Source organism: Arctopsyche grandis, chromosome 6 (genome assembly GCF_051622035.1).
Source record: "Arctopsyche grandis isolate Sample6627 chromosome 6, ASM5162203v2, whole genome shotgun sequence".
In the NCBI taxonomy this organism is placed as follows: Eukaryota; Metazoa; Arthropoda; class Insecta; order Trichoptera; family Hydropsychidae; genus Arctopsyche; species Arctopsyche grandis.
Window position 1 is genome coordinate 19332640 of NC_135360.1, and position 144179 is coordinate 19476818.

Sequence of the window (144179 nt, forward strand, 5' to 3'; positions counted from 1 at the left end):
GTTAGATAATGGACGCAGTGCCGTACATTGTGTTCGAGTGATCTTTAAATGCTCATGTGTTTGCATAATTGGTACAAGAGAGATGCAGTTAGGTACAACCTACCGGTTTTCCCACACGTTTGCACGAACACACATATTGTACACGTGTTCATACATATGTACATTGATATGATACAGACGTGTACTGCCGTTTATTTTTATTTTTTGACACATCTTATCATGAAAGGCACACATACATATATATTAGCCACGAATAAATGTCACCTTTAAAATACCTTATTGTTAAATAGAGCAAGAATGATGCTTCGTAACAATAATAATAATGCATAATTAAACTATGTTGTTAAATGTGTAACATAAGACGATGATGATATCGATAAAATAAATGAATCTTTTGTTTAACAGCAACTTTGCAAAAATCAACCCTCCGGAAATTTATAATGAAGGGGTGCGGGTGAATATTGACTAGATCTATGCAACTCTTCATTAAATTACAAGCTGAGATGACTGCTCTTTAACAAAGCTGACCATTTTTCCCAGCACTCTTATTTTTTTTCTGAAACGTGTAAATCAACAAATAAAACTACATATTTTCCAAAAAGATATTCTCATTTCTTCTTTTGATAATTAAAATATTTTTTACCGGAACGATCATTGCTTTAAAAGAAGAAAATGAATCGAGATAAAAATTAAATATATTTTATATACATAAATAGTTATTTAAAAATAATGAAGGAAAATGTATGTGAGTGATATGGACGAGTTACGCAAAACATTGATGAATGGAAGCTGTTTGGAGAGGTTTTCATCTAGCAGTAGATGGTGTACGGCTATTGATGATGATGATGACATACAAACATCGAAGATTTTTTTAATAATATCTGATATTTACCAGACTTCTCTCACGATATTCACAAAACTTCGAGGATCTCTTCCAAAGATTATAACAAAATTGAATGTTGTACTTACTTATCGCGGTGATTATAATAAGTGCGCGTTTCGCGAGATTCTACCGTTGCACAATCTCATATATTAGTGAGGAGTGAGCAAGTTACGAGCCCCGAGCTTAATGTTAGTTCGGGAAACTCGGTAAAATCAGAGGTCGGGAAAGCTGGCAAGTTCACCTTGAGCACTTGGGCTTTATTCAAAACCCACCGAGCTCTTTGCCAACCGAGATGTTGTTATTCGAGTGTGACAGCGCTAACATTCGACTCCGAGGGGCCAATCTCCGAGACAAGTCGCGACAATTTCGAACGAAAGAATTTGCGAAGAAGAAGAAGAAGAAAAATGAAAAGGCGCACGTAAAAAAGAAGAAGAATGACCCAGAAAAAAACTGAAGAAATTCTCATTTCAATTACGAGTCTTTGTGTCCGTCTGTGTGTGACTTTATCGCGTAGCTGGGGGAGATTATTCGTCATAGACTTAAGGGCGAAGGGCGCGTTGTAAAATAAAGTACCAGATTTGGTCTTAATCCTTTCGGGTTCCTCGGCACACTCTACTTATCGGGATTGCCTACATTCAAATGAAGGACACCGGGGCTCGATCTGGTTTTATGGAAGGAAGCGCCATTGCGTCAAATTTGAATCGGGAGTGTGCGACTTCCTCAGCGGCGCCATACTTTTCAAGAAAATTTACCCGAATTTAGCAATGGCAAAACGAAACGCGTTTCATTATTTCGCATGGCGATCGTCAAACCAGAACCACCATTCTGTACATTTTACGGTAGAAACTAACAACACGCAGAATTGCCACTGAAGAATATTATTACTCAATTTAACACAAAATGTCCGAGTAAGGGAATGACCACTTTTGGTTGATGTTCCTAATAAATTTCCGCAACGCTTGACTAACCAATACCAATCTTTACACAATCTTAATATATATGCTCCACTAGATATTTATAATTCGGTGAAATATGTCCCGCACTTCAATAATTAATGTACAATAAAATTTATGTACAAGTTAAAATTCATATATGTCTCGTTAATTTCAAGTTTTCAGTGTCTCGTAATTCAGCGACTTATATAATAAAAATGCTGTATTGTTTGTAATTGGCCAGGAAGGCGTATTGGGGTTTACTTGTTAGGCATTCCTGGTATATATACATATATGTATGTAAATAAATCAGACAAGGAATAAAATTTCCACCTTTCATTTTTCAAATTTCATTGAGATTTAGAGTTTATTGAAAAAAAAATACTGTTAACAAACATCATTTATGAAAAAAAATTGCTATAAATTTTCGACAAAACAAATATCGGCTAATATATACATGTATTGTCATCAGTGGCGTATCAACCTCATAGCAAAGAATGCAAAGCATGAGAGCCCAGCTTGATAGGGGTCCAAATTTATACATTGGTACACCCAATATAATTTAACATTGTCAAAAATATCGAAAGTAAGAAAAATGACTTACACTTGTACGTATGTAATATTATTTGTTTTACGACTCAAATATTAAAATATCAGACCATGAAAAGCCATTTTGGTTCAGGTGGGATAATTTATCACTTCATGCCATTATTAAAAAATGATTTAATTGTTAATATATCCACAATATTTATCACAAAATTTTGCAAAAACTTAAATTGAGAAAGAGAATTTTTTTAAATCGGTGAGCTAAGTAACTTTTTTTCGTAGAATCGTTATACTATGTAAATATGCATCAACAAACAATTTGAATGATTTCGTGTCATATTTTTAAAAATCTGGTAAAGGGGGGGGGGGGTTGAGGGGGCCTTGGATACATTTTGTATGAGTGCCCAAAACTCATACAAAATGTCACATTCTACAGGTTGTTTGTATTTTCGAAAACGTTGATTAGGATGATGACGATTCAGTCTACATCCCAATCATTTATTTATTTATTTAAAGTTCTATATAAAATAAATCCTTTAACACTGAATACTTATATTATATATTAAAAGATACATTTTTAATCATCATTAATATATTTGAAGAAAATTTAAATATTGGAACAATGAACTTAAAAGACTTGTAGAACTATTTATAATTTATTGCACTGATTGTTAATTAAGAGCTGAACTAGTTGAGGCGGGTGTTGTGACTATGCTGTCGGAGTCTGATTTTGTGACTGACTCTCGTACTTTTATAATATATGCATGATTCGTGTATTTATTTAAAATTAGACCAAGGCTGCACGGTATATATACAAATAGATAATTTTCAATTTGATATTGATGTCAAAACACATTGAAGCTTCTTTGAATGATCAAATATCATAGGCATATTATATTTTAAGCCTTCCAGACCACATACTTATATGAATCTAATTAATTTCCATTCAATAATAATAAATTTCGAACGAAACAGGCGATTGTGCGATAAATTCATACAAATATCATAATATCAGTAAATGTAATGGATTCTGGTTATTCTTCAGATTTGAATGCGAGCGTTTATCGAGAGATAGCACGAGCGTATCCAGCAAGTGACTTGTTAAGCGAGATCGTCTATTAAACGTGGGCACATTGTGCCCTTAGAAACGCAATTAGAAGATTAGGCCCTAATCACGGCACCACAGTATGGACCGCTAGAGATGTGGGTCCCTTGTGTTGTTGCCAGAGAGAGGAGAGAGTGAGGGGGAGGCGTAGACTCATCGATTATATATTATTATATTACGAACGCGAGCGAACCTCTACCGAACAACAGCGGCCTTAATTAAAACACCTGCAATTTATTGTGATAGCGATCCAAAATTATAATACACATACACCTACATATGTATGTACATATGTAGGTGTATATACGAATCATTGATTTCGGAAGTAATTCAATAAGTCCAATTAAAAAAAAATCTACATTAACCTATGTATGTACGTATGTATCTATGTATGTACATATATAATTTTCTTAAAATTTATTTCATTATAAGAAACGTGAAAAATATACTCAAAATATATAAATACCGGGAAAATACGATACATATAAACGTTTTTTCCACTGGGGTGGGGTATATTTTGTAAATGAATGAATACATTTTGATGAAATAACTAAAATTTTTGAAAATAAAAATGAATATATTTATCGATGAGAAAATTATGGTTATTTTAAATAAGTTTCAATCAAATACATACATATGTATATAGACGGTTCATATTTATTAAATTGAGTTCTCAAGATTATTATCATCGTCGTCATTTGCATCCGTTCTCCACCGACTACTGGATGAAATCCTCTTCTACATGCTTCTATTTGTGTCTATTTTTAGTAACACTTATCCACCTCACCTTATACGATTTCAGCCCACCTCACTTTTTTATATTCTTTTATATTCTCCATTCAAGGACTTTTCTTATTCACTTTTTGTTCATTTTTTTAGTTACATGTGTACATATGGATGTATGTACGTACATGATCCAACATTGCCACTTCATTTTTTCACTAATTCAGCTACTAAGCTAAGTCAGTTAATTTCCCATATCTCTTCATTATGCCGAGCATACAACGCAATAAGCAGTTACGCTTAAAAAAAGAAATGGATCGATTGATTAAAAAAAAAACCGCATCTTTAATAAATAACATAATGGAAAATAAAATTGACATCGCCGACAATATTTCCCCAGAGGAAAAAAATTGATCCATAAAACTGTCAATTGACATTTCAAGGAGAATTGAATTGATTCGATTCATTTAATACGAAATCACAAAATAATTACCTTTGGGAAAATCGTCTCCGTAATGAATAATGATACTTTTACGTATACCTAATTATATAACGCACGATTGAAACGAAAGCATATAAATAATAAATACACATTATGGAAGTTCTTAGCGTCAACCCTTACACAAAAAGGGATTTTACATAAATCATACGCATTATGAACGCGGCAAAATAATATAATATTTTCAACGAAACGAACGATTCACTTTCTCATATTATACACACATACGGACGTACGCACATACATAATAAAACATACAACGCATAAAAGCCCGGTCAAATTATATTATTTATTTCATTAGTAACATTCGTGACCGGTCTCGTTTATCGCTTGTTTCGTGAAAATTCGTGATTTGCCAAAATTATCCACGGCCATGGAACTAACTAATCAGAAAATGGATTTCATGGGCAGTACACCTGTGGAGCCACACCCTGAAAATACACTTCCACGTATTATATACATATATACATATGTACGTAGCCGTATACATACATATATTAAAGTGTGAGGGGGTTAGGGACCGTTAGCGGGGTTATGACAGGCGGCTAGAGACACGCAAACCTCGCACGTTTTTATGGGAAAATATTCGACAAGCACGAAAAAATCCATTAGCCATTAAATTACGAATGAAATACGACATTTCTGGGGCTCAATGGTGAAATGTGATCCTTATCGATAATTTTACACAAATATAAATATTTTCGTGGCGTGAAAAATCACATTCGCGTATGAAAAATCGCGGAAGCATATTTCAATGCTTATTGTTATATTAACTTGACACGCGTCAAACGGTCAAAGTGATTTTCTCTCGGAATTTTTCTATTGAATATATGTACATACATACATATGTACATGCACTATTTGACTAGTTTCAAACATACACACATACTATCGGTTAATTTTTTGAACATCATCCATACATTGGTGTTGACTGTGGGTGCAAGTTAGTCTAACCATTCCATTGTCTGCTCATTTACAATATATTTAATATATCTTGAATATTTATTACCTATGTATTTGTATTGTTTACCGGTAATGTTCCAATGGTCTGGACATTTTATTAATACAAACATATAAAACATATAAACATATAATAATAATACATAGGTCGATTTTCCTTTAAGTTATTTTGTTTCACGTCCGAATGAATATTTGTAGAACTATGTATACATGCTTAGGGATTATAAATGGAGAAATTACAAACATAGAAATGTAATATTAATTTTAATTAACGGACTGTAATAAGATTTGAAGAGAAACAGACAAAATTGTACGATAGTTATCAAACATGAAAATTTAGCATTGAATATTAATGAGTTTAATAATATAATATACATATAGGATTAGCCAAATATTTTAGAAAATAAATACATACACGATCTGCATAACATATATATGTAATATGTACGTACATTTTATACATAAAGAGTGGAATGATTAACTTTCGAACGTATCAGAGCGATCGTAAACTTCGCTATTTACATTCATTTTACACATATCAAAATCTACGATACAAAAATACCGTAAAGTTCCACGTATTGAGGGGGGGGGGAGACACTCATCGGCGATGATGTGGTTTCGATCGTTTATTTGAGCTCGTATTTTTTTTTATTTAAGTGGAAATTCATCGGCTATCAGTTGGCAGGGACGAATGCAGGAAATTGGTTAAATTTTGAACGCGTGCCCTATGGTTCACAAGGCAAATTGCGGATTAGCGAGTATTGCACAAATTGGAGCGCGAAACGAATTAACAGACAAACATACATACTACATATATATATATACATACATATGTGCATTCGTATGTATGTATGCATACATATACATATATAATTAATTTATTAAGAATTCGCATTTATAATGAAGGTAGGCACATCCGGAAACCCTCCACGACACACCCTTACGTACTGTGTGCCCCCTCAGTTGAATAATTGAATTAATTACACTCGAACGTAACAAAGTTTAAAATATCACCGTAGAGAGGCGCGCCTTCCTTCGTTTTAACGCCTTGAGCTTAATTGAAATAAATTATTTCTGCCGTATAAATAAGGGTATTTGCAACGGGTCGTGCCGTTGCATAAGCCAGCCGATAACAGCCCTTTAACGGCCGATTTAAACGTTCAAACCCTTTGGGTTCGATGACGTCTTTGAGCCACGTTTCCTTTGCCGACCTTAATGCGGAATCGATCCGGCGAATATTTCAAGATGACAGTCCCTCCTATTGAAACGAAAGAATTTCCTCGATCCCGAGTCACTTATGCAAAATATGTATTTATGCATACAATTGTTAATTAAAATTTCTGTATTTTTTTTATTATTTAAAATGAAAATATATTACATGTACATATAATATCAATGAGATTTGATTACGCGGTTCGGTGATTTTTCCCTTTAGGATGTTCTTGACACTGATTATTTCGGACACTGATTTTTCCGTACAGGAATTTTGTGAGCACCGACTGTTCCAAAAATTGATTATCTTGACCAAAAGTATTTTGAGTATAAGTAGAGCTAATAAGTTGGCGAAGGAATAATCCGTGATCGCAAAAATCATGAGAAAATCTGAGTCCGATATAATCAATGTTCGGAGTAGTCAGTATACGGAAAGATCGCATGCGCGAAATTATACCTACATACATACGTATATAAGTACATATATACAGTAAAAACTTGAAAATTATGTAGAATTCGATTAAAGATATTGTACCTACCTATGCACATATAAATATAAAGTGTTTTTCATGATAATTGATTTTGAGATTCAGCCTAGTTCAAAGATTTGTAAGTCTTAAAAAATACTCGTATTAAATATATTGTATTTGTAATTTGCTGTAAAATTATTTATTTGAACTTTGAACCAATTTCAAATTTATGTATGTTCATTATATACAGAAACAATTTCGGTTTCCATAAATACTATATATTTTTAAAAAGGATGCTAGCGGCAAACAATTTTTATAGTCAAGTTTGACGGTAAATAATAAGTCTCACAGATTCACATTGCTACGTTTCAAAAACTTTTAATTAATTTATTTTCTTTTAAACCCTTCAAAAAGTTTAAATTTTACAATTGTATGTAAAAGTAAATAAAAAAATCAGCAACAAAATAGGCCGTAAAAAACCTTTTAAATGTAGGTACGTGAATTATTTTTTTGTTATATTTTTCGTATCATTATGTGTAAATTTGAGTGGATTTAAACGGTGACTAAAATACATTAAGACTATTTTCCTGGTCCGATAAAAATAAAATAATTTCATGTCATAATATAATATGATAATAGGTGTATGTTCATATGTGGGTGTGAATGTTTTACTGCATCGACAGTATGGAGATTTCAAAAATGAATTTTAGAATTATCAAGTGTGGTTATTAATTACACTGAGCAACAAAAAATCATGTTTTTGAGTTACCAGAGCGGAGACTAATCAATCTTTACTAAATTTGACCCACTGAATTCGAATATGATAATTATTTTTGTTCGTTCGCTCTCGTTTACGAGATATGAGCGTTTAAATAACTTATACTTAATTATATAGCGAATTTTAAAACTCAAAAATATATATTTGTACACATTTTTTTCATGCTATTATGCGTTTTTTGGCCAGTTTTTTATTTTGCCACGTTTATAAGGATTGGTTTTCTATCTCATAATTTTTTTTTATCTAAACGTACTAACTCGAGCGGTAATTGCGTTAGAAAGGCTTTCGTTGGTGCCCGTATCCGTACACATTTATGACGTAGTAGCGTTGGTGCAAGCAAGATGGCAATACGGGCGTAAGCGGTCTGACTTTTAAAATTCTCTAGATAATTAATTATTAGTATTTTAAAGCAATGAGTTATCACAATCAATAGGAAAAACATCTGACTATAGATTCCAATACTCATTTTGACCATAGTAATACTAGATTTTGAATTAAAGACCGCAAAAGCCAAAAAATGCGCATTTTTTTAAACGCTCATATCTCGTAAACGAGAGCGAACCAACAAAAATCACTACCATATTCAAATTCAGTGGGTCAAATTTAGTAAAGATAGTCTTCGTTCTGGTATTTATTTTTGTTGCTCAGTGTTATCAGTGAATTATCAACCGGTCGTGTCGATGATGACAATATTCCTTTCCGAAACAGCCCGTTGAAATATCATCGCACACGACACTTTTATATGTCATCATCATCATCATAACCATCTACAGCCATTCGCCATCCACTGATGGGTGAAGGTCTCTCCATCACGTTTCCAGTCGTCTCTGTTTTACGCAACTCTCATCCATCTCACCCCACACATTTTCCTAATTTCGTCTACCCATCTTCCCTGCCGTCTTACTTTTTCCCTTTGCATTCTCTTGGTACCATTCAAGCACTTATTTTGTCCACCTTTCGCCCATTCTTCTAGTCACGTAGTTCGCACATTGTCATTTCAATCTCTCTATTCTATCCAATATGTCCACTGCCCTTGTCACCTCTTACGCACGTGTTCCTCTTCCTGTCTTTCCTCAAAATGTCGAGCATACAACTTTTCATGCTTTTTTGAGTGCATAGGACTTGTGTGACACCTTGGTGTTCAGTGTCCAAGTTTCACATCCATACTTCATCACTGGCATCACTGGCATTGATCGAAGAATTTCATTATTATAACGAAACAAAATAAATATTTTTATGACATTCTTCTATGATTTATATTTGAACCTTAAAATGTCGGAAATAAGTTTAACATCCCAATCGATGTTAGCCGCTGTACTGATCGATGGACGCTTCGAGCGTTTCCGGTGCATTTTCAGTACATTTTCGATGCATTTTTAAATAAAGTATGGTGCAATATTGGGGTATTACATTAGCAGATATATAAGTGAATGGAAACGAAACGAACTGTGTCATTTTAACAAAACAATGCGAGTATACACGCTTACAATATTTGTATTGCGCCGTTAAATAAAAATTTATTCGGGTCAATCGGATCTCAAATTCAGAAATCTGCACAATGAATCCGAAGAAAAATATCGTTTTTATTTTACGATCCAATAAAACGGGATAATGAATAAAAAATCCTTTCAGCGTATCGGCTCCGTATAATATTAATGCGGGCGTCGTAAAAATATACGACGCCACCAGTGGCTCTCAATCTCAACCCCCAAAATATAAGCAAAAAATAACCCAAGGTAAAATAATAGTCAGACAAATCAGATTTGTGTTGACTCACATATACATATGTACATCGTACATATTTGCGGTTTAGAATCCTCGGCGGTCGACCTGCATTCATATGATAAATCAGCAGAGGCTGGGCCGGGGTCACTTCAGATGCTAATGAACCTTCGGGACTATTGTGTGTATGTATGGTGTGTGTGTAATGGTATGCCCGTGGTATATCACAAAAGAATACATTTCCCAAATGAGAAAATCTTACGCATTGAAAACAACGCAACATATCATCGGATATGCGAGAGCCTATTATGTCAAACGTACGCAATCCCGAATATATTGTATGCTTGTGTGTTTATCTACATATGTACTCTGGGTCTTTAGCGATGTTGCGCGTCTTGCAATTTAGATTTTTACTGCTGTTATATTTCATGAAAGCCTATTATGTGTATTAGCTGAGTATTTGTTTATTGTTGACGTATGTTTTCAGATGAAGCGGTACAATATGGAAATGTGATGATTGTACTGAATACGTGAAATTTAAATGTATTTCTGTAGGAAAATTTGATTTGAGCTTTAACAAATGTTAACGTTATTTCATTTCGTATGTGCATAGAAGGCTGTGTTTTATCCAATGAATAATTCATTATTCGTGTTTATAAATAAGGCATAGTTTATTTCATGTATCAATGTATCAAAAGCGTTGTTATTTGTATTAATTTAATGAAAACTGTTTGTAAAGTAATATTTCATTACCCATATCGTTTTATAAAAAAAAATTACAATGTAAGATGGACGTTTCTCGAGTGATGATCTTAGTTTACATTTTCAATTAATTTACCTAATTTGTTTAGTTGATAAAGCAATTGAGTTAATAAGTTCTCATCTCGAGAGGGTATCAAATATTTTGACATACATAAATAAACTGTCTAGGGGGGCTTGTCCCAAGTCATATGGGCTTAATGTAGCTCACTTTGCTGGAATTCAAAAAGGTTTCAACAGTAGAGATCATCTTACATTGATTCAAATGGAAAAAGAGCCTAAAACTTCGAATGTGCGTCTCTGAAAATATGAATGTTTGAGATATTTGATTGTTGCTTGCACGAAAACATAATAAAGAAAATATAATCCTTCTGCTTCAGTTTCTCGTAAATTCATCACACATCAAATTTGTTGATATATTAAATTAAAAAAAATGCTTTGTATGTAGAGTGTGTCTCTCGCAAATTCATCTTATATCAAATTTTTTGATTTGATTGCTTGTCTTCCAAATATATTATGTACTACATATTTAGATATACATACATACATATTTATGTATACGTAAAAACAAAAACACGTATCACACAAATAATAAAATAAAAAAAACCATTAGAAAGAAAAGAAATAAAGTATAATAGATATCTAAAATAAGAATATTGTGAAACTATTAATTATTTAAACCACAAATCTGCATCTTCAATTAAGCCCTGAAAATAGATACATATACTGTTAGAGATAGGATCATAGTATCGGCGACAAATCATGGCAATGGTGTTATTATAGGGTACATTGTTTTTAAAGACTGGTATAATTAGTAGATCTAGTATTTCTGATCTTAACATTAAAGTTTATCTCTTCTTACACTATATTGTCAATTTGGGAGTTTATAATTCCTATTGAGTATTTATAAAATTGATTAAAATAACCAGTTTTTCGTAAAATGTTACCAGTTAAAACAATCGGTTTTAGAAAGCGATATTTAATATATAAAAACATCATATTACGAGACGGCAAGTCCAGATGTGACGAAATCGTTGTTGAAATTTTCCCCGGCTAAAATTCCGTGTACTAATTTAAACGCTGACAAGAACAAGAGGCGATGAAAAGCGGGGATTAAAAATCCCTCACCCTGTCGCGTTGTGCGGCTCTGGCGAGAAGCACCAATTTGTAAGATTACATCTATCAGATTTTCGACGTAGGTGAGGAGGGGCGAAGTCACTAGGGGTCTAAATTCGTTAATAGCACACGGGTCAGGGTAGACAAGGGCTCGACGCGTAGGAGGGTGTGGAGCAGCCCTATAAAACAAGAATTAGTGTCGTCTTAGTAGATTGCTTTATGGATGTTACTGACGGGTTATATGCCCTCCTAACCCGGGCCACGGTAGTGTGGGATTTGATAGACATACCCGTCTTTCGCCTCTCCTTTCTCAGAACGGATATAGGGGTTCAGTGAAAGTTTGGCGCTTTATTAACGGGCGGTTCGTGCTAAATTAAATAAGCCCTAATGGGCGTCGCTCCTCACCTGTCTTCCGTTTTCACGAGAATTTTAAATTACGATCGAAAACGGAAAGGGAAATGCATCTGCTAACAAAATTAGGTTTCCTTTCTTCGGGTGGGATGGGGTGGAAGGCGTTTGAAATAAGATCCCTTAAAAAGGCAGCGACAATAAAGCAGCCGAGCCCTAAATGATGGATAGGTACACAACGAGACGCAAAGAGCTCTTTGATAAGGGCGTCATAATAAAATTTAATGGCAATTGATTTATTTCGAACAAAATATATTATGCAGTGAGTATTTTCTTTTAAATATGTATATTTTAAATACGTACCTTTGTATATCTAATATATAATTTCGAAAGAGACTTTGTATATACATATGTATGTATATATGTAACCTTGGTTGGTTGGTTCGTAAACAACACATTCGATTTTTTTTTTTCGATTCATAGGCGCCGATTCAAGTTTTTTCGATTTACAGGATTTGAAAGCCCCGGGGGCGAAGGCCCCGGAGGCAAAGACCCTGGGGGCAAAGGCCCGGGGGGCGAAGTCCACGGAGGCGAAGTCCCGAGTGACGCGGGGGGCGAAGGCCCCGGAGGGTGCCGGGGGATGGGGGGGGGTCGCCGGATTCTGGTATACATATAATTTCGAAAGAGACTTAGTATATATGTATATGTATGTTCGTGACAGTCAATTTATTAAAAAAAAAAACAAATGAATATTCAAATAAATTAATATAAAATAAAACTATTCACATAAATTTAATAAAATGTTTACTATTAGATTAGTCATGTTTAAGCGGTTTATATTACAAATACCGAGCGAAGCCGGGTAAAACCACTAGTGTATTATAAAATACCAGCAACATAGATTAGTGGTTGGGATATAACGCTTTCGAATAAAGTGGTCAGGGGTTAATCCCACCGGTTGCTGCTGGCCAGATATGTGACTTCAGGTCGATCGTTTCCTATCAGAGTTTGCCGATTTTTCTGATTTTGATTGAAACGGTTCCAAATTGGCAACCTTTACCCATTTTTTCGCAATATTTCGAGTTTTTTAGTATCTCAAATGAATGAATGCTGAAAATTTGTCCATAAATGTATCTGTGGATGAATTTTTAATGTTACAATACTTATCTATAATATTTGACCATAGATGTCGGGTTAAATGGAAATACATATATGGGTGTACCTATAAATAATAATTCTTAATCTGTATACAACACTCGCTACTTTACATCATAGCGACAAATGCTTTGGATCAATCTGCTAAGACGAGTGTATACATGATCGATTGAAATAAAATAAAATAATTAAAAAATATTTCATTTTTAAAGTGGAATTGCTCATTGTGTACCTACTACATATGTATATATGTATTATACATATAACTACTTGCGCTCTTATTTGTGATTTCAGGATAGAAAGTCATTGTTTTACAAATATTCATTTATTCAATATCTGTCATCATTGGTAGATGTACATATGTAGATACATACGTAAATATATATATTTGCTTTTTGGACATCATTGGAATTACAAATATATCCGTTTATTATAGGATTTCGTACAGAATTTCATGCAATTTTTAAGCACAGCTTTGATGCAATACTGTGGCCTGACTGTCCAATTAATCATTATTGTTACAAATCATCAATCAATCTTACTCTACTTGGTACTTGATTGAAGTATTACTGGTATTTGACTGAATTACAGCGATTTAAAGGTGATTACATAAAAAAAAATTCGGGTGTGACCAACCCATGACTTTATCTATGTATTTGAGGAATATAAGAAGGTTACAAAACAAAATTCGATATTGAACTGATGACTATGATAGCGATACAAATTGAGCGCAAATGTATGGAAACTTGCACAAAACAAAAGTTCTACTTCCGGTTGTCTGATTGTGTTCAAATTTTTTTTATTACTAAAAATCACTATCAGTATCATACTCATTAAATATCAAGAAAATAAAAATAATTTTAAAGGTCAAAATAAAATATTGAAATATTGTTTTAAAAAAAAATACTACTTCCGGTTTACGAATTCTGACCAAAACCCTACCAGCTCTAAGTTAGTACATAAAGGACAGAAATATAAATTTTCAGCTTAATACGTTCAGGGGTGCGGACAGAGTAGTGGGCACAACATTTTTGACCTTTCTACGAGGAAAAAAATCCCACTTCCGGTTCATTAAATTAAGTAATTTTTTTTTATTTTTACTTAAAACCACTATTTTTATTATACACAATAAATATCAAGAAGCTTAAAACAATTTAAAAGGTCAAAATAAAATAATGAAAAAATAATGAAATATTGTTTTAAAAAAAAATACTACTTCCGGTTTACGAATTCTGACCAAAACCCTACCAGCTCTAAGTTAGTATATAAAGGATAGAAATATAAATTTTCAGCTTAATACGTTCAGGGGTGTGGACAGAGTAGTGGGCACAACATTTTTGACCTTTCTAAGAGGAAAAAAATCCCACTTCCGGTTTATTAAATTAAGTGATTTTTTTTTTTATTTTTACTTAAAATTACTATTTTTATTATACACAATAAATATCAAGAAGCTTAAAACAATTTAAAAGGTCAAAATAAAATAATTGAAAAATAATGAATTATTGTTTTAAAAAAAAATACTACTTCCGGTTTACGAATTCTGACCAAAACCCTACCAGATCTAAGTTAGTACATAAAGGATAGAAATATAAATTTTCAGCTTAATACGTTCAGGGGTGTGGACAGTAGTGGGCACAACATTTTCGACCTTTCTAAGAGAAAAAAATCCCACTTCCGGTTTATAAAATATAATAATTTTTTTTTATTTTCATCAAATTGATACAAGAATTATACTTGAATTTTTTTGTGACGAACACACATGTTTAAGGGGTCGAAAAAAATAGTGGAAGAAAAATCGAACAAGAGTAAACTGCTACTTCCGGTTGACGGTTGCTAATTAAATTTTATAATTAACTTGGTATTAAACTTAAACTTCTAGATATGAAATTTCAGTTCAATAAACCAAAAGGTTTCTGAAAAAAACATAAAAAACTTCGATTCTCTAGAGTAAAAGTACTACTTCCGGTTCAGATAGAAATATTTAAAAAATATGAAGTTATAAAAATTATTATTTGTATCATATTTAAAAAAAATTCAGTCCGATTCAGTTAGTGGTTTGGGAGATAATTGAATTCAAAAACTTAAAAAAAGAGGACACCTATAAGGCGAGGTACCATTTCCGGTCAACTTAAAAATTTGAAAAAAATTTACGTCGTGTCGATAAAAATTTCAGTAACCGATACTAAGTTTCAGTTCGATAGGACTAACGGTGTTAAAAATATCCCCAAAATACACACCCACACAGACACACACACAGACACACACACACACTCATTTTTTCTAGATCATGAAAACGTGATCAGTGATCGATTCTGAGTTCGAATCAGTCAAAATCTCGGGTTCGAATTTTCGCATGATCACAAAACTTCATCTATTTGTTACTACGTACATAGATAAAGTAAAAATGTCAAAATACTTGATTGAGATACATAATATAAACAAAAATGTATGTAATTTAACGTATAATGTAAAAATAATACTTACTTTAAAATATGCATACCAATAGCTAGCAATATAGCCCAGTGGTTGCGTTAATGCTAACCATCGAGAAGTTCCGGGTTCGAGCTTTGGATTGCCCTTGATGGAAAATAATTAAGTAAGAAAAGAGTATTTCTGCAGTAATATTGGTCAGACTTGGATATTTTTAACTCCAAGCCAATCGTTTCCTATCAATTGTTCATTTATCTGAATTCTTTCTTAAAATAGTTTCTCAACAAATTGGAAACCAGCGCGATGTGCTCACGGGCCCGCGGCGCACGCCATATCCTCGCCCAAGATATGTGTTGTAAATACACATCATATGAATATGTACTTAGTTTGTTATGTGTAATAATAATATTCGACGTTACGAGGTCATTGACCCTTTGTGTATAATCGGAAAATTTTACAATTTGTTAACTTAAATTATCATTTTGTTAGCGTTAACTTTAAGAATTGAAAATTATCTATGAGAGTCTGGTGAATAATTAAAATATTGGTATATATACATATATGGAAATAGTAGTTCGTGTATACAATAAAATATTGAAATAATTTTTACACAAGACTAGAATTTCAATGTCAGACCTATCTATATATGTAATTTTTCCGTTCGGTTGGAGTCATTTTCAGTGGAAAATGCCTGTAATTTTCCGACGTTTCTATGCAGAGCCACCACCGCGAATGTCTCTATTCCAGTGCTTTCACTAAGCCGATTATCGACGGTAACGTTGCATCATCACTTCCCAAACCTTTCCCCGAAAGAGTTTCGATAAAAAGCCCAATATTACGACGGACTTATTATAATATATGTCGCACACGACCCGTCACTTTTTACGATTTTTTCGTCATAAAATGAAGACTCGACTTGTTGCTGCCGTAAAAGAAAAAATGACTACACGACTGGCGTAATCTTCAAATTATGCCGATTATCCGGTCGAAATATGCGGAAAAGTCTCTCTTTGGATATTTTTCTTCCGGCGGAGCAGGGGTGAAATTGGCACGAAAGTGAAATTTCACTCCCCGGATCGCGGGATTATGTCTTCGAGGGCTCCGCGAGTGTAATTCAACACTCGTCCAAACTAAAAGCTCTTGTCATACTATACGTACTGCGAAATTGATATGGATGTGAATTATTACATAAATATGTATGTACATATATCGTGTGTAAAATTGGTTGAAAGATTAGACATGGAAAGTATTTTAAATAGTTTAAAATTTTATACATTCCTAAAGAAAATTCAGTTACTACGTAATGGTGGGAAAGTCGTCCTTTTTAAGAAAATCTTGATGAAAATGTAATGTTGTCGAGAAAAGGAAATTGTTTTTGTATCGGTAGTTTTTGTCATATTCCCCAGACGAATTCCAACCAGTACTGTCCAGTATAGTTGAACGAAGTTTTCAAAGCCAGTATCCCAATAGGATTATCCACAGAAAACCTTAACCAATTTCTGTTTATTTCATATTTCTACACACACATACATACGTGTCCATTACATGCAATGGAAAATAATATTTTCGAAATGTATTGTTAATAATTAATGCTTACATTATTATTATGAATACATTTTAGGTTCATTTTAATGATAGAATCAAACTTGACTGTTCAAATTGATATATATATACATATATATTTATATATATATATATATATATATATATATATATATATATATATATATATATATATATATATATATATATATATATATATATATATATATATATTTTTTTTTTTTATACATCCAGTAATGTTCTGATAAAAAATGTACGAAACCATTCATTTTGTATTTACAGATTTTCTTTGAATGTTGTAACATATAAGATTTTCCAAGAAATAATAATGTTTATTTCATATTTCTATACATATGTATATACGTCCATTACATGGAATGGAAAATTGTATTTTCGAAATATTTTGTTAGTATTTAATGCCTACATTTATATTATGAATACATTTAAGGTTCGTTTTATTGATAGCATAAAACTTGATTGTTCAAATTGATATATACTTTTCTTTTTAAAAACCCAGTAATTTTTTGATAAAAAAATACGAAATCATTCATTTTTATGGTTTTATTCGTTTGAGGTTTTCAAAATACGATAACATACACAGATTTTCTTTGAATGTTGGGTTTACAAGAAATAATGCGTAAAACGAAAACCCCTCAAAAACATCCAGAAATCTATTTATGTTTTTCTTTTTTGCTATACCAACGTAAATATGTTCTTTTTCGGATTCCTAGAATTGAAAATTTTCTTTGTCGATTTATATCACAACAAAATGCCAAACATTAAGCATACATTCATATTCTATCAATAATGTAAATAAGATTTTTAACATGTAAGGAATACTTTTTCTTAACACTTGCTACACTGTGATGGATAACGAGTGACCAGGACTTCCTATATTTTGTTTTATTTCTCTAAATGTACTGAATGCGGGGTCTTCATATTTTATGTATTCTTCATCAAAACTTATATAATTCGAATTATTTAATAGCGAAATAAAAACATTTTGATTTTATTTCGTTGATCTACAGTCAGTGTGAAAATGACGGATCTGGTTCAGCCGTTATTTTTTTCGTTTCTTGCACTTATTATATATTATTCGTCATTTAATTCACGATAAAATGATTTTTCTGGCTATTTACAATATTTGACCTCGTCGATTTTGCATTATTTTTAACTTTAAACACACATTTTTAACTGGACGTTTGGCCAGCATAATGGCTACCGGATTTTTTTAGCAAAGTAAGACACAGATACCAAATAAAAATATCATATATATATATACTTTGAATAGGAATAGTGTTTGGAAAATTTCGTCTCAATTAGTCAAAAATAATAAGATAAAAACCAACATTTTCACATAAAACTAATTATGCAATATTATGTTCATATATACATATGTACTCACAAAAACGATTAACGTTTCGTATTTTATATCTTTGATGTGAAATTTAAATGAGATTAATAGTATCGTTCAAATGTTGAATGGTTGTCGGCTTGGAACGGCCGTAGGCTCAATTCCCAATGGACAGATAAAATTAGGGAACCAGAGTGGTATTAATTGGCCGCAGACTGTCCAGCATGAGCTACACGAATATTTTAACAACATGTGTACATGTGTGAATGCCAGTATTTTAACGTATCTATGGCGTGTATTACGAGAATGAGAATTAGAGATTGATTATGTGTACCCAAACGTGTATAATACGGTGTGTTTGTACGTTTCGGCAGTATTTGTTTTGATGCCATTAGTGGTCTATAGGAGATTGACGCCATTAATGAAGTGAATCTGTAGATTTGAACCCCCATTGATCTGTCGGTGATCTTGGATTGCTAGTTTAATTGAAACGAGTTTCTTTTCTCTTGATTTTTACTCGTTTTCTCTAATTGATCTCCTTGTGTTCCTTTTGTTCGCGAAAGAAACGGCCGAAACTCGCCGACAATCAACTCCCTTTTTCCTCCATTGTTTTTCTTCTTTTTTTCTCGACAATACATGTAAGAGTGTATTATATAATATATTGTTGGGTGTATTTTTAGGGCAATTTTCTATTTTTTACATTTGCGAAAAAACTAATTAAAGTTGAGTTTACGGTCGTTTATCATTTGGAAGTCGGTCGCCTGTCAATTATTTACTCAAGTCTGTCCATTGAAAAAATTAAGGAAATACACATTTTTTTTGCTTAAAGAACGTGAAAATGGTTTTAAAATCGATATATTCGTAACAATTACAATATAACTTCATACATATGTACATATGGAATATTTATTAGCAATTCGCATGAAAAATGTTTTTCGCTTTCATTTTCACGTTCTTTAAGCAAAAAATGTGTATTTCCTTAATTTTTTCATTGGTAATATTTTCAATATATAATGTTGTATGAAATTGTAAAATTTTTATTTTCAAATTTTCATTTCCTTTTTTTGCATACAAAATACTTTGTTTGTGAAATGTTTTCGCAAAACAAATTGACGTTGAAGTAACAATCGCTTCCGCTCGTGAAATTAACACGAAATTCTCAGTATACAAAAAACAATGAAAACATGATTGAAATTTTATGTAGTAATTAATTGAAAACTCAAATACATTTTCAATTATGTTGTTTAAGTAAAATTAAATAAAAATATTGAATAGAAAAAATTTCAAAATAAAAATATTGTATAGAAAAAATTTCAAAATAAAACAAATTTTCGTTAATATAGTATTTTTTTATTATTTTTTTCATATTCTTTACATAATAATTTACATTTTATTTAATGATATAAAAAAATCTTAATTTAAAATAAAACTAAAAATTATTGAATAATCGGTGCCAATATCAACTATACAATATAATCAAATAAATGCATCAAATTGGAAAGAAATCTATAGTGTGACATATTATTTATATTTGTGTATCATATGTTAATTGAAATTAAATACAAATAAAATCGTTTACTATTTAGAAGAAGTTGTACTATTTATTGATTAATTTTCCAGTCTTGTCGAATTTTCTATGAATTTTCTATGAATTTTCGCATAATTTTAACCCCGTATTAAGGAACAGTACATTTGAAATTTTGAAAATAATACCATACAAAACCATTAAACGTAATAATAATAATGTAGGAAAATTATGATAAAGTTTGGTAAATTCATTTTAATAATATATATATTTAAATACAGTTAATTAACAATTTCTGTGCCATCTTTCTTTTAATGTTCGATAAAAGAATTTCTTCGATAAAATATATACACTCATACAAAACGCTTACATAGAATAATTTTAATTTTTACTAACTTTCATATATGTTTATATAGTACAATTTTTTCACATCTCCATAAATCGATTACATTCTGTTTAACATGTAAAATATTCGAAACGAATTGTTCGTTAAATAACAGTACATTTATTTATTAGACCCGCAAATCCTACGAATCCCATTCGCAATTCAATAAACGATCAACTTCTTATTACATTTTCTTTTTACACAACACTATCAATGATTTACATACATTGTTATTGCTTTAAAATGTTTATCTATGCATTGTATGTCTTTGGATTCAGATTCACAAAAGCTGACTTTATCGTTATAATTGAAATAAAATTTAGAAAGACGATAGATATAGTGACAAAATGGCGTCATACAGATCATAAATTTAATATGACAACCACTTTATAAAATTTAAGTAGGTCGGTTTTGTTGTACGAAGGGTCAGCTTTTGTTAATCTGCATCTACTTACTTTGTGGGTTTATTAAAATCAGGTGAACTTCGGTGAAAGCTCGTCATTTTGACGGCAGTCTTTTAGATTCTTGAAATATTCCAAGAAACCGTAATTTAGTGCATGAAAGTATACGTAATTTTTTTGTTAAAAAAGTAAATAAAATTTTTCCTTAAACATCTAAAATCCGAAACGTTCAAAGAGGTTTAAATTTAACATCATACGAGTGTTCAGAAAGATGTTAAGGTTTTTTAGAAATAAATTAATTTTTCATCGCGAGTTTAATAAATTTGTTCGCTCTCGTATACGTTTACCTTACAGTAAGCTCTTGCTTATATAAATTTAATTTTCAATTTGATCATTTTTTTTTTAATTTTTTTTAATCATCGTTTTACTATCAATCAACACAAATAATATAAACACATCACAGTGAAAGTATAAAATGTTTCAATACAAAACTTCGTCGTGCTATATTTTTTTATTCATATAAAAATTTGGCATATGTGTATATTTAAATAAAGAAATTGTTACTAAATTATTTAATAAATGTTCAAAGTACCTGGCGAATTATTCACATTATAACACTAGTTATGTCTGATACAATACAATTACACTTCATATCAATGAAATTTCACAATCATTTCAACATATTTCATTTATCTCGATTGAAAGTACTGAAATCAGTTGAATATAATTTCGTTACTAATCGTTTTTACGCAATCTTTATTTCAATAGATATTAATGTAATTTTCAATTTTTGTTATTTATTTCGAATAAAACAAATTTAATCAATCTTCTGTTTATACCTAGATAATATTGAAATAAAGTATTTACAACCCTCACAAATTCAAGAGATTGATATTCAAATCTTGATTTCAGCACTTTCAATCTGAAACTTACATACATGTTGCCTTAAGATTCGGACGAAATCATCATATTTGAAAAAGCTGTTTGTACACAATCGAATAATTGCACTGTTTAACAAAATGTCTGCGTTTAACAAAATGGATCTTTGTTGAGTTGCAAATTTTCTTATAGTTTTTTAATCACTGAACACGAGTATGACAATAAAGTAGAAGTTTAGAACTATAAATTCATTTTTTGGAGCATTAATTAGATTTTATAATTGATAAGAATTATTTTTTTGAAGTCGTTTAAATAAATAAATTTAAATATAAAATCGATCTTAATAATAATTTTGAATTTAAACTTTTAAAATTATGAGCGACTAGATGATATTGTATATTTTTTTCAATTACCATATTCGTGCTCAGTACAGTTTAGTCATTGAAGAAAAATAATAAAATACATTGGAGACACCACATGTGAATAATAAATGCATATGTACTTACATATATGTATGTATCCGCTGTGTTCCATCTTAATAGAAAGCATATAGAAGTATAACGTATGTTATATTAACGAGTGTCATCGGTCGGATCTATGTACTTACACAGCCTTCATTAGCTCAACTTAAATAACTGAAACCATCTCAAAGCCGAATATGAAATGGGAAACGAAATCGTAGATAACATTGCACAGGATAGCTGCTCCAGTACATTATTCTTCTATGGCATTTTCATTTTCCATTCCGAAAACATTTTCATCAGTATATTTTACGTATGTTAAAATGTGCAAGAATGCTAATAGTTGTGTCTACCCTCATCGCCGAATGTTTTTCCAACTAAACATACATATAGTGAAACGACGCGATGCGACGTGACCTTCACGTTGAGACTTGTCGCTCCACTGTGCACTCAGTCTAAGTACATATTATGTAATAAACATCTTAGAACTGATTCTATGTTGCATATTTTTAGAATGCTATAACGGATATGATATACATATATAATATAAATATATGTATGAGGAAACACACGATAGTAACTCAAACTTTAATTTTACAGATCTTGTATTCAACAAAACACTTTCTTAATTTAATCAAACTTAAAGACTTTCCACTATACATTAATGGAAACCTTGTTCGAACGATTTTCTAGTTCTTACAATAATTCTGGAATTCTTCCACGTTAATATTTTTAAAAGCCTTCACAGTTTTAACATTAAACAAAAATTTCGTATTCACTTCATACTATAAATACATATATACCTGTACATAGTACAACGGTCTTAAACATGTTCCACGTAAGATATTGAAAAAATCCGTGGATGATTTCTTGATATTATATATTTTATAATCCATGTGTATTTTGTTCATATACGAACCAATCTGGCCAATTATAGGGTACACAAAATAACAAATTGACAAACGAACCATGTAGTTTGTCCATGTACAAACTATTAGGCATAAGATCGAGTATTCTCAATCGATTATGCCTACACTGGGTTTCAATATTTTTAATTTTAGCGAGAACTGGAATTATAGCAACATTGTAATGTGGTTCCCATTGTAAATACTTGGCGTTTTGACATGTCAACGGTTTTGACAGTTTCCTGCGATACCTGCTATAAACAGAAGTTTCCTGTGATACCCGATGAGTCTATTTGAAGATAGCTTATATACTAATAGCTCGTGTATGAAAAAAACTAGTATTTTGTGTATAAACTGTAGTGAACACTTGAACTGAAATATATGTACATATGTACTCTTCTGTGACACAGAAAAATATAAAAAATGTTGATAAATGCTGCTTTAGGATCAAACAAAGGAATTATTAAGCATTCAAACAATAAAAAAAATAATAGGAAGAATATACATATGTATGTACAACGTACATCTCAAATTATCAATAACTATACGAAAGGGGACAAACAGCCTTGTAAAATTTTCGTCTAAAATTTTGAATCGTGGGACAATAATCGAATCTTCCTCAAACTATACATAATATATACATATATACGACCAGTTCACGACAGATGTTCGCACACACCCACACATACATAAACACACGTAGAATTCATATGAAAGTCAATAAATATTATATGTAAAGTCACACCGCGCTCAATTTACCACTGGCACTGTGTCGTTAAAAGCAATAAGTTCTGGAGACATCACACATGCCCCTTGCATCTTCTTGTCATCCGTAATAGTACTGGGCATTGGAACATCTATTGAGGCTGCGGGGGCTCACGACCACGTCAGTGGGCGCAGGCCCTCGTCTTAGGGTTCCGCCCTCGACTATCCGAGGCAGGGTCGCCATGCTGACCACGTACTCGTCCCCAGGGCCGTACATGTTACCGGGGCCTCCGGGAACGAACGCTGCATTTGCGAGGGCTCTAGGCGCGTACCTGGCTGGTACTTCGGAGAACGCTGCGACCCTTTCTGGTTTGAGCGATGAGTTAACAGCGGCTATGGGCAGCGCCGTGGTCATGTCTATGTCACCATCCACTTCGGAGATGTTGTCGCCGAATCCATTGGGCAGATCTGTGGTCGCCGATATGTCTGGGGCTTTGGAGTCCCCTCGTTGGCAATGGCGTCTGAGGGCGCAATGGGCAGCTCCGGCGCATAGGAATACCACCAAAGCGCCTCCAACACTCACTGCTATGTAAAGGTAGAGGCTGTCTCTCAGTCCTGAAAAAGTCAAATAATATTAGGGTTTATTATTAGCTTTGAACGATAAAACAATAATATAGAGTTATGTTTGATCTTATGTTATATACATATATGTATGTATGTTTGTAGTTTGAGACCTCATATTTCCAGTAATTATTTACATGTTTAGAATAAACATGTTCAGTAGTAAACAAGAGGAAATAAATAGATGTGTGAAATCAGAATGGAGTGATTTTTTTTTAGTAAATAAGCCTACTTTAAAGGTCGATGAAATCGATCAATAGAGCTCTCTATATGAGACCACCACCCCCTCAACGAATACAGCCTGAGAGACCCTTTAGTTAGAGAACGAGTCGGTTGTTCAGCAATATAGGACTATGTAGAACAACCGCACATGACTGCTCTATAAAAAAAAATTAAAAGATCTTCGCTCAATGTGTTTTTCCAGTGATGACGTATGTCCATGAAACTTGGATATTGAATGCCAAGATGTTACGTAAAATCCAATGTACTCAAAGAAGTCTGAAACAATGTATGCTCAGCATAATAAGGAGCGATAGGAAACGGAACACATGGGTTAGAATTAGAAGTATGACAAAGGTGGTTGATGTAATGATGAAAGTAAAGATATTGAAATGGCAATAAGTGGATCACGTATCATATATGTTTTATTTTCATTACATTTATTTTTACATATGTATATATGTATATACCAGGAAGGCTGAACAGGGAAACCCCAATGCGTCTTCCTGGAAAATTAATTACAAAAAATGCAGAATTTTTATTACATAAATCACTAAAATTTCGAGAAGCTGAAGAACACGAAATTAACAATTAATTAATTAATCCATTGACATATATGAATTTTTAGACTTGTACAATTTTTTTTACAAATTGCACTTACATTAATACAAAAGATTTGTGACAGCAGGTAAAATGATTTTTTTGCCAATTTAAAGCAACCGTTTCAACAATGATCGGATAAAATTGGCAAACTCTGATAAGAAACGATCGACTTGGACTCACAAAAATCCAAGTCTAACCAGCAGTATATTTAATATTAGCCCGGGATCGAACCCAATGATCTCTTGGTGCTAAACATAAACGCAACCACTGAGCTATACTGCTGGCTATATATATATGTAGAATTGATTTTTAAACGAGCCGAGATAGAGTGTGTGTGGTATGCCTGGGAGAGACCGGATGCGTGTTGTTATGGTCACTTGTTGGAGAACAGGCCCGAAGACATGTGTTAATAAATACATAGTTCTGACTTAATCTGCGTTTCACTTGGAATCCTTCACATCCGGATCCTATATTTGGGGGCTTTGTCCGGGATGCCCGAAGACATTCCAGTGACAGCCAGAAGCGGTCAGACGACGACGCGGAGTTTTGACAGTTGAGGTTAGGACGCGCGCGCGATGACGAGAACGCGTACGACGAAGCCCGTGACGTCGGTGACGTCATGTCAGCGAACACGCCACACGACGATGATGATATCCAAGACGATAACGCCATTGTCAGCGTCAGTTGTACGTCGGCTAACTGTCGTGGAGATGCAGAGGTTCGCGGACTTAGACGAAGATGATGACGACGAGGATGAAGAGGAAGAAGAAGACGAAGTGCCATATTTTGACAGAGACAAATTCGAGACTTACGCGCCACGGTTTAAGGGGATCGGCGGTGTGCCAATCAGCCAGTGGATTGTGCGCATGGAAGAATTTGCGAAGTTCTTCCACTGGACGCCCCTGCAGCAACTGGTCTACGGGAGAGTATATTGCGTAGGAACAGCGAGAATGTTCCTGGATTCAGAAGGGATAATTAGATCATGGACTATCCCTAAGCAGAAGCTGATAGAAGAGTTCCAGTGGGATGACGAAGAGCTCGTCTTTGAAGAACGAGAAATGCTTGCTCAAGCAGAGCCCATTGACTCCGATTCAAGTGGGGCCGGTGAAACACCAGACGACGAACCCAGGGTGACGGGACCCGTGAGAAACCGTGAAAACCGAGAAAGACTGAGTTCACGATGCTACAATTGTGGTGGACGGGGTCATTTAGCAGCCGACTGTAGGTTTAAGACGAGAGGAACTCGTTGTTTCAATTGAAACGAGTTTGGGCACATATCAGCTCAATGTAACAGCACCAAAACAAAGACTGTCTTGACAATACAAGAAGAAATAAGAGAACCAGTCAGTATTCCAATACAAGAAGAAATAAGAAAAGAAGTCAGTATTCCAACACAAGAGGACGGTGTGGACACGAGTGAAAAAGATATGACTAAATTACAAGAAGAAATAAGAGAACCAGTCAGTATTCCAACACAAGAGGACGATGCGAACATGGCTGATGGAGATGTAAACATGGCCGATGTAAGTGTGAACAGTGATGGTTTGCACAGAAAAAGACCTTTGCAGCAACGGGCTTCGCGAGAGATGTCTGCTCAAAGAGAACTCATTGTTTCCAATAATGAAGAGGACGATGCGAACATGGCTGACGTAAGTGTGAACAGTGATGGTTTGCACAGAAAAAGACTTTTGGATTACGGAGACATATCATTTTCAAATACAGATGAACCACCCGATGATCAATTTGGAAAAGGATCTAAGGATTATAGTCATTTGAAGAATTCTGAAGATGAGAATAAAGAAAAGGAGAAACATAAAGACAAAGAGAAAGATATGGCTAAATCACAAGAAGGATTAAGGGACCCACTCAAAATTTCAACACCAAAAGACACTGTATTCACTTTCAAGCTCGGTCGTAGTCGGATTGATGTTAATTCAATGGAAAAGAAAATAGATCCACGGATTGAGAAAAGACTTACTGGATGTATCAGTGAGCTAGAACCAATATGTGTTGACTTCATTTATGGTAAATTACTAGCAGAAAATCTGTGGGGTGACGGCAGATTCATCGGATGCTCACGGAGAATCGCCGCGGGCATTGGATAGAATTTAAGTTGTACCGATGGAAGGGAAGTGTGCGTTTGTGAATTAGAGAAAAAGTGAAATACCTGGAGGGTTTTTAGTTAAGCCTTACTTGTAATTTGATGATTGAAAAGTGTAATGTTTTATTGCTTATTCTAGTATTTTTTGGGAAGTGCTTTGTATATTGAATCATGTTTTAATTTGGTTACATGCTTAGAAGAATATAAGATAACTGTATTGAAATGTAATTCTAGTAATGTTTTAAAATGTGATTGTTTCCGATGTAAAGATTTAACTTGTCATTGTAAAGGTATTGATTTTAATGTTTTGTATTGCTTGAAATAATTTTAAATTGTAATTGTGATGATTTATGTGTAACTTTAATTGTTATGTGTAACTTTATTGAAGATTGAATTGTGTTGAAATGAAAAAATTGATTTGTAGTGAAATGTGTAACGATTAATTTGTTATAATTGTAATTGTTATGTAAATTGTAAAATGATTGATGTATAAGTGTATTGAAATGTAGTTGTGATGATGATTGTAATTGTGATTTAAATTGTAATTGTGACAATTGAAAGCATGTTTAGAAGAATATAAGATGATTTTATGGAATGGAAGATTAAACATTGTTGAGGATGATAGAGGAAATGTTTTAAAAGAATGTAAGATGATACATTGTATAGAGTAGAAGATGAAATGTAAAAGAATGTGAGATGAAATGCTGTAAAAATATAAAAGACGAAGAATGTCATCCGAGGGCGAATGACAGTCAGGAATGACCGAATGTAGAATTGATTTTTAAACGAGCCGAGATAGAGTGTGTGTGGTATGCCTGGGAGAGACCGGATGCGTGTTGTTATGGTCACTTGTTGGAGAACAGGCCCGAAGACATGTGTTAATAAATACATAGTTCTGACTTAATCTGCGTTTCACTTGGAATCCTTCACGTCCGGATCCTATATATATATATATATATATATATATATACATATATACATATATAATATCGCTATTCTGTATGTCTGTCTGAGATAACGCTCGCCGTACTATAATAGTCGTTTCGATTCGACATGTGTATGTACATACGTACATACACATGCAGTTTGTCGACATATGTACATACATACTACCCTTAAGCCAGCAGTTTGGCTTAGTGGTAGCGTATATATTTAGCACCACTGAGGTCAAAGGTTCGAGTCCTCGCCATCTGCTGGTTAGATTTAGGGGTTTTGTGACTTCAAATCGATAGTTTCTCTATCAGAGTTTGCCAATTTTATCTGATCATTGCTGAAACGGTTCCTGAAAATTGGTATTAGATCTATTCCTGTTGTCACAAAATCTGCCTGTGTATAATTTGTAATAATTATGCACAGTAATCTGAAATCTATAGATATCTCTATAGACATCTCTATAATTTCGAATTTATTATATGTATAAAAATTGTACACAAAAAAAATCTAAAAATAATCCATAGATGTCTCTATGATTATTATTTCTGATTAATTGTTATATGCTATATATTCCGATTGTATATGTATTACTGTATTTCTGATTTCTGATTGTTTATGTATTTTGTATTTCGTTAACGTACACCCGTCGCATTGGAGCAAATCTGTAATGACGAGTGTATATTGATTTGTAACAATAAAAATAAAATATATGTACACATCTAAACCACTGCCAAAACGTAAATAAGAATATAATAAAAAAACTTCTATATATACTGTTCAATACCAATGTTTCCTCTAGGCAAATAGACAGCGCTAAATCTCTGAGAATATACCGCCATCTCAAGAAAATTTTATTAAATTAATTAATTAATTTTTCTATCGGTGTTTTATATTGTTTATATGTAGGTAGGTAGGTACTTTCATTACTTTCTTTATAGTATGTAAGGTTGCCTCGAATTGACAATATGACAAAGCGTGTACAATTTAAATTCAAATCCCAGTCAGACAATGGTAACGGAATTGAGTAGGTGTGCGGCTGTTTTTGAAGAACCGCCCCGACAGTTAAATCAGATGAATTGACAAACTTTGGTTGGGAAGATCGATTTGGATGCCACAATTATTCAAATTTGATCAACAGCATCACATAAATACACCACTTTGTACATACATACATACATACATATATACCTATTTAATCTTGGTTATTTTCACTCTATACACACTTTTTGATTTCGGGGAAACCCTAGCATTACTTCATATCTTCTTCTCCATCGTCCGGCCGCTCTTTCGGCGAATATATATACATATGTACATAAAAGATAATATTTTCACGTAAAGCCTTCCTGGTAATAACCCCTACCATTTTCAACACTAAATTGAAAAGTGGACCTTTCCTGCACACGCTCACCCTACACGGAGATATAACCGGAAAATTATTTTTCCTCAGATTGAATCGCCTCAGTCCATATAGCTCGATCTTGTTATAAAAACGGTACGAGTAGATAGACACTATAGTGACATTCCACTTTGGTAAAAAAAATCGACACGTTATGCAAAAATCGACGAGGCAAACTCACACCATTCTAATTTAACCGAGAAAATATGTAGATCTTACAAATTACACAGCGGGAAAACTTTTATACGAAGTTGAGGTTATTTTTGAAGAAGCTCAGCTCAGCACACGTGTTCGCATGTATTAGCATCGAATTTGTAAGATGGTATTACAAAGTTCCTTTGTGAAGGTATCTACATACTTAGATGGCTGTGCTGTGGTGTTCTTATTAGCTTATTTCTGGGAAAGAAGACAATTGGAATTCGATACGGGTCTTTATTTGAATATCAGTCACATAAATTCGACTCAACATATCTCTAATAATTAATTTTCATTATAAATAGCTTGTGCAGCTAATTATGATAGAATATCGTGCTTTTGTTTTCGCTTCGATATATTTTTGATCAAATTAATTAATATGTGATTAATTCTAAAATCTGGGTGTTAGTCGTATTACACGGTATGTTCTGATTCATGTCATGTTTTGATCCCCGACCCTACCGCATTGGTCCCCGAATCCTCAATAATGCAGAAATTAATTTGTAAACATTTAATTATAACGCTTGTATCCACAAAATACACCTAATACGATTCCATCGTTGAATTTGGAAACCTTTTCAGATTATTATACGAAATGTGTACGTATGTGTTTATGAGTAGGCGTACACGTGAAAAGCTTTACGGGCTTTAATTAATGTTATTGAATATAATAATGAGAATTATATTCAATAACACATATTAAATAGAGCCGACGAGGACAAAACTTAATTGCCGATTTTTATTATATTTAATTCATGGCTGTGGAGTCGGAGTCGGAGTCGTGGAGTCGCGGTGTTTTGGCCGGAGTCGGATTCGGAGTCGGAGTCGTGAAAAATGAGCGACTCCGATCGTTTCACTCCGAACAAATAAATAGAGCTAAGAACGCTCTGTTTGAATTAATAATTCGTATGAAAGGTCTTCGAGTGGGAAACGAGACAACATCAGGCAGCTTTGATCAATCAATACTTGAATTATCATCATCTTCATCCGACACCACTGAATATGAAGATGATTTTGAAAAAAATCTCAACAAGAAGAAATAAAACATCCTCGTTTGAGTCCCAATATAGCAGACGAAGGAGACTCTATTTCAAAAATTTAAAATGAATTTTACGATGCATTAAAAATGGTGGAAAAAATTGACCGAGCTTATAATTTAAATGATAAAATGGCAATACAGCAGTATCCAGAAATCGTAAAAGATTCATCGTTGATCGTTACAGCATCGCCGCCAACCCAAGTATCTGTAGAGCGGTTATTTTTCGCTCTTAAAATCCTCAATTCTGGTTTGAGAGATTCTACGAATACAGATTTAATAGAAGCAATGTTGTTTTTAAGAATAAATTCACATAAATAATTAATAAAGTTTGATCATATTTTATTTTTATGCCTCTAACATGAAAAATATTTGCAAAAATAAAATCATGTTGTTGGTAAATATCGGAATCAGAGTCGGAGTCGGAGTCGTGATTTTTTTTAATGACTCCACAGCCCTGATTTAATTAGCTCTGCTATAAAGCTTAAAATAATTTTAATGCATTTCTTATTGAAAAATATTTGAATTTATCTTAAAGCCCGTATTTATTTTTTTACAGAATATAGAGTTTTAAAAGCTCTTATTTAGATATATAGAATGTACATATATGTATGTATATTACAAATACAAAGCATCGGTCAACTGGAAGTGACAATTTACTGTTCGATTTTTCTTCCACTATTTTTTTCGACCCTTTAAACATGTGTGCTCTTCAAGAGAAATTTCAAGTGTAATCCTTGTATCAATGTGATGAAAATAATAAAAAATAAAGAAGTGGGACTTTTTCCTCTTAGGAAAGTCAAAAATGTTGTGACCACACGATTTTTTCTACACCCCTGAACGTATCTAGCTGAAAATTTATATTTGTGTTCTTTTTGTAGTAACTGATAAGTTGTTATATTTGTATTCTTTGTGTGATAAGGTTTTGGTTCTCATAATTCATAAACCGGAAGTAGTAATTTTTTTTACAACAAAATTTCATTATTTCATTTTGACCTTTTAAATTATTTCTATCTTCTTAATGTTTTATATTTATAATATTTATAGTGATGTTAAGTAATAAAAAAAAAATTGAATAAAATCCGACAATCGGAAGTAGAGCTTTTGTCTTTTTTGAAGTTTCCCTACATTTGCGCTCAATTTGGATCAAAAATACCCTCACAGCCGGTATGTGTACATATGTACATATGTTTCATTAACAAATTTTGATTTATACTTCTTCTATTCCTCAAATACTATAATCTATGTAGATGAAGTCCTGGGTTGGTCACATCCGAAGTTTTTAATATCACATTTCAATTCTAAATTTAAATAAGATTTTAAAAACTAGCGCTTTGAAATTTATACGAACTTAGAGAAATGCAATTAATTGTTCACGTATGAAATTACGCGAATGACAAATTACATGCGGTTTTCATTCGTTGCATTCGAACTAATCGATCGGGAACTAAACGGAGCTTCATCGTTCAAAATCACAGAGCACGTACATAATTATTTAAGTACATTTACGATACGTATATATATATATATATATATATATATATATATATATATATATATATATATATATATATATATATATATATATATATATATATGTATATATATATATATATATATATATATATATATATATATATATATATATATATATATATATATATATCACACTGTATACCAACTCCATGAAAGCATCCATCGAAAAGATATACAGAGACAAATGTTTAAATTTGCACGGCACTTTTGGCCACATCGCTGGACCAAATATGGTGAATGATTTACGGGTCGGCTAACTTCGGACATTAATCAAAAGCGTATTTGGGTGTACGTCATCGCAAATGGACATACATATAAATATATACATACACTAAATATAATAAAAATAACACGAGAGAGCTTTCATCGAAGGCGGAGGATTGTCAAGCGTGTGACGACTAACCAAATACATTGCCGATGATGAATGGACCGTCAAATATTGAAATTTTTCACCGAACGATTAATTAATGTGATGGAAAGTGTCGGCACCTTTTTACTTTCGTCCTTGTCAACATTAAATGTTCTAGTGGTTTATTTTTTGTCCAGGAATTTGATTGATAAAAAAGTGCAATATATTTTATATAAATATTTGAATAATAACATATTATAATATGAATTAAAAACTTCTAACACAATTGAAATTAAATGGAGATGAATAAATACAACCTTTATTATAAAGCATTAGATTTCAATAAACGGTGAGATATTTGAGCACCAGCCATTGAGTCGTATGAAGGGCTAAAACCACCTAGTGAAGGGCTAAACCCACCTTTATGATGTTATATTATACTATAAATCCAAAGCAAAGATAACAAATTTATCTGTAATAAAATATTTTCAAAGTGTTCATTATATAAAATTAATTTTAAAGCCTGTCCAAGTGATATTATTATACAATTTTTAAATATTTCCAAAAATGTGAAATTTATAAATACTGATGTTTTTTTACAACCGATTCAAGTCACTAACCAGTTATTATAATATCTATTTATTTTACAACTAGCCAGCAACATAGCATCATAGTGTTTAGCGTATAATGCTAACAGCTGAGGGGTCATGATTTCGATCCCTGATCCAGTGTTGCTGGCCAGACTTTGGATATATGTATGTACTTATGTCACTCCAGGTCGATCTTTTCCTATCAGATCTTGCCAATTTATCTGATTTTGTTGTTGAAACGGTTCCTATCAAATTGGCCACCTACCCTTTTTTATCAGCATTATTTGAATTTAATTTTAAATTTATAATAAAAATATTATATTAAGGACAAATAGTAAACACGTTGGGTAGTGAAGAAGACGAAATAGAGAGACATATGGAATTAAGACGGAGTACGTTTGGACTAATGAACGCCGTTTTTAAATCAAAAAAGTCACTTTGTTTTGCCAGTGATGACGTATAATTGTGAAACGCCAAAATGCTACACTAAATCTAATGCACTCAAAGAAGTATGGAATGCTGTATGCTCCGCATAGCGAGGAAAGATAAGAAGCGGAATATGTACATAGGCGGGAAAAATTAAAAAGGAAATGGGTATCACGGGATAGTGAAGGGATTTAAATAGTTTGGGTTGCGTAACTAGAAGTATGGACAGCATAAGTGCTAGAATGGTACCCAAGAGAATGTAAAAGGGTAAAAAGAAGACCACAAGAAAGATGGGTAGGCGAAATTAGGAAAATATATGTGAGTGAGATGGATTGAGTTGCGCAAAACAAAGATTAATGGAAGCGGTTTTGGAGAGGCTTTCATTCAGCAGTGAATGGTGAATGGTTGTAGATGATGATGATGTTTATATGAAATATTGAAGAATAAAGATTTTTTTCAGATATCTGAACCGCAAAATGTGGTGTAAAATAAGCTTTAGTACCAAAATATATGTACATAAATAGATTTTTTTTTTCAAGAATTGCATGGGAAAGTTCCAGCCGTGAATAACAATTTTATGCTCTAAATTCTAGACACGTTTAAGGATCACTATTCCCTGCAAATCTGCCCTTCTTCAAAATGCGGCAAGCCGAAACTTAGAGGCCCACCGAACCCCGGTTGTGACAAGTGAAAACAGTGTTTCGGTGTGTTTACCCGCGGAAAAGAGGAAGTCGCGGAGTGTGCGCGCGCACACAATGGCGGATTTCCGCTACGCACAACCAAAACGTGATATCCGGTTCCGTTTTGCCAATATTGACGTGTAAATTCACGCTGAGAACACGGGCCGGGCAAATATTTGCCGTGAGTCGAATCTCTTCATCTTTCGCGACGATTTCTACGCGACTTCTGCTCTTAATGACTGATAAATATTCACCAGCTCACTCAATTATGTATTTTATATGCCGTAACTCACACTTTTTCAACATCTCACTGAACGATTTGGTTCCTAAATAATCATTGTTAACTGGGAACACTTCAATTTAATGGACTGGTTTGATGATGGGGGAGGGCAGGAGATGATCACTGAGACGTACAATTTTTCAAGTTTATCACCATGAAAGACTATGTTAAATATAATCAAAAAGTGGAATGGAGACAGTTTACAGAAACAATATAAAGAAAGGAATTGTTTAAAATCAACTTGAATAGTTAAAAATAGGTTGAAAATTTTTCACACTTCCATATGAAGCTTTTACTAATTTGAATTTATTGTATTGGGTTAGATTTCAACCCGATTATACGTCATGTTATTTTTTTCATATATGCCATAGTGCTATGATAGGTCACCCCAAATCTATATCTTAGCTAATGGTGTACATAATATGTATGTGGGTGAGAAGTATGACAAGGTTAATGGATATAGTGAAGAGTTTGAAATGGCAATGTCTGGGTCACGTAGCTGGAAGAATGGACGAAAGTGGAAAAAAATTTAGACTGGTAATAAAATATGTTAAAATGGTACCCAAAAACAATATACAAGGTTGAAATGAACACCACAAATAAGATGAGTAGACGAAATTAAAAAAAATGTGTGTGCCGAGATAGGTGACAGTTGCACAAAAGAGCATGTAAGCATGTTGGTGAGACTTTCATCCAGCAGTGAATGGTGAATTGCTGTAAATGATGATATGTACATATGTACATATATACCTATACATATATACATATACGTAAATATCCAAACACATTATTAAATTAAGGTATACAAATTGTTTACTGCAACAAGCAACCAATTTAGACTAGCTGCATCTGTGGGAGACGGAGGGGGGGTGATATTATTAGATCTGTTATACTAATTAAGTATGATAAATTGGCAAACTAATAGGAGACGACCGATCTGGATTTAATAACCATTCAGAACAGCGACGGACGTTCATATGTATGTAAATATATACATGTACCCAAAATCATCGATAAAATCGAATAATTCTTTTTGACGACTTCTAAAAAATTTGAAGTTGCAAGTTAGCATTAAATAATATTCAAATACATACATATGTATATACATTCTCAAAATTAAATATATGAAAAAATAATCAGATGAGATTTATGTATATAATACTATTCCATCAACATATGAAAAATATTTGAAATATTTAATATTGGCATAAGTCCACTTAACTTCACTTCGAGAAATATTTCGCAAAACATTAAATATATTGTTTTGCGTTTAACAATTTTTAAAAATACTGATGGCTTGTAATACGTTTATTATGGTTTTCCGAGATTCTGGACATATCGAAATGACAAAAAAAAAAAAATGATAACAATAAATTTGAAATGAAGTCAAAGAGAAATAGTGATTTTGGAACAAATATAACGTCTCATATATTTACAGTTTTAATTCATTTGAATTACATATGAATTAACGCAATTACGTCAGAAACCCATTTTAGTAGAATAACACAGATGTAAACATTCACGAACAAATTCTGTTTTTATTTAGTCGTTTGACATTGTGGGCGATTCAATTAAATCGCACGTTTATTCGGATATAAACGAATTCGGCTAAACCAATTAACCGCAAATTCGTTAACTGTTTGTTGGAAACCTTTTTACACAATGATTATAAATACACACATATACAATACAAACCAAAATCTATTTTATTCCGTTTCTTTTTTATTAAATTTATTTTTTTTTTATTAAAAAAGAACAGAGCTTTGATTACATAAGAATTCTTTTGACACAGAATCGTTCCTTTCGTGCCGAATCAAAGTGAAAAATATATTAGTTGCGAAGTGCTTTATAATTAAAATGATAACAACAATTCGATAGGCCCCTTGAACCATTCATAAACCACCCGCCCCCATCCCCTATTTTGTCGATGCTGGCTAAGCAATTTAAATGGAATTATAGAGATTCGGACCCAATGTCCTGGAAACTGTTCAACTAAGCATGTTTCAGCATCTAATCCCGAACGAAGGGTATTTTGTCACATCGGATACCCTCTGGAAGGGTAGATTTCACCACTAAGACTTTTTGAATAACAGACTACCCTCTGAGCTACAGAGTGACGGTTTTGTACTACAGTCGAATTTCAAAGATCGAAGGTACATTGTACATATACATATATATATATATATATATATATATATATATATATATATATATATCTGAAATCAAAAATATATGTATAACAAATATAATCACGGCTTATATTAAAAATTTAATATCGCCTCAGTGTGCTTCTATGTAGTATGAGTATTATAAATATTGTATTTCTTGCGCAAGCATACATAATGTTACGTACGCTTATGAAATGTCTTTTATTGACTCTAATAAAAGGTAACCTTTCAGAGGCAGCACCTGAAGTGGCCGAAGAGTCAAAAGCGAACTTTTCAATTTCGGCCTAATGGCCGGTGTGTTCAGGATTCGATTTCGCGTAAGATTTGAAATTTTTTCATTGCGAAAAAATCCGATCCGCAGCATCGGAATACGCTTTTATTGAAAACGTGATGAGCTCGGCGAGGCCTTCCTTTGTATATGATACAATATTGCGAACCGGAAAAATACCGTTTGTAATAGAAGTTCCAATTCAAAATTGGTCACATAACTCGTTGTTTCATTTGAAAATTTTTCTACTTCAGCTTCGAAAGGATTGGTATCAAGCTACACAATAATATTAAATCTGATTTAAATTTAAATCTCTTTATGAACGGCCAAGTTTTTTGTACGAAGTCTTTAATGTCTTCTTTATATCTACGTTGGAATAACTTTTCAATACGTTCTGGATAAAAAATAAAACGATGTGAATGGTGGGTAGACATTATGAATATGTTTATGCGAAATCGATATCGAGAATCCCTGCTACACATTTAGACCATCTGTTACTATGGGTTGTCCAGGCAAATGTACTACTCTTTGTAAATGTTGTTACCTCCATAGACGACTGCAACGAATTGAGCAAATATAGACTACCGGAAAAAGGATATGGATATGAAAATATGGATTAAACTGGATTAAAATAAATCATATTGTATGTACATGAAGCTAGCAGGATACAATAAGATTTATGTGGTTGTGTTTATGGTAAGCACCGAGAGATCATCGGGTTCGATACCGTGAGCTGACCTATATTGAAAATATTTTTTTCTGAGTATAAATTCTTTAGTGCTGCTGGACAGCACTGAAGTGCTGTATAAGCTATAAAGTCTGTCCAGCAGCACTCGTGCTGCTGGACAGACTTGGATATTTGTGACTACGTCGATCGTTTCCTATCACAGTTTGCCAATTTATCTGATTTCATTGGTGAAACGGTTCCTCCATCAAATTGGCAGAAACCATCCTAACTACTATGTCACCACTATTTGAATATGATTTATGTCCAATAAAATTTATGTACATATAATATAAGTTGAAATCCTTATACGTTAATTTCGAGTTTTTTATCATCTCGAAATTCAGCGATTTTTGTAATAAAAAAATGTTGAAATGTTTTTGAAATGCTGCAAAGCCCAGAAAGGCACATCGGGGTTTACCTGTTAGGCCTTCCTGATATACATATACATATGTATGTAAAATAAAATAAAATAAATTAATATTTCAAGTGCCATATATAATACATATGTACATATGTAATTGAGGTCAAATTGGATAACACGAAAAATTCACGCAGCAAATACAACTTAACAATTTAGAAATGTAAGTTTTCAGAAAATTTAAGTATCAAGAAAATTAATTGTATATAAATTATAAAAATTTAGGAATGAAATTTAAAGCTGTATTATTTTATTGGGTTTCAAAGCCAATAATCATGTTTGTATGTTTCAAATATTATGCAATTACATATTCCGAGTGGCATCTCGTACGCTGACAAGAACCGGATAGTCGTCATTGCACGTATGAAAAGCTCCGTAAATTCGATAAAAGACAAATAGAAATGAAAGTTTCCGAGAGGTAATTTTAAAAATCGAATGCGATTTCCACCCCCACGGAAACGACCCATCTGCATAGAAATGGTTATGGTATCGGTAAAATTCAAACGTTCTTTTTTAAGTATACGATCGTCCGCTGCACCACCGAAAATTACTGTTATACCCATAATATTATTTAAAAATAAAATGCCATTATTTTTATCAACACATACGTGATGTGCTTGCTATTCGAATAGGAAATTTATTCAAATTGAGCCAAATCGCTATCAAAACGACGATTACCGGGAATTTTTCTTAAAATTTAGACCATTTCGTGGAAGTTTTTTTTTTATGTACATATACATACATATATTGGTCTGCATATACCTACATATATTTTTATATGCAGACCAACTGTCAGAATTCTTCGCGTGTTTTGATTTGATAAAACAAAACATTTCATGTACCGCAAGAAACATGATATGTATACATATTTTATTTTTATTTTTATTTTATTTCAATCGAATTTGTACACTCGCCTTTACATATCACTCCAAAGTAACGAGTGTATTAATATACATAGATACAATACGATCACTACAGTCAATACAAGCATTTATACAATTATACAATGCGAAGTCATACAAATATCGGGTTTGGTGCAAACGATCGACAAGCGCCAGACAGACTGAACCACAGATTAACTGGATGGCTGCTTTAAACGCAATTCTCGACTTTACGAATGATAGATTGCACATCAGATGACGAGTAACCTTTCGATGTGCTCAGATGCAATTATTAAAATTGAGTTCGATCTTTCTGGCGAGTTTTTAATAATATAATAAGGAAAAATTCGGAACTAAAGTAACAGAAGCATAGAACGTGTACAGGGTAGGTATGTCAGGACTTCGGGTAGATTTCGCTTAGTGTAAGTACGAGCAGTGTGCACGCATAAGGTACACGTGTCGTTAATCTGTGGTTCAGTCTGTCTGGCGTTTGTCGATCGTTTGCACCGCATTGACAAATATCATCCACGGTGACATCTATGGAGAAATTTTTGCAGCATTTTTATTATACAAATCGGCAAAACCTGAAAACTCGAAATTTTGCGAGAAAAGAGAATAGAGAAATTTGCAGCATTTATACAAATTGGCGAAAAATCGAGAAGCTGAATAACTCATTTTTTTGTAGAGAGATAGGGCAGGGATGCTAATTTGCTGGAACCGTTTCAATGAAAATAGGAAACGATCCACCTGGAGTCACAAACCAAGGTCTGACTATCAGCTACTAGTGGAAACCGAACCGTGACTAATCAGCTCGAAAGCATAATTTGCTAACCACTAGTCAATTCTGCTGGTTACATACATAATTCAAGACGTATATTTTTAATTTTCATCTCTCTCTAACTAATAAAATAAATTTTGCTCTACCTACATATTATACATATATGCATTTATCTCAATTTGAGTTCATTTTTGTAAAAAAATATGATTGATCACGTCCAAAAATTTTCTCAACTATAGGTATTTATAAGTATGTATGTTGGAATGCCTTTCAGAAAAGACACCATGTCTATCTTACAGCTTATTCAATTACGGTTTATCAAGGTTGCTGTACATATATTATTTTGTGTTTACCAAATTGTCAAAATTTTAAACAGCAACGAATTAATGTCTATTCATACTAGCACAGCATGTAACCAGCAGTGCGAAAAGTATTTTTTGGTACATTTTGTATGGACACATTCATGTCTAATGTTGTGGAGATGTACATAGTAGAAAGTAACATCAGTAGCCGAAAAAATCTATTCATACTATAGCAGTTTATGTTACCGTAAAATATCAAGCAACACCGGTTTTCTTTGGCCACTGTAGAAGTATTTACGCACGACTAACGTCATATTAAAAAAGCAATATTGCGCTGAATCGTCGCGTTTTGTAATGTATTTTTAAGCTGATTTTGCCTTGCGCTCCGCCAAAACTTGTCTGAATGTGCCGGGGCCGTGATGTCCTGGATAGTAGAGGTTCCAAAAGCCACCAGAAAGAAAAAGCCGGTTTTCGGTTTTTTTTTCAAATAAAAAGCCGGTTGACCGGCTTTCACCGGTTTCAGAAAATTAAGATTTTTTTGAAGTTTTAAATTTTTATTACTAAATTTTTATACAAAAAAAAATTGCTTAAACGCGAAAAAACTACAAATTATGGAAAATCCAATTTGCTGAAATTCTGAAAGACCTTATTGAAATTACTTTCAATAATATTTTATTGATTTATGACATGGTCTTCGTCCATTACTATAACTCAAGTGTCGTACCTTTTTTTGTTGTTCAAAGAAATATATGCCTATTCCCTAAGAAAGTTTGGATCCAATACACATTTTTTTGATCTTTCATAGAAATTTGAAATTCATAATTGTTAGTTTTGAGGAAAAAAAATTTAAGAAACCTTAAAAAGCCGGTTGATCCAGCCAAAAAAAGCCGGTTTTCGGTTTTGGTTGAAGCCGGCTTGGAAGCTCTAGCTGGATAGTACAAATACAAACTGTCGCTTACGTAAGCTGTTGTGCTGTGCTGTAGCCGTGAACCACCGGAGAGTACGAATAGACCTTTAATGCTGTATTTTATTTGTTTCAAAGCCGTGCATTTTTCTGTTTCAAATACAAATATAATTTACGTAGGAAAGCAACAAACAATAAATGGTTTACGGCATAGTAAATAAAAAATGAAATTCAAAACAGAATCATTGAATAAAATATTATGTTAGAAACAAAAAACCTCACAGAAATATATTGCAAATATAAAAATGTATGTACATATATTATGTACATAAATACCTGGTTGAATTTATAAAAATAACGCTCGGTAACGCTCAAAATTTCTAAGAAAAAGGATAAATTCTGAGGTCTCTTCTTTAATAACAAGAGTCCCGAAACAGTTTGACGACGAATAATTTTTAATGAAGTCTATCGATTTTCTTTGCGACTTGGTACATGCGAAATACGCCCACTTTTGTAGCGATTTATTAAAAAAGTTTCTGTCACTCACTCACTCACTCACACTCGCCAACGGCAAATTGAAATTCTCGAAGAGTTGCGAAATTCTCCAGAGAGAAAGGGAACGCAAAAAAAATATATACGAAAGGGCGAGGGGATAGAGGGGGTGGGGGGCGAAAAGGCCGTATTTCACCTGCACCGCAACAGAAAGATTTTGATGAATATTTTAATTAAAATGATTAATTAAATTTTCCGAAAAAGGGAAGGAACACGTCTTCGAGAGGGAAATTCTTTTTTACAACTCGAACAAGTTTAACGAAACTCAGTTTGTTTATATGTTGTTTGGATTTCGATGCGAGTGCTTGTTCTCGTTATCATTTCGCTTCCGTTTGGTTTATTACTGTTTTTTCCGCGCGTTTTCCCCTATTTGCCCTATACAGCAGATTTTTATTGCAATCTTTGTCTACTGTCTATGGCTATTCGGCGAGATTTACCGGTCATTTTTTCTTTTGGAAAAAACCGTATGATCTTGGACCTCTCCCCACCCTTTCCTCCTGGTCAAAGTGGACGATTTATGACGCCATGAAATGAAATTCAGATTTATATCTGCTATATAATTTATCATGAGCGCTTGCGGCAGATTGTTTTAAGCATCCCTTTCGGCAAAATGAATTTATGGATTACGACAGCCTCATATACAAATACACATATTATATAGAACTACATAGACCTCATCGATAATGTGAAGTTCGATTACTTCAATTTGTATTTTGAAATTTATCAAACATAATACAATGTACATATATAAATAAATTTCTCTGTTTTGTTTGATTTTAAGGATTTAGTTTCAGATTTATGTAGAACAACAAAAATACTACATAATTATTATAACCAAATATGGCTTGGATCGATAGATAAATCTTCGAAGATCGGTTCAAAACTAAATGGGTCCTATACATAAAACAGTAGTTTTAATAGATAATGCCTCTTTTCATCCGAATGAAACTAAATTAAAAATAAATGACAGTCTTATGATAGCTAAATTTTTACCACCTAATATTACAAGTCTAATTCAACCTATGGACCAAAGTGTCATATCATTAATGGAACGGCTTTACCGTGCTGATTTTCTCAAAGCTCTTTCTGATGAAGATGATGACTTGATCCATTTCTGGAAAAAAATTAGTTAATTGGATGCTGTACACGGAAAAGCAAAATCTTGGTCGAAAGTAAAACCAATAACACTGGTTTGATCATTGAGTAAGATTCTTCCTGAGGCGGAAATATATTTATTGGATTGTGAAGAGATCGAGGCAAGTGATATATCGGAAATATGGAGATTAATGGAAAATTTAAAATGATTTGAAAATGTTGGACCGGAAAAACATCGAAGAGTGGTTTTATCGCAATTCAAATGATCCGGGATTTCAATGCATCATTATACATTGTAATGGGTTGTAATGGGTTCTTACACATAAAAACAAATAACACTCACTCAAACAATGTAAGCGATTATCCGTTTTTTTCCAATCATCCAGTCCTGTACTCCACAGCACTATCCCGGATAATCGAGAGTACTCTGTATTAATTACATTTACATACATATTTATATATTTTTTGGATTGAAAATGTTGCATTTATCGCACATCTACTTAAATCTATTCATTCGTGGCTTACGAGTGTAAAAAAGTCAGTATATTTTCAATTAATAGCTTTTCCGGTATGGCGGGGGCGTAAAGAATTTTCTAAATTACAAAAGGATCACTTGATCCGTACATTTTCGTCGGGGCACGTTCCGGGACACTCGAGTCGTAAAGTACCCAGTTTTACGACTTCTCAAAATTAACGATCCATCAAAAACGGAAGCCGCACCCCTCCCACTCACTAATTATATTCGAATAATAGTCTCTTTCATTCGGGCCGACCCCGAAATATTTTTTATAAAATAATAAAAGTCAGATTTTTGTATTAAAAAACAGGCGCAAAAGAGCCCAGCAAGTTTGTTTTAGGGTTTGTCGCTGACGCGGCGCTTTCTGCGCTCTCTCGCCTCTCGCTGGAGCGATTTTAAACTTTTTGACTCTTTTTTTGTTCACAGTAAATTGTGTGCCAATATTCAGCCGTAGGTTTATCAGTATTCAGCGTTCTGAACCGAGGAGAGCATTTGTGGAAAGGGTCGAATTCGAGGAGGCCTTATCGGTAAGCCGCGACAGTTTCTTTTAACGTGTTTGTTTTAGAAGGGTAAGAAGAGGAGGGTGGAAAAAATGCGAGCAGAGAAAAGGGAAGATTTTCGTTCGGTTGCGGGGTCCTCGATTGTTACTCTCGACATTATTCGACGTTTCTAAAAACCGACCCGGATCATAAAACGGTTATTTCGGGATCAATAAAGAAAATGGCCACTCTGCTAGAGCGGCTCGAGAGGCACAAAAACAAAACTTCGCCAAAGTGCGAAACAAAGTTGCCAAAACCCAACGGCGAGGATTGGATATCGTTAGCGCCCTCACTGAAACTTTAGCTCGCGCACTTTTTCCAGATTGATACGTGTACTTGGAAATTACGCTTGTTATTTTTTACGACGGTTTGTATAGATGTTTACAAATATAAACACATATGTATATATCTAGTATGTAAGAATAAATAAGATTTCGCCTATTTATTGCAGTATATACTTGGCTAATACTGAATAGACTCGACTTTAGCTGAATTATCCGACTCTTTTTATACATATTAATTTATAAGCTGGCTTAGAGCATACTACATATGTACATACATACAAACACAGCACAATACTATTGGGATTAGCGCAAAAGAGCTTAGCTCAATGGTAAGAAGGTACATATTGCATAAATGAGTAATTCTTGATTTGTAGGTATTTATATATGTATGTATATGTATATATATATATATATATATATATATATATATATATATATATATATATTCCGAGTAGTATACATATGTTCATATAATATGTACAATTATAATACCTTTAGCTCGATATTTTATATAGCTGTCCCAAGACGACATCTGTGGTCAAATTTTTGTACTTATATACAATACCTATAATCGCGTCATCTAAGGACAAACGTACAATCAACAATCAACAAATCCAATACATGACGAATTTGCGAGAAACAAATTCTACATATAGTAGGAAAGCATATTTTGATTTTAACATCAACAAAATCGATTTGCTAGAAACTGAAGGGGGGATGCGGATTTTATTGGATCCGTCATAACAATTAAGCTAGATAAATTGGCAAATTCTACTAGGAGACGGTCAATCAGTATTTAATTGACTACCCAGATCTCACCAACAGCGTATATAAATCAAACGATTACTGGATTCCGGCCAGGATTTTAACCCATGACCTTTTCTGCTGGTAAACAGTGTTTTTACTAGTGAGCCAAGCTGTAGGCAATATAATATATTTCAATTAAAAGTTTAAATCCTGGTCATGTTTGAGTATATGAAAGTAATTCCTGAATATGAATTGAATTGTGTGATGTGTAGATAAAAAATCGAAATATGTATACCTTTACATGATTTTGTAGATTTTTTATTTAATTTTCCAATGTATTAAGTAGGGTTATTTGTAGATAAAAAAGAGACATACACTTCGGTAGCAAACTTGAGAAAGAGGAATACATTGAAGGACATGATGGGATACATAAGTTTATTTGACTTCTCAAGATTTAATATGCATATTAATGTATCATATATTCAAAGATAATAGTATGGGATGGGATCTTGGCGGTTTTATTAAAAAATACGATCAATGCCTTTTCGGAGAATTGTGTACATATGTATGTATGTACATTTACATGTACATCTGTATGTGTGTATGGTAAAAACATATTTACATAAATCTAAAAAGATAAATAAATTTCATCAATCAGAAAACCTTTTAATTACGCTGCAGTTATATATTTTCGAATTCCTATAATTTAAAATATTCAAAGCACAAATTGGAATTGCGTACAACACAACAAACTTTCATGCCGAAAATGGTCCCTACCCAGAACGTGGAAAATAACTTGATTCTAGTGGGATTCATACACAATCAGACGACACGATTTGGCACTTCGGTAACATGGAAATTATTCACCAAATTGACAGTTGAATGGAACAGAAAAAAGTCCTTGATCTTTCCTTTTTTTTTCAAAAATAAAAGTGAATTTTCAGTACAAAACAGTAACTGGATAATGAACAATGAGACCCCGGACTTGAGGAGTCCTCTCAATGAAAGTCTCACAAAACAAAAGTAAATTTAGCCGGTATTTTGAGAAGAGGGTGAATTCCTAATTTTGTGTCGCAATTATTCTTAACCAGTCCGTTAGATTAACAAATAAAGTACACAACAAGTAAATTACATTATTAATTGATAGCGTGTATACTAGCCAGAAAAAGCTGCGTATCATAAATAATATTCAGTTAGTCACAGACATTACTAACAAACTAACCAGTAGATTCTATGTCAAAATCACTAATAACCAAACTAACATAATATGTACTTGTGAAAAATCTCGGCGATTACAACAAAATGTTTATACCCTTCAGGCATAAACACAGATTATCTTAACGCAATCTGCGTAAGATCGTCGACTTTAGAGTCTTTAGTTAATATTATATATAAAATTTATTATTGATTCTAAAAAGGTTTTTGAGCTCTTTTTCCTATTATGATGTACATTAACCTAAAATAAAATAATATAATACTATAATGATTAAAAAAATAAAAATTGTAAAATATAAAATAATCAGTAGATCATTATCTATGAAAATTAATATAAGCTGTATTGTGAACATAATTTAGTAATAATAAAAAAAAAACATTTCAAAATAAAATAATTGATGGCATAAGCAAAAAGAAACTTAGATTTTTAGAAAAATTTCAAAAGGAACGTATTTCGCTAACGTTTATTTATTGGTTGAAATTAAATATATTAAAATAAAATTGGTACTTTTTCTCGTTTTATAATCTTCAAAATTTTAAGTTAGTTTTAGTATTATATTATATTGAGTTCCTGATAATTTAAACAATTTGAATAAAATTATCCTGCAGAAGATAGTCACAGGCAAGGTTTGCAGAAACATTAACATAGTTTAGTTAAGATAAAGTTTAAACGTTCGGAGAAAGTTGAATTGTTATTATAAGGTAGGTTTATGCACGAACGTTGAGAGGGATACCTACATAGAAGAGAGGTATACGCAATAAGCTACGATCTAATTAATTTATATAGGCTAAGTGCAAACAGAGAAACTTTGTCTTAAATTAAATTACGCGAGGTTCTCAAGACAAACAAGAAGAATTACACGGCGCAAAGCTGAAATTAGTCAACGGGAACGAGAACCGGGAAGAGGCATAGGAAGAAGTGCTATGTAGTAGTTACCGGCGAAATACCCCGACTGTTTTTCCCTTTGACACTCTTCTACACTCATCGCGGAACATTCCAATGGAATATAATTACAATATAATTTGTGCTGAAATTCAAATCGGTTAAAACAGCTGAGAGGCACGATCGAAACGAGCTGCGCCCACACGCTTCGTTTTATTACAGCGAAGCATAATTTCCCCTAATCTCGGGGCAAAATTTTCCGCCCGCATCTCGCCAAGTTGAAATGTCTCCAGTGGAGTCATTAGTGGGACGGCGAACATCCGATATCTTGTAAACTTGTAATAGTTGACAATAAAGGAGCGAGCTATCAAGGGAAGGGAATTCGGCAACAAGAAGTCCGAGCCAAAAAGCCAGACAAATACATATACATACAAACTTATGTACATTTAAGAAACCACAGTAAAAATTCATGGAGGGATGCACCCTAAAGATCAAGATTTTAGATATACGGTAGAGGTGTATTAAACTCTATTTCAAGAAAAAAACCACTTCCAATTTTGGGTGTGTAAAGTGGAAGTTTCGATATCAGCTCATTTATTTTTATTACTACCTTCTTCTTATTAACATAATACAGACATAAAGCTTGAGCTTTCAAAAGTGGTGACAAAATTCAGGGCACTGATTTATTAGACACAATTTTAAGTTCTTATTATATAATCGACAGATATTCAGTAATTGAATACAATATATGAGCCGTTGCTATTGAAAGTGGCATTAGTCCACTTTTCTTCATTTCGAGAAATATTGCGAAAAAAAAGGAAAAATAGTGTTTTGCGTTTAACAATATTTAGAAATGCTGGTGGCCTGTGTAAGGACTATTCTGCTTTTCCGAGATTCTGGACATACCGAATTAAAATAAGTGATAACAATTTGTGATATTTCAAAGAGAAAATTTTTAAATATATATTTCATTATAAGAAATAATAAGAACTGGCTTTTAAAGTCGAAACATACATTAGTACATAAGTACTTATTTTTGCGAAAAAATAAAGAAAAAATAAAATATTGACAAATATAAATTTAGAATACAAAGAAAAGAAAAAAATATTAATGAATAAATATCGCTTTAATCAAAATATGTTCATATATAATATACATATGTACGAGTATTATCATCATTTGCAACCCGTTCACCATCCACCGCTGAAACGTCTTAACACCGCCAAAGGCGAAAAACTGCTAATTGACCGATTTTGCATCCCCCTTCGACCCTTTTTTTTCTTTTCAACTTGGGTCACAACCTGAACCCTAACTAGCATATTCAATATTAAATTTCATAAATTTTTGTTCATATTTGCATTCAGTAGCCTGCTTTACTATTTAACCTTAGTGGTCCATCCATTGTGTCACACGTCTGTATATTACAAATGTATGTAGCTGATACGCATGCACATATGTACATATGCAACGAATATAACCACCTGAGCTGTTCGAGGATTTTGTAATGAATATACGTGATAACAAACATACATACATAAAATCGTAGAGTTTTAAGAAAACATGATATATTTTTGCCAATTAGGGCTAAATCAAACGTGCTCATGAACTCCCCCCTCTCGAGAGCTGTTCGACTCCTTAACTTACTGGCACATTACTTGGATCTATTCGATGCCAGTTATGTTGAGTTGGTGGAACACATCCTAAATAGCACGATATAAATTTTTCAATCTTATTTCTTTGTTTTTATTTTGTGTACATATTTTTTACTTGATTTTTATTATTTTTTTATGATGTTTTTTTTTTATTTATGATTTTTATTATTTTCTTATGTTTTTTTTATTTATGATTTTTATTATTTTTTTTATGATGTTTTTTTTGTAATTTTTATGATTTTTATTATTTGTATTAAAATCACATTGACGCTTTGGGGCAACCTGTCAAGTCTCTGTGGTATTGATTTTTTAAAATAAAATAAAATAAATAAAATAAAATATGTATGTCTGTACAGGTATAAAACAAAACAATCCAGATGCTTATTGTGTGAAGGTCAAACAGTAAAATTCATCTTACCTACCATTTACAAATGCGATATTCGATATCGTCGTAGAAATTCACGCATCTCACAAAGATACGAATTGATAAGCAGGATGGGGTGGGGGGAGAGGGGAAACCGGAAAGAGGCTGACGGAGAAGAATACACCCGTAAATAATTGATACGGCGGCCACTTTGTCAAAATTAATAAGACCGACATTTCTCCCATTTCTGGAGAATTTGCCCGTTTGCCATTCGGGCAAATAAAACACATCTCCATAATGTGATGGGGGGGTGGAGGAGGTGGGAGAAACCGGGAGTCGATACTTGGCCGATTCGCGCGAGCACTTTCACCCGCATTAGGCTCGAGCGCCAGATGAGGTTGGACACGGATTGATGTATGGCTGTTTGCGAGTTGCTAGCAAAAACATCACCCACCTTCACCCCCCTATCGATGCTACATAGTCATCCTCCATATACTTATTGATCTCCCATTCGAAGAAACAATCGATGCTTACATATACAGGATGCCATGTCTACCTTCGTCATATTACATACATACATACAAACATATTGTGTGAAGACAGACTGGGTGAAATATTTACACGACTAATTATGGAGAACATGATGCAGATTTGATTTTGTTCTACGAGGATGAATGTAAAACATATTTGTAATAATTATAAAACAAAATTGGTGACAAGGGTTAATTATAATAGTAACATGTTACGCGCAGACATCTGCTAGCAAAAAAAATATTAATAAATTGAAAGTTCTCGTATTTTTATTTCAACCATATTTTTGTACTTATTTGAAATAATGTGATGTGATGCTTATTTGAAATAATTTGTATATAAAATTATTATTTTGAATAAAAACACCAATATTTTTTTTCTACCGCCATCTATGTTTAAAACTAATAAATAGACGTCAACGGTAAACGTCACCAAGTATCTCGCCGGGCAGATTTCAAAAGCTTCTTAAACGATATTTTATCTCCATTGTAATGGCGGAGGATCCATTTACTTACATATTGATGACCAAAATGAGCAATATGGCAAAGTATGAAAACGATCGGATAAGAGGCAAAATTTTTCCTGAATTGTAATCGTAAGTGAAACGTAAAGGAGGTATATAAAAATAAATCACTGAATATTAAAAAAAAGAATTTAAAAGTCATAAACATATTCCTGAATTAAATGACACTTTTGAATGGATAATAAATTCTTTCTTCACAAGTGCTCAGATATTATGAAATAATCTTGCAACAAGCTCATAGAGAAACAGTACACATGAGGTTTCTTTGCGCAGAAAATTTGATCAAAATGCACGCTGATTTCTTTATGGCAATACATTTGTTATGAATGTTTATTATATTTTTGCATAAAGTAATTAAAGCCGGAGTTATATACCATACTCTTTATTCTAATGATTGTTGCCAAAACCGGGAGGATAGGTGTTGGGAGGAAGGGGTGTGCTGATAAAATCTTTGTATGAACATGTATCTTTAAGTACTACGACTGTGTATAATATTAAGTGTGAGATAGCACTGCTGTAATTAATAATTAAAAAAAATAATAATAGAAAAATAAAGAATTTCATATTTAAAATATTAAATAAGACAGCACCATTCTGAGTAGATATATAGATATTATGGGAAAAAAATCAGAATTACCGTTGCTAGCTCGATTGTCTGGGGAGCCATGCGGTCCCTTGGTGACTTGCCAGCCTCCGTCAGGTTCGGGCCCCATGCCCGAGGGTCCCATCAGAGCTGGACCTGACCCCGAGGAGTTCTCAGCAACCTTCGTAGGCCCCGCAGCCACTTTGGGGGCCGGAGGTATCGCCGCAGACTCCTTGTACAAATTGTCCTCTCCGGGATCTGTCCAATCAATAAGCACACAAAACAAACGATCATTTCCATTGTTCTTCTCATCGTTATTAAATTAAATTTTGTTTCGAAAACGGAACCGTGTTGCGACAGCCGAAGATTAATGAATCGCGTCGTAAACACGTCCCGCTGATAACAATATCATCAACTACATAAACCGCAATGGCGAAATATCCGCCTCAACGACCGGAAGCTTACATTTAATATCTCCTCGAACGTTTTGACACAACGATAATGAGAGTTTTGTGTATTGTCAAAATGTTTAGACGTCTATCGCAGACGTTACGCATTATTTTGATTGAATTTTTGTAAAAGCTAACATGTCTTTTATTTATTTTTTCAATTTAGAAAAATCTGCACTATCATCAATCTTTATATATAGGTAGATTTTATAGATGTTTGAATTTTGTTATTGAGCATATATTGAAATCTCCGTGAAACTTTTGGTAATCTCATTCGGAAGATTATCAGCTAGAGTGGTTTGCGTGTGCAAAGTTTATGCGAAATTGGGCAAATGAGATTATTATAAATTACTATGAATAAATCAAAGTATCCTTTTTGGGATTAAATAGCTTCCGTGAAACAAACTATCAGGTATAATAGATTTAAGTGATTTCTTCTAAATAATATAGCGAAATTATACATCAAATTCGAATAATTGTAAATTAATTTAAAAATTGTTTTTATGTAATATTACACATTCAGATTAAAAGTTAACTATATCAAATCCAACATAAGCACTTGAACCTTTCTTTAATATCCCGGAACGAGCCCTTTTTCAGCTCATAGGATTAATCTTTAATTTGAAATTTAATAAAAATGAACACAAGAGTATTGTACAATACTTATGTATTCATATATATGTATGTATTAAATATAAGTGCTATTTTTTATATGAATAATCAGCATACGGCTTTTCAACATCACGAAACACCCATTACTTATGCATCAACCTAATATATATTTTAACCAAAAGCACGTATATACATATCCATTTGTATAAATACTTGTACTTTTCTCGTTCGAACGACTAAGACTAGTGTGATTCGGGCAAGAAATAATGGTCCCAGATTGGTCGTATACATTATTTACGATCGTCCGGTTTGGGGGTGGACGACACGAACCTACATAGTTTCACCCGTAATCATAGTAATTGCACTCCCACAAAATATGTTAATGTCTACTCTTATACTATAATTTATACGGTAGCGACATATGTACTAATATTTACCAGAATCATAGTCGTCCGAGTCGGATGTCATGTGTCCCTCGTGTAACGGAATTTCATCTTCCTCGGGTGCGTCTTCGTAACGTTCTTTCAGCACCTTTCTTGGAACTAAAGAATAAATCAAACATTTAAAATACACACGGACATAGTTTGTTTTGAATTTGAGACTAATTTCAGTATGCAAAATCTCTTACTAAAGTAATTTTTCATACCTAACACTCATACAAAATTGTATTGTAATACTACATTAATACATATATGTATGTCAACTACCAATTGATGTATGTATCGGAAATATGCTGAATTTCAAAGGTTATACAAATTATATAATGATACTCACCACAAGTGTAAACTACTTTCAAGTACATCCTCGATTCGGGTCTACAGGGACTTCCGAAAGTCGACGAGTCCGCCGACAAGGAGCATCTTCTCTTACCGTGGCACATCTGCATCACAGCTTCCGTCGCATAACTGACCAGGCAAGCTAATAAACAATAACGGCATATTAGGTCATAAAACGTGGGAGTCGGTCGCAATAATCATAGAGCGAAATTGGTCTGTGGTGTCTGTCTCCATGCAATTTGCGATGAAGACGTCATAATTTTAAGATTTTCGTGTAACGACTCTCGTGAGCTTAGAAGTAAACTGTTTTAGAAATTAAGTGGACAGGGAAGTTAACTTACTCTCTTCTGGGACTCCTTGCACTTGTGGACATTGGATGCTCTCGTACTCTGTTCTACCGAAGCTGGCCGAGTATATGGCTATCCTCGAGTGTGGGTTGCAAGACATTTGAAGAACATCGTTCTCGCAAACTGCCTTGCTGCGAAACTCATCTGAGAAAATAAAAACACGTTTATTTAGTTTAAGTGTCATTGAAAACATTTTCATGTGTAATAAATAACATTCAAACGTATCGTTGAATACATCGAAATTTAATGAAAGGAGTGACTTAACCGAAAATACACTTTTATATGTAGATTAATAACAGCTAGATCTGGTGTAATTTGCAAATAGTATATTTAAAAAAAAATCTAACAGCAATTAATACTATTGCTCGACTTAATCTATGCGGAATCGTGAGGGGGTGCATTACAAGCGATCAATATACAAAAAAAAAACATCCCCCGGAAGAAATGAACGAATAATGGTATTATAGTCATTAATCAGGATAATGGCACGAAAGCTTTTACGCTACCGTAAAGTGTGTATCGAATGTGCTACGATTTTCCATTCATTTTCCATTTTCTATAAGCCAATGAAATTAGGTGTCATATAAGCTTTTATTTATTCCTTCATACAAATGAACTAATGTACGCACTTTAATTTAAAATCAAATTAAATTTAAAGATAAGTTTTTTTAGCAATACAAACATATCTGCAAATATGTTCATTGGTACTTGGAAACTGAAAAGCGGGAATTCCTTTATCATAGGTATGTATATAATTATGTATAGTGTATAATGAATTCTTGACTTTAATTCAAACTAGGCGCTAGTTTCGTTCGAATTCATGGCTTGTTAAACACGTTCGCTTGTATTTTACGTTTCAATCGAGACGTACAAAGCAATTCAAGAAAGCGAAAAAATCAAAAGGGAAATAAAAAAATATTACTATTTAATAAAGTTCTCATCAATCATACTTACAACGTCTGATTACAAGCCTAGATATGGAGTTTGCTCCTTTTGAAGATTTATTACAACTGTTCCTAATTATTTATTTACCGACTACTTTTATTTATTTGCCTAGCAGGGATTGTATTGCGTGTACGACCCCTACAAATTTCGAAGGATTAAAACTAGGTGATTTATTTAGATGGGGAGCAGTTTTAAAATGTTTCTCAATATGAACTACTCTCGGCAACTATAATAATTCACATCTAAATGCAATAATGTATAATTTTATTTATTCAATAACAAATACCGCTTCATTTCAAATAATAAAATACGTAAGATTTGTATTTCAAGAAGTACGTCTACGTATATATATGTACAATAGAATAGGTATATCCTTCTCAACGAGGAAGAGATCTCGTACAAAAGATACAATTTTTGTTTAGTCGGAGATAAATGGTTACGGTGAGATGAACGACCGCAATAATAGTACCCAAAAGCATCGGTTTCATCCCAAAAGTTTGGACGCAGCTTTTAAACTCGACAACGAATTGTGTCGCTAACCTTTGCGGTCGTAAAATATCTTTTCAAACTTATCTCTTATACAATTCGTTATAAAAATAAAAGCCTCTTTGTCTTGACGCGAAAATAAATAAAACCGACCCAGCGCGAATTTCTTCTTCGGTGAATTTGCGCAGAAAAAGTGTCACAAATCTGACTGTACTTATTATATAAGAAAATATATATTTATATAAGTTGGTATAACGCTTTGATTATGTACTTTAAATTTTAATTGACATTTTATTATAATTATCATCAAATTGATTTACTATATTAAGATGTATATTATAAAAACTTCTATTATATGTATACATATGTACGTATGTACTTACATATATATTACTCGGAATCACAATTGAACTGTTTATTCCAATGTAATGGTTCCATGGCAGATGCAAAATCGAAAGAGATCTCTTAAATTTATAGGATGATGACATCTTCGAGCAATCGCAATTCTCATTCAGGAGATATTTATCTTTAGAAGATAGAATTTCAATATCAATTTTCTGATTATAAACTTTTAACATTGATTAAATTACTTCTAGGACATCAAAAATATATTCTCGAATATATCTACATACTACGTCCAATTTTCAGTTTCAAAAACATTATTTCTGTTTGAATTACATACTTTACAAATTGATATCACTTCTTTTAATTCGATATGTCCAGAATCTCAGACACATCGAATAAATGTGTATATTACAGGTTACCAGTATTTTTAAAAATTGTTAAATGCAAAGCATTATATTTATTGATATGCGAAATATTTCCCGAAATAAAAAAGTGGACTTGGGCCACAATCAAATATAACGGCTCATGTAAGTGATAAAATTAATGATAAAATTATGATTACAAATAAGCAACTAAACAGAAGATTGTAACTGTAATAATATGAATATGTTGTATGTACATACGTACGTATATATGTACATAGATACATATGTACATACATAGGAGTACAAATCTAATAAAAAGTCAGTCATGTTTAGCAGATTCGTTATTTTTCATCGCAAATGTAATATTGTACAACGAGGGCGGGATTCGGGTAATCAATGGGTAACATCTGAGCACAATATATGGCGTGTAATTTTATCCCGAGATTCGTTAATGGTTTCTCGTATATATTTTTGTATAATAGCGTCCAGTCATCGCGACTAATACGGTGCACACACACGTGCGATATTGCCGGGCAATACTATGTACCGACGATGTGAAACGCCAAAGATTAAGGGGTGATAAATTAGATTTTGGCCACGAGGGTGAGATGAAGAAGAAGAGTGGGGATGGGATTTCCGTACGACGGGCGAGGAAAATGCTCGTGTGTTTCCGGGAAACTTCATCAATTTTTCATGGTCAAGCGCCCACCACCCAAAACAAAGATTAGGGACATCCATTATCCACTTTGGATACACATGCCTATGCATCGTATATTTTCTATATAAGCGATTTTCAATTTGATTAAATTGTATCGTCTATGCAAATGTATTGAAGATAAACATTATGGAGATACCGAATTGGAATAATAATAAAAACATCGAGAAAAGCATCAAGACTCCTTGTAATACTTTAATAGAAAAAAAATTACATACATAGAGGAAATTACGCACATAGAGAATAGCGAAATTACATACATAGAGAAGATGTTAAGTAATCGTATATGCATTTCAAAGCCTATTCAACACATTAAATATGACCTATAAAAATATATCTGTTTAAATCTGCCTTTCTAGTGATGACGTGCGAAACTTGGGCATTGAACTTTAGAATGCTGCATAATGTCCACAGTAATCAAATAAGTATGAAACTCTATCTGCTTGGTATAGCGACGAGAGATTGAAAACGTAATACATGGGCTAGAAATAGTGGTGAGAGTAAAGGATTGAAATGACAATAGTTGGGCCACGTACATAAAAAAATGGACGGTAGATGGGCGATAGAAGTGCTCGAATGGTACCCGAAAAAACGTAAAAGAGTGCAAAGAAAGCCGTAGGGGATATGGTTGGATGATATAAGAAAAATATCCGGGATGTGATGGATAAGAGTGGCCGAAAACAGAGACGAATGGAAACATGTTGGAGAGTCCGTCATTCAGCAGTGGATGGTGAATGATGCTGATGTTGACATATATGACATTTGCTTATATTGAATTGATGCCACAGAACTAAGGTTGATTAATAATATGATTTATTTAACTAACTAATTTTACTAAACTATACACATGTGTAAATACATGGAAAGAAAGTAGAAAATATTCGAAAACAGTATTCATTATTGACGTGAGAAGAAAATAGTGAAATTGGATTACTACAATACGTATAATGGATAATGCTAAAAAATGTGGAATTATGACCGAAAACTTAAGTATGCGTATATAATATTTTAATAAATACATTTCATCAATTTAAGAAATACCGTTTTTATTTATGTAAATTACACCAATTAATGAAATTCACACTTTGTATAAAAGTTAAATCAACTGAAAAACGTTTAAAATAAATCTAAAGCCGTCCATCAATCATAATTTAATATGATTGAAGATCGTTTATGTAAATTTGACCTTTCATTTATGTAATAGAAAATAAAATTCTTTTACTAAAATTGTATACTAAATCATATATTAATTAATTGTCAAAAATTATATATTATATATTCATATACATATGTATATTTACAATCAACTACCTAAAATATTAATATTTTTACTATCATGTCAATACATTATAATGTCATATGTATATTGAATAACTACACTATTGTTTATAAAAAATCGGAGAGTTGAAAAAAAAGATCGATCAGATCAAGCAGAGACACGTCAAAAGTAACCGTTAGTATATTGGCCATAACACTCATTATCAACACTATAAATATAAACTTTTTATCTTCCAACTTTCAGGATTTGTTGTATGCAAAAACGGGAAAAAACCTCTTAATAATAATATTCGTAATTACGATTTTACTGACGCGAAAGTAAAGCTATCCACCCGCCTTCAACGCATCATGTCGCGAGTGTGACAATAATCGCGCCGCGCCTACCTCGCACTCGAATGTGCTCGGGAGCGGGAATTGCAAGCGTTATTGTGGCATTGCAACGCATGCCGGGTTCAGCTATTCGAATATAAAACAGGTAATATGATAATATCCATAAACACTATAATACATACATACATATATCCATAAAATGGATGTATTTATACGATATTTTTTCGTCCCACCCACCTATGTACCTACATATGTACATATATACATATGTATGTGCATACATTTCGCACTCTCTCTTTTCGTCATTCGCTCCCGTCCCATTATGAATACGTGTCGTATAAACGAGTCATCTTGTAGGAAGTCTACTTAACAAATGAAATATTTCTTCGTGACATTATAAGGCAGGTAATTTATTCGGCTCGCCTCGTTCCCACTTTCGCGTCGGATAATTTGATTGAAAATATCTGAGGTCTCGTATCTATAATTGAACCCGAGTGGAAATTACGCACAATAAAATAACATAGAATTGATTCAAATATTGAAACACGTGTGTACTCGATTGACTGATAGAGAACTCTAAACGTATTTACTCAACGCTCGATAGCTAATTAAATGTAAGCGAAACGCACTCGTTACACCGAAGCAACGGTGCCGTTAAAATTTAACCGAACGGTTAAGCGTTATCACGGATCGCCGATTTAAACGCTGACGTTTTTCGCAAACACGCTCTGTGGATTTACATATAAACGTCACTATACCACGAAAATATTTGTACATCCATATTCATCAAATTAAATTGGAACGAAAGTTCAATAAAGCATGGGGTTCATATTAAGCATAAAAATTAATGAACATACATACATACATGTATGTAAATATAATATATGTTTTACCATGGTGCCTTTACAAGTTGCCCTAAAGTGACACCTATGACCAAAATTCAACGTTTTTCTACATATTTATACGTATGTAATGCTTTCAATTGTGTGGTCACGGGCTGTATCCTGTATGTTGCTGGCCAGACCTTGGATATTTATTTGTTTATTTAATTTATTTTTTACATATACATATACCAGGAAGGCCTTACAGGTAACCCCAATGCGACTTCCTGGACAAACCGAAACATTGCAGCATTTTTTTTATTATACAAGTCGCTGAATTACGAGACAGTGAAAAACTCAATTAACAAGACATCTATGAATTGTACATAAATTTTATTGTACATTAATCAATCTCAAATAGGTAGGAAAGATATTTAGCCAATTTTACCGGGAACCGTTTCAACAATGAAATCAGAGAAAATTGGAAAACTCTGATAGGAAACGATCGAACTGGAGGTCTGGAACAAATCCAGGTCTGACCAGCAGCACTACAGATATACTCAGAAAAATTCTTTTCAATTGAGGTCAGCTCATGGGATCGAACCCGGCGTCTCTCGACGCTAAGCAGAAGCTTAACGACCGAGCTATGCTACTGGCTATATGTGACTCCAAGGTAGATCGTTTTCTATCAGAGTTCGCCAATTTCGTTGAAACTGTTCCAACAAATTAGCAACCGTGTCCGAACCGTTTCGCAAAAGTTTGAGTTATTTAATATCTCAATTTTTGCTGATAATAAAATAAACGCTGCAAAAGTTTGTCCGTAGATTTCTCTATGGTTGTTGATCGTTTGGCCATAGATGTCACGTTTAATAAATGGGTGTACCTTTACCTGTTTAAATAATTAATAAAAATAATTCTTAAACTGTATAGCACGCTCATCACGTTAAAGAAATTTGTTAGACGAGTGTGTATGATTGATATTTTATTTATTTAATCAATCATATAAATCAAATAATCAAATAAAATATATACCAAGAAGGAAGGTCTAACAGGTAAGCCCAATGCGCTTTCGTGGCCAATTACAAATATCAATAAACAATTATATGTATTTTTATACAGAATCATAGAGACAGTTATGGACAAATTAGATAATATTAATATTTCGAGAAAAACACACATTAAACAGAGAGAGAGTAGAATATTTACCAACAAATTCGAGATGCTAAAATAACTTGAATTTGGCCAGCAATAGCGGGCCAGGGAATGAACCCACGACCCCTTAGTTAAAAGCATTACATGCTAACCACTGAGCTTTGTTGCTGGTATGTACATACTTTTTATAAATTATTTAAATTAATCATTTTAAAATTATATTCAATTGGACGGTAGGTGGCCAATTTGACAATGAACCGTTTCAAATATAAAATTAGATAAATTGACAAACTGTCCAGTAAATTTTTCAAACAAGGTCAAGCCAAGGCTTGAACCCGGGATCTCCCAGTTGTTATAATTATACACTGAGCCTTCCTGCTGGATAATATACATACATAATAATATACATACATAATATGCAGAATTGAAAATATAAGCCAAGTGTAAATTTATTTAGGTAATAATTGATCAACTATAAGTATGATCAATTATTTAGGTAATAATTGATCAACTATAAGTATGATCAATTATTTAGGTAATAATTGATCAACTATAAGTATGATCAATTATTTAGGTAATAATTGATCAACTATATGTATGTTCAAATTCATGTATGTTTGCCATGTAGTTTATAATAAATGCTTTTATTATAGAAATAATGAGGATTTTCCTAATGATAACATAAAAATATTACAATAGCTGAAAAACACGAGCCATATTATGCAAAGCAAAAAGACGAGAAATTATTTACAAAAAAATCATATTCTTTCTACCCAATATAATATAGCATAAATCTAACACACAATTTTCTATGATAGTTATTTACGTTTGTATTATATTAGAACTATACTATAAATAAATACATATTCTATTATACCTAAGAGACTGATTGTATTTCATCAGACTGATTGCATACAATCAGACTGATTACACACAATCAAGACTCTTTGAAGGCTTAGAACTTTGAAAAGCAATCACACATTATGAAATAGTTTATTGTATCGCACAACTTGGTATGAAATATGCATAAATACTTATGTATAATTTTACTATCTCGATAGTTTCAAGAATGAAAATTAAATTTCTTATAACGTACCTACATACATACATATATTTAACTCAATTACATACATAGTACTGGATTTAAAAAAACATTATGCAATCTAAAATTTACATATTATTTAAATACATAATGAGGTTTTAATTTTATATGTCTTTTTATTTACATATAAATAATGTATGTGGGTACTCAAATGCGTATACTACATAGATTATATACAACTTTTTCAAGTTTTTTCCAGCGACCTATTAAACGTCGATGTTTAACAGGGTTGAAACAACTTTCAACATCAAGAGCAAGTTTCAAGTTTTATTGGGGTGCTTATTGTCATTCATCATTTCGGCTCAGCGTTATGAAAAACGCTGGAAAGCCTTTTCCGGGCAGGACAAAGGGCGGGCGTTAAAGTGAAGAAAAACACAATATGGCGCGCGGTTAGCTAGCAACGCCATAAAAGGGGTGAAAAGCTTCGCCTTTTCCCCAACACCCCCTCATATTAAAATGAATCAATCATCCCCTCGAACGGCGAGAGGAGAGAGGATCACGGCAGGGTCTCAAACCTCATTTTCGGCGGCATAATTTATGCATACAACATTTGAGCGGCTCATTTTCCGATTCGGGATTTCTTTTTATTCTCTTATATCAGTATACCCCTCACGACCCACTGTGCACGACCATAAATCTTCATCACTGCCATGATAATGTGGATGCTGGGCGAAATTAATGACGACCTCAAGACGCCGATGCGCGCAAAGACAGTTTTCATTTACATACAATACAAGTGCCGGATTGTAGATACGGAGATCCGTCCGTACCGGAAACGGTACGCTTCCAGTGAAAACGTTCACTTGAAAAACTAAATTATACTGACCTAGATTTATTCATAATGAAATATATACAAAAAAAATATCAGACATAAATCTTCGATGTATGAGCCGTTATATTTGAAATTGGCACTTTTCAAAGTCCACTTTTCTTCATTTCGGGAAATATTTTCACAAAACATTAAATGGAATATTTTTAAATACTGTTGGCCTGTAATATATTTATTCTGCCTTTCCGAGATAATGGACATATCGAATTAAAATATGTGAATTAAATCAAACAGAAATAATGTTTTTGGAGTTACCAATTGGACAACTGGATTTGTATGTGTTGCTACTTGTACCGTTGCATATGAATTTCAATGTGAGAGGGGGGGGGGGGTCTTAATGTAATGCTTAAGAAATTTGAAGAGGTAAATATATAAATTAGCACTTAACCAATTTCAAAATAGATGCACACACTATTTTATTCATTTTAATTTTATTAATAACATTTTAGAAAAATAACTTACTGGTTATTATATTGTATGTATTGTAAATTTCATATAATGATAATGACTTATTTATTTATATAATAACGAAATTAATGGAAATACAAAGAGATAAAAAATTAATTAAATAACGAAATAAATGGAAATACAAAGGGATAAAAAAATAATAACTAGATAACGAAAATATAGAAAGAAATGAAGATGTAGGAAAAGAAGAATTATAAAAACCCTTTATGTTTAAGAAAGACATCTAGCTTGTTTTTAAAAATAAGTTTTTCAGAAATCACTACATTTTTGGGAAGACTATTTCTAACTTAAATCACTTTGTTTGAAAAGAAGGAATCTCTAATCAATTTGTTCGATTTTTCTTTTTAGTCTGAGAGAGTGACCTCTTAGATAAGTATTTTCATTGAACATAAAGAGGTTGGACAATCGTAATGATTAGTTAATACTAGGGTTGTGCCCGTTGATTTCAACAGGTGACTTCGGAAAGGAATTGATACACGAATTAAAATAAAGTTATATGTTATATATAAATATAATGAAATGTAAAAAGTTGAGTGCGAGCATTACACGCTCACCGACCCAACCCGTTCACCCATTCGAAATGATGAATGAATGTGCGTGTGTGTGTATGTGTAAGCTCCCGTTGCTGACGTCACCCGTCGCTCGACCTGACGTCACTCCACACCCCCTCACTTCCCCACTACCCCACTTCCCCGCGTCTCCACAACCACTTGACTCTGATTGGCCGCGTGCTTCTATGGCTCTGATTGGCTGTTTTCCCACGCGTCCATCACAAACATTCCAGCATACATCGCGTCCGTTTTTATACATCTAATACATATGTATGTATAATTTAGAAAAAGACTTTGTATATATGTTTTATAGCTATTTAGGGTTTAAAAGTTGGTTGGGAGCATCGAAAACAAATCAAAGTTTCTATGACGACGACATCGATATCGTCGATTATTATTTTTTTTCGATTCGAATAAATTTAATAAAAAAACAAACGAATGTTTACTATTAGATTGTTTTGCCATGCTTAAGCTGTTTATATTACAAATACCGAGCGAAGCCGGGTAAAACCACTAGTATTATATATTTTAAAGAATTCTATGTTATAAGTATATACATATGTATGTTAATAAATTATGTCTGTAAATATCGCATTACAAACCAACGAGCAATTTCATATATTGTAAAACAAAGAACAATTTAATTAGTCGAAGCTCCTAATGGTAAGTTTAATTTCATTTACAAGTCTACGGTAATTCATTTTGTCGAAAAATGTATCATATATCACAACTTCGTGTGCTCAATTTAAATTTTTAGCAAACATACGGATGTTTACGTCGAACTTTTCAATTACGAAATACGAAACCCTCTCTTACAATAACGTTTACTTTGCTCTAAGCTACGCACGTGAACAAAAACATTCGTAGATAAAAATCACAAATACTAATATCCTGTTGGTAAAACACAATTTATATATGTACATAAAAAAACATTAAAATTCCCAACACTTACTTAGTATATTTAGGTGTTTAATTTACATTATTTGTTTATTATTAATTTTATACACAATAATTTAAAATTTTTTCTCGAAACAAAAATATGGATAAAAGCATTTTAAAAATATCGTTCTTGAATTTTCGTTGTGCGCCCGGGGCGTAATCAAAGCAAAATTTTATCTTAATTTTTAATTATCTTTATGACAACTGAATTACCCAATCTTCGAATGAAGTTTTTTTTCATACTGAAGTACTTTAAACTAGGTCAAAAGTCTGTTCTGAACATGTTATTATTTCGTCGATCACAATTTCAGTGACATTCGACAAATACATTTGCACATATGTATATAAAATATGCATGCATAAAGGTTCGTTTATGAAAAATATTCTATATGGACACAATCTTATGTTCCGCAGTGTCTTCATAACAAGAATGAATCGACACGATTCATTCATATTATACATCAGTACATTTCAACAAATTGTATCAAGCAAAATTGGTTTTACGCATAACATGACGTCATAGTGGCGAGTGCAACCCGTACTAACGAAAGTGCTGCCAAATGCATATGAATATTTTCGGAAACGTCATATTGTTACAATATTGACTAGACGATACGACACAAGCAATATTGTGTCGTATCGTCGCGCTCTGTAATGTACATATAGGTAAGCCGATTTTGATTTGCACTCGTCCAAAACAAATATGAACGTACTGAAAATGGGCTGTGCTGTATAGTATGAATATAAGTATTCTTTTCCATGCAGTGTTGTGCCGAGAAGTTGACGTGTAGTGCTGGATAGTATAAACTATGTATTTAATAAATTATGTATTTAAATTTATAGTTTGAAATTTTAAATTATAAAGTTATAAAGAAAATAATTTGCAATTCGCTTTGACGTTGGATAATTTCAACCTGCGGGCCTTTAATACACTTTTATTGTTCATCAAAATCGCATACGGCTATTTCGGTTAGCGTTTATTGGTTATTTTGCACCATTTTTCAGCGAAATAGCTGTTGGACACGCGAAAACGTCCCCTAATGAAAATCCGCGCACAAACAATACGGGCTGTTTCATTTTTTTGCCAGTACATAACTGTTTTTTCGCTCATTGTTTTTGGAGAGTGTATTTTTTACCGTTCGTTTATATGTACATACATACATATATTACAATTTCTTCGTCATTTTATTGACTTGTTACAACCGTTGTCCCCATCGCGTTATTAAAATCCTATTTTTAATATATGAAATTGAATTCCTTTCCCGACAAAGAATCATTCTCTGTCACTGCATTGAAATTTTGCGACTTTTTACATTTTATTCATTACTTTTTATTTCTCGCATTTACGGCGAGTCACGTCCTCCGATGTCATATTCCAACTCGATTTTCAAATGTGATCAAATTGTCAATCAACGTTACTGAATTTGAAAAGGTCTACTCCAGTCACACAACGCAAAAACAAGATAATATTATACCAAATTTATATACCCACTTAACTACCAATTTATCCGAGATATTTAAAACAGATCTTAATAAATTTCAATAGTGTACATTTTTATTTATTTACTTACACACTAACCAGCACTGCACATTAAAATTTCAGCACCACACTATACGAAAAAGACTACATCTATTAATGCTATACAGCAGGCCTGGACAAACTGCGGCCCGCGAGCAAAATTCAAAAAAGTTTACTATTTTCTGATTTAAAATTTTTTTTGTTGATTTGTTAAATGTTTTGTCGTTTCTGACATAAGATACAATTCGAATTCGGGCCAAACTAGAATACAAACTTTAATGACCAATTATCATCAATATTAGAATCGATCACAAGGTACTCGATAGCTCTCGACGAAAGCAATGAACGAAAAGATACCGCACAGTAATTAATTTTCATCCGCGGATGTAACTCTAAATTTGAAATTATTGAAGAGATTTTGTCATTGAAATCACTTAAAGATCAAATTTTATCTTTAAGTGATTTCAATGGATAGGATAAAATTTGCGAATATTGTATAAAAATGTGTTAAAAGTTGAACATCTTGTATTATTAAACTTGTAAATTTAATACGATCGAATGGCTTGAAACACAGACAATTCATTGCTTTTCTTCAAGATATTGAATCCGAGTTCACAGATATTATTTATCTTAATCATATTTGATGGCTTAGCCTAGGAAAAATACTAGTATGAGATACAAAAGATATGCCAGTATGAGATACAAAAGAAGAAATCGTTCTATTTTTAAAAATTAAAAATACTATGAATAAAAATATGATATAAAAATATATATAATAATATAAAAATATGACTTTCCCGAATTAACTGATAATGACTGGCTGTGTGATTTTGCATTTACTTTGGACATCGTGAAACATTTAAATACTTTCAACACAGTGTTCCAAGGGGAAAATTTATATGTCCATGATATGGTGAAAAGTTTGAATGGATTTAAATTAAAACTAAGACTGTTTCTTCACCATTTATTTATTAAACGGGTAGACCACTTTTCAACCATGAAATTGCTGAAGATACCAGAAAATAAATTTTAAGAATATGGTGAAATTATCAACGATTTCCATGAAGATTTGGTGACTTCCGAAAAATTGAGATAGGCTTGGCAATCAATTGCAATATACATATATTGAAAGCGTATCGACGGAGATATAAATTAAGATTATATAATATATTTACAGTGGGATGCTGATTTAAGAGAATTACACCGTCATGAAGAATTTTGAAAAATTTTACAACGCCCTAGTACGGAAAAATTCGACAAACTTAGATATTTTGCTCAAAAAATGCTGGTGGTTTTTTGATTAACCTACATATGTAAACAAACATTTTCAATCGTGAATATTAATAAAAATTCTTTACAATCAAGCATCACAGATGAAAATTTACAAGCATTTTTAAGAATTTCAACTACAAAATTTCCTCTCGAAATTAAAAAAAACTGTTGAAGATGTAAAACAGTTTCATTAGTCAAATTAAATTATTTTTTTGTATGAAATTTAAAAAAAAATTATGTTTTAATTCCTTTTACGATAATGAATCATGTATATCTAATAGTATTTTACTTGTGGCCCGCCGCTCATATTTAATTTCTAATGTGGCCCTTCATCCAAAAAGTGTGCCCAGGCCTGCTATACAGCACCGACCGTCTTCATCACGTTGTTTTTGAGGAGTGCAAGGCAAAATCTGGTACATATACAATACAGAGCGCGACGATACGGTGCAATATTGCTAGCATCGTATCATAGTCAATATTGTGATAATATGACGTTTCCGAAAATATTAATATGCACAGACAGGGCAGTACTTTTATTAGTATTCGGAGTGCAATCGATACTTTGGCCTCACATTATGCGTGAATATTTCCACAGTGGCCAAAGAAAACCGGAATCTCTTTGATATGTTTCGGTGATATGTACTGCTGTTTGGTATGAATATTATATATCATATGTATTGATCGTTTACTGATGTATATAATACGTCACATACTCATTAAATGTTTCCATATAGGATGTACTAAAGAAGATTTTTCGTACTGCTAAGTGCAGTTGTCAGCTTGAGCTGTGCTGGTATAAACGAAACTTACATCGTATTATTAAAATATTATAATGTTAATTAATTGTGGACATATTACAATCGCATGTTTTTTTGTTCCAAATCTACATATATTGAATGTAATATGTATTTTCCGGAGAAGAAAAGTGCTCCCATACAAAATTCATATACAGAGAAAACGGTGTGACGTTTACAGCAAATTTTTTAAATTGAAGGTGTAAATAGAGTAAAGGATAGGGGGTGGTTGGGGCGGCTTCCCGAGTCACAGAACTTCTTGGTTTACTTTATTTTCCGTGTTCGTAGCAGGCTCGCCATTACCGGTAACGGCTGCCCTACATCACTCCTCTATAAATAGGTATTGTTCCTACACACAACCCCGGGATAAATCACGAACTTAAATACACCGAAAGTGGGCCTCCGGCATATACTAATGCCTTCTTTCCCGACTTGTCCGTGCAAATTGCATCGCACTTTAATCCAAATCGAATCTCGTGAAAATTGCGAATTTTTCATCTCGCAATGATGAAATATATATCTATTATATAATATAACATGGAGCAGGAGGCTGTAAATTTTCGTTGTCGCCGACAGAAAATTGAAAATGGCATACTCGCATAAATTCTCCGTCAATGTACATAGACAGGGGGAAATTGTTTTAATATAAAATCAGCAAATCGATATCGAAAGACTTTCACGGGAAAATGCCGCGCCCGTCTTCGAGGAATTCGCACGGCGACGTTGAAAATTTCACAAAGAAATTTCTGACATTTTAAGACGTCGGGACGATTTCCTCCCCTTTCGGTTGAATATTGAGGAATTTTTACGTTAATTTGACTAGTACAAGGAGTGCCATTTTTTACTCGTCCAATATTTTTCCTATCGACAACTTGTCACACGGACTCTTTAGAATCCATACAAAAATCCAATTATTCATAAAAATAAATCAAATTTTGGGGTCTGGGTCACTGCATCGAAAGTTGAAAGCCGAAAAATCGAAAAGCAAATATCGAAAAGAACGTATGCATGGTAAACGGACTATTTCACATATTGTCATAAAAATCGCGAAAAATCATGGTTTTTCGACTTTTGATTAAGTCGAAAATTTTTTACAATTTTTACAATTTTTACAACACCACAAATTTTTATATGCCAAATATATGAAATTTATAAGTAATAAATGTATACTTTATAGTAACTCTACGAAAAATCGTTTGCAAAATATACGAAAATAAATAATGATCGGGTGCGTGAGAAGGTTAGATATTTATTGTTAAAATCTGTGATGAAAATTCATCGGTAGTATGTATTGATCATCTTATAGCACTGAATAGACTTTAAGTCATAATCATCGTCATCATCATCTACAGCCACTCACTATTTACTGCTGGATGAAGGCTTCCCCAACACGTTTCTATTCGTCTCTGTTTTCCGCAACTCTTATCCATCTCACCCCACACGTTTCTTAATTTCGTATTTCTATCTTCCTTGCGAGCTCTCTTTCACCCTTCTAAATCCTCTTGGGTACCATTCTAGCACTTTTTTCATCCATTCTTCGAGTTACGTGATCCACCTATTGCCATTTCAATCCCGTCATTATATATCATCAATTCTCGTTAAATGAACTCTCCGTTTCTATACTTGTCTCGTCGACTTGGTACTACTAGTAATCATTACAGAAACATTTTCCAATATCTATACTTTGTTACGATTTATTTCAACTTTTAATTCAATGTTTATTAAATATGCAAATTAATTATTATAAATAAAATTACTCTTCTAGAATTTTCAATTTAAAAGGTTTTGGTTTCATTACATACACACATATGCATGTAGCTGTAATAAATATTAACTTCTTAATCTTGATCAAAATTAATGACAAATTGTATTAAAAAATAGAAACCCAGAAATAATTTAACGAGAATTGTTGAAACTAAGCCCACCTCCCTCCTCGTTATGCCAAGCATATAGCATTCCATACTTTTGATTGCATTAGATTTTGTGTAGCATCTTGGCGTTAAATGTTAAAGTTTCATAAAGAAATCTACTTCACTATTGAAGTAAAACTTCATTATGCAAAATGTAAATATTAAACACACCTAGAAAGAAATAGGTCAAGTATTTGAAATACTCCACGAATTTATTAAATATTTAAATTTATTATTATAATGTTTCCATATTCATTTTCCAGAAATGAAATGGAAGTTAAATGCAGACGAGAAATCGAATGTAAAAGTCGATAAAAAAAATTTCGAGAAATTTCACGTCGATGAAACAGAGAAGACCTGAATTTTACATGTACCATAATTTATTTATTTATTCAATTGATCATGTATGTATGTATACTCGTCTTACAGATCGCTCCAAAGCAACTAGTGTACTTGTACAGATTGATTCCAACTCAGAATCGATCACTGATCACGTTTTCATGATCTAGAAAAAACGTGTATCTGTGTGCCTGTGTATTTTGTGGATTTTTTGAACACCGTACGTCCCATCGAACTGAAACTTAGCATCAGTTACTGAAATTCTTTTCAAATTTTTAAGTTGACCGGAAATGATACCTCCCCGTATTTTTTCCTCTTAGAAAAGTCAAAAATAAAATAAAAAAAAAAGTAAAAAAAGACCATGTGATTTTTTCCATACCTCTAAACGTATCAAGCTGAAAATTTATATTTGCGTTATTTATGTACGTACTTACTTAGAATTGATAATGTTTTTGTTATAATTCGAAAACCGGAAGCCGTAATTTTTTTTAAAAAAGTATTTCATTATTTTATTTTGACCTTTTAAATTATTTTCATCTTCGTGATATTTAATGTGTATAATATTTATAACGATTTTAAGTAATAAAAATTTTAACCAAGTCTGACAACCGAAAGTAAACCTTTTGTCTTGTGTAAGATTCCTTACATTTCCGCTCAATTTGTATCGAAAATGCTCTCATAGTCGGTATGTGTGAACGTGTACATATGTATGTTTCATTATTGTGTTTGTTATCCTTCTTATATTCCTTAAATACATAGATAAAGTCGTGGGTTGATCACAACCAAATTTTTTTTCATGCAAAACTTCGTTTCCACACAATTTTTTACTTCAAAAAAATCAAAATACTTCAAAAACAAAATCACGTTTTATCCTCCAGATGACCTCTGGAAGGCGTCGACGCACTAAAAAACTGTTAAGAACCCCTGCTCGAGCCAAAAGCGCGACACTCGGCGAATTTTCGACTTTTCTCCGAATACTCACCCACCAAACACTACCCAGCGTTTGAAATCGTGCAATAAATTCGCGGTCGGACAGTAATGCTCCATCCCTTTATCGCCGCAACAAAAAGCTATGATTTATAAGGTGAGCTTTTTTGCGTGGTGATTCCCGCGGATCATGCGGAACCCTCGCCCCCATTATGTTACACATTTTATAGCGTTCCGCCGCTATAACGAGACATTTAACAATGTCAATATGACTCGCACGACACGTACATATATACAATTTATGAACGATTTTTTTTTTGACGCAAATGTTAGCCCAGAGAGAGTGTGCTGCGACGACGTTCATTCAGAGAGAGCCTTCTTTGATCGCAAGCCTTCAAAACTTTCGAGCACATCCACCCTCACAAAGGTCAGTGGGTAGATGCTCTACGGGTAGATTTCGTAATATGTACCATGACGTTATGGATTCAAGTCCCACGGGCTATAAAATACCCTAAAGGCACCGTGATTCTGAAATAGGGCTATACGCATCCTCGAGAATAATTTTAAAGGTGCTCGAGATAATTTACTTAATAGCCAACGTTATTTATAGCTTTGATATTCAAATGCTTTGGATACAATTATTTACAGTCCCCGTTCGATTATAAAGCTAGCATATAATATTACTTATGCATGAACTATCGATGGTATAATATTTTACATAGACACTTGTAGGTAGTAAGATGTTTCATTAAATAATTTCGTATTCGTAAATATAAATTTTGACCGATTAAATAATTTATTTAGACACGGAAAAATATATCTCTCAATTCTATATAATATGTAAATAATTAGTACATTCGAAAAAGCTTCATTTTAATAACACGTGATGTATAATTTTGGAAACAATTCTTTTGAATGGATGTATATACATACATACATGCATGAGAAAGCTAAATTTATCTGCAAATAAATTTCACTATTTTGTCAATGTTTAAAATATATCCGATTAAAACTTAATGAAAATTATAAATAACATTCTGGGATTTTTTGTATATTAATGAAGCTGCTGCTATTTATCTTAACATGTGGATACAATAAATTATATGGATTCAATAAATGTATATGGATACAATAAATTATTCTTTGAAAATCTTATTCCGAGAATTCGTTATTACTAAATCGGTGATTCACTTCTTCACAACAGATTTTCAATCATTCAAGTATCTATTACTTATACAAAATTGTAAGAATTTGATTCCAAACGAAATATTATTATTTTTATTTGATTTAATAAAAAAATACCATGATAGAAAATTAAGTGTAGTCAGGTCTCCACCCGGAATTTTTCGAATTATTGATGTTCCGTGCCCCGGGTATTCTTATCTCGAATTTCGGGAAAATTATTCCAATCAAAACCTTTTTAAATTTATAGAACATTGATAGAACAATTATGTAGCGATTGTATATTTCTAATATTGACGATTCCACAATGGAAGAAACTTTTTAAAAATTTTATGAAGATCATAGAATTTTGTGATTGATGATGAATGAAGATGTATGGAATTATCAAATATAAAACAACGAAATAATGTCAATAAAAAGAGCCCCCACTTTATAAAAGAAATGAAAATATACATGCTGACAGTAGAAAAAATGTAATATATGAATTGTTTTCATCCCTTTAACTACATATAAAACCAACTTCAACCTAAACTGATAGAGTTTTTAGATATGTACCGGGATTCGCGGCAACGATTCGTCCCGTGTCCCGGAAATTCCGGGAAATCAGGAGCCCTAGTATATGAGCTGTTATATTTGAAAGTGGCAGAAGTCCAATTTTCAGTTCCATAAACACTATTCCTATTTAACTTAATTCATAAATTGTCATCACTTCGATTCGATATGTCCAGAATCTCGATATGCCAAACATTTATTTAATGTTTTGCTAGATATTTCTCGAAATGAAGAAAAGTGGACAAATGCCACTTTCAAATATAATGGCTCATATATAATTGCATAAAAACAAAAAAAACTTTTCTTTCGTTTCCCCAAATATCTGTCATATGATTTAAAAATAAAAATCCGTAAATAATACATAGATACATACATATATTCATACATAGTTCAGGTATGTATTATGTATGTATATGTAATTTGAAAATACCTTCTGTTTGTCTGGCTTGCTATAAAAAGGAATTCGAGTTGACATTGCAAGCCTAGAAAAAACCCTTTTGCTGGCCCGATTCGCAAAGTGGGATATTACTTACTAGGCTAAGACAAACGAAATGGTATAAATTACAGTAGCTATCGCACACTATACCCGTTTACAGTAAATAGGTATACTTAGGTTAAAATATAAAATAAAAAAAAAATAGCTGAGTGCAGACGCCAAAAAATTCTTAATACACGCCAAGTCGCTTGATACACTTTACGCATAAATCACGAGCGCCTACCTCTCCGCCTCCCGCTGGAAAAGCTTCAATTTATCCCGGAAAAACGTCTCAGACACGTCCATTCCACGGCGGAAAAACGCGAATAGAAAATAAAGGGAGCGGTAGTCGAAATGCGATAGCATCAAACGCTTCCTATGCGTGTCACCAGAATGACGAAACAGGGGGAGGTTGCGATATTAAATTCATACGAGGATTCGCGCGCGAATGCTCGCCACGACCTCCACGCATTTTCAATTTTTGTGGTTGCGACGTTTTATTGGCGAAATAGTCGAGAGCTATGTATGTACAATATGTAGACAAATTTCAACGCTAACCATTCGACGGAACGTTGAAAATTTCAATTCGGTGAAGTGAGAGAAAATTACCGATAAGTTATTCGAACGAAATAGATACACATACCTATATAGTATGGTAGCCTTCAATAATAAAATCAATTGTATAAAAATTAAATCAGTTTATTTATTAATACTAAACTAAAACCACACTTAACTACACTCACATAATATGGCATTTTTGAGATTTTATGAAGTGAATTTATATACAATTATGGCTGATTAAATATAATTCAGCTTGTGTGCGTTGAAAGGTTGCTATTTGCGACAAAAACAAATAGCATGCGATTGAATTTGTTTGCTATATATATTTTACACACGAAACACGCGAATAAATCAAATATTTAACAAGCGAAAGCATACACGTATACGTATATATGTATATATATGTGTATGTAAGACATACATATGTATATATGTATGTATATTATAAATTCAACGTATATTTATGGTTTATAGAATACTTGCATAGAATTATGTCACGAGTAAATATTGTAAAACAGTCTACATACGTATAATAATTGCCTGATAATGAAATGATGTTCATATGTACATATGTACATACATATGTACATTGATAAATTATATGTATAATAGATATATGTAATGGATGTTTTTGTTCTGTATTTATGTGTGCTACTATATATTTTAAAATAATAATTTCAATATGTAGTTTAAAAATATTACAAGTATAACTCTCAAACAATTAAAGACAATGCTTCAAATTTGTAAACAAAAATAATGCTATCTATTCAACTGATTACATTGAGCAACAAAAAAATGACCAAAGCGGAGACTAATTATTCTTTACTTCGTTTGACCCACTAAATTCGAATATGATAATGGTTTTTGTTGGTTTGCTCTCGTTTATAAGATATGAGTAATTTTTACAGTTTTTTGGCTTTTGCAGTTATTAACTCAAAATGCAGCATTGCTGTGCCAAAAGTCAGTATTCAAATCAATAGTCAGATGTTTTTTCTATTGATTGTGATTTGCACTGCTTTAAAATACTCATAATTAATTATCTAGCGAATTTTTAAAGTCAAAAATGTTCTTTTTTTACACATTCTATTCGAGATAAGAAAAGAAAAAAACACACAAAAGACTATTTTTTACAAGGACATTTTAATACAAAAAAATAAAACAATTGTTCATTTAAATAAAAAATAAATTAATTGTAGAAGTGATTTTAATAAAACAATGATCCGATTACATAACATATTAAATTTCAATTGTTCAAATTCGCAGAATTTTCTACCATTATTCTTTAATTTGTAATATATATTTGTCTCGCCGGAAAATTCATATAACTCAAGCACTTTATAGATAAAAATATGTACATATATATATTTATTTATACTGAAACAGCTATCCATATCAAATATGCAATCTGCACAACAAAGGCTAAAACTACACGTACAGCGGAAAAAAATACAGAGAAAGATTCGATTCTTTTTCGAGTGTCTCTCACGACGTTGGTCCACAGAAGGGAGGGTCAAAGGTTGAGAGGGGGAAGGGGTGGGTGGATTTTCAATGATCCATAAATTGCGCTGTGTTTGTCCGAAGTGAGAGTGCTGATTCGTCGAAAGAAAGCGTCGACGGCGGCGAACTTAATGGATTTGCGAACGGGGAGAGTTCCGCGGGGCGTCGCCAACCTTTTCGATAGATTTTAATAAACAATATTACCGGGACGACGACGTCGTTAATCTTCAGTGAGAGAGTGAGAGAGACAGAATGGACCATTACGAGCGAACATCCGTCACGTTCGCAGGAGACGACGACGACAACGCGCAAAATTGCTCCTACCCCCGAACAATTGCATTCGGGCGAAATTGGATGTACCCACCCACTTATCACATATTCTCGAGGAATTTCGAAACAAGGCAAATAAAGTGTTTTTTTTTTAATCCAACCATATACATATGTATAATATAATATATTCTGCCGTCATCAATAATTTCCTACAAACAAGGATTTGTCACAAGAAGAAGAAGAAGAAATGTATGTATGTAGGTATGTATAATATAATTCATACAACATACGCACGTATCTTAAACAGCGTCCAAATTAAAGCAAGGCAGATTAAACTGTCCGAATCAGCCAGAGTTTGCGTGTATATACATATGTATGTATATATGGGACTAATGTTTCATCGAAATCAATGATCGTCATTTCCCTGTTAATACAGTTGTAAAATATCACGTAAATATATGGCGAAACCTAACAGATGTGCATAGACGAACGAGGACGAGTCAGACATAATAAATGTATGCATTCAAAATTCTAAGGAGTACCATAGGGTTCTAAATTAGGACCTCTGTTGTTTATTTTATATATTAATGATTTGGTAAAAGTATTTGATGTATGTAAAGTTCATATGCTTGCGGATGATACGTTAGTTTATATTGGAGTGATGATGTGCAAGTTATGAGTGATATTTTATGTAGGGAATAACAGTATGTAAGTGATTGGTTATGTGAGAATAAACTGAAAGTGAACTTAAGTAAGACTAAGATGATGTGGATGAATAATAAAAGCGTTATGAGTGATGTGATTACGGATGGGAGAGTGGTAGAAATAGTAGATAATATTAAGTACTTAAGCATTTACTCGGATTCTAAATTAAATTTTAAGGTGCACGCAGAATATATTTTAAAAAAATGGCAAAAAAATTCTGCAGGCTAAAAAAAAAACTCTGTAGGCTAAGAAGTATAAAAAGTAAAATAGTAATATATGTACAATTGTATTGTAAGGCCTCATATCATATATTGCGGTACAGTGCTCAATTTATTTAGCGGATTGTATATTGACAAACTGCAGAAAGTGCAGAATAGAGCAATGCGTGCAATTTTGAATGTGAGGTAACGTAAGAATATTAGAAGTATGTTAGATGAATTGGAATGGTTGGATATTAGAAATAGTCTTAAATTAAGCACTTTAAAATTTGTATATAAGCTAGATAATAATCTATTACTCAAGTATTTTAATAATTACATAGTCAGGAATAGAGATTTGCATAATTATAAAACTAGAAATAGGAATAAATTAATTATAGGAAAAGTTAAGAAAGCAAGAACTGCAGGAGGCGTTTTCCACAGAGGTGTTCAAATATACAATGCCCTTCCTGAGAGGATTAGAGGTGCTTGTAACATTGGTGCTTTCTTGAAGGGTGTCAATGCATACCTCTGTGGAAAATGATGTAATTACATATATGTATGTTAAATTGTTAATTGTACAATTGTGAAATAATTCATTAGCAATTTTCTATTTTATAAATAAATAAAATAAAATAAAGTATAAATTTTCCCGAGTTTTCATTGTGAATGACAAAATAGACTTTTCATATTGAAAAGTCTATTTTGTCAGAAAGATTGCTGTACATGGTGAGATTCAAAACGCAAAAAACTCAAATAGTAAACCAAAGATGAAGGTGGTGGAATAAGGGTAGGTAGGATGGGCAGTAGGGTAGTACATAGCTCGCCACAGCATCCGCCAGGAGTCGCAATAGAACGGAAGTGACGTCGCGGCCAGGCGCGGCCTCGCATTAAATCGAATTCCTGAGTCAGATCATCCTCCGGGATGATTAATGGCGCATAAATCAGCCGGCAGCCGATGGAGGCTCCTTTAAATTTCTTGCGGCCTCGGTGGAGTTCCCACACCCCTCCATAAATTAGCGGAACTCCGCTGATTAATCGGAGCCCCCTGGACACCCCCGTTCCCACGAAATCCACCCCCGTTTTCTCGACATCCGTGAAAAACTATAATTATATCGGAGGTTATTAAATGCTAAACTCGGTGAAATATCTCGCCGGTGGGATTGAGAGTAATGGACCGCGGGATAAAAATATATGTATAGTATGTACATATATCAACGGATGAAACGATTAAAATTTACATTTAATCCCCCGAGAAACTTAAAACACAAATTATTGCGTGATTGCCTATGTAATTGAAAAAAAAATCATTTTTTATGCTCTATGTGTATCGAAAATCAGCGGAGCTATTTATTTACTTTATAATAACATGTGCATATAAAGAGTATTTAAATTAAAATTTCGTAATACATTTTAATGTATTGTAAATTAAAAATTAAACTCGACCCTCTGATCATACATACGTACATACATATATGTAGTTCTATTTTTAAACGCTTTCATTAATAAATACATATATTGTATATGTCTAGACAAATGTATAAATATATACATACATACATATATATATATATATATATATATATATATATATATATATATATATATATATATATATATATATATATGTATGTAGATAAGAATTATTGAAATTTCATGTATTTAATCTAAACTACTCATATTAATATAAAGGTACAAAATTTAATTAAATAGTACAACTAATGTTAACTTGAGCCCCTAGTATAAAACACAATGCATAGTTGTCTGGTATTCAAATAACTATCTATCGGATAATCAGCTTCTCGACTACGCGTCAATGGATAGAGCTCAGCTATTCAACATCCACGATCCACAAGTAGACAACAAACTAAAATTCTCTCAGGACAAACTTTACAGGAATGCTTGCTGATGAGTCCTTTGATATCTTTCCATCCAGACCATCTCAATACTGACTAGATTTTAGATGCATTGTGAATTCCAAGTACAAATAAACGAATATATGCATTTTCAACTACGTCTCATAAAATATATTTTCGAATTCTAATTAGAAACTCTAGGATAAATTCTATATACGTATAAATAGGTATGTTTATGTAAATAACAGATAGATTTCAACCGGGTTCGTTCGCATGCACGACGAGAAAACTCACCGAGAAGCTTTTGACATTTTACAAAAGAGCGTCGATGAGCGAAAACGTCGACACACTTTCGACATTTCATTTCAAACATGTCAACGCGCGTTTGTCGATCGTTATCGAACCAGAAACGTTCACACTTTTAATAGAAAACTCGAAAAGAAAAAAAATGATATTTCGGACGTGATGATACGAAGTTTCGATCATTATACTCGTGGCGAATAGCGAAATTTGATCACGTACAGAATGATTCAAACTTTACACGATGTTACATTGAAATTTATCATGCATGAAAAATAAATAAATAAATGTCTAATATACATACATTCATATAAATGTGCACATGGGATGCTTTAGAAAATACTAGTATAATGGCGAGAAATCAGTTATTAAAAATACCAAAACTTTATCTCTTATATTGAATCTTTAGGTAGAAAATAAAAATTGAATATAAAATTGTGGATATCAAAACATTGAATTAGCATTACATGCTTACGTATTAAAAATATTATAAAAAAAAATACGAATACAATTCAATTAGTAAATTATATCTTTACAAGCCCAAATACACTTTCAACTATGTGTGCCAGTTGTAACATAACAGTTGAGTTTCGACAGCTCTAATGTTTTTACGAATGCTTTATAATTATTGAAGTATAATGTATAGAATAGTCATTCCTAACAAAAGTATCGCTTAAAAGCGAGCCATCGAAAAGAGAGACGGAAAGTCAGAAGAGAGACAAAAGATTGAGGAAAAAAAATCGTGGAAGTGATCGTCCCTTACAACAACTAGACAAAACAGCTGACATCTCCGGGCACACGGATTTTTTGTGGCAACATTTTTAGGGGCTGAGAGCAATTCTATGCATACTATTTCAATGTAGATAAAGTAATAATTAGTTTTAAAAAATAATACGGTGTACGGCCCTGTTTTTCATTGAGTGAGGTTGGTCCGAACATCTAGCACGTGCACATACAGATGTTCGGACTTTGTCGAACTAATACTACCACACAATTTCATTAGTAGAGCCTATTTCAAAGAGATCCTACTGCTACAGAGCTTAACAAACAACTGAGCAAAACAGCCGAAATCTCCGTCTGCACGGAGTTTTTGTAGCAGCATTTTTGGAAGCTGAGAGCGCTTCTACCCATTCTACTTCAATGTTTATAATTCAAGGCGATAATATTGGCTAGGCATTACGAATAAAGGTGATGAGTACCGTATTACAATAGCTAAGAATGTATTCAAAGCAAAAATGTAATTTTTGCAAAAATGCATTCAAAAAATGTAATTTTTGCAAAAATGCATTCAAAAAATGAAATTTTTGTAAAAATGCATTAAAAAATGTAAACCTGGTACCAACTTATAGTTGGGGTGTTTTTAAGTTGTAATATTTTTTGACCAGTTGGAATATATACATAGGTACATAATTCGCGATATGAATCAACTTACGTGGGTAGACGGAATATATTCCAAATAGTCAAAATATGTATATTACAACTGAAAATACACTTTAACTATAACGGTAGTTGGCACCAGGTTAGATGGAATATATTACAACTAGTCAAAATATATTACAACTGATAGATACACTACAACTGTACCATATATACAAATAAATAATAAATAAATTGGCAATTTGAAAAAAAAAAGTTTGGCAATTTCAGACGTTGATGGCGATACACTGCGATGTCATTGATATTTGATAAGATCGTAAATTTTGAAAAAGTTATTAAGCCCCTGAAATAAACCCATATACCTAGCGCTTCGCATGGAAGTTTTGTCAATTTTCAAAGAACACTTCAACGGTGCGTAGAAACTCCATATATTTTTAACACGTTCGTGCGTCACAGTGACGAATGGGTCGAAAAGTCATTTGGAAACTCTTAATTTACATGTCAAAGGCTCACCGTGTATAATTCAACTCGCTCACAGACTTCGGTAATCAAATTAACAAGAAATATTACAACAATGTGTTCATCAAGGTTCGCTCGCAGTAAAACACAGATGTGGGAGGAGGGGAAGCTCGTTTCAGTCAAACTTTGCGATATTTTTCTAAATATTATATATACATACATATATAATATAAACAAAAATAATAATGACAGAAGCATAACGAGGAAATAACGGTCTAAGGGTTACGTATGACCGACCCGCTATCGTAATGTTTTTCGCGTACGAAACCGTATATTATATGCGCTTGGAGCTCGGCCCGACGTTTTTCCGGATTAAATGTGAAATGAAAAATTTTAATATATAGAGAAATGAGTATTCCATTACGACAAAGGTTTTCAAACGTATCGAGTTACTTCATTTGTTATTTTTGTATTTTTATAAAGCATCTAAAAGCCAAGGCAGTAATTGAAAACAGAATCGATATTTAAATTCCAGCATCAACTCCTCTTACTTCGGAACATATTCAAGCAATCGGCTTATGAAAAAAATTGAAAAAAACCATTTGACAGACATATTATATGATTTATTATTTTTTTACTCAATTTAAAGTATTTTATTTTGATTTTTATCAAAAAGAATACAAATGTAAAAATATCCAAGTCACGTTGTCCACGTCACCTGCGTGACTGTTACAATGTCGCTTGTACATTGAACTTAAATTAATCCAAAATACTAAAACAAAGTCCAGGCTATCTAGTTTTTAGATATTTGAAATAATTTTAAATAAAAGTTGAAAAATTTTGTTTGAATTTGAAAAAAAAGTTATGGGGACTGGGTCACTGATGGAGATACTTACATACATATATGTTTAATCCATGTACATAAGTATGTATGTACATATACATATAAGAAAATTATTATTCTTTTATATTTTATATAAACACTCGGAAGTCAAATAAAACACTAGCACAGTTAGAGCGGACAGAAATACACACAGTGGGGGAAAGCTGCTCATTTCACTTTGTTCACGAAGAAAATGCGTATAATTTTCAGCTGTAATTGCAATGACGTATAAAGCACTTCATAAATTATGTCAACCCTCATCCTTTCTACTTCCTCCGACTCGAGACAACGGAGCCTGTGTGTACCCACCTATACTGTACCTATGTACATACTTACACAACTACAATTTATTTACGATTAAACCAGTGCTTCTACGAATGTGGAATTCGATTCGAGGGAAAACAAAACGTTATAGTTACACTGGAACAGTGAGCGCAACCAAACCGGGCGTGTAAATTTGCATATGAAGTATGAACCGAAATTAACATTCTGATAAAACATTGAGGCTTTTCACAAACACTGTATGTACTAAATATGTATGCGTGAACTGTCGTGTGTTAGATTTTTTCTTGTAAAACATTCACAAAGGCACTTACATGGTCTACACTTGTAGGCTACTTCGACGTACTTCCTGACTCCGGGACAAGGATCTCCGCCGAATGCTTTGGGACTGGTGTGAAACTTGCACTGCCTCTTCTTCTGACAAGCTTCGACTACGGTCTGCAACAAAGAATACTACACCGCTTCAGTCAGATCAGCTGAACCATTGGTTAGAGAGCGAGGAATCGCAAATGTATTAGTTTGTGTACTATGTTAGGGCATGCCGCATTGACACTACATATATGTACTTTCTAATCGACTTTATTATTGTGTTAGATAGTTAGTTATTCTATTATACATACAACTCATCGAGCAACAAGTATATAATATCTATTACAAGTTAACAAAAAAATAACAATATTTTTTTCTACGTGAAAATGATTCATCTGTATGTTTAAAATATGGAAGAAATAAATTTATCGTTGAAATTTTTACAAAGTTGATTTTATCGTTGGTATTATAAAAGCAAAAAAAATCTGCCAAAATACCATGAGGCAACGGTATAAAGAACTTCCTGTGATGTCAAAAATAAATGATGTAAAACTCTGCGTACTTTTTGACTAAATATGTAAGATTAAATACGTTTTTTTTTTGACGAAATAAGATTAAAAACGTTTTTTTTAACGAAATAAGATTAAATACGTTTTCTTTTATATATATATATATATATATATATATATATATATATATATATATATATATATATATATATATATATATATATATATATATATATATATATATATATATATATATATATATATATATATATATATATATATATATATATATATATATATATATATATATATCATGATATAATATGTATTTTTGTATACTTGACTTCTTTCACAATATATTATATGTATACTTTATAATGCGATATATATACATTTTATATTCAAAATAACGCTATATGTACATATGTATGTTAAAGCAGCGTTTCTCAACCTTTTTTTTAGACCGTGGCCCCATTTTGCGTGTAATATTTTTCTGTGCCTCCCCCCATATTTTCTCGAAAAAAAGGATATATTAAAAATATTATATATTAAATAAAATTTATTTTATAAATACAAATTTGAACATATGTACAAAATCTATTTTTTTAATATAGTAAATTGAAAATAAGTAATAAATTGAAAGATAAGATTTTATTTAGTGTCAGCCTGAGAGAAGATGCCTAAATTCAGATTTGAGGAGGTGAGATGTAGAAAATGCAGTGAAATATACTCCTCCCAAAGCTTTGGAAAAATACTCGGTATTTCAGTGCTGATCGAAAAATCATCTTTATTTAGTTTAAATCTTATTTGTGCATTCATATTACTTTTCAGATCTATCAGACTTTCTTGCAATTCGATATCAATATCAATAGCATTGGTCCATTACATATTTGTCGTGAACGTCGTCGTGATTCACATGTTTGTTGCAAAAAGTGATCTCTAAGTGGACTTGATTTAATGAAATTTGTTTTTGTTATAATATTAGGACACCCATGTAAACGCCTTTCCAACCATTTTTAATAAATATTTGGCATATCTTTTTTCAGACATGCAATAAATCCTCCATATTTTCCAACCATTAAAGCAGCCCCATTGGTTGCACAAACTAGTACATTTTCCGAAATGCAAACGTATATTCAGTTTGATGACAAATAAAACATTTAAGTTCTTCTTTCGATATTATGTAAATATAAACTTTTTATAATTTTATTCTGACTGTGCGTGCCTCCCTTAAAGCTCGCTATGCCTCCCCAAAAGTAGAATTTTGGTTTTTGCCTCCCTTGAGAGGCTCTGGGCCTCCCAAGGAGGCCATGTGGACCCAGGTTGAGAAACGCCGTATTAAATTATGTAATATTTTGAAGTAAAATCTCAATTGAAATATTTTGTCATATTACGAAAAATCAAACTATCTTAAATTTTTATAATGTGTGTTTTTCTTCGTATAAAAAATTTCAATTCTTTTGATCAATCCGCTCGATATGTCACTCAATTATTATCGTACCTGCACTTTGAACAAAAATATATTTTGAGATCCATATCATATAAAGTTTAAATTCGAATTATTTGGGAAAAAATAAGACGGAACGATTCTGTATATAAATATAATTTACGCAAAATAAAATAAATTTTACTGAAAAATATAAAAAAATAACTTTTATTCAATGGGAGAATAGACCAAGTTTGTTCGTAACTATTCGAATGAAGATGGATGTCGCACCTTCGAAAGGAACTATTTTCAGGATGGGTTCGAAGGCGAACTTTATAGCGAAATGAAAATTAAATACACTCACAGGAGAGCCAAAACGGGACAGAATACGAACCACATGATAAGAGAGAGGAGGATGAATCGAGAACGAACAAACGAAAAGGAAAATGAACAAAGGTACGTATGTATGTATAGGTACATATGTATGTATGTACTTAACCGAGAATGCTTTATAGATAGCGTTCACCAAATTAACTACGACTCGCGTAATAAAACTAACCGGCACTAAACATAAAATATGACTCTATGGACAAATTTACATAAATACATATATAACACAAATATTTTCAATAGTGCAACAACATGGCAAGCCCCAGAGCACAGAAACCACATATAAACATGAAACAGCCGACCTGCAGAGCGTTGGGCCACAAACACGTACTATTCCCGACAATCTCTATTGTTGGTGTATATTGAGCTAATTCCGTGGCACACAGGTTTTGGCTCGGCGTTGATTTACCGTACTGGGCCACTTGGATCGAGATGGAAGTACCCCTGGGGCATTTCAGGGTCATCACTTCCTCGTCGCACGCTGCTTTCTGATAAGTCCTCAGGGTGCCGGAGAGCAAAGCTGCACGTTATCCAATTTTAAACACAATCACATGCGCGCACGTACGGATGGGCTCGGGGGCGAGGAGTAGTATGGGCGCATTTTAATCGGATAAAGTTTTGGAATTTACGAGCGGAAAATAAAGGCATTCGTACAAGCGATGAACGCGATTTGTTGATGTTAATCGGCGTCGGAAAATCCGGAAGGAAACGACGCCAATTTTCCGGACGGTTGCCGATTCGTTGCAGTAGTCGTTTGAGTTATTGCCGCCACCGCACCCGCAGACGAAGGAGAAGAACATGAAACAAAAACACAAAAATCTATGATTAATATCGCTGAATACACATATCAATAAAACATATAATACATTAAGTATACTTCCTATATAATGGAATATTTTATAAAAACATATTTATATTGTCATATAAATATTTATGTGTATATTTATATGGTCATTGAATGATACGTTAAATTGACTGTTTGAAATCAACTACATATGTATATATGGATGTATGTAAGTACAGTACAAATATTTTATATTATTTATATTGAGATTTTATTGTACAGTATAAATAGACTTAATTTGTATGTATTATAGAATCGTGTGGGTACGTCTTACTGGTAATCACTTGTCTGAAATACATACGTACATATGTCACTTTTCAAATCGAGCTTTTCTAATGTATCAATACTACTAATATTTTTGAAAAAAAATTAGAATGTCGCTTTGTAATAAAAATAATTCGTTAGTCTAGCGGCTCATAATTACTATGATAAAAATATAAGACATTAAGTATTAAGTCTCGTTAATGACCATAATAAACAAACCTATGTATTGTTAATTCTGATAATGTTCACAAAGTAAATGTACACGATAATATATACATATCTGCATGTTACAAGCCAAGTGGAAAAATGTATATTTGATGTTGTCAATAATAACTCCCTTCCGTTTCGCTTTTACTTTCCTTTATTTGAGATTGTAGAAGAGGGACTGCCGGCTGGTGTATGGTGATTGGCACATCACCTATCAATGTTAAATTGATACTACACTAAAATAAACCCAGTACACCGTCGGTAGCCCTCTATTTATACATATATACTAAATATCTGGTGGGGAGCGACCATAACAATATGTCCACCAAGATTACATTTTTTAGCTTATGAACATACTAGTTTGTTCATAGACGAACCAATCTGACCAGTTATATTGTCCACAATAGAACAAATTGACAAACGGAATAATTTTTTCATACACAAACTATTACGTATAATTTTAAGTATTAACAATCGTCTGCTCCATCTTATATGTACATATGTAACCAGCAGCATGAACTAGTGGTTAGCATATAATACTTGTGAAAAAAGTGGTCACGGGTTCGTTTCCCACTGGTTGCTGCTGGCCAGACCTTGGATGTGACTCCAGGTCGACCGTTTCCTATCAGAGTTTGCCAATTTATCTGATTTTCATTAAAACGGTTTGAAAAATTGGCATCCCTGCCCTATCTCTCCAGCAAAATTCGAATTATTCAGCATCCAGATTTTTTGCTGATTTGTATAAATGCTACAAATGTCTCCAAAGATGTAGATGTTCATCGAATTTGCCTTGTGTGTAATGTGTAATGCTTACAATGCTTCTGTACAATTTTTGACCATATATGTAGTGTTTAATTAAAAATATATAATTATTATGTAATTATAATTGATATTTCTTGATATTTATAGTACACTAATTGCATTGGAGCGATCTGTAAGATGAGTGTGCATGATTTATTGAATAAAATAAAATAGCAATTTAATAAAAATGGGTTGAAATGTTTAAAAATCAGCGGGAATGGGAATTATAAGAACGTTGTAATGCGGTTTCTAAAGAATTTCCGATTTTAAATACTTGGTATTCTGACAGCTCAATATTTTGACAGACAAAAGATATTTGTACACCTGGTGGGAATCTATTTTAATATAGCTTTCGACTTTTAGCACTTAAACTAAAACTTATATTTCGTATGAGAACAAACTACTTATAATATGTCCATGAACGAAACGGAGAGGATCCCTGGACTATAAAATATACAGCGATGAAATAAAAAGTCTTTGTCTAAAAATGAACAGTATTTTCGTACGTACATACATATGTATTAGGTAGCTCTGCGTTTACACGCAGTGAGTAAAAACACTGATATATGAAACTACGTATATATTGACTTTAAAGCAATAGGTAATCCAAAATATAATATTGATTGTAAGTATGTAGATATGAATCATGCATACGACATACGCACGTATCGTATATTATATGTACGTTTCCACGCCGTTTAACTTTTCTCGAGCTAACTCAGTATTGTAATATATTTCGGCGAGACAAAATATTTTTCTTTTGAATAATAAATCATTGTTTCGATAGCTCTGTATTGAATTATTTACGCATGATAACTCATCTTAAATTAATATTTCCCAAAATAAAAAAATAAGCTTGTTATTTACTGATATGAAATTAAATTAAGTTCACGTAACCTTTTGGACAACTCAATTCATTATTAAACGCAACGAAACGAACATTTTCGGCATTAAGATGCATATTTAATATGAAGACTTTTCTCTCTGACACGCTCTCGCGTGCATATAACATCGCGTCAATGTCAAATTAATATCCGATGGCAAATTTGAATGAATTTTCAATTTGGCGGTGGTTGCCGTGCCCGTGGCAAAATTCACCAAGTCACCCGGTGGCAATTATTCAAACGGTTTTTCTCGCACAGCCCGGAAAAATTAGAAAAGTTTGATGCGGAAAATGCGGAGCGTCGTAAAAAATATTTTATAATACACACACGCACGCCTACGAGTATCATAACAATTTTACCCCTCTACTACAGACGATCAATCATCAATCAATCAATCGACATTTTTTTCGACGCGAAAATTATGACCTACGTCAAATTTAATTGTGACGTCACACTCACACAACAACATACAATTATTAATCATTTACCTTCACGCTGTCCTATATAGTATATACTATCTAACACGTGTACGGGTATGTAACGTTATATAAAAATAATGAAATTGTTACGAGGAGTGAACTTTTTTATACGCATTGCGTAACATTTGATCAATTTGCGGCAGACGTTGAATACTGAATGCAGACTTTGATCCTACTTTATAAACCATTCGGCGTTTGAAAGTCGTTCAGACTTTTCGACGGTAAAAGTCAAGAAGAGAAAAGTCCGTAAAATGGACCGAGAAATACTAGGGGAAGGGGGATTCGAGTCAATCACGTCAATCGAACACGAATGGAACATTTTGCTCGCTCGCAATCGGAAAAATACAATACTGACACGTCACTCTTGACTGACGATGCAAATAGCCATTTATTTTACCATCAAAGTTGTATTATGATTTCTCGAATCATTCAGATATTTACAAGTACTCATTCAAAGCCTTAATTGATGCTGTAAAGCATTTATATACTTTTACAGACAACTTAAATACAATGGGCTTTCTAACTTAACTTAAATACAATATAAATATTTTATCCTTGCTTATGTTTTTTTTATTATTTAAATGGGGAAAAATATATATTTTTAAACTTAAACTAGTTTTAGATCACCTCTCGCACATAATTAAATCTTATATTGAGTTCAAATTAAGCTATAGTGATATTACGGTGACCTAAATATGTCTCTACGGCTTGATAAATACACATCGAGTATAATTAGAAAGAACATGTAATAATAAAGTAAACAAAAATAATAAAAACGATAGTAAAATCTCGGAGACGAGAAGAATGAGAGGTGATCTAATTAAAGTTTATGAAATTATAAATAACCATTACAATTGTGATATGATATACTAATTCCTTATGTCTTAAAATAACACTTTAGTTATTAGAAGTTAGACTCCAAAAATATATTTACTTATTTTCAATTAGAGTAGTTAATCTAGAAAATTTTATCCCATGAGTTAGTAACTTCTAGCAATTCAAACCTTTTTAAAAATAAACTTGATGTTTTCCTTAAAATAAATGGGCTTTTGTAGTTATTCTTTTTCAGTTTATCTTTTGTATTTTCTGTTCTATTTTTAATTGTTTATTGTATTTTTCTCTATTTGGAATGATTTATATTTCTTTTCGTTTTTCTTTGTATTGATTTCCCGAGTATTCTTAACCCTTTGTCCGCGGTAACTTTCGCGGTACTTCTTTTTAGGGAATTTGTAAATCAAATCGAGTTTTCAACCATAAATGTATATTGTAAGATTTATTCAAATTACTAAATATGTCAATTGATACTTGTAGTAAGTTTTTAAATAGTGAAGGAATTTTTTTACACAGTAAGTGACGCTACTGGCTTTTACGCATGACTTCTATAGCAGTCTTCCGTGGGCAAAGGGAAAATTCGTTTATTTTATCGGGGTAAGCCAGTTATCAATAGAATTTTTGTTATTAATCCACAAGAATAGTCGAAATATGATTTTTCTAAGTGGAATTTTATTTAATTCTCATATAAAGATAATTTAATATATTATCCCTATTAATTCAATCAGATTCGTGTCAATACGAGTAAACACTAGTACGAGCTCTTTGCTCGCAATTTTACCGATTTAAAATTCAGCACACTTCCAGTTAACCCTTTTAAACGAAATCAAAAAATAGTGTGGCCAGAACACTATCCTAATAAACATTTTTCAATAGAAAATACTCAATATAATATAGTATTAACAGTGGGAAAAAATTAATATAATTCAAAAGTCAAAAGTAATTTTGACTTTTGATTTGAACTGGACGACTACTTAGAGAGATTTGAAAGCTAAAAAGTACTACAAATGAAAGATAAAATACCCGACTGTAGATTCCAATATTCATTTTGAACAGAAAATTAACATATTTTGAGAAATCGACCGAACAACACCAAGATATAGAAAAATCGCGCGATTTAAAAAATACATATATCTCCGAATCTCGAGCCAATCAACACTTTTTATTACCAGATTCATGTTCACTGGGCATAGATCTATAAGAAAAGTCATATCCCGTCTCTGAAACATTTTAAAAGTCGTCATTTGTCGAACAGTATTATTAGTTTGCCTAGTGACTATGTCAATCCGTAGCATTATGATAAAATTACGCAAAAGATGTATTTTAAAAAGTATCAATCAATGCCCTAAACTTCATGTAATAAAATTGAATTTCAGAACTTTCTGATCTTTATACATTTCATTTGGCTTTCCGGAGCCGAACTTTTATAGACTTCATGACCTTACAGATACTTGAATACGATAAAATAACTTTTTTTTAGAAAGAAGGCGTACAAATTAAATTTTATTTACTTCATGTAACAAACGTGCGTATATGTATACTATAACCACTGTTTTATTTATACAGAACTGAAATCAAACAAAATACTTCAACGCGCACATAATACGCATCGAAAATCTAATTCCATCAATGAAAATCGATTTTTGCCCTTTGATGGAAACACCATTGAAGTTTCCGCCGTCCATCTGGCCGCGCTCTCGATTCCATTCAGATGAGAGCCTGCTCACTTTCGCCCTCATTGTGGGATTGGAAGTGTATGGACGTAAGCTAATTGCCAAATATCACGAATCGAACACCTAATGACGATGGGACTTATACACGTGGATTCGCACTCCATTCTTCGCCGCCACAATGGAAGATTCTTTGTGCGAATCGGGCACAAAAGAAAATATAACCACCCCTCGCCATCCCCATCCGGTGATTGGATAAGTCGCGGCGTAGACCCCACCCAACCCCGGGGGCGCCAGGGCTGCGCAACTTCCAGCCGATAATCCGCAAAACGTGCGATAGATGCCAAATCGGACCCGTCGATACGGAAACGAAAACCCACCCACAACCCCACTCACCCACCCCCAAAAACAAACCACCATAACGCGACTTCATCTTAAGCGATTTATGTAGATTCGGCGTCGATAGTTTATCGAAAGCCTTAATATGCGCGACCTAAAAATGCGTCGCATAACAATGAGAATGTGTTCCCTTTGGCCAACTGTTAAATGTGTGAAAGAGATGGTTGTGTATTTGTATGTATATATGTATATACGCAAGTTTGGATATACATATATATCTAGATTTCGAGTGGAGGTTCTCAAAGTGTGATATATGTATTTTAATATGTTTCATACCAAAATTTTATTAGTAAAATATATAGCGCAAGTGCAAAAAAATGTTGAAAATCATTTTCATTGAATGCATTTCAACCGTTTCTTTCTCATTTCAAAGCCATATTTCTTTTTTCTAAAGTCTTCTTTATAATACTTCTTCTTCTTTGGAATACTTCTTTGAATTGCCTCAAAAATAGCATTGTAAAAGTTGAGTTAAAATTTAAAAGATAATTTCATTTATCATTTAGATACATATTTAATCACATGAGCCGTTATATTTAAAAGTGGCAGAAGTCCAATTTCCATTTCCAAATTTTCATATTTCAAATTTTTATCGCTTCTTTTAATTCGACATGTACAGAATCTCGGAGAAGAAGAATAAACGTATTACAAGCCACCAGTATTTTTAAATATTGTTAAAAGCAAATCATTATATTTGATTTGCGAAATATTTTTCGAAATGAAGAAAAGTTGACTTACGTCACTTTCAAATATAACGGATCGTGTAATGCATTTTAAGAACAATTGTTTTGTATTAATAGCTAGGTGGTTGCGCTAATGCTAAACATCGTGAGATTCTCGAGTTCAAGTCCTGTGTTTATCTCGATTGCAACGAACTTATTCGCAAGTATTTATTTATTTAGTATTCCTGGTCACTTTCAAATATAACGGCTCTTATAAGCATTTTCATTATCAATTAATGAAAGTATATTGAGTTAAAAAAATCGGGATTTCCGTTTGAGAAAATAATTGGAAATCATAGTCATATAAAACATTTAAAAACTAAAAAAGTTATTGAAACCAGATGATTTGAGCATGTAAATGAAATTCAAAAAGCTATAACTAATATAACACATTTTTTACATCTGGTGCGGTATATGCATTGAAATGTGATATAATTGAAATTCATGAAATTATAAATAACCATTAAAATTGTCCAATGATTAACCTTCTTACGTTTAACAAAAACGCTCATCTTATAGTTCACACTCTCAGACTCCAAAAATATATTTGCCACAAAATAATTAGATAATCCTTGTTTTCAAATATAGTGGTTAAAATAATTAATTAGCATATGTGTACAAAGTAGCCTTTTTTAAAAATAAGTGGATTTTTGTATTTCTTCCTTTTTCAGTTCATTCTTTTCTTTTTTTACTTACCTCCTTTTTAATTGTTTATTTTATTTTCCTCCATTTAGAATTTTTGTTTTTTATCTTATTTGATATTTGAATTAACAAACCCTATCGGCTATGTCGCCTTTCCCAAGTATTCTTAAATAAATAAATGTGATTGATAAATTTACTAGTTAATGCGCGTTTTACGTTGAAAACATTTGAAAATCCGGCATGAACCTAAGCAAACGTCAAGTATTAGGATAAATAGCAATGTAATTAAAAATAAAATGATGGAATAAACCTAAAATCCTAAATACAATTTTTTTTTGTGGCAATTCAACAAAATGAAATAAAATCTCATTGATTGACTCACACTTACTCGGTAACGAATAAATGAAAGATATATTGCTGATTTTCATACCTACAAATGTGAACACAAATCTATTAATATATACATACATATATATATACATATATATATATATATATATATATATATATATATATATATATATATATATATATATATATATATATATATATATATATATATTATAGCATTTCTTCGTTTTCTTTATAAGAAAGAGTATGGGTACTACCCATATCTCTATCCTACTCCTTTCCTTTTGGGCATGCTTGGGTATAATTCCCTTGAACTTCGGAGAAACTTCTCGTTAATTCGTTTCGTTCTCCAGCTATTGCGTGGTAATACGTCATGCCCGTTGTTGCTGGAACAGTTGGGACTTTATGTCCCTAATAATTATGTGCGTGGTAGACATCATCATTTAATGGTTGTACCTGCTGCTCGCACAGTTCTTTTTCGAATGGCTCCTATTCCAAGAGCTATTCGACTTCTCAATGAAATCGTTGCTGCTGTCCCTGAATGTGATATTTTCCACCTTGGGGAGCGTAGATTGTCGGATATTATCTTAACATATTTATCTGGTAACCTGCGCTCATCATTACTTTCTTAATTTGAATGTGATGAATGAGTGGAATCTTAATCTACTCTCTTCCATTTGGGCCTCGCTGTGATTTTATTTTTTATTCATATTTTGTTTTATTTTATTTTATTTTTTCTTTCTCTTTTGTACATTTTTATATACTATTTTAATTTTGATCAGTATAAACAAAGAATGGGATTTATGGATTTTATTTTTAATTTTTACACTTTTGTTATTTTTTTTTTCTCTCTGAATGATGTATTATTTTCCTTTTGTTACTTTTTTTGTAATTTTATTTTACCATGTTTTCTGCTTTTGCTTTTTTCCTTTATTTACAGTTTACTTGTTTTTATATCATGTTTTTATATATTTTTCAAATGTAGGCCATTGTGGCGCATTAGGTTCTTCCTGTAATGCCACAATGGTCCAAAACTATTAAAAAAAAAAAAAAAAAAAAAAAAAAAAAAAAAAAATATATATATATATATATATATATATATATATATATATATATATATATATTAATATATATATATATATATATATATATATATATATATATATATATATGTACATATACAACTTGTATAATTACAAGCATACTTTGAAACTTCGATTTCAAGCTTCGATTTGAAACACATAACAGTTATGTCATAACCGATACTGCTATTTAGAACAGCCACTATCTAGATTATATTTTATATACATACATACATATATTATATCTAAGTACATATACATATATGTATGAACGTAGTTTACATACAGTTTACAACATTAGCCACAAGGAATCTAGAGATTCGATAAACCGATTTTAAGCCACCCACATAACTATTTACTTTATCTACATATATGCATATACATATAGGTAGTAACAATAGACGAAGCTGTTTTTGAATATTATAACGTGGATTTTCTCATTGCAATCGAGTCACGCTCGCAAGTTAATAACTCCTTTATAAGATCGTAAAAACCGCGCTAAAACGCTTCCATTTTAATTTCAACCGCATCCCCCAGTCCCACGCTCGAGGAATGGCCACTCGTGCGACTATTAGAAAACGTTTCGCCATAATTTCAGCAATTACAAAATACTTCCACTCACTTAGACGTGCTGAAACGACACTGAAAACTTCCGCGAGATTCGCATCGTGCCTAAACGAGATATATTTTAGTTAATCGTATAATTAGATTAGAATTGCGCATTTAATCGTCCGCTTGGCGACGACGAACGATCGGTAGTAAAAAATACGTAATTATTGGAAGTAGAGGCAAAACTTGAGCAATAATTTAAATATGAAACGAAAAAAAAAATTAAAAATCAGAAGTTTAGATATTGAGATGTACTTTAAAACTAGCTACATTTTAATAAGTACTAATTGGGCTGTTTTTATATTATATTGTATCATTACAGTTGCCCCAAACGACACATGTGGCTTAACATTGAAATTATGCGCAAATTTGAAATTTTATTAAAATAGTGGCAACAAATAGTAGGTAGGTTGGTTTAGCAATTTGATGAGTAACTATTTCAACAATGAAATAAGATTGGCAAACTTTGATACAATACGATCGACTTGTAATCACAAATATCCAAATTTCACCATCAGCCCTTAAGAGGGCTGGACCCAGCGCCTTGTATTAGACTTCTCCCTTCCTCAATTATGGCACTAGAGAAATTATTTTTTCAATTTTATTTTTTTATTTTTCAGAATTTTTTTTTCAATCGAAATCAAACCAAAGCTTGAACTCGGGACCTCTCGCTGGTTAGCATTAACGTAAGTACTCGTCTATACTGCCAACTTATATAAGTAAGTCATTTGAAGCGTCAAAAAAGAAATTTTAATTAATTACATACACTGTTCGACACGAAAAATGGTTCAGAGACGATATATAACTTTTATTATAGACCTATGCCCAGTAAACACGAATCTGGTAATAAAAAATGTTGATTGGGTCGAGATTCGGAGATATGTGTTTTTTAAATCGCGCGATTTTTCTATATCTTCGTATTGTTCGGTCGATGTCTCAAAATCTGTCAATTTCCTGTTCAAAATAAATATTGGAATCTATAGTCGGGTATTTTATCTTTCATTTTTAGTACTTTTCAGCTTTCAAATCTCTCTAAGTAGTCGTCGAGTTCAAATCAAAAGTCAAAAGTTCGTATTTTCACTTGGGATTTTTTCCCACTGTTAATACTATTTTATATTGAGTATTTTCTATTGAAACATATTTATTGGGGTAGTGTTCTGGCCACACTATTTTTTGTTTTCGTTTAAAAGGGTTAATTGGAAGTGTGCTGAATTTTAAATCGGTAAAATTGCGAGCAAAAAGCTCGTACTAGTATTTATACGAATCTGAATTGAATTAATAGGGATAATACATATACAAAATTGTCTTTATATGAGAATTAAATAAAATTCCACTTAGAAAAATCATATTTCGACTATTCTTGTGGATTAATAACAAAAATGCATTTATTTTATCGAGGCAAGCCTCATAGTCATTTGTCGAACAGTGTTATGGGGGATATTTAAAGTAAAATTTTTAGTCTAAAATTCGCACGACTTTAAAGCATTCAAGTGTGTAATTTAATCTTTATTTTTTTTCATAAAGACTTTTTGATTTATCGATAATTAGCAATTCGCTATCACAATAAAAAGTTCACATACATATATTATGGAAAACTTATTTCGTTCTATGAATTTCAAACCAACGAACAAATATGTATGTTAGTCATACAAATACATATTACACGATCCTATAGGGGTTGTTTACCACGTCACTTTAGTCGTTTCCGAGCAAATGAGAAATGGCACTAAATTTCAAATTTAAACAAAGCGAAAGATTTATATTTACACACTATATGTAGGTACAGTATATACATACACGTGTAGTTTATTTTGTTCACACGTTCATACATGCATACATACACACATATTACGCTTAGTCCGCGGAAGGCTCGTCTCACATTTTTGATATACACCACCTCATATTATATAATGCATTATTTATGAGCGTACCAAATTTATTATATTTAGGGGTGGCAGGGGACGATTCCGAAATCTAATTCTTCAAATTGACGCCGTGCCCCAGAAATTTATTATTAAATATTTTTCTGCGGCGCACGCAATCGCCCCAAGTACAAAATTTTAACGATTAAAAGTTTCATCGCGCTGAGGCCAAAAAAAAATTAGAAATGAAATTTCGTTGTTTGATATTCATAAGGGCGGAAAAATTTATACGAGTCACTTTTCCGGCTTGTTTGCGAACGCGTATCAAAATTTTCCTCAGACGCTAGACACTTACCAAGTTAATAACATTGTCACAAGTATGTACAATTTGCTACTAAGCACATACATACATATACTCACGTGTACGTATACGTTGTTTAATATAATATTTAGAGCGTATTATCTCGGTTAAATTAATAGTAAATACCGTAGCGATAATTATTATTGTATACGCGCGATAAATTCCGTGTCGCAAAACGCATGCAAATTACATTATTAATCTTGTCTCGCGAACAATTTAATATACGAGTTTTCCGAACTGTATTTTCCGCGAAACCCCTTGAATTTTCCCGCGTACGCGTGTGTGCCGTATATTACGTCATTATTTATTTACGTTTTAATCATGTATACGAAACGGATTCCTCTTATGAAGCGATCGGAAGAATATCGTTTTGATGCTGCGTAATAAGTATTGCGTTGATGATTTTAATGAAACGCCCATCAAAGTTAATATTTACTAAAAATAACTATTCGGTTATTATAATTAAATATGAGCCGTTATAAAGTGGCGGAAGTCCAATTTTCAGTTCCAAAAACATTATTCCTGTTTAACTTAATTCATAAATTCTTATCACTTCTATTAATTCGATATGGCCAGAATCTTGGAAAAACAGAATAAATTTTAAACTGGCCACCAGTATTTTTAAATATTGTTATATGCAAAACATTATATTTAATGTTTTACAAAATATTTATCGAAATGAAGAAAAGTGGGCTTATCTATCTGATTTCATTGATGCAACGGTTCCTCATCACATTGGCAAAACAATCCTACCCACTAATGTCAATTTAATATTTAAATACGATTTCAAATTTATATTCTATAAATTTATATATGTACAAGTTAAAATATAACTTAGGATCGTTAAGATAATAAAATAAGACAAATTGTGAATTATTTAAAAGTATTTATTTAGATATTGAATTTATTTTGAAAAATAGATCAAAGGTATGAAAAATGTATTTTTGGTTTTTGGGACTTTTTAGCGTTTATATTTAATTTAACATAATTTTAACTACATAAATTTGTTATATATTTATGTAATTCATTTTTTTTTTAATATTACTAATATTGTGTTATTCCTCCCTATTCTTAATAACCCATAAAAATCTTCTTGGTATGGAATCATACAAATTATTTATAGCATCCAGTTTTTATCATTGTTCCATGTGTTCTATATGTCCTGAAGCGTTTTTGGATTATATTTCATGACTTTCCTTTTCAATATCGACCATAAATTTTTTATTATGTTTAGGTTAGGACTATTTCCAGGCCAGGCGAGGGATTTAATTTCTAAACTTTCCTTATAACTGCTATGTAAGTATGTATGTAAATGAACGATTTTATATTCCGTAGAAAACATGCACACGATATTGCACTCATTATAAATTAAATCTAACTTTGAAATACAATAAAGTCATTATTAATGTAATAATTTTTTCCCTACATTCGATCTTCTATACCCGGAAAAAATCCACATTTTCCACCGTGCATATATCTCAGTCAGTTAACCCACCTGCTGACTGTTTTTCCGTCATAATTTAAATACAATATTATAATTTCGTATCGCATTGAACACAATTTAAACTGTCGACTCTTCCTGTAGATAATACATTTATATAATAATATCGCAGAGAACGGTCGCCGGTGTGGGAAGAGCGAGAGCAATATCGAATTGTAGGCGTTTTAATACGTTTCTGGAATCTTACGGTTGCAAAGCAAATTGGCGTAGCGATATTCTCTCTCTCACTGGCTTTTGCAACACTTGTTTCAATTTAGTTATTAAGTCACCAGGAGGCTCTGCCAGCTCCCGGCCCCTAATTAAGAACCCCATCCCGACACGAGTCGCCCCTAATTTAATAACAGTCAACTATCATCTCACAGGACTTATTATTAAATAAGTTCAAATTTCACTCAGACCTTATTGCACTTCTTTCGCATTCAAATTGTCCCACGTTCCATTCGAAATTAATTAAAACTTTCGCGATGATATTCGCCCCGGCAGGTTAAACAGAAGAAGACCGATCACCGAAACTTGTAAACAAACCGGTCGGCAGTTGTATTAAATTTTCACTCAATCGACGATTTTTCCGCACAGTCTGTTTATATTATTTGCTGGATGTGGGAAAATTCGCATTAAGTGCCGACAATAAACATTTGATGGTGACCGTAGCCGGATAGGATAGTTTTTATTTTAGTGTTCGGCCGTATAAAAAGGCCATACTGTGTCGGTCAATGGTCAATGGTCAATATCGCAAAATCTACTCGAATCAGCGAAATCGTTCGATGTATCACGGTATTATTTATCGCAAACGGAAAATATTTACAAAATAAAATTTATGACATGTCAATATGAACATACATATTTTTTTGACATCGCACTGTTTATAGGTGTATATAATAGCAATAAATTGCACACTTATCGTACGCATATAAGCCGTAGATGTTTTACGACCACTTCACAACTTCATCGCCAAGAAGATTCGAAACTATTAAGTAAACCAAATAGAGTCTGATTTTGCTCAAATAGAGTTAAATCAACATGGCGTGTAAATATATAAAAGTAAACTATTCAAAGTGTGAAGATTTTCAAGTTTATTTTTCGGTCGTTTAATCTTAAATCTGGTGATATAGTGTATTTTGGGATATAAAAGATAATGTGCTTACATTGCATCAATTTATAGGATTTACGAGAGGTACTAAAATCTGAACAATATAAGTGTTAAGTGCTGTTGGAAAAATAAATAATATATTAAATTTCGTGACGTTTTCTTAATATAGATTATTCTATTGCAGTTTTAGTGTCACTTATTGGTATCACTAATGGATTGATGACAATTTGAAAGAACCATTTACACTAGAGAAGATGAATATATATTAATGAAATATGTATGTATGTATATAATATTAATAATTTTAATGAAATAGAAAAAAAAACCAAGGTTGAATTTGCTCACGATCGCAAAACTACATACATATGTACAATTTTTAATTCACAAACACTTTTTTTAAGATACAAAGTATTTTTCTCAATTTTCGCATCCAAAAATATCTTCGATCAAGGTGTTTTGCCAGTGATGACATATGGATGTGAAATTTGGTCAATGTTACAAAAAGTACAATGCACTCAGGTACATGGAACGTTGTATGCTCGGCATAACAAGAAAAGATAAAAAAATAAAGTAAAAAATGGAATACGAAGGTGAGAAGTATGTATATAGTAAAAAGAGTGAAGATATTGAAATGGCAATAGGCGAGTCACGTAGCTAGAAAAATATGGACAAAAAAAATGCTGGAATGGTACCCGAGAGAATGAAAAAATTTGAAATGAAGACCACTACGAAGATGGGTGAACGAAATTTTATAAAAATTGTGCGGTGAAATGGTTGAGAATCGCGCAAAATAGAAGCGAGTTGGAGAAGCCTTCATCCAGCAGTGGATGGTGGGTGGCTGTAAATGACGATGATTAATGAATTACGAAATAAACAAATCATTCCAAACATTTTCAGTGATTCAGTGAATGCATACCAATTTTCAATCCATAAGACGAGCCATTCATATCTAAATGTCGAATCCATTATGTTTACGTACATAAATACGACTTAATTAGAATTAATTGGTATAACATGATACGGGGCTAAAATATTAAAATTGCCGTTCGCCCACCGGCATTTGATATAAAATATACATCAATTTATTTTATAATTCGCGAACTTTGTTTTAAAAATAGTCAAAGCACCTTATCCACTCAGAAGACGGATACCTGACACGAATACCTACCATTTCAATAACAATTCGTTAGTAATATTTCAAATACAGACATCTATTCTTGTGCCTGGGAGTACATATTAATCGAGTTAAAAACACGAACACTTGGCTACTAAAATTAGATTTCGACAAGGCAAATGCGAGTTAACAATTGCGAACACAAGACACTACATAAATATAAAATTGACAACTTTGACCTACTCTAATTTGGTAGATGTCGAAAAATATCTTCTTATACCGATTCCATTATGTTCGAACACACAGTATTCCGATCGACGCACACACACACACACAAATAATGACAGCAGACTTAATTTGAAGCATGACTTAAATTTATGGGAGTTTGACACTGTTTGATCCTATTTTTAGAAATACGGATATTCTGCAAGACTGTACATTATTTCTACCTCATGTAATTTTATATAAAATTTCCGTTTGTCGATATAGTTGTTTATAAAACAAAAGAATATATACGTTTATAATTATTTAAATACCAAAACTTTTATTAAAATAACAAAAACCTTTTTTTTATCATGTTTACCATTTGGTAAAAGCATTAAAGTAATGAATAAATTATCTGATAAAACCTAATATTTTATGGGGGGTATTAAAGATACAAGTATTCGGTAAAAAAGTGAATTATTTATATTAGGAAAAGCACTTTTTTTAACAAAAAAAACGTGTTTTAAATTACACGATTTTATAAAGTTTTATTTTTCATCCCCCGATTATTTTTAAATTTCGACATATAATATTTACATGTTATCATGGAAGTTTTGAATGAACGTTGATTAATCTAATCTATAATTTGGAAAGAGACTTTGTATGTATGTAAATATCCTTGGTCGTCTTCGTCGTCTTCGTCGTCGTCTTCGTCGTCGTCCGTAGATCGGTGACGTCATCGAACACGTGATTCGATTTTTTTTTTTTTCGATCCATGGGCGCCGATTTGTTTTTTTCGATTCAATGGATTCACCCCCGCGGGGGCGCAAAGCGAGTAGTTTCATGGGGCCCCGCCAGGGGCGCCACAAGGGGCGCAGCCCCGTGGGGCTCAAAAGGGGGCGCCACAAGGGGCGCAGCCCAGTGGGGCCCCGAAGGGGGCCCGGGGGGCCCAGCCTCATGGGGCGCAGCCCCATGGGGCTCAAAAGGGGGCGCCACAAGGGGCGCAGCCCCGTGGGGCCCAGCCTCATGGGGCGCAGCCCCATGGGGCTCAAAAGGGGGCGCCACAAGGGGCGCAGCCCAGTGGGGCCCCGAAGGGGGCCCGGGGGGCCCAGCCTCATGGGGCGCAGCCCCATGGGGCTCAAAAGGGGGCGCCACAAGGGGCGCAGCCCCGTGGGGCCCCGAAGGGGGCCCGGGGGGCCCAGCCTCATGGGGCGCAGCCCCATGGGGCTCAAAAGGGGGCGCCACAAGGGGCGCAGCCCCGTGGGGCCCCGAAGGGGGCCCGGGGGGCCCAGCCTCATGGGGCGCAGCCCCATGGGGCTCAAAAGGGGGCGCCACAAGGGGCGCAGCCCCGTGGGGCCCAGCCTCATGGGGCGCAGCCCCATGGGGCTCAAAAGGGGGCGCCACAAGGGGCGCAGCCCCGTGGGGCCCCGAAGGGGGCCCAGCCTCATGGGGCGCAGCCCCATGGGGCTCAAAAGGGGGTGCCACAAGGGGCGCAGCCCCGTGAAGCCCCGAAGGGGGCCCGGGGGGCCCAGCCTCATGGGGCGCAGCCCCATGGGGCTCAAAAGGGGGTGCCACAAGGGGCGCAGCCCCGTGAAGCCCCGAAGGGGGCCCGGGGGGCCCAGCCTCATGGGGCGCAGCCCCATGGGGCTCAAAAGGGGGCGCCACAAGGGGCGCAGCCCCGTGGGGCCCAGCCTCATGGGGCGCAGCCCCATGGGGCTCAAAAGGGGGCGCCACAAGGGGCGCAGCCCCGTGGGGCCCCGAAGGGGGCCCAGCCTCATGGGGCGCAGCCCCATGGGGCTCAAAAGGGGGTGCCACAAGGGGCGCAGCCCCGTGAAGCCCCGAAGGGGGCCCGGGGGGCCCAGCCTCATGGGGCGCAGCCCCATGGGGCTCAAAAGGGGGTGCCACAAGGGGCGCAGCCCCGTGAAGCCCCGAAGGGGGCCCGGGGGGCCCAGCCTCATGGGGCGCAGCCCCATGGGGCTCAAAAGGGGGCGCCACAAGGGGCGCAGCCCCGTGGGGCCCCAAAGGGGGCCCGGGGGGCCCAGCCTCATGGGGCGCAGCCCCATGGGGCTCAAAAGGGGGCGCCACAAGGGGCGCAGCCCCGTGGGGCCCCGAAGGGGGCCCGGGGGGCCCAGCCTCATGGGGCGCAAGCCCTAATAGGCATTAACTAAGGGGGGCGAAGCCCTAGACGGCAATTAATCATGGGGGCGCGGAGGGGCGAAGCCCTAAAAGGCAACTGATCATGGGGGCGAAGCCTTAGACGGCATTTAATCATGGGGGCGCGGAGGGGCGAAGCCCTAAAAGGCATTAACTAAGGGGGGCGAAGCCCTAAACGGCAATTAATCTTGGGGGCGCGGGGGGCGAAGCCCTAAAAGGCAACTGATCATGGGGGCGAAGCCTTAGACGGCATTTAATCATGGGGGCGCGGAGGGGCGAAGCCCTAAAAGGCATTAACTAAGGGGGGCGAAGCCCTAAACGGCAATTAATCTTGGGGGCGCGGGGGGCGAAGCCCTAAAAGGCAACTGATCATGGGGGCGAAGCCTTAGACGGCATTTAATCATGGGGGCGCGGAGGGGCGAAGCCCTAAAAGGCATTAACTAAGGGGGGCGAAGCCCTAAACGGCAATTAATCTTGGGGGCGTGGGGGGCGAAGCCCTAAAAGGCAACTGATCATGGGAGCGAAGCCTTAGACGGCATTTAATCATGGGGGCGCGGAGGGGCGAAGCCCTAAAAGGCATTAACTAAGGGGGGCGAAGCCCTAAACGGCAATTAATCTTGGGGGCGCGGGGGGCGAAGCCCTAAAGGCATTAACTAAGGGGGGCGAAGCCCTAGACGGCATTTAATCATGGGGGTGCGGAGGGGCGAAGCCCTAAAAGGCATTAACTAAGGGGGGCGAAGCCCTAAACGGCAATTGCTCATGGGGCGTGGAGGGGCGAAGCCCTAGAAGGCAAAGGCTCAGGGGGGCGCCGAGGGCGAAGCCCTAGAAAGCAAAAAAAAATTTTGATTTTTTTTTTTGATTTTTTAAAAAAAATTTTTTTAATTTTTTTTTTATTTTTTTTTATTTTTTTTTTAATTTTTTTTTTTGATTTTTTTTTTATTTTTTTTTTTATTTTTTTTTTAATTTTTAAATTTTTTTTTAATTTTTTTTTTTTTTTAATTAAATTAGCTTAGTCATGTTTAAGCGGTTTATATTATAAACACTGAGCGAAGCCGGGTAATACAGCTAGTCTAATCTATAATTTGGAAAGAGACTTTGTATGTATGTATGTATCCTTGGTCGTCGTCGTCGTCTTCGTCGTCCGTAGATCGGTGACGTCATCGAACACGTGATTCGATTTTTTTTTTTTTTCGATCCATGGGCGCCGATTTTTTTTTTCGTTTCAATGGATTCACCCCCGCGGGGGCGCAAGGCGAGTAGCTTCATGGGGCCCCGCCAGGGGCGCCACAAGGGGCGCAGCCCCGAAGGGGGCCCGGGGGGCGCAGCCCCGTGGGGCCCCAGCCTCATGGGGCGCAGCCCCATGGGGCTCAAAAGGGGGCGCCACAAGGGGCGCAGCCCCGTGGGGCCCCGAAGGGGGCCCGGGAGGCCCAGCCTCATGGGGCGCAGCCCCATGGGGCTCAAAAGGGGGCGCCACAAGGGGCACAGCCCCGTGGGGCCCCAGCCTCATGGGGCGCAGCCCCATGGGGCTCAAAAGGGGGCGCCAACAGGGGCACAGCCCCGTGGGGCCCCGAAGGGGGCCCGGGGGGCCGAGCCTCATGGGGCGCAGCCCCATGGGGCTCAAAAGGGGGCGCCACAAGGGGCGCAGCCCCGTGGGGCCCCGAAGGGGGCCCGGGGGGCCCAGCCTCATGGGGCGCAGCCCCATGAGGCTCAAAAGGGGGCGCCACAAGGGGCGCAGCCCCGTGGGGCCCCGAAGGGGGCCCGGGGGGCCCAGCCTCATGGGGCGCAGCCCCATGGGGCTCAAAAGGGGGCGCCACAAGGGGCGCAGCCCCGTGGGGCCCCGAAGGGGGCCCGGGGGGCCCAGCCTCATGGGGCGCAAGCCCTAATAGGCATTAACTAAGGGGGGCGAAGCCCTAGACGGCAATTAATCATGGGGGCGCGGAGGGGCGAAGCCCTAAAAGGCAACTGATCATGGGGGCGAAGCCTTAGACGGCATTTAATCATGGGGGCGCGGAGGGGCGAAGCCCTAAAAGGTATTAACTAAGGGGGGCGAAGCCCTAAACGGCAATTAATCTTGGGGGCGCGGGGGGCGAAGCCCTAAAAGGCATTAACTTAGGGGGGCGAAGCCCTAGACGGCTTTTAATCATGGGGGCGCGGAGGGGCGAAGCCCTAAAAGGCAACTGATCATGGGGGCGAAGCCCTAAACGGCAATTGCTCATGGGGCGTGGAGGGGCGAAGCCCTAGAAGGCAAAGGCTCAGGGGGGCGCCGAGGGCGAAGCCCTAGAAGGCAAAAAAAAATTTTGATTTTTTTTTTTTGATTTTTTTTAATTTTTTTTTTGATTTTTTTTTTTGATTTTTTTTTTTGATTTTTTTTTATTTTTTTTTTATTTTTTTTTAAATTTTTTTTTTAAATTTTTTTTTTTAATTTTTAAATTTTTTTTTTTTTTTAATTAAATTAGCTTAGTCATGTTTAAGCGGTTTATATTATAAACACTGAGCGAAGCCGGGTAATACAGCTAGTTGATATATAAGTTGCTTCTGCCCACAGTAAATGGTTTACTATTGTCAATTACAATCGTCAATTACAATATTTTCCTACAAAGCAAGAGTGCAAAAAAAAGGTTAACAATAGTAATTGACAATAGTGAACCATTTTTTGTGGACAAAAGCAATTAGTCCGCTGCTCTCTGCTTATCATCAGAGTACGGACCCAAGGCACGCCGCTCATTGTTCAATTGTTGTAAATGCTTTGTAAAAAAAGTTCAGCAAACCTTTAACAATGCATTTACAACATTTGAACAATGAACGGCACGCTAGTTATCCGGGCTTTACAGTTATCATTAGAGTACGGATAGCCAAGGTGCCGCTCATTGTTCCATTGTTGTAAATTCTTTGTAAAAACGGTTCGGCAAACCTTTAACAATGCATTTACAACATTTGAAAAATAAACGGCACCTTGGTTATCCGGGCTTTAGTTATCATACTTCTAACCAGTGGGATGCCGTGACTTTAAAACCAGGGGAGACTAGGTATGGACAAAAATATATATTAAATTCAATTAAAATAATCTGTTTTGAAGTAAGGAGTATAATGTTTCATTTTTGTACTAACAGAAATATCCTAAGTAGCCTAACAATCTTAACAACATCTTGTTTGTCCTCAAAACTTAATCTTCTGAATGATTTGTCGAACAATCGCTCGATAATCCAACTTTTCAAGGTCTCTTTATTTGTTTCAGCACGCTCCGCACTGATTTGTTCTGAGGGAATCGTTTCATAAATTCACAACAAGCTGAAAGTGAGTAAAATTGTTCAAAACATAATTATAAATGACACGTCAAAACTCCTCATCGTTCTGATACCTGGAAAAAAATTTACCTGAGGTAAAAGGTCAAAAATATGGGTTTTTCGCGATTTTCAGCAAAACGGTAAGTTTTATCATAAAATTATCACCGACAAAAATTGTAGATCATAAAATTATCTATAAAAAAATGTATCGATACTTTTTTTCCTAAGAGCCACCGTTTCTGAGGTATAACGATTCAAAAAGTTGTAAAAGTTGTAATCGTCATAATATGCCTAAGTACGCCACGTATATTCCAACGCATGAGTATTACTGCAGCATTTCAAGATGAAATAGAGAAATATTTTGAATATGAATTAGCTCCCTACCCTTTATCTTTGTTTGATGACATGGGGATGCATAAAACACAGAAGTCTGCTATTTACGATTGTTTTCAAAAGGTAAATATTGATATTAACTACAATAATACGACGTACATCATTGACAGAGGATACTAACGTTCTTTATCAACGCTAAATAAAATAAAATTATATCGCGCGCTCATATTACCATTATTAGCCTATGCTTCACCTGTATGGAATAACGCCTCGAATACTAACCTTTCCAAGCTCCAAGTAATACAAAATAAATCCCTAAAAATAATTTATAATACACCCATATATACTAACCTGAAAAAACTGCATGCCATATATAATATTCCGTTTGTTACAGACATTACTAACAAACTAACCAGTAGATTCTATGACAGAATCACTAATAATCATACTAACACACTTGTGAAGAGTCTCGGTGATTACAACAAAATGTCTATACCCTTCGGGTATAAACACAGATTACCTAAACACAATCTGCTTTAGGTCATCGACTTTAGAGAGTCTTTAATTAATATTATATATTAGATGTGTTATAAACATTTATAAGGATTGTAAATAGGTTTTTGAGCTCTTTTTCCTATTCTTCTTTAGATTAACATTATAATAATATAATACTGTGATTACTAACCAAATTAAAATTGTAAAATAGAAAATGATCAGTAGATAAGTAGCTATTAAAATAGATATAAGATGTATTGTGAACATAATTTCGTAATAATAAAAAGCATTTAAAAAAAAAGAGGATACTTATGTATGTACATGTAATTTATAATTATGTTTTGAACAATTTTACTCACTTACAGCGTGTTGTGAATTTATGTACCTTCACTGTTATTTTTTGGTCTAATTTGACCGGACTAATAAACACATTTCATTAGTATAATAAGTAAATTTCAATATCCATAAGTCATCACTGGCAAAACACATCGATTAAATAATTTTTTCTTCAAGTGGCTCGGTGTAAAGTGAAATAAAAATTGCTTTCAATAACCTTCCATTATGAAATTAAATAAAACCATCTAATAAAATAAAAAAAAACATACTTTCTACCAAACAAGCGTTGTACACATAAGAACGGTTATAAATAAAATTAATTATAACACCCTAGAATTATTGTCAAATTACCAAGTCCGCTAGTAAAATGTGCGTTCATTAAAAATTCCATTATTTTTGACTAATTAAAAAAATGGAGCAAGTAAGAGGGGGTTAGAAAAGTTCTGCGCTTGGCACCATCGAGATAAACTGGGAGGTTTTTCTCGGTTTTAGGGTCAGACTCGAGGTCGCCTCGTAATGTCTGACGGTCGTCGGCGGTGGACCGTCATAACTTGGCCGGAACTTAACTCATTAAGAAGCCATTGACGACCGGCCATATTGTGGCGGTGCGTGGGGTGGGCCGGCACTTAAACGGTTTAGCGGCCACCGTTACAACGCCACATCGAAAGGAACCGAACACACACACACACACACACACACACACACTTGTTAAGGACGACGTAAAATAACCGGAAGACGATAATGATATCAATGTGCACAGCGAAATCGATTGCTCGTGTAATTAAGAACACGATAAAATAAGGACTTACCGTTCAAAGGGTCAAAAAACTTCACTCGAAGAAAACGGCTTCAGTTTGCACTACAAAAACAGTCGTTGAGGCTCTGAAGATTTGTTGTTACCAAGCAAACAAGCAAGCGCCTTTTTTTAATAAAAGAAAACAAAAGAATATTTTTCTGTGTCCAAATAAATTTTAAATTTTCCAATCTATATACATCTATGTACATATATATATATATATGAAAAGGGTATTGGGTCATACACGATTATTGTTACTAATTGACAGTCAGTGCGCATGCTCTGAAGTGTTATTTATTTGTGATTTTTTTTCCTTCAACGACACTATTCACAGACACAGTTCTTTTTTCGGGTTCGCGTTCGCGTTTACGTCTCTTCGGAGATGAAATGAGAAAAGGCAGTGGCAAAAATCGAGTTTGTTAATTGGCTTGAGGTGAGTGATCTTTTCACTTCGTAGATTTCAAAAATGCATAAATGTATGCACCAGGCCACTAAATAAATGAATAAATCAGTTAAATTTCATCTCATCGAATTTAAGTTTTATAATAATAATAACATCCCTACCAATTTCGGTTGTATAAAATAAGCCGTCCTCTTCGATTAAAACTACCTTTATTTTATTAATAAAAATTTTTATTTTGTATTTTGAGTATTTTGTTCGGATTACATTCCAAGAAATGAATTGATTAATTGAACGCCTTTTTTTTCATTGGAAAATATTAATTTCATTTTATTCTAATCCGGATAAGATGGGTACAATGTACCCACTCGCCTATTAAAATGTCAATAACTCAATTATAGAAAATAAAAATGGTATACTTCTTTCTAATACTTCCGTTGTAGATAAATTAGCTTATGTATGTATATAACATCGGTTGGTTGGTTGGTTATTAGTCAGTTGGGTGAGGAACAACACGTTCGTTTTTTTTTTCGATTCATAGACGCCGATTTGATTTTTTTTTATTCAAAGGATTCGAAGTCCTCGGGGGCGAAGCCCTACCAGATTTCTCTTCGGATTCTGGTATACATATAATTTCGAAAGAGTATATATGTTTGTTTGTTCGTGAGAGTTTTTAAAAAAAAAAACTCAAATTAGTATTCAAATAAATTTATATAAAATAAAACTATTCAAATAAATTTAATAAAATGTTTACTATTACATTAGTTATGTTTAAGCAGTTCATATTACAAATACCGAGCGAAGCCGGGTAATACAGCTAGTTACGTATATACATACATACATACTTTACATAGATACTAGGGACAATATTAGGGACATTAAACTTTACAATCTAAAAGTAACATACTTCAACTTCTAAAATGTAATGTCTTCCAAACAATTTCTTTATTGATCAATATAATACACACATGTACGACGAACCATAAATCGAAAAGTTAATTTATGAATTAAAAACCAATTTAAGATTCATATATAAAATTCGTATATAATACATACTGCAAACTATAATACATATCTTACATATGTCCAGCACGAGATGTTCAATCGATCATCTTCACGCGGGCCATCGATAAGGGCAAACGCTTAATAATGAACCCTTTTCATACGCGAGTATGTCGATACGTCAACGGCAAATAAACATACCTACATATATACATACATGATTCGACGCACATGTCGACACACGTTCCCAAATGCTAACCCTTTACCTGCCTTCAGGGCAATTTTCCAATTAATAATTACCATCGAACGGGGTGTTAATCTGTTAAAAATCACACTGTGATGGAGTCAGCGTCATTTTCAGACCTTGCCCCTCTTGCCGTAAGTTGGACCCTTCATCGTGCGATATAAATCGGAGGGCTACCCGGACATAATTCAGCCCTTCGGAGGGCCTTCGAACTTTTACTTTGGCCGTCATTAATTACTCGCAAAGCATTGATTGGGTCGGGCCGTTGCCAATTTCGCCGCTGATGGGATCCGACCCAATCTTCGAAATGACCCGCATCTGTTTAAATTCCCCGCACATATATTACGACACTAATCTAAGCGAAACCTCCCCCAGATCCCCCCCCCCCCCCTTTTTGTGCTCCAGTCTGTAAATATAAATAGAAAAAATTTGATTGTACGATAAAGAATTCTTATTACATTGCTTTTATTGTCTGCGACGATGTACAATATATACAGGTGATTGTGACTATAGATTGAAATCAGTTATATACATATATACATATGTATGTTTGTACCTATACATACATATAAGGATCAATGATATATTTCTCTGATATCAAGAAAGAACATATCTTTCGATACTTCGATAAATTGGACATTCAATTTATTAAATGATTTAATATGAGAAATAAACAAAAGAGAAACGGCAATAAAACTGTATTTCAATTCGAATGGCATAATATGAATCTTAATGTAAATTGAATATTTGTATTTATATTTGACAAATAGAAAATACACAAAACTTATGTACATATGTATATATATAATGTCACTTATCTATATAAAATAAGTATAAAATATCAAACGTGTATATAATAAATGTATTATCAATGTTGAAAAGATTGAAATTTCGAATTACGAATTATATATTAAAAATTCAAACGGTATGTAAAAATAAACAAACGACAATCACTCGTGGAATATTTTTTCTTAACCGACGATTATCACCCGTGGTAATTGTATTTTAAAATATTTACAAAATATAATTAAGCTCATTATTTCAATTTGCGAAATATAATACATCCGTGGGCGTTTTTCTTTGTTCAAAACTAACAGTAATCTGCACCATTGAAATGCAATAATAAAATAATAATATTTTTTAAATAAATATTCAACTCCATATTATTGTAATAAAAGCACATACGAAAATCGTAAAATGTATTTTTGTAGTTATTATTATTATATACAGGAAATTATTAAGACAAATTCCAATTAAAATACGTTTAAGACTATAATTAGATCGAATTTTCAGTAATTTGTTTTAATTTTAAGAAAAGCATCTCCTTGATATATCGATTTTGTTTGGAGTCTCCTTCAGTTTACCAAATCCGAGTAAATTGGAGCGATCATTTGGCGTTAATTAATTCCAGAGCCCTTTAATTCGGTGATTAGTCGCCACAAAGAGGTGTTTGGATTAATCTCTCCGTAGGATCATATTTATTTGCGAGCCTTCTTATTGCCGAGAAATTTACAACGTAATAAATCCCTTTATATGTACATAGCAATGGGGAAAATTTCTACCCATACTAATTTGTAGTTGTATAGACATGAGATAATCCATATATGTACATATGTTTTGTGTAATATTTATAGCTAGCATTATTTTTTTTACTTTCAGAAAAGTGGGCTTTCTTTCGACAGTGGATATTCGCAGCTATCGAAAATTCTCAGGTAATTTAACTGATAAAGGGATTTTCCAATAGATAACCGCAAGGAGTTCTGTTCAATTGAACAACCTTTCGAAGCCATATCGGTAGATCGTCATGCCGTTTCAAATCGAGACATCTCTGCCGAATTCTATCCTCTTTTGAATCGGGGGTGGATTTTCGGCTTATCCTTATACCCCACGAAAAAAGGGACGGTCATTTTTTGCCGTTACACTGTCCACATTCTCTTCCAGATCGCCATTACAGGTTTCCCCTCTAGGAAAGGACAACTCTGCTCGAATTTCCGCACAACCAGACCAGAAAACGTCTTGGATCGTTTGCATAAGTGACTCGTTCGAGCTCGTTATGCGGATATTCTATCTGCGACTCCTTTTTAAAATCGAAACCAATTTTTCTATCGACTAAACACAGCCACGACCCGAATATTATTCGGCTTAGGACAGTAACGATATCAAATGAAATTTAATTTGATATATAATATATAACTTGATATATATTTCTTGAGACTCAACATGTGACTATTTGAATGAGATGAATGGTTGAAATTTTTATTGTTTTTATTTTGTTATTTTCTTTCTTTTGTTTTGTAAAACTTGTGTGACGCTTTGGGCAACCTGTCAGGTTACACTGGTCATTTAATTGTTATTATTATTATAAATAAATAAATAACAAATCACTAGACATACTCGTACATATTATACGTTCATATCTACATATACAGTACATACACAATTAACAACATTGCATAATGTCTCCACAGTAAAATATGAATTATGTAGATAAAATGCAATTTGTACGTAATACAATATTTATCAAATAAACATTGCATTAAAATGTTTTAGTTACTATTAAAATTATATATATATATATATTTATTTGCAGCGTCCAAGAAGCAAACCGTTTGAGCCTGTCTAAGTGAGTTTTTTTTTTATTTTAAAATACCGCTTAATGATCAATGTACATACATATGTACTAACGTAATTCAAAATTATTAAAAAACAATTTAATTTTAAAAGTATGAATTACATTATATATTCAGAGATATTTTCTTTGCATCATAGCATGTATGTAGCTTTGTTTATTTGATTTTTATTGAAATGTGTGACATATGTATACCCGCATTTGTATGAATTTTGCTCATTCGGATTACATAAATTATACATATTCACTCTAGATATCTTCAGAAACGACCAAGACAACGTTTCGACCATTCGCAACGTTTATAACTTATTAGTTTATAATTCGAAATTAGTTATGAGTGGTTTCAGTCTCTCGCATATTTCAATGTCTGGGAACAAAGCCTCCCTCGATCAATTCTCAATCTTCAAAATATTATACAACCACGTTCATTAATCCAACTCGGAATATCACAATTCAACAAAATATAATATATATATATATATATATATATATATATATATATATATATATATATATATATATATATATATATATATATATAGTATACATAGGTATAAAGATAGCTCCAATCAAAAACCGAGTGAAATATATTTTTTGTATAGAGGAAACCTTTTTAATTTTTTTTTCGCCCTTTTTAGTAAGCTTCCGACAGTCGGAAATTACAATTCGAATTTTTGATGTATCGTACATTTTATTATTTTTCGTAATATTTAAGTAATACAATAGGTTAATAAATGATATTTCTTATGTTATTAACTAAAGCGATATTACTATACGTTGAATTAACCTAATGGAACTTTCCTAATATTAAATGCGGTCGACTTTTCGATATATACATATATATGTATTGTCTCTATATATGTACTTCAATATATTTCGTATCAGGACTTAGATCAGTGAACGCATGCTAGGAGCTGTGTTCACGGGGACGCTGATAAATCACCGGCTCTCAAACTGCGAAGCTACCAATTAATCGTCCGACACGCGTCGGTGTTAATTACTGTCTCCACTGTTAAACCTAAAAAAATGCATTCAAAGACTCACCACAAAGAAATGCGTTGTGGTCTCTATTTTGGTGGTCGCTAAACACGCCCTTACAACAACGAGTGGTTATTTTTACCCGTCGCATTTTTTAACGAGCTCTTTTTATTGGTCGTGAGTTCACTTTCCACGCAAGGGACTCGCTTTCATCTATTCAAATGGCTCTTTTTATATGTTGGAATATACAAACAAACATATATGTATGTATGTACTGCTTCATTATTGAATCAGTTGCGAGTGGAATTGTATTATTTATTGGATTTGAATTATTTGCTTGAAAAGACGATTTTCACAATCAGTATGTACATATGTATATGTACATGTATTGTATGTATATACATAAATAGTTCTGTAGATAATTATAGTAATTTTTTTGAGATGCTATGTATGTAGGTAGGTTCGTTGTGGGTTATAGTAATCTTAAATATACATCATCATTCACAGCCATTCGCCATCCACTGCTGAATTAAAGCCTTTCCAACATTATTTTATACATATCTGTATTGGATTTCATTCACCCATCTTCCCTGCGGCCTTCCTTGCGCCCTTTTAAAACATTCTCTCAGATACCATTCGAGCTTTTCTTTCATACATCTACCCACCATTACAAGTACATACATACGTATTTAACATTTCAATAATTAAATGACTTCTACATCAATTTGCAATGAATCATGTACAAATAATAAGAGTATAAATAGTGTAAAAAATCCAAGTACAAATATTATTAATCTTTTGGTTTAAAATTTAAATTGTTTATAATTTATTCAATTATATTAATTTAACATAGAGATTACATTGAAAACAAAATCATAATAATGTATGTACCTACATGTGTATATGAGCAAAACTACAAACATATATTGAATGTGTATATTTTAATTTTGATTTTAAATTATACATATATTGCGTAATTCATGTCTATTTGTTACCGTCAAGGTATGTTATAAGTTGTAATATATTTTATTAGGCGTTTTCGATAATTCATATTCGAATACAAATTAAATAGTACGAATGTATATGTATATATGTATGTATGTATGTTTATATATATATATATATATATATATATATATATATATATATATATATATATATATATATATATATATAAGTGAAAATATAGTTTCACCGGTCCTCGCCAGTAAGTATATGTATGTACATATTTGTTTTGACAGTTTGTGATAGATTTTTTTACAGATTACTTTAGGATTCAACAAAGCGTTAATATTATATAACTTACTATTAAGAATTACGGAAAAGAGTTTCATATTAAGAATAATCCTTAGAATGATTTTTCGACTCATATTACTAATCAAGTGACGTTTTCACGAAAAGCAGTACTGTGAATAAAATACGTCAAAATCAGGTTGCATTTATAGTATTGCTTCCGTGAATCATGTTCAAAAAGTGGATGAAAGTAATGGAATACAACGAAGAATGAAATACGGATTGACTGATTCTGACCAGTCAGATTGTAAATTCACTGTGTCATACGAAATACATAACTACATACTAGGTTTACTAGTCAAAATATAATTCAACTTATAATTACTTTTCAAATAACATAAAAATACCATATTAGTTAAATAAGAATCCGAGCAGCAATAGTCACTGTGATCGTATCTTTTTCCAAAATGGTTGCCTTTGAATATTGCTTGTGGGTAAAATATATAATATAACGGCGGTTATAAAAAGTTTGCCGGTCTATGTAGTTAACTCTAGTTGAATAGATAATCATCAGCGCAGATAGGTATATAATAATGAATTAACTTCTCGAAAGTCGTCTTGAACTGCTGTTAAGATCGGTATTAAGATAAACAGCATAGTGGCGGCACTACATGGGGAAAAATCTCGTAGGTGGGACGATTCGTATGTGAATCCCTATTAGCCGAAGGGTCTAACGAAGAGTGGATTAATCAGGGGGGATGAAGTTTAGCGGGCAGGAGCAAAGTGGACTCGAAATGATTCGGCAACTTTTATCCGGGAAACTGGGCTCTTCGTCCGGCATTGTTTCCTCGTTCGAATCTCGGAAAAGCGCCTGATTAACCTCTGACACTGATGGACTCGGAACTTGCTCACGGCTACGTCGAAAATTCGACCCTCCGAATGGACCCTCCTCGGCTCATTCGGTCGCAAAAAACTTTGTCCAACTTCCCTTACGTACGTATTAATCGCGTACAATATTGCACAATACTGCTAGGTGCTTGACAATGATTACTCCTTATCAAATTGTCTGTTACGTATAATTTTATGAACTGTGTCAGAAATCTCGATGTGTTCCATAGTTGCACTAATTTATTGATCTTTAACAACACAGGCAGTCGACTCTAAGAGATTGTTACAATCGTAAAATATAATAACCAGAATTGATGTTTTATGCAGATTTATTTATTCCATCGTCGTCACCACTGTCTTGTGTAGTATCTTTGTGAATATCATCGGAGTTAGCGATAGTTTCGTTTATTACGGTCATTCACGGGATTTTGGACAATATTTTATACATTTTATATATAAATTCCAAGACTAACTAGTTATTGTTGTTAGCAAAGAAAGCGGCATTTATTGCTGTATTCAACTATATGTACATATGTATATGCAAGTACTAGTGTGCTTTGAGATATAATCTCGGATTAGTAACGATTTTAGCGGGGACGTTAGAGCAAAATGGTGATAATTCCACAATTAAGCTCATTTGGCGTAATTAATGTAGTCTGGTTACCGTTTTCATATTCTATCAGTATATGTACATAGGTTTTCAAAATAATGCACAAACGTTATATTTTTATCTTCAATATCAAATCACAAATCTATTAATTTCAAAAACCACCAATTAAAATTTCAACGGGAAAAATACTAGTAGAGAATATAAAATACCTTACAATAGAAAGACAGCAAACTGAAAAGAAATATGAAAATACAATTTTTTCAAACTTCAAAAAATAAATATGAACAAATTGCTATATAGCATACTCACGATTATTAGGATTCGGATTATCTGGTTTGAAAATATCCCTCCTTGAAATAAATTCGATTTATTTTTAATTGCAACGAAAAAAGTTTGCGTCGTCAAATAAATTCCATTTCCGGACACAAATCATCTAATAAGTGTATTAAATGTGTGCAAATGCATCAAAAATTCATAAAATGTAACTTTTAGTAATTGGAAAAGAAAAAAAAACCTAGATCATTTAAGGGGACTGAAATAAAAAAAATCAACCTGTTGTTATTATAACCAAAAGGGAACATGGATGGATAGAGATCTTCGCAGATCGGTTCAAGATAAAATGGGTTGCTGAAGTGAGATTTTTTTTGAAAAGTATAGAGTTGCCACAAAAAGCAGTAGGTACTTTTAATATATAATGCTCCTTTTCATCGAATTGTAAAATGTTAGTCGAAAATAAAACCAATAACACTGATTCCATCGCGGAGAAAGATTATTCGTAACGTGAAAATAGATTTGTAGAATTATGGAGACATCAAGGCAAGTTATAAACATATATTATATGTACATATACCTATCTGAAATACGCAGATTAATAGAAAATTTAAAATGCTTTGGAAATGTTGATTAGGAAAACATCAAGGAGTGGTTTGGTCGCGATTCAAATGATCCGGGTTTTCAATGCATGAGTGGTGCGGATATCGTTTTTATTGTCACTAAAACAAGCAAAACGATATCAAAAATGGATTGTTTCTTGTTTTTCAATTATCCGTACTCTCCAACATTAGTCAGAATAATCGAGAGTATTAGTATTTAAAATGTATAAATGAACAATTGGGTTTGTGAAGTAGGTATGTATTTCGTTTTAAAGACGCAATATATTCATGTCGCGGTTACTTTTAATACGCATCTTCATAAATAGACCCAGTTCTACGTCAATAATACATACAAGTAAGCGTCAATAAAACGGCAATTTCTCGGAAAACATACGGTCGGTCGTTTTGGTTTTCACTACTCCTCTTGACTGTATATAATATAATTCCCGCTTTTTTACGCTCTCTTCGGCAGTGTATATATTTGTATACGCTAAGATCCACTTTACGAGTGTTTCGTAACCCGGAGAAGTCTCATCCAACCTCCCTCCCCCTCCCATGTAAATCGGATATAAAGTGTTTTGTTTATTTCGACTAAATACACGGTCTGAATATAAGCAAAGCTGTAACAACAATGCAAGTCTTGTGCGCGCGCCGCCCCCCCCCCCCCCCTTGGGCTACTCAACGACAATAAATATTTGGGTTTACAACCCTTTACCGGCAGCAATAAGTCGATGTTTGTAAGAAGTCGTCTTCCTCGTCCAAGGCTAAGAGCCGACCCTGTACTAAAAAAATATATCGAGTGGCTGGAACTATTAACTCTGTGGAGAAAATAGAGTGATATTCTTTTAGAAAGAAACGAAATAGCACTCGAGAGCGCGATTGTCGACCGTTCGTTCTCCTTGGAGAAGGACTGTCCTTCTCCGGAGTGCTCTATCCCAGTGGGTTATCCTGCTATATCCTATATTATTTGTCCTTTTGCGTAGCTTATTTTCAATCGCTTGAACCTATCAGTGGTTGTTTCTTCAGCGTATATTCTCAATAAATACTATTTTATGTACATACATACATACATATGTATATATTTTCGGTAATTACACACACTTTTACTATTTTGGGCTCCAATGATGCGGAGCATCTTTAAATTAATATTTTTTTTATTTTTAAATGCTTTTTATTATTAATAAATTATGTTCACAATACATCTCATATCTATTTAAATAGCTACTGATCTACTGATCATTTTCTATTTTACAATTTTAATTTAATTTTGTTAGTAATCATAGTATTATATTATTCTAATGTTAATGTATAGCATAATATGAAAAAGAGCTCAAAAACCTATTTGCAATTCTTATAAATGCTCACAATACATAATATTAATTAAAGACTCTCTAAAGTTGATGACCTAAAGGAGATTGTGCTTAGGTAATCTGTGTTTATACCTGAAGGGTATAGACATTTCGTTGTAATCACTAGTCACCGGAGCCTGAGGGGGCCGTGTATTGTGCAAAGGTTGTAAATGCATTGTTAAAGGTTTGCCGAACAATGAATAGCACTGTGACTATCCTACCTCTAGTAATCACCGAGAATCTTCATAAGTGTGTTAGTATGGTTATTAGTGATTATGTCATAGAATCTACTGGTTAGTTTGTTATTAATGTCTATAATATTCATATTGCCGCACTGTGATGGATAGCCAGTGGCCAGGGCTTGTATTTTATTTTATTTTTCCAAATATACTGAATGCCCTGCATTCTCCATATTTTATGTATTCCTCAATAAAACCTCTACGGTGAGAACTATACCATTACAAAATAAAATCATTGATAAAAATCCAAGATTCCAATATTAATTTTGAACAGGAAATTTACAGATTTTGAGACATCGACCAAGATATAGAAAAATCGCGCGATTTAAAAAACACATATCTCGAGCCAATCAACATTTTTTATTACCAGATTCGTATTTTATGGGCATAGATGTATAAGAAAAGTCATATCTTGTCTCTGAACCATTTTTCGTGTCGAACAGTGTAATTAGCCTCGCAGATTTTGCATTATTTTAACTTAAAACACACATTTTTAATTGGAACTTTGTAGTCCAGCACAGTGGCTAGCGGTTTTTTTTAGCACAGCAAGGCATTCAGTCCGAATTATATCTTTAAAGATAAAATATAGACACAACAAGAAAATTTGGAATGCGCATTAAAATATATCAATTCCATGATGCATATATATTCATTTAAAATAACCATTAGTGTGTTCGAAAGCATTGTTAGTGTTTCTCGAATGGAAATCTATTATTGCCTACCGAGCAGTGACAGTATTATTATTTAAAACACACTGTTGTCGTGATAATTTACTGTAAAAAAAGGATTAAAACGTTATTTATATTGATGAAGTTCTTAGAAGCTCTTTCGTGTTAAATTGGGTGCATAATATGCACATTCTGTGAAGACAATACTATCGATAACGAATCCCTTTGATATTCTATTTTGATCGTAATGGAAAAAATATGCGATCGGGTTTTCAAATACGCGCAGAAACTCTCGAATCGAATATTTATGAATGCAAATAGATGCATTCAGAGTATCGCTAATGCAGCACAGGCGATACCGTGTAACAAAATATTTCAAGTAGACGTTAAGTATATATTTAACGAAGGAAACTTTGTTTTTCCACCGTTGGGGAACGAATTGGAAAAGCGAAGTAGAGAAAGAAGAGCAGGAGGAGGGATTTTCTTTTATTTTCATTCTGAATTTCCGCAGACTGTTCAAACGACGAGTTTTCATTTCGAAAACCGTGCTCTGCGAATCCACAATACATATTGAATTTATAACATGTTTCTACATACACGAGTACCTATGTACATACATACATATGTATGTACATAGGTCTCTCTATCTCTCTTTCACTCCGGTTACAAAAGATGGAATTGAATAAACGATGAAACACGAAACGAAAGGTATATACTTCCGTTCAATTATAACAAATCCGCGCTTACTTACTATTGACATTTTGGAGTCTTTATAAATAAGTAAATATGTATGTACGTGTAAATATATAAACACACGCAAATTCCACCAGGTTATGCGCTCCTCCTCCTATCGTGGTTTATTTGAATGCGAGTCTTGCGAGTATGAAATTTTTCTTTATATGAGCATTTTTTAGCACACCAATATGTAATAAAGACTTATATTGTCTTCTCGCTTGAGCGCCTTTTCAGCCTGCTAGAGAGAGATGAAAGTATGCACGCATGAGAGGTTAGAAGGAGACGGGTGTGGAAAAGTTGCGTAGAAAATTTCACACTTATAGTAAAAATGTTCACGACTGCAAATTTTATTTTTAAAATTTTTCACGGTTGCTTTCAGTGCCGTTTTTATGAAAGCTTGTATATTCACTACGTATTGTAGATACTGAAGAGTAAAAAAATGTAGTACATACATACATATATACTTGAAGCATGTTGAAGTACTTGACGTATTAAAGTTTTGGTTTTTATATAAGTATGTATTATAAGTATATTGAAGTAGTATTTCAGTCCTTTAGAAAATCAGCTTTCTTGATGTTTTGTATTCATAAATAATATGGAAGCATGAGAGAGTTCGTCGTGGGTGACAGATTGAATTTTCCCTTTGTTTGGACTTGGAAGAATACTCTCAGAAGTTCAATATAATAAAACCAGTCATATTATATATTTAGATGTAAAACTGGGTCTTTCAAGTTTTCCTTAGTGTACTTACTAATGTATTCCATACTGTTGAGAGAGTGAAAATAGAATTATGAAATGAATTTAAATGGAAAAACTTTGAGCCATTGCAATACGAGTACAATATGAGTCAATTAATTTAAAAGTATATGATTATTTTGGTATATATGTAAAACCATCAAGTTTTCAAAAATTAAATTAGCCAATGAAACGAGATTTTAATACTTCTATATGCTATTTTTAACTGTTTAAAGCATATATAACTTTAGCATTAACATTAAGTTAACACAATTATTGCGAAGTAACTAATCGGAATAAGACAAAAACTGTAGAAAAATTGAAACTTATTGAAAGGAAATCAAATATTTATATAGTCATTAACATATTTTTTAATCATTCCATTGCTTTTAATATCGATTCAAATCGTCATGTCGATTTATTATTATTATGAGGAGATATAAAACGGAATACGTGGGTTACTTTGAAGTAATACAAAGTGGTTGATGCAATGGTGAGAGTAAAGACATCGAAATGACACTGGGTAGGTCTAGCGCCGTAGACAGAAAATCTGCACCCCCCCCCCCCCGTACTTTTAACTGTCCGCTTGTTACCTTCTTGAATCGGAACCGACCAATCTGAACAGATATTTCGTTAAATTTTATTATGCCAAAAGTACGAAAACAGATATACAATTTTGCTTAGTGTCAAAAAAACCCTAAGAGTATAAAGGCCAAATAATGCTTTTATACTTTTGCTAAAAATGTACATATTATTTGCGGGAGCCCGGGTCCCCTTCGAAAGCCGGGCCCGGGTTATTTGCATACCCTTCCCCCCCCTCTTGTTGGCCCTGGGTAGGTCACATAGCTCAAATTGTACCCGAAAGAATATAGACAGGTGTAAGAAAGGCCACAAGGAGGATTAGTGGATGAAATCAGAAAAATGTGTGTAATGAGATGGATGAGAGTTGAAGCGCGTTGGAGAGATTATCGCGTGTATGTATAGATAAATGATGCTGATGATGATACATATTAATGTATGTATATAATGTAAAGAATAAAATAATAGCTAAAAAATAGTTAAAAAATATATGTATATATATATTTTGATATTGTGTGGTTGATTGTGATGCATGTAATCAGTGTCCAAACTCCGTATATTGGTAGTTTTTGGCAATTGTTTAGAATATACAGTGCGGATATGTCGTTCGGATTTGGGTCAAGAAAGTGTGCGAATATATTGGAGACCTTAATAAAAATCCGACTCGGTACTATTACTACGCTACGATTTCCTCACACCGTCTTCCTCCCAGTCGTAATTGAGTAATAGTCTCGATCTTGATTTTTATACGTGGAAACTTCCGGGAAATCGACGAGGACGTCGACGAGAACGAGAAAAACGATCCTCTCCTTTTTTGCATTAGCCGATATTTGTTCTCACACCTCGGAGATTTGCGAACGAACCCTGAATAGGGGTGGGGGATGGGGAAAAAAGAAGATGCTGTGACACGGCTTCCGGCTCGGATTCAGATCACGCTCGCGTCCTTTGTGCCGTCGCATTCGTACCGCGTGCCAGATATGAAACAAAGCGACATAACGCGCGAATAATTGCGGCTGCGTAACATTGCCACCCGTCCTCCTCTATACAGGTGACGACCGATACCGCCTCGCTCCACCCTCCCCCTGGCTCCCAATCTTTTCATTCAATCCACGAGTTCGGTGAGTGTGTGCGAAACAGTTTCGCTTCATTAAAAGTACGTTTTCGGTCGTCAGCGTACGTGACGATCGCGCGACGCATTTCTCAACCCTTAGCCCGCCAGACTGACTGGCTGAATAGTGGGGGAAATTTTTAATAAAGCCACGTGTATAAAGGTTAGAGACGATTCTCAAACTATCCGACGGCGATGCGATGGTGGGTGTGTCTCTGTATACTCCTATTCAAATAATCGGACGTGACTTTCTCGCGACTTTGGGACAAACTAAAGATTGAACTCGTGTTATAAAATACCCGCCGTATGCTGGTTTATAACTGTTATAAAGCAAATAAGCGATCGGGTTAGTTTCGTTTGGTGTTGGGTCTATTGGACGATGGGAAATTGGGGCTATTGTGGGTTTGATTAAGTTTTTTTGAGGAAATGTCGAGAATTGTGTATTTTCAAAAGTGCTTTGTGTCAGATTTTAATCGGGTTATAAATAGCTGTTTATTTAATTTTTGACTGATTGTGTCGTTGAAAATAAAATCCAAAAGGATGAATTAAATTGCATTGGCTACTTACTGATTACTACTATATATTTATTTGCATGTATTTAACCTACGATATGCATATGTATGCTGAAAAAAATGCGCATATCAAAAGTTTCAGATCGAATTCGATATTGATGAATTATTTGGAATTTAATTGTTAATACGGAATATCTGGTACTCGAGTTCTCGTTAGTATGATAGTTTGCGTGGGTGACTCTCGATGGATGGAATTTTCAGGTGCCAGATGTTCTGCGATCGATATTTTAGTGACGTGTGCGAGGTCACTTTGTGCGCAGAAATTACGCTTATCAAATGTTTGAAATTCATTTGGATATTGTTGAATTATTTGGAATCTAAACTATGTATGTTCTTGTATTATATATTATACACATCATACACAAATAAATAATTAACTAATTCTAGACAAGGTTAATGTAGACGCATTTTGAATACGTCTGTTTAAATATGTAGGGATATTTTTTTACGCTTATTTTAGATTATTAAATTAAGCTTATTTTGGAAAGGTTGAATCATATTGAACCATTATTTAAATGACTCTTTATTAAAATACTTAAAACTCAATCAAAGTCAACCGCGGTCATTTGGCGAAATAAGTTTTAATAAAATTGAATCCGTTCCCGATAATTACACTTCTAAATTAGCTCCAAATTCAATCAATAGCCGCACAACCAAACTAGAATTCAATTATGCGGATGATATTGAAAAGAAGACTTCCATTATCAATATAATTCTATTTGATTTTTTTATCTCCATTCTTCTCTCTTTGTCTTGAAAAATACCAGCGTTGCCGACATCGAACCGAAGAAAAATAGCGATTAAATGGTACGATAGAATCTTTCACGTCTGTCGCTCGCGAGACAGACTAGCTATTAAGCCTGTCCGAATTCTCCTTATCGGCGGACGCGGAGGTTATAAGGTTAAACCATCTTGAGTCCATTGAGTTAATCTATTCTGTCGGTCCTGTCCCATTATGACCCCTAAACGAGGTGACCTGCCAGATCCCTGCGGTATTGTTGTTAGACCCTACATTGACACGTCATACACGAAAACTTTTCATACAAACCCCGATAACTGTATATGTACTCATGTATATACGTACATATATGTATATTTAAGATTCGTACAATATCGGAATATTTTTTATGCGGTACGAAATGGCGCGTTATAAAGATTCGGGTTAATTAATAAGGCTCTTTGTTATCGTTTTCGAGCTCGTTGTACAAGAAACAAGAGCCGTGGTGGATAGTTTGTATAATTCGTTTAAGAGGTCCGAACACCAAACAATAGGGGGTTTCGGTTTTGTTGTTCCCGCGGGTCCCGGTGCGGTTAATTGGATTGCTCCCGTGTTTTGTCGATCTGTGTTCCAAGATAAATGCTATTTCTAGTTGTAAGAAATGAGAAAAATGGTGGCAGCGTGTTCCAATGGGTATCTATGCCAATTAAAAAGGTGCACTTATAAATTCAATGTTTCAGACTTGAACAATGGCGTTTGTAATTTTTCTTTTATATTTAACTGCTCGCTTTGAACTTAGGAACGAGAAATTCTCGTATAATGTACATAATATGTATGTGTATATATAAATGTATGCAACGGATTGTGTGAAATACGACAAAATTTAATTAAATAACTTATTTTTAGGTATTGAGTTTGGCAACTTCGGATTCATTTTTAGCACAAATAAATTAAAATTTGCTCTCAAAATAAAGTAGTGTTTTAAAAATACAATTCTATACCACGTACATGTAATATATGTACATATACGAGTATATACCACACACAATATAATAGAACAACAGTGAAACAAACAAAATTAAAAACAGCAATATTATCATTTATTTTACTCTCGATCGATTGCTATTTATGAATATGAATATGTATTTTTTATACATACATAGGTTTTTCTAAAGTGGGGTTGAAGTCACCCCCCCCCCCCTCCTCCCACCCCATTCTTTCATCAAATATTTATTTAAAAAGTATTTGAATTGCTAGCGATAATAATAGCACATACATTTATATAAAATAAAATGGTATCTTTTTACGTGATTCCATGTAAATTAATTGACATTCAGCTTTATATGTATATGAAATATGTGTTTAAAAATAGTCAGGAGATGAAAAATGATATAATAATAAGAGGATATAATTTAAAAAGTGTTTTTCTTCGATATTATTCTATATAATATTTTTGAATTTCCTTTTCTGAATGAATTGAAGGTTTTCAAATAACATGACAATAAACATTTTCTATTGGATAATTTTCCATGCTAATTAATATTTGAAACTGCCATTATTTTTTTTAATGTCACTCAATCATTGGTTGGTTACAAATAAATCTTATAATTGCGTTTATAAATCTAGCACATTATAATCTGAATTCTAACAGATTCGACGGACCCATTATCAGTAAAGATTAATATTATTTTTATCTCCGTTAACGTAAAAACAAAAAAATAGGATAAGCTCGACTACCATTCTTCAATATAACCGATTCGCTTTCATGTATTGATTTTCCAAACGACAGTCGCGTTGAATCGCTCGCTGCGTTTATAAAGCGTTTACCAATTGGACATTTCATTCGAATAATAGAGCACTTTAAAATATCACTGAACGCGCTTGGATAGATGGAAAGTGCAGCCAAAAATTAAAAGCCCCCGGAATCGGGTGCACCGCCAAAATCGTAAAATTTGCACACATTCAATTAAACGGAATGCAAGCGGTCGCTTTGATAACGTTCTATGTCTGTATGTGCTGGCAGAGGTTTCGAATTAACAGTGGAATGTTTACATCCATAGGGTTTTTTTTTTCTTGGATGGTCTCTCGAATTTTTAATCCAATATGAACGAGTAGTTGTGTATATTTTTGTATAGTATGTAGTGTGGTGTTTACACAGGTGTGGGTGGATTGTTTCGCACACGTTCCGCATTTTCGCCGTGCGACCGAATAAATTGCTCTTTAGGGACTACATTGACTACCCCTGGCAGCGAGGGGAAAATGTTCCAGTCATAGCCAAATGCTGCAGAACTAGAGCTTTCATGACAACACACGTTGCTGAAACGGACATATCGTGTACTGACTACGTATGTACGTACGGTTGAACTTACTCGCGCAATATGGTGTGAGTGTGTACTGCAACGGTGGCTCGTGTATGCCGAGATAATTTTGACAGTAGTTTTCAGTAGTTGGGAGCAAATTGTTCTGATGTACAACCCAACTTTGGCGTGTAATTTATGGTATTTATGGTGGAAAAAACAATTGCAGTTAGCGTAGTGGCGGTTGAAGTCGTTGGCTCAATCCGAAAGTTAACACTGGCGTTAAACCAGTCTCACCATTTCTATGTAGGAATTGAGTTGTTAAAATTTTGCTAGTGTCTGTACAAGTACATATGTATATTTGTAAAAAAAAAGAAATGAAATATGTATGATAAAGCAGTATAGAGTACGTAACGTTAATTTAATTGCTATATCTGTATTGGATGATGCTAAATTTTATAAAAAAAATTTCGATTAAATTAATGTGTAATTTTTTTTATTCGAAATGAGGTCAACTTAAATGGAATAAAATTTAGTAACCTTTTTTTTATTTAATCTTCCCATAATGTCATGTCATGGGAAGTATATAATTGTATATAATTAATATATTAATAATAACGTTATAAATTTATAGATTATAACTTTTGAAATAATATTCAAGTGGGTAGAATGGTTTTTGCCAATTTCATGGAACAATCGTTTCAACAATGAAATCAAATAAATTGGCAAATCCGATAGGAACGAACGACTTGGGGCGAAAACACCCAGCAATGAACGTGACATGTGGAACGACGACAAGTTCTCCTATATTTCTTCAAATATTGGATACACTGTTATCGATCACTGTCAAACAAGGATAAATTTTACCAAAAACACTCCAGGGGGTAATTTTGGGACGGTCCATGAATCTATGCAAAGCACACCACATTTTTTTGCACGTTTAAAACTATCTAAAAAAACCATGTGCCACATTCATCGCTGAGTGTTTTCACCCTTAGAGTTATAAATATCCAATTCCGGCCAGTAGCACTACAGATTATACTCGGAATAAATTCTTTTCAATCGAGGTCAATCCATGTCTTAAACCCGGGAACCTCTCGGTGGTTTGCATTAACGCAACCACCGAGCTGTGCTGCTTATAGTTAAATATTATAAAAATAATATGTTGGTTGTCCGGTACATTTCTACAACAATGGTGAGCGTAAAATTCTATCAATTGCGGGGTCATGGATTCCATCCCTGGGCCGGTGTTGTTGGCCAGACCTTGGATATATTTGATTTCAGGTCGATCGTTTCCCGCCAGGGTTTGCCAATTTATCTGATTTTATTGCTGAAACGGTTCCAAATAAATTGGTGACCTATCCTCTTTGTCAATATTATTTGAATATAATTTAAAATTTTTAATAATAATGTAAAGTACAAATTTAGCAAAGCTCGTAATTGCACCATGGTAAATATAAATTAAAAAAAATTAAATCTGTAGCATTAAACAATAAATGTATTGAATCAGTACCAGTTTAATTAGCGTTAAAAATATTTAAAAACGGTTGTATTTGAAACATTTCAATAAATTTGCTTACTGAGTAAACTTTATATACACAACGTTTAAATAAACAATAATAAAATGAAATAATTTAAATTTCTATTTTTGACAGTCTTTTGAAGCATTTTTTTGTTTACGTAATGAAGAAATTCAGTTTCATTGGTACTGAGATCACTAGGAATTTTTACATTCAATAAACGTAATACAAAGTTTTATCTGAATAATTATCGTAAAGTCGAAAATTCGCTTCCATTTGACTCGCGCTGCATACAAATAGCCGTCGTTCTTACATTTAATCCACTTATTGATTGCAACTTTCGAATCAGGGTATGAAATTTTCCAACTCCGACAATCGGAACCCATTGAAAGAAAGAGCGAGGGGATAACGGGTGTGAGCGGGCGTCATAATTTCTCGACGTTTCAATTGCAGTTTTATGAAATCCCGAGAGTTGCACGGGATCGTTACGCGCTATACAAATAACGCCAATCTCAATAAAATCCGACCTCAATCTGGCTGAAAGCTTCGCGAGTGCTGCGAATTTTTAGGGTCGCAATCCGGAATTTTTCAGCAGTGTCACCCGTTCGGCCCTCCCCTACATCCCCGGTACCTTCAATCCCTTCACGGACCCCTCCCCCCCTCCGCGTGTACAAACTGCGTGTTCTATTCTTGTGGCTTTTATGGTGATATCACCGGGAGCCAGTTTCATTACGGCACTCGTCGTTTGTCCGCAAGAGTTCAGGTGCTTGGCCACGCCGTAAACTCGAGCATTGTCAAAGAAGGGGTTGAGCTCTTGTTTTTATTGCTACGCGAATTTAGCCCCCTTAACCCACCCCTCCGGCTTCCGGCAGCTCACGCGCCCTTTACGAGCCAATTCGCAAGGCTTTAGTTACGTTTGTAACGTTCATCTCCGTTGCTACTGCAGTCGGCGCTCGAGGACCTGTATTATCGTCTAGTGCTACATTTTTTTTTTCGTTAAGACTTTTTGAAAAACGATTTGGGCGTAATCGTTACACCTGTAATAAAAAGAATTTTATGGGCCATTTTATCGGGCACGATTGAGAGAGAAAAAAATTAGCGAAAATTGGCCATTTTCATTGTTTTGAAAAATTTTACGCGAATATTCGGCTCATCCGGGCGTGGGAGCCGGCAGTAAATCTGACGGTCGTTTTTATTTTATTTCGCTCCCATATTCGGTGCAAGGATCAATTTAAATATAATATATGTATATCGCCGTATTTGTAGGTATGTAAGTGTATGGCTGTATCCTCAGGTGAATGAAAATGGGCTTAAATCAAATATTTCACTACCGTAATTGAACCAGAACTGAAGAAATATTTTGCCTACTTAATATTGACATAGAACTAACTACACGTGTAATATTCGTGCGTTCATGTGTACATTTTACCGCTAACTGTGAGATGAAAATACGCTGCCTTTCAAATTGTTGATAATTCAATATCATGTATATTTCGTATGGTAATAATATTTCGGTAAATATGGAGAAATCAATGCTTTGTTAGAAGTTTGAATAAATTAGTCCGCCATATTGCATGAAATTTATGATAAAAATATACAGACATCCCGAGTAATAAATTAAACCAGGCATCGGCAACCTATGACTCGCGGGTCACCGAGTGACTCATTTTACAATTTCAAGTGACCCATTTGAATTAAACAGTTAAGAGGGCTGTACACCCGAAACCTTAATTTTGTTACCGTTCCTTTCTTCGATATATATATTGAGTGTATGTACATATATATTGAGCGAATGCGACAATATATATCAATATATATATTGAGTAAATGCGACAGTTGCGCTTCGACCAGATAAAACGTATTTTAAATTGACAAAATCGAGGTTTCGTATTCTACTATTGTCTCCTCCAAAACTGGACCAATTTTTAAAAAAAATTCATAATCGGTATGAGAAAGATACTTTCTGTGCATCTATCGGATTTTTTTTAAAATCGACCGTTAAATAAGCACGGTGGACTCGTTTCGTGGGTGTAAAAAAGAGGCGATTTTATAGATGTTTGGCGGCTCCTAGCTCCTATAAAAAATAATTAATCAAAAAAATAAAACGATAGATGCACCCCAATGGTGGATATCCATAGCATATTAAAAAATAATTTCTCTAGTGCCATAATTGAGGAAGGGAGAAGTATAGTACGTTTGTATGGACAAGGCGCTGCTGTCCAGCCCTCTTAATACTTGACTTGTCTGGCACCAATGTAGCGTGGGCCTGTAGAGGGGCTACCGAGATCGGAGTGAAATAAGCAGAGTAGTGGTGGAGGTAGTTTATTGTTCTTAATCCGTCAGCCTGCCAGCTCCAAATGAAACACGGATCAAAACCGCCGAATATTTATACCCGTTGGGTAATCTTCGCGAGGAAAGATCAGTGATCGATCGCTTGCGAGACTTTATTGGTTGTTGGATACGGCTCGTTTATACCCTGAGGCATTTTTGGCGCGAACGCGAGATCAGGTGATCAGCACTAGTAAACCAGTGGACGAGCACCAATCACTTAATCTCTTTGTTACATTATTATTCACTAAAGTACCGTTTTAAAATGAAAGTATCCAATCACCTGAAACCACTTCTTAATAATCACATATTGGTTGATTTTGGCCCGCAGCCGAAAAAGATTATTGCAATGATGTTCATAAACTAAACGAAGGGTGCCGAACCATAACATTGTAAGTGCCTTATATTCGGGATGTACTGTGTATGTATCGGCTTTTACTTGCACCTTTAAAAATAATTTTAAATGCCACCTCCTAGCGGTAGAAATTTAAAGTAGCAAGGCATAAAATTGTAAGTGTCTTATTAGTTGCACTTTTGCTTGTACTGTCGGCTTAATTTTCAGGATGAATATTGATAATGATATGATTAGCGCCAAAAAGTTAATGATATCTTCAGCCACCATGATCTGGGTAGATCTGAGAGTTGATAGTGACGACGCTATTTAGTAAGTTGTCCACTTATGATTATGAAAATGATACATAAAACGTTTTGTTCTTTTTGTTTTTTTTTTCTTATATCTAAGATGTATTGATTGCTTGTTGAATGATTATAATACCTCGCAGAAGAATTATAGTTTTTTAAAAAATGTTGCAAGAATGAATTTATGCATTATTTATTTATTTAAATAGTTTTTAGTCTCCCCTGTAAACTTTATTTTCTGGCGCTTGAAACGTTATGGTTTGGCGCCCCTCAAATATGCAAAATCAATGGATTAAATATTTATTTTTGACATTTAATAATTAGGTATGCGATTTGATATCGAAGGAATTGATTTCATTCTGGTATTAAAATTTCATTATATTATAAACAAAAATAAATTTTATGCTTGTTAGCAACCGCTCAACAATTTTTTAAGTCGTCTATATTTAGTATTCGACTGAAGGAATTTTTCCGTTAGTTTATTTTGGGCGACATGATTTATATTCATTTGAAGTGTGCGAAACGGGTCGATTTGGCGCGTTTCAATTTCGAGCTTATTAAAATGAAAGTCGCTGCGGAAAAACTCGACGCGCCGTTTTCCGAAACTTGTTATCCTTTTTTTCTTTTTTTTTTAGGACGATCATGAATATAAATGGGACCGAGGATAGAGGGGAGGGAGGGGGGGGGTGGGCCATTCATGATTAGTGCGCAGATGAATTCCTTATACGACTGTTGAAAAATTGGTGTGCCGCATGCGCTCATCCTTCGCCCTCTTTCATCTTTTTGACCCGAATTACAGCGAGATCATCCATTACGTTGTAATGAAACACATAACATCGTCTCAACCACATATTTTTCTCCAAATTTTTGCCGTGTGTGGGTGTGTGCAGGTCGTCAGGAAAACAGCATTTCCCGCGAATGAAAAATTTCCGCCGGATTTGGATGACGGAGAGTTTGTGCGGGGTGTGGAGGTGGTTTTGCAAATTTGGGATGCATATTAAATCGTTTTGCAAGCGTGTAACTTGAGCTCGACTTTGTGCAAATTAATAATAATAATTCGCGCGAAATTAGAATATTAATATTCCACATTAACGCCGAACAATGGAAATTAACCGTTTCGCTCTGTCGCATTAGGCGACGCGCCGATTAGCGAGCTTTGTTTAAAAATTTAAATTATGCCTACGAATCCTTTCTACTGTTTATGTCTAACGATGTAATATTTTAACATCAAATTATTAAGAATTAATTCCAAAGTGTTCGTGTGTCAAAATATTTCAATTGATCCTAGATTGTGTTGTGTAAAATATTGCAATTTTATACTTCGAAATATTGATTTCATAATGGATATTCATATTATTGAATATACATATGTACGTATAAGTAATATTTAATTTTAGTGAATGCAAAAATGAACATATTTTAAATATTTTAATATTGAAAACGAAATTTACATATTTTAATTTAAATGAAAATGAAAAAAATGAAGAAAAAAATATATATATTGGTTCCCCATACTGGTCCGTTGATGAACATCCGTCACAAATATACATACATACAAATTTATCTACAGTCGGTTTTTATATATATTATAGCTTTACATCAAAAATTTTTATCTAAATTGATTATTTTAAGTTCATATTTAGATCTTAATTAGTCTTCTTTGAACGTTTGAAATAGCGAGATTTCATATACATAGTATATTATGTATTATATACACAATAATTTTTTTACGAACATAAAAAATATCTACGTGTCTTTAATGAAGTGAATCTTCACCATTCTTCTCATTTACTCAGATTTTATTTTTACATACATACATTCATACATCATATATACAATTAAAGGAATTACCCCAAGGCGACACATATGTTTAGACCAATTTTTGTACATAAATACTAAAAATGTTTCAAACATTATTCAAAATTGATATAAAAAGCAGATTTGTGAGAAATATTTCATGTAGGTAGCTTTTTTATAAGATTCAACAAATTTGCTTATGATTCGAATTAACGAAAAACTAAGGAGGAGAATACCGAATTTCTGGATCCGTCAAAATCGGAAAATACTAACAGGAGACAGTCCATCTGTTTTTTTAATAACCACAACACCTCACCAGCACCGTATTAGGCCGGTACGTGAATATACAAAATATGTATCTACTGGTATGCAATAATAGCTCTACCAGTGCACTACGCTGTGGCTACATGTAACGCAACGAGCTTGAATTCGACACACAAGCATGCTTTAAACTGCGATATAGACAGAGAGTTTCGCTGTATAGCCTACGGTTATATGATATTAACACTTATATTTAACTAAAAATACACTAAATATTTATATCGAACATTGTGCACAACCCTGTCGTAAGTCAAAATGGTTGAATATGAGTGTCGCACCGAACATTTAACGGTCGTTGATTATTTTCCGTTCGCGTGTTAAACTCAGAGTGAATTCGTTTTAAACGAAACTCAACTTAACGGCTTACAATTTCCGAAATTTTCGCCGGCCAAAGGGATGTAACATTTCGTTCCGCGAACTTTTTAACACCTCGCGAATGTAACGAACGACCGTTCAAGTTGGATGCCATAATCGCCACGAGCCCGAGAAGAAGGCAGCCGCGCTCAATTTATCATAAGGTATAGAATTTAAGGCTGGCAACACAGCGAGCGGTATAATTTAATATGTATGTGTATAATAAAAGCACTTGTAAAACGTCCATATTCTGTCCCTTAAAGCTTTATTACTCGAGTGAAATGGGGATGACATTGTTACGCAGCGTGTGCTCACTACTTGCGCTAGCCGTGTACATATGTATATATACATACATAGCTATACATATGTATGCACGTTCACGGTACGTTGGCCGTCGTGTGTCAAAATGTATATTTTAGAACGGTTATGTTTTAATTACACTTTCAGGTACGTGCATTCGATATGAGCGTTCCTGACTTTATGTCAGCTATTTATTTTTAACGTGGCATTACTTTGCTCCTCCACCCCCCCCCCCCCCCCCATCCGAAGCATTTCAATTCGACTGCCTGTCGGCTTTACGTGGTGCTTTTATCTGAACTGTAGATAAAAGTCGTCGTGTGTGTACTTCTGAAAAAGGGTTCAATTCATGTGCATGATATTTTGACGATTCATATTATATTTGTTTGTTTTAACATGTGTGAAAACATTCATGGAGTTGCAGTGGTTTTTTACTAACCTCTTCTTAGTTCAGAATCGATTTTGTCGTCTGACGAAGTTTGGGTTCTTATTTACGGATGTGGATCTTTAACCCCGTTTTAGACCTTATATGTATAAAGGCGGTCTCCGTGACGAGACAGAATGTTAAATTACAGAAAACGCAAATATCGGAAGGCAAAGATCGAAAATCGAAAGATCTTAAGTCGAAAGATCAAAAAAAAAAGGTGCATGGTAAATGGTACATACTCATTTAATTTGCGCGAGCAGGATACAACAGGAACAAGAGGAACAGGCTTTTCCTCCCGTATTAATGTTCTCTGAGAAGCATGTTCCTCTTGTTCCTGTTGTATCCTGCTCGCGCAAATTAAGTGAGTATGTACGTGAGTATGTACCGTTTACCATGCACCATTTTGTTTTGATCTTTCGACTTAAGATCTTTCCATTTTCGATCTTTGCCTTCCGATATTTGTGTTTTCTGTCATTTAACATTCTGTCTCGTCACGTAGACCCGTATAAAGGATAAGAAAACAAATTTCGCTTGTGTGTTTACATTACACACCACACAAGTAAAGCTTCCTTATGCAAAATCTAACTATTGCGCTCACACCAGGTGTAAAATAGGCTAGGTTTGAGAGGTAATTCTCAAGAAAGGTAGGTAAGGGGTGAGGCGATCATCCTATCATCATACTTTTATCATTCTACATTGGTTTCATGTAATGTTTCGGCGTTGCAACTCTTCTTAAGGTTTTTTTAAGTTTCACTTAAAAAAAACAAATTAGTTGAACGTGAAACAATGGAGTAAAATTTATAAGTAAAATAATTTTGTGAATCGATTTCGAATGAAAGTAAAATAATTCCGGTAAATTTTACATATATACGTGTGTATGTAGATCATCATCATCGTCATTGACAACCGATCACCATTCACTGCTAGATGAAAGCCTCTCCAACACGCTTTGATTCGTCTTTTTCCATTCTTCAATTCCAGCACTTTTCTAGCCGCGTGACCGTCCAATTTATTATATTTATTTATGCAGATATACACTCATTTTTATTTTACATGAAATCTATAGTCAAACATTGTACAATATGTATGTATTGTTTAAGGCCAATTATAAAGATTGATTAACAATCATAGACATCTATGGACACATTTTTGCAGCACTTATCAACATATTTTGGGGTGCTATAAACTCAAAAACTGTGAGAAATAGGACAGGATCGCCAATTTTTTGAAATCTTTTTCAATGAAATCAGATAAATTGCCAAGCCTTGCAAAGGAAACAATCAACCTTAAAGTTGAATATTCCATGTCATTTGTCCTTATCGACGCTTATTTTTAGTCCCACTTTCCTACTTTTACATATATATTTTACATTGATTAATAACTCATATCCTTTTTTAAGTTACTATTATTTATGCAGTACTGTATGGTTTTGGTACGGAAATATATTCCAACTTCAAATATGTAGTGATCGTGATCGATTATCTCAGTGATCGATCGGAATTTTAGACCCGACATAATTTCAAATAAATGTAAAGTAAGGATATTTTGAAGATGTTTAAAATTGATGGATGCCAAAGCGTAGAACATACACTCTAAATATTATTTATAGCACAATTGCGAAAAATTTTAACATTGGTTTGAGATAAGAGGCTTTTGCGCGTATATGAAATTCTTCACGAGCTAGTTCACTTCGCGGAGAAAAAGCCTAAAGTCTAAATTATAGTCGACAAATAGCCCCACTTACCGTAAATTTCAATTGCCTTGGATGCGGGCTAGAAACATTCGCAAGATATCGTTATCATCTTCATCCGATTTATGTGCACGGCTTTCTGCACATGCATTTCGATTTAAGCCTATGTGGTGACGGCGTGTGAGCTTTACGCCGCAAATAAATCGGAAGTGAACGTTATAATATTTATAATCGTAAGTTACGACTTGATAGGTGAAATTTTACAGTGGGTAATTTCGTTACCCGAATATAAGTCTATTGTAAATTTCGATAAAATAATATGACAAAAGCTTCATTATGTATGGGGCTGTGGGGTGGGTTTTATTACGCAATAAACCGGTGTGACATCGGTGGTTGTGGTATATATTGAAGTGAATGCTCTCGTGTGCAGGCTGACTTTTTATAGGTTTATTATTCAATTAGGTTATTAAAAAAAGTTTCGAAAGTGTCGAAAGTTGGGGAAAACGGAGGAAAATTTTATAGGTAGCAACATTATTTCACCGCATAAAAGTGTTTTGATAACGCAACATTATGGCGGGAATCTAAATTGATTTATGTGTGCGAGCGTGCAATTAATTTTTTATGCCGATAAATTAATTTTTGGGGACAATTTTTTATGAATTATGTAACAGAAAACCTTCAAATTGTGCGTAGTATTTTTATAATAGTATTTTTTAATTATTGTTATTTTAATTAAATCGTTAAATGTCCTGAAGTACATATTTGGTATAAACATTGAATAATTTTAAGCCTTGAGAATTAAGTAGGTGAATCATGTATTATTTGAATCTTTTAAATAAAGAGTATTCGAATAAATCGGGTATGAATAAAGACACTTTACATATAAATCAAACAATCGAAAGGTTTTTCCATTTGAATGATTAAATTATATCAAAATTGTAAGCACGCAGAGTAATTGCATTTTTTTAGAGACAATGATGAATTTATTTAAATATTCAAATTGAGTTTTTCCAATAAATCTTTGTTAGAAAACTACATATTTATGAAAATATTGACCCTCTGCCTGTTTAACAGATATCGCCAGGCAACCAGACAGTCGGATTTGTTTGATGAGCATATTTATGATATATTGAATCCATTAGTCCAATCAAATGCCATTTCAGTATATGTAGTGGAATTACTTCGTCATGCGTCAACTCTTCAACTATGTATATTAACTATAACTATTATATAGACGGCCTCGATAAAGCTTAAAATCTTATCATTATTAGTAATTAAAATCCTTTCCTATGTGGTAAAATTATTCCGAAATGTTATATTCTAATTCCCCAAAACATAATACTATAATAATTATATGCTCGTTCATGTATGAATGCTTGATATTTAATAGTGAAGTTCACAAAGCATTTTATTTGTACTTAACCAATCTGATGTTGTAAAATTTTATGTATAAAGTCTTTACGTACAAGTTTGTACACGCCTAATTGACCCATAAGCTATAATCATACAAGTTTCATATCAAAATAAACATCGTCGATTCGCGTGCCGCCATTTAGAGCAATAATCAAGACTCGCTCGCGACTATAATGCGCCCTTTGCAAGTTTATAACTTTTTTTTTCTTTCGGCAGAAAATTTCCGAATATACAAATACGAAACCGCCATGCCATGTTCGTATTACGAGCTTTTTGAAGAAGTCTCATTGAAATCACGAGGCGTGTAAGCGGTCGCCGCCTTAATTTATGATTTATCACCCGGCCATCCATTATGTAGAGATGGGGTGGGTGGGTGGTGGCTTGTTGCTCACTTATCTCGTCCGACTTCCTGACCGCTAAATTTAAACTCACTTACAAGTGCTCGAGTCGAGCCGACCGAAAAGGAACTTCGACCCCTGAAAAATCTGTTAATGAAATGATAAATTGGCCAAGGACGTCCGACGATGACGTGAGACCGTTTTAATTTAAAAGCATGAAATTCGTGCTGTCAGTTTCACGAGTCAGGATAAGTTTCATCTGGAATTAAATGTATAAATAATTGTTTTTTGTATTTTGATCCATTCGCGATATAAAAAACCGTGTCTAAAAATATTTTTTATACACGGTTAATACCATAGATATGTACATTTATTTTATATAAATGTACATATCTATGGTATATTTATATAAAATATACCATAGATATGTAGATTTGTATTTACATGACTTGTATGTGGAAATCTCGTTTGAATGAAATACCCGCTTCCTTAAACAACATAAAAAAATGTGCCAAACACTAAAAAATGTTATTTTATAAAAATATTCACGAAATCCTTTTAGGATCATCAAATTAATGTTTGTATTAAATTTTCCTGAATTTTTATGTTATGAAAAGATATCCTATGAAAAATTATCTTTCACATTTCTTTGAAAAGCTTATGTGATTTAACGAAAATTCAAAACCTCTAAACATATCTATGGTATATTTTAATAAATTTAAATTTACATACACACCCTTGAGCATTATAGGGACATCTATTGATATTTTTTCGCAATCCACCGAATCTCGAGGTGTTGAAAAATTCAAAATTTTCAATACATCTATGGACAAATTTTCAGCATAAATCAGCGAATTCGAGATGCTGTGAACTAGAAATTTTGCGAGAAATAGGACAGGGTTGCCAATTTGTTGGATTCGTTAAAATTGGCATTAAATCAGATAAATTGACAATTTCCGATAGGAAACAATCGACCTTGGAATCACATATCCAAGATCTGGAAAGCGCAGCACAGCCAAGGATTGCATACACAAATACTAAGCTAAATAAATAGCTACATACATATATACTACATGTCCATATTTAACATTTGATGAAAAATTTTGATTGAACCCTTCGTGACCTCGACTTCCTTCGAGTTCTTCAAATTCTTCAAATACTTCGAAGCGTCCTTCAAATACAAAAGCAGTCGTAAATAAAAGTTAAATTTCTGAATTTGTGTTCAACAAGTGTATTCATTTTATTTCTATAAATATTCATCATTAACTAGATTATTATGAAGATTTTTTTTTGTAAATTTGAAACTGTGCAAAACTTTGGCGGAGAATTAATTTCGACAATTGTTACAGCGTCAAAATTTCTCTGAACCTTTTAAAATTCATAAGGTCTTATTCATTCGTCCTCCGTCACTTAATTATTAAATAAATAAAACAAGAACGTTGAGCAATCGAAAGTGCGTAAAATCTGCTCGAACAGCCAGGCGTTGATTTAAAAAGACCTGTTGACGAACTTCCCGAACGGCGAGGCGTATTTTGTTGGCAAAATTTTCGATACTTTTAATCAAACTTCCTTTGTCAGCGCAAACACTCAGTCTCGGGCTTTCGCTGCTTTTATCGTGGTTACCAAGTATTTTCAAAGTATTCTGAACTGGGTCCTTGCTTTGCCAAAACAATGAACGAAGCACGTCCAGCTTTTCCCAGGTAAGCGCGCCGCAGTCTCGAATCCTTTGTGCCCTCAATATTACTTGTACAATAATATTACTTGTATTGAAAAGAAATTTCATCAAAGAAACAATGAAAAACGTTCAAATAAATAATAAAGAGGGTCGGCCGTACTCTCTCGCCAAACATAAAACACACGTGGAGAGACTTTGGCCCGTTCGCATGTTTATTGTTTGTCCGTTCTAGAAAAGCCCTTAATTGTATTAAGCGTCAGCTTTTGATTAATTCGCATCATTACGCGCCTGAATATTCCGGCGCTTTGTCTTTATAATCTGGGCATCTCTTTGCAAACACGCCCCTACCCATCCTCCATCGGAAATCCTTTCCCAGTTTCGCGCTGTTTTTCGTTCTAATTAAAAATTTTAAGATCACTCTGAGATTTTCGCGTGAATAAGGGAGGACGGAAAACACTCAGACTTCTCTCACACCAAGGCACAAAACATAGGGCATGGAAAAAATAGAACGTGAAGTTTCCATTAACCTGGATGAAGGGAGGAAATGGAGGGAGGTAATGTTTTATATCCCGTCTGAAGGGAGGGAGAAAGTGCGAGGGGAGTAAACTCGACGTTAACGAAACGTTTGCGATTAATAAAAACAAGAGTTTATTGCGGAGACTCCATTGTGGGTATACAAATCAACTCCTTGCCGAATTAAATGCGACGTAATATTTATATTATATTTAATTTTCACTCTTGGCGGCCACCCTTGATGTTGAAAATGTAAAAAAAGAAAAAACGGCGACGAAAAACAATACGATAAAAGCTTTCTTTTGCGCAACTGAAACTCTCGATTTGATTACTCAAAACAAGCGAAGGGTGTGGGGTTTCGTAAAAAAAAATAATTAAACCAGACTATTTTTACACGCTACCTTTTGATAAATGAGACGGTAAAAACTTCCAAAGGTTTTATTTTTTGATCACTTATTAGCACGCCTTTTGTAAACGATGAAAACAAAGCTAAATAATTCTAGATGAAATTTTTTGCATACGCCGGTATAAACAGTTAACTTTATTTCTGTTTAAATTCCATTGAAATTATTTCTGTTCTGTAATTTCAATATTAAATCGTTTTATACTTGGTTATTTAAATTAATGTTCATTGAAAATTATTATTTAAAAAAATGTAATTACTTTTTGCCCTGTTTTCTTGCCTCTATAATGAATTTTTTCAGTTTTATCGGGCTCTTTTATTCTCTAATTAGCAAAAATGTTTTTATAATTTTTATTATAACATATGTATAAAGCCGTAAGAAATTACACCACTTAAAATATTGCTGCTTACAAACTTACACCTGTTGCGGAAGCAACCTCCAAGTTTGTTTCCAAGAAAAGTGATCTGTTTTTTTATTATTAATTACATGACAAATTTTATCAATTAATTATACGTAAAAGAAGAGCATATGATATAATATTACGTAAATGATATTGATATAATATTACGTAAATATTGAGTACGTAATCAACAGAATTCATAGAAATTAAATCATCCCGAAAATATACTTTTTATATTTGACTCGTATGAAATATTTTCTTAAAAAAAACCGTAAGAGACAATAATATTTAGAAAAATCTTTAATTGTAAGATAGGTAAAAGTGTGTAGACGTCTTTTCTATGTATGTATGTATGTATGTCTACGGGGACAAATTTCCATTATTATTTCAAGTGTGTCGTAGTTCGACCCTGTTTCCCCTGCATTCCCATACGTTCCATTAGGCGTGTTGACTCGACGAAAAGCAATTTCTTTTAATATCGTGAGATTTTTTCCGTCGATTCGGGTCGAAATTCGTCGGGGAAATGTAGATGTCGGACTAACGACGTTCAGGGATAATCCAACGACCTTCGTTTATCAAGAAAATCGCCGGGCCATTAGGCTCCCCGCAGGTTCTGCTAGCCTCATTTGTTACCCCTGAAAACCATGTTGCCATGGGGCAACGCGACGTCACACTATACCCCATGGCTAACCCCCATCGTGGACCACACGGCTGGCTAATGATGCACACATTTGTTTTTTGAACCGAAACCGAACGACCGGCCAAATCGCGATTTGATGTCCCTCATATCCGACAAAAAATCCAATAAAAACCGTCACGAGCGAACCGCGCCCCTCTTCGAACTCTTTTATATGGAGTATGTGTGTGCGCTGTTTTTTTGGATATTTCGAAGGGCCTATAAAAAGTGTATTACATTATATACCTATTTGTGCAGAATTCAAAGAATATCCATTGATTGAAGCACTTAAATACGATGCTTTATATGTATTTCCTTGACGCGAAAAAAATGTATTCTCTCTATCCGCGGAATTTCTTTTTTGTACACCCGTTTAGGCTTCAAAGCCACGTATATAAATTTAAAAAATGGAAGTAAGCTTAGTTTCAAGCGACTTTTTTACATGTAGAATACATGTAAAAAAGAATAGAATAGAAGAATACGTACATGTGTAAATTTCGCAATTTTTTCTGAAAAACAATTTCTCATGCGAAATAAATCACACATTTTATCACACAAAAATATTTGATGAAAAATAATTTATTCGATAAAAAATAATTTAGATTTAGTATTTGCATATCGTCGTTACAATGGGAAAAAGCTTTGTTTTGTGAAAATGTCTTTTTTCGAAAATCAAGATGTTTTAATCTCTCTATTTTGTGACCTAAGTCATTATTTATTTTTTGACTAAACAAATTTAAAAAAATCCAAATTCAAAACATCCAATTTTTGACTTAACGTTTTCTACCAGTATGTATACCGACGATATACATATATGTACAACATATGTAGATATAAGAGGGTTTAAAAAAAATGTTAAAACGCTGTAGCTTAATTTTTACGTTGGGATTCAATACAATTTTTACTATCAATTTTGTCGACGTTTCAGATCACTATTAGTTTGGGGGTAACCCAATATTGATTTTTTTACAGGAATTATCAATAAATATTTTTATTTCATGCGTACTTGGATGTTTTGAATTAGCAAAAAAATAATAATAATATTTTTTTTTGTATTCCGGAAATTTCTTCCTGTTAGCTAATTGAAATTAAATCATTTTTATTAATACTACATACATAAATTTGTCATACAATGTGTACGTATTTTATGCCGGGCCTTCATTGAAGTAAAAACATTTTTTTTTATTATTTTACTGAAAAATAGAGTAGGCTTTTCATTATTTTTCTATTGAAAACAAGCACTATGTAAAACATACATTTTCAAATCAAAATTAAATAAACATCAAATAGTTTCGTATATATGTACATGTGATTCATTCGCCATATATGTATGTATGTTCGTATATGCCATTTATATTCATCGTATCATTAGTTTGGAGAAAGTAAACCAAAACCATAACAATACTTTATCGTACATTTGATTTTTCCATTTTTATTTATTTCTCCCGCATCAAAGAAAAGCGCAGCATATGTGCCGTTTGTATTTTCAAACGATTCAGTCCCTTCAATCAGCGATCACTTGTATGTAGTATCGAATTCTCCGAACCGGATGTGACAAACACGAGTCCAGACACTGGACCGCAATGCAGTGTGTGTTGCACTTTTCCTGCTGCATCATCACGGTGGACGAACGTTTCAGAATGACAGTAGCGCCCCCGCAAATTAGTGGCATTGTGTCATATAGGGCAGAGAATCTCAATCTTTTTTTCCTCCAACTAAATACATACATGCATACGTCCATACGAAACAAAATTCACAAAATCCTTATCCAATTTTAACATTCCTATATTTAAAATCTGCTTTAGCGGTAGACAAAAGATAGCAAATTTATCTGATTTCATTGAAACGGTTCCAACAAATTGGCAGCCGCGTCAGAACTGTTTCGCAAATATTTGAGTTATTCAGCATCTCGATTTTCGCTGGTGTTAATCGTTTGACCATAGATGTCGTGTTTAGTAAATGGGTGTATACCTGCTTAAATAATTCCTAATCTGTATTGCACACTCGTCGCGCTGTAACAATCTGTTGGACGAGTGCAAGAGTGCAAGATTTATTGAATAAATAAAATAATATAAAAAATAAAGAGTGAAAAAGAAATAGTTATAGGCGTTTAAACAATTAAAATCTGACAAAGCTAGATGACGGCGAAAAGGGATATTCACCAAGAAAATGCCGAAGCGATCGCAGTAGGCGAACAATTGCGACTGAAAATTTTGGTCGATTAACGTCAGTCACATCTTTGTGGGAGAATTTTCAAACGCGTCTAATACGATATTTTTTCATCATCGTAATGGCAGATGATACCTTTACTTATATTCATGACCAAAATGATCAATATGGCAAAGTATGAAAACGATCGGATAAGAGGCAATTTTTTTTCTTAATAGTAATCGTAAGTGAAACATAAAAGAGGAATGTAAAAACAACAATAATAACCAGTTCATAGTATTGCTTAAAAGTTATGTAGCAAGATAGTAGTTTTTTATGCGTCAAATTTTGGTATGTAAATACATATGTATAATACACATTATACATATGTATATTTGATTGTCTAGTCAAATTTATTTTTCGTCATACCTTACAGCTTTAGGTAGTAGGTCGGTTGAGAATGGCTGATGTACGGGATGGGGGTTTAGGTGTACTGCAACACGTGCTGCACATTCGGTGCATGTGCATCCCATACACCCTTACGTTGTACATACAGATTAATCGCGCGAGAACGACGCGTGCGGTTCACTAACTATGAAAACTGTCGCCCGCAGTAAGACTCCATAAATTCAGAAATAAATACCCATACTTGAGATAAATTGTTTACATCCTATGTTTTATTGTACGTGTATGAAAAAATATTATTTTTTAATTATTCTCAAAAATTTTGACTGATTTTGTGAACATACGAAAGTTGGATAAACAGCATTTCTTAATATTAAAATTACTAAGCAAATAATTAATATTCTCGTAATGTCTTTCCGTATATTTTTATTGCCAAAAAACGATGCTTTATTTTTGAGTAAATATGGGTATATTATCATCATCTTCAGCCATTCGCCATCCACTGCTGGATGAAGTCCTGTTTTGCGCAACTCTAATACATCTGACTCCACACATTTCCCTAATTTCGTCTACCCATCTTCCCTGTGGTCTTCTTTTTATTCTTTTGCATTCTCTTGGGTACCATTCAAGCACTTCGTTTGTCCACCTTTCGTCCCGCCCATTCCATGTCCACGTGGCCCGCCCATTTTCATTTCAATCTCTTTACTCTATCCACTATATCAACAACCCTTATCATACTTCTCACCCACGTTTTCCGTTTCCTGTATTTCCTCGTTATGCCAAGCATACAACGTTCCATACTTAATTGGCATTTTTGTAGCAACTTCAATGTCCAAGTTTCACATCCATACGTTTTCACTGGAAAAACACATTGATCAAAGATCTTTTTCTTCAGGCAAAGTGGCATTTTTGATTTAAAAACCGCATTCATTCATCCAAATGCACTCCATCTTAATTTAATACGTCTCTTTATTACCGGACATGTCAATTATTTGACTTCTACTGGTATATCGTACAATGAAATGCTATCATGCATTGAGCTATTGAGCATTAGTTTGGTAAAATATGAGTATAATATAAAAATGTACGGCTACTTAATATTTCATAATGGTTTTCGTAACTTTTTGTTAAATACCAAACCTGGCATATTTTCTATGCCTCCAATTATTTTAACATGTAATACTCTGTGATTAAAATACATGTATAAAATGAAATGTCATCATTTACAGCCATTCGCCATCCTCTTCTGGATGAAGGCTTCCCCAACACGCTTCAATTCGTCTCCGTTTAGGGCAACTCTCATCGATCTCCCCCTTGGCATTCTTTTGGGTACCATTCTACCACTTCTGTCGTCCGTTCTTCATGCTACGTGACCTACAAATTCCCAATTCAATCATTTATTCTCACCATTATTGGATAGCAATCTTGAATTTTGAGTTTTCTTTGTGAATTAAGCGATGAAATAATACAAGATTAGATAAATTGAATTTATTTAAAAGCGTAATGAATCCATTTACATTGTTCTCCATTAACGGATATATGTCTATCTGTATACAGACAACTTTTATTTTACACTGAAAAAAAAACATGTTATAAGAGAGAAAATCACACCCTAGTGTTTAGTAAAAGAACGATAAAATCTGTTTTCGCTTGATATTAATTTTCCATCTTCTTCACTTTATATTTTATATAAATAAAACCTTTTCGAAAAGATAAATTGTTAACATTTTTATTTTATAAAATATAGTCTAAAAAATGTCAATAAAAACATATTACATTAATTTGAATCAATTTATAAGCGACGGAAAATTTATAGAAATTTTTGCTTCGAGAAACATCTAATTGCGTCATTAACTTTTCTGCCTTGTGTTCATTTACATATTAAGTCGAAATTCAATACGCAAAACAAGCTTACATAATAACGAAAGCGTGTTTATACTTAAGACGTATAAACATATCGTAAACAAAAAGCACAACACAGGCCCTTTGATTGATCGGTACACGCATAGCAATGCAGCTCATTACTTACTTAAAAGCCCTTAAATGGGGCACGCGTTATTAATAGCTCTGTCGAGAGCCCTGAAGTAACCCTAAAATTGACGCCGAAGAGCACTTATATATAGAAAATATACCATAATTATTGTTTTTACTTCTTAAGTGGCGCCCTACTCTACGTATTACACCATATATGTATGTATGTACATACATACATATCTGCCTACATATCTTATGCGTGTATTATATATAGCAGCTTCTTCGGCATATGTATGTACATACATACAAGTACACCATTTAATGTAATATTTATGAGGGTTAAGAGATTTATTACAAAAGTTAAAATTTAATTCATGCGATTAAGCGAGTCTTAAATGTCTTTGAAGTCGTGTAAAAGCGACGCGTTCGAAAATCACTCTCCTTCTATATGTACATACATATGTACCTATGTATATATG

At 33.6% G+C, this 144179-nt stretch overlaps 1 protein-coding gene across 1 annotated transcript; it reads right to left on the minus strand.

Moving 5' to 3' along the window:
- Positions 1-21367: 21367 nt before the first annotated feature.
- On the minus strand, positions 21368-89262 carry LOC143912637 (uncharacterized). The gene is given in 10 exon segments (XM_077431932.1): positions 21368-24431; positions 50767-50970; positions 51987-52103; positions 52211-52315; positions 52548-52691; positions 52891-53040; positions 80894-81017; positions 83516-83785; positions 83843-84047; positions 89111-89262. Coding segments are annotated over 10 exon segments (1965 nt in total). The 3' UTR covers positions 21368-23937.
- Positions 89263-144179: the final 54917 nt, after the last annotated feature.